Genomic DNA, 144,179 nt, shown 5'->3' on the forward strand with positions numbered 1-144,179 from the left:
GTGCTTGTTATGTTCTATTTGCTGACAACCTGCAGGGAAGACCAAGGAGTAAAGATAAATGTAAGATGTTAATGACCAGGCAGAGTCTTAAAAAAATGATAATGCTGTAAAGATAATTGATTTATTGTCTGCCTTATCCAGATTTATTTAATTTGATCATGGTTAAATTCTATGGATGGAGACAATGGATTCACTAATGATGCCTTGAATGCTTTGAAGTTAAAGTTCATGAACCAAAAAAAGATGGCAAGAAGGTTGTGTGTGTTTTGATGCTTAATTAAATGTCAATTCACAACATATAAAAGGGAAAGGCCATAAAGTTTGTGTCTATGTAAACATTTGTACTGAGATTGATGATGACTTGATGCAGATGTGAAGCATCAAACTGTATAAGCCATTGGGTTTTATATAACTTAATGTCATATCTTTATCAAAATATTTTAGTTGAGTGTTGTTTAAATGTTACTAATATCTAATGCACTATACTGAAGCATTAAAGATTCAATGATGAAACCTTTAAAATTACTGTACTGTATATTTCTTATATATTTCTTATATTTCTTTAAGAAACAGTTTGAGCTTATTTACCTATTAGAGTACAGAATGGAGATTTATCATATGCATCATTGCTGCTTTTTTAAATAAATGTTTTTCACTTTTCAAAGCTTTTCTACAAATATTTTGCTTCTTATTTCTTTTCATGAGATTTATGACATAGAGGTAATATAATCCAATAACTTTATAATTTCTAGAAAGCTTTTAAGCTTCTAGCATAAAAGTACATTATAGGTATTTAATTCATTTGGTTTTATTGCCTTGCTATGACATATCCATATGTATCATTCATGTATGAAGAAAACACCAAATGTGGATACTCAGAGAACAAAATGCACTACCAACTGCTTATGAAATTTATTATTGAGGTGAAAACTGTTAATCATTCAAATTTTGCACTTATATTGCAAATATAGAAAAAACAAAGTGAAAAAGAAGGGTAGAAGTATTAAAACTACAAATGAATTCTAAACACCATTGGAAGCATAAGTGTTTTGATGATTATTTGCATTTTGCCCAATTTATATATCAATACAACAAAATCAAAATGTGCAACAACTTTACAAGTATTTGATAAAGTTGCACTTCAGAACATCACAAAAAGGTTATTTAAAGTAATTTCTATACAATAATGTTTGTTTTCATTTACCAAACCTATGCAGACTTGAGTCTTTTTGAAATTTAATATGAAACTCAATTACAGAAAATCCGTAAATATCCAGAGATTTAATATTTACTTTTTAAAGAAACAAGTAAAAACCCTATAATTGTGGCAAAAAAAGCCACTGCCTTTCCACGAAAAGAAGCAAAATAGCAATGATAACAAATAAGCTTACAAATCTCCCGTGAACCACTGTGGACATGAGGTATGATATACTTTTTTGTATAGACTAAAGAGTTTAATCGATCAAACAAGTTTGACGCTGGTAAGAAAACGACGCACATCTGCATTCATAGATGTGTAGCCGACATATAGCTCTTTCGTCAAGAGTTATAAATACATCCTCGTAGGAGCCGATAACTGGAAAGCTAGGATGACTCGCTGTTACGAATTGTAGGTTTTTATTGTGATTTTCATCAAAAATTGCTTGCCGAATCCCAAATACACATGTACATTTTTTTCACTCTTTCCTCAGTAGGGAGTGGGAAATTGGGAAATTTTCGGAAAAGCGGTCAATTTCGGTAAATCTCAGCGGCAGCGAACGAAATCCGGCATTTTTTGGCGTCATCAGATATCTAAGGCTGCGCTTGAGATAGCCGCTCCAGTTATTATAGAACTCAATGTGAAGCCACCGCCGCCATTACTAAGACACCAACACATCGAAAGATTTTTAAAATAACTTTTTAAAAAGACATAGCAACACATGGCCAAATTATTCTTTAAGAAAACGCAGAGATGAAAAACAACCTTTGTGGCGATAGTAAAGTGAATCAGAAAGAATAATCGACCGTGTAAAACAAAACGCATACAGGTTTCACTCCTAATCACTCGTAAAAAAGGCTTGTAATTTTAAAGGATTGATCCGTCACAGATCGTAAGTGAGATCATTTAATGAGTTTGTACTTTTGAACTACGATTACAACAATTCTAGGTAATTCCATGCAGCACTACGCCATACAATAAGAACTGAGAGTTTCTTGGACATCAGTTTAATCCACGTTGTAAACGTGCTACTAACAGTAGCAGATGATATTTGAAACCAGGAAGCCAGGTCATCAATAAGTAATGCCAAACGCAACATCGTCAAACACAAAAGGAACTCCTGCTGTAATGATAGTTTGTGAGCTGTACCAGACCTATATCCTCTACCAGTACACAGTTGAAATGGTGTTTTTGGAGTCGCAGGTGTTTCACTTTGTGTCTCGCCAGTAATCTAACTATTCTACTAGTAATCTTAATAAGAAACGCGAAGGAAAACACTGTGTTGCTGGCGGACCTAATCAAATTAGTTGCGCCAATGATTCAAAAACCGAAGGAATGTCGATGCATCTGTTTCCTAAAAAAGAAACAGAGCCGCAAAGACATATAAATGGGTAAATTTTGTGCGTAAACATAGACCGGGCGTTGAGGCTTCCTCTACCTCGTGTCTGTGTTCTGCGCATTTTGAAGATTCTTGTTTTGACCTTAATTTGAGCGTGCAAGTGAAGCTCAAAAGTAGGTTGAAGAAACCATTGACGTGGCTGGGATTCCTGAACCATTACAGGACGAAATAACCGATCGAAAGCGAAGACAAGTAAGTTTACGCTTGTTCATGTTAATTTTTCTTTTGTCATATATAAATTCGATATAAGTTTTGTAGACTATTCGACATACTCTCCATAAGCCATCGCTGAAGGAAACATGTTCTCTCGATAAGAAAGTACTATCTACTAGTGATGGAGCTGAGCATGTTGAAGTATGCACTGGGGAAGCAAACGATTCGCCATTTGAAGATGAACACTACCGTGAAATTGGCACCACGTTGGGACCACAATCATCACAACATTCATCACAACACTCATCACCACATTCAACTAAAATTTATCATTCAAAATGATAAATCGAAAAATCATCTTTAAAACACGTTTCCCATCAAATACAACAGTAAAAAACAATTCTTAACTGTTTATTACTATTTTACTGTCCTTAACCATCACAAAGAAAGTATAAAAGTCAAAAAATTGAACAAACACTAAACTTTAGGTTACAGTGTACTTTTCATTTCCCTTAATTAGCCTATAATTTAAAAACTGCACGGTAGAATTTTTTTAAACTTGGCCAGAATATAGATAATTATGTTGTCTAAAATATATCCCAAATCTGGAGAGTGCATGAAAAATAAGTTGTAGAAAATCATCTACAAAGTCGGATGACAAGAATACGCGTAATATAATATTATATAATTAAATTCCTATATCCAGGTAACTTTGCAAACAAAAGCCTATAAATAAAAAAACTTCATGGTAGAATTTTTTTAAACTCGGCCATATTTTAGATATTTTTATTGCCTAAAGTTTATCCAAAATCTGGAGAGTGCACAAAAAAATAAGTTGTAGAAAATCTTCGGCAAAGTCGGATGACAAGATTACGCGTAATATAATCTTAATTAATGAAGTTAAGAATTTCAAGTCACTGATAAACAAAGGCCTATTAATATAAAACTACAAGGTAGAATTTTTTTAAACTTGGCCATATTTTAGATATTTTTATTGCCTAAAATATGTCCAAAATCTGGAGAGTGCACAAAAAAATAAGTGATAGAAAATCATCTACAAAGTCGGATGACACGAATACGCGTAATATAATATTATATAATTAACTTCCTATATCAATGTATCTTTGCAAACAAAGGCCTATAAATATAAAACTACACGTAAGAATTTTTTTAAACTTTGCCATATTGTAGATATTTTTATTCTCTAAAATATATCCAAAATCTGGAGAGCTCACAAAAAAATAAGTTATAGAAAATCATCGACATATGTACATAGTTACAAGACACGAATGCGCGTAATATGATCTTATATAATTAAGTTGAGAATTCAAGTCATTGCTAAACAAAGGCCTTTAAATAAAAAACTACACAGTAGAATTTTTTTAAACTTGGCCATATCGTAGATATTCTTATTGTATATAGCATATCCAAAATCTGGAGCGTGCACAAAAATACAAAAGGAATAATATTCCTTGAGAATGTACTCTGGTATAAACTGTGAAAATGGCACCACATTCGACGAACAGCTCTATAGCTAAAAAACTACACAGTAGAATTTTTTTAAACTCAACTATACTATAGAATTTTATATTTTCTAAAATATATCCAAAATTTGGAAAGTGCACAAAAATATAAATGATCGAAAAACATCGACAAATTTGGATGACTCAAATGCGCGTAATATGGTCTTATATAATTAAGTTGAAAATTCCGGTTGTTTAACAAACAAAGCCTAATAAATAAAAAACTACACCGTAGAATTTTTTTAAACTTTTCCATATTGTAGAGAGTGTTATTGCCTAAAATACATCCAAAATCTGGAGAGTGCACAAAAAAAAAGTTGTAGAAAATCATTGACTAGTGATATAGCTGAGCATGTTGAAGTATGCACTGGGGAAGCAAACGATTCGCTATTTGAAAAAGAACTACATGCAGTTGGTGAAGATATTTGTGAGTCCCAGTCTCCATGTAAACCGTGCCATTGTCTTAAGAAAAAACTTACATCTTTACAAAAGACTTTAAGCTGGTATAAAAAGACAAAAGCATCTTTGAAGGAAAAAGCCCAGAAGTTGCAAAATGAATATCGAAGCGAAGTCAGGAAAAATCGTAATACATCCTTATATAGACAATGAAATGCAGGGGAGTGCTGAAGAGCTTTTCGAAGGAGAATTATACATGGAATACATCTCTTTCGAAGAGTCTATTCAGAGTGAAGATTTAGATGAAGATACCGCAAGTAATACAGTCAGGTATTTTATCTTAAAAAAAATTAGATCCCTGTTGTATTTCATAATAATGAAATTTCTTAATCGTGTTACAGAATTGACGAAGGAGCAAGCTCGCATAAACAACCTATGTTCATGGTATTTTACATCTCATTTGTTGAGTTATTTGAAAAATTTTGCTTTAACTGCAAGGCTAAAAATCCAAAAGTACACATTAAAAAGTACACATTACCCAGCAAAATTGTGGTAAATGTGTTGAAAAGAACTTTATGCGGAGAAGCCTCCCTATGGTTTTGCGAAGATATCCAGCTGAAAACGTTATGACTACTTTTGGTATATTGATGTCTGGTGTCAGTATAAGTCAGGCCATGCTGATGTTCAAGCACATGAATCTCTCAGCAAATAGTGTGTCCACTTATCATGTGCATCAATGCACCTTCTTGTTTCCAGCTATTCTGAAGCATTGGGAAAGCTATCAGTCAAAGTTAATTGAAGATGTGAAAAAAAGTTATGCGGATTTTCAGACATGGTCAGGAGATGAACGCTTTGATTCTATGGGGCACAGTGCGAAATATGGAGTCTACACAATTTGAAGCAACACAACATCAAAGCTGGTTCATTTTGAATTGCTTGAGGTATTATCGAATGATGAATATCCTTTTTTTTAGTGTTTTTACTTTCAATGATGGAAGCATTTTGATTTTTAAACAGGCCAATGAAGTTGGTAGCAGTAATGCCATGGATCTGGAGGGAGCAAAAAGATCTTTTCAGTTTTAGAACTCTGGGCTTACCATGGATGTTTTCATCAGTGACAGGCACAAAGGGATTGCAAAGTGGATCCGAAACGAACAAAAAAAGAAACAAAGCACTTTAATGTTATCTGGCATGTAAATAAAAGTATTTCTAAACAACTTAAGATGGCAGGCAAAGAGAAAAGGTGTTAAATAATCAATGAATTGTTGGGTGGTATTCGCCAACATTTTTATTGGACTGGTCAAACTACTATCCTTGGCTTTGAAGAGCTTATCGTAGCTAAATGGAAATCTACTGTGAGACACATGGCTAACAAGCATGATAACCACCCCGATGCATTATTCCCATCCTGTGTTCATAGTGAGATCCCAGAGTGGAAATGGATACCAACAGGTAACTTAAAATACCCAGCTAATTTAGAAATTGAATAGTACAAGGTTTTATGTCATACTATAGTCACAACTCTATACATCAAACGCACTTTCACAACCTTTTATGAACTATTGCATATGTTAAGATATGCTCTATCCTACTCAAGCCAAGCATTTTGAAAGACATAGGCAAACTTACACCAGATGGCCAGAATAGTTGTCTTCAATGCGTTCATTCCACCATGAACCATTGCATCCAAAAATGACTCATTTTTCATGGCTTGGAACATTTTGCAGGTAAGAATTTTAATGCCTTGAAATATATTTTCTCATCTGCTGCGGTAATGTTTTAATTTTTTCATGATAGATTTAATGCCTTGAAATGTATTTTCTCATCTGCTGCGGTATTTTTTAAATTTTTTCACGAACATTTATGATAATGTTCATCATCAGTCGAAAAAATCAAAGGATGGACAAGTGGTGTATAACATAAATTTCCCTAAGTATAAGTTGGGTGAGGAAGTAGTGCGGGAAGTGTCTGTGAAGCCATCTTATGGTATGCTAATTTTTAGAATGTTTTGTAGATTATAAGATTTGAAGCATCAGTAACAAATTATTTTTAAAATCAATTTGTAAAATATGTTGAACAGGTAAAGAATGTTCTTTTCATGTCTAATAAACAAGAACTTTCAACTATAATGGAAAGATATAGAGGAAGAGCACCCGAACCTTTGTGCAGCCAGTTTCCCACCAAACGATCCAAGGCTGAGGCAATAAAGAAATATGTTGCGAGGAGCAAGCATGTTAGTCATGCACTTTATCCGTGCTGTAAGTATGGGATAATGGTATTGTTTACAATTATTTTAGGATGTAATGATATGCATTTTTTCCTTAGTGGAACAGAAAAGACAGAAGTTACAAGACCTAACAGATGATGCGGATCAAATTTTAAAAAGCGCTGGGAATAAAAGTACTCGCAAATGTACTAAATGCAAAGCCCCCAAAAAAGGACATCCTCGAGGTCAATGCTCCACAGAAAAAGAATAAATTGAAGTTGGTAGATTATAGTATGTCCACCAGCCTGAGGGTTCACCTTAGGCAACTGATAGTACCCTCTAGCCTCCCTATCTGGGCACTGATATACACACCTTTCCTGATTACAGTATTAATATAACATTGAATGTTATGTATACTTGTCAGATTGAAGATGGCTATCTCACTCGATTGTGCAACTCATTAATTTTATGAATAATTTTTTTATTGTAGTTTAATGCTCAACATGCCCTTTGATGATGCAGTGCACTCAAGTGCGAAGGCCTTATAAGATAAGTTCATGCGGCTTGCTATTTTCCATTTTTACATTTGTGCTATGATTTAATTCCATATATTTTTCCTTTTGTCTTTTTTCCCAGACTGACATTGAAGAAAAGATTTTCTTTCATTTAATTCTTTCAGCTTAACCTCTCAGTAGTTGCACCAGTTTGTTTTTATTGTGTTCTCTTGTTTCAAACCATTAAACCACATGTCAAATTATATAGTGCATCCATGTATCTCCTATTTGGTTTCATCTAGGCATATTTCCTGACCATTCTAAACTCAGCAAAGAAGGTCAACAGTCTCTGCAGTACACAAGTTAAAAGACTATTCCATCATCGCCCCTCTGATGGTATGTAACCTTTTGTGTTACCACTTGGATATGCTTTCCGAATAAAGTGGTAAACACAAGCAGGTAAAGGCTGAGTATTCTCCCATCCCATAGACCCACAAAACCATCGCATCAAACATCTGTATGCCACAGCTCTCAAGTACCTGAAGTAAATAAAAAGGTTGGACTAATTATTGTTGATGAAACAATGTTGATGATAACATTGTTTCTCATACAATATACAATCTTACATATTTAATGATTGTGATTCTTGGCGGCGATAAGCACGTCCATTACTATCTCTTAATTGTGGCCCGACGTTTTCAAGGACAGCTTCATGAACTAAAGGCCCAAATTTGGCATGCTGTGTTATGCATGATATTTTCTCAATGCTGCCATCAAATGTCATTTTCTGCAATGCTGGTCCTATTTCCTTACAGCATCTGTACTCTAATGCGCCTTCTAACAAATCGGTATGAGAGCATTGGCAATTACACCTCCAACGTGGGAGCATTGTGGTTTAAAAAGTAACTTTATGTATATTACAAACAGGAGAAAATAACAACTTACCATTCACTGAGTGGAATTATGCCATCACTTCGTTGTTGTAATGTCGCAGGGAGAATTCCATCCGGATCATCTGGTGTATGCACTTCATCACCATCTCCTGCGAGTGGTTCATCGTCATATGTGAAGTCGTTTAAATGCTTGACATAACCAACGGATTCCGAGCTCAAATTAGATACGCATTCAGACATCGAATTCGAATTATCTGAGCACTGATTTGAGGCCATACTTTCCGGAAAACTTGTTTTTTAATACTTTATTGAAAATTCTGTCATTATTTGTTTTTAAGACTAGAAAAACGACAACAAACTCACCTCCTATAATATAATATTTTATTGATGGAAACAGACTTGTTCAACTATCTACGTCACAAGTATCAATATGGCGTCGTAAAATTTTTGCAAATAGTACCCGACTTTGGAGGCAAAATTAAAGAATTTATATTTATCTGTTTAAGTCCAACGACATGTCATAGTTCTTCAATTAATCCAAATTTTCAATTAAGCTCATAAAAAAGGGGGGGGGGGCTAAAATTCATAATATAGGCACTTTAACATTATCGGCTCTGTTGTTTGCAAGTTGTTTTCGCCAAATTTCATCAAGGGCTTGGTCTTTGGGCCACTTGCATGAAAAACTAACTTTTCTACGTGGACCTCTTAACTTGGTAATCAGTATATAGTTTACCATTAATCTCTATCCAACTGCACAACGTGCATTATTTACCTTTGCTTACGGCTACTCGGGTAGTTTACCTGTTAACTCGTTTGACTTGGCTTATGAGTTCCGTATATTTGCGAACTTAAAACAGTCATGACGGTCACGTTGTTGAATGAAAACAAATACTTTCTTAAATTTTCCACTATTTGACAACCACAAAATTGGACTCGAACGTATAAAAATCGCAAATAATAATTTGAATATTAAAATCGACTTGTTTAGAAATATTTTTAAAAGAAATGCCCAGTGTGTATAAGGGTAATTTTTGCCCATTTATTAGTAATTTATATGGACGCAATGGGTGATAGTGCGCTCGGCCCAATATTTTTTGAACCCCCTACAATATGACTGCGCTAACCTTGAAAAGGTCTTTTACCTCGTTATTTATCGGTTGTTTTACCTTAAAATGAAAAAAGGAAATTGAACTATAAAGTTACTTCACCAATAGCATGCATCTTTCAACTTTGACGTCTTTCTGATTAACTGTGTTATCCAGCGACAAGTCCCATTCATTTACCTTGTTTCCGGTTTAAAACTGCGCCTCCGATTAACTTCGGAAGTCTGGAAACTAACTGACATTTTTAAGAGCTCCGTGACAAAGTTTGACAAGGCTGCACGTTATGTGCTGATGACTTAATGTTAGTCAAGACTTGTTTATAACAATAAAAAAAATTTTTCGTTTATTTTCAATGCACAATTCAAACAAATTTCTTTAGAGCAAACATGTTTCCAGGGGCGGATCTAGGCCATGGCGAAAGTTGCCTGAGCCACGGTCAGAATTCTGCCACTTAAGTTTTTATAGGGTTGACTTTTTCATGATTAAAAATTTTGCTCAAATACAGCAAAATTCGGTCAAAAGCAAAAATTGAATGAATATTGTAATTTTTTATCAAAAATTTGTGTTAACAGAACAAAAACTTCAAATTAAATTTCTTGTTAAAATAGTATTATCATCCAGTTAAACTCTGAACTGTAAAATCAACGAAAGCGTCTCGAATCTTGCCCAATACGCCATGAATATGCTCGGAATATGTGGAATATAATCATAAATTCGAACCTGCAATCTCAGAATGAAATTCCACGGTTAGCGTTCAAAAAATTTCGCAATATTTGTTAATATAGTAACCTTCAGCCACGGTGCAGCGTTGCAAGCCAATCACAGGGAACGTTTTGGTCATGTGCGCCACGGTGAGCCACAGTGAATGTATTTTGATCGCGCAATAAATACAAGTTATATGCAATAGCTCGATTCTTGTCGACTTGAAAAAACACTACTTCTTGTTCTACTCAGCTATTAGGATCAACGGAAACTTCTAAAAAGATCGATGTTTTTGAAAAGCTCGTCCAAATCTTTCAGCAAGAGAACGCTCGCGAAATTATTTCTGGTGAATTGTCTAACTTGAGACAACACTGTGTTAAAATAATCAACAATGAAAGGCTTCGTCGTATAAATTCTACTGGCGATATTATGCTACGAACTTGTTCATTTTCAAAACTGCTGCTCCCTGAAAGCCAGATTGAAAGATCAGGACCCAATGTCCCTGTTAGGTAAGAATTTACATGTATTGGGGTATTAATTTATATTTTTATTTACGTTTGACATCTTGGCCTGAAATATATGATCAATCCGTTTATTTGTATTTAGTGTATTATGTAAAATATATGTCTAAAGCTGTCATTATTTTGCATGCTCAGTCTTTCTATTGTATGGCCTAAGTAATTTTAATTGTTACTGTCTGTTAAAAAAAATGTTTTACTTCAGTATTAGTCAAAGCTAGTCCTTTTTAAAATTTAACCTAATGAATAATGTATTACCCTTGTATTCCTGGCATCTTATGTCTGAATATGTGTGAGTCCGTGGTTCTATTTTCTTTAATGTGTGTGGAAAGGTGGGAGACCACTCGCTCACACTCCTTTCCATCTTAAACTCAAAGAAGACCCTTACATCAAGAAACTTAAACCTAACCTCAACAAACAAATGCAACATTTTAACGTTGTCTTCGACTGGTAAATAGCATTTATTACTTTATAATTTATTATCCATTTTCTTTGAAGTTTTTTCTTTTCTGTTATAAAGCCTAACACAAACATTTTATAACACTCGACTCTATGGCGCGCCAAGATGGACAATATTACCAAAATCGAAAATGTTTATAACGAAACACATTATCGTATGTCGAAAATAATATACTGGCAACTTTTTCAATATTTGTAAAACGAAACGCAAAATATAAAGAACAAAATTCGTTTACCATAATTTATATATACACAACGAAATTTATTTTTCAAGTTATGAAAGTTATTTTTATAAAACAAAACTCATTTATATAAAACGAAATTGACATTCATAAAACGACATTTTCTTCGAACAAACAACATTTTTTACCGTTTTTTTGCGGCCATTATTTTGTAGCCTGCAAAGAGCCATACACTACAAAATTTTGAGGATGTCTTCGCGAAGGAACTTACATAATTTGACAAACCTTGTTGCAGCAATCACTCAGCTCTCTGAAAGTGATTGCTCCAACAATTGTGAAAGAACTTTTGAAGGAGATAACGATGCTAACGCTAGCAATATTGAAAGTACGATACGCACTCTGTTCCCTTCTGCAAATGGTCGTTCATCCACAACCACTACAGTCGCAGGAGCAGCGACTACAGCAGCTAATACTTCAATGCACCACACGTCTCCACTGTTCAACCCAAGTGTAAATTATGGAGGAGGAAAAAAGTCAAAACGCCGTTTTTTCTTTGATGTCGGTGGCAGGGCGCGGTAAAAAATGTCGTTTGTTCGAAGAAAATATCGTTTTATGAATGTCAATTTCGTTTTATATAAATGAGTTTCGTGTTATAAAAATAATTTTCATAACTTGAAAAATAAATTTCGTTGTGTATATATAAATTATGGTAAACGAATTTTTGTTTTCTTTTATATTTTTGCGTTTCGTTTTAGAAATATTGAAAGAGTTGCCAGTGTATTATTTTCGACATACGATAATGTGTTTCGTTATAAATATTTTCAATTTTGGTAATATTGTCCATCTTGGCGCGCCATACTACTCAATTGTAAATAATTATAGATAACTATTCAATACTTCCTCTTTATTACTATATATATTATCATGTAAACTTCCTATACTGATTCACTTCGCACTTAAGATGGCATAAAGTATGCCGAAATATTTTTGTTCTTAAGAAATTTGTCATGTAATTTAAATGTTTTATGACTATTTTGCTCTTACAAAATCATAATGCAATCATTATATTTTTAACACAAAAATGTTTGCGTTTTGAATATTTAAGAAACTACTCTTTTTGCACTGGTTATTTTGTATTAATCAAAAAGATATGTGCACTTGCACGGTATCAATTGATACATTTTAATAAGCACTAGTTTAAGTTGTAAGATAGAACATGTATAAATGTAAGAAAAATACGTTTGATTGTCTGTACTTGTGAGCAAGTCTTATTCAATGCACACCCTTCTTGGTCGATAATCCAAACCAGCAATCAAAAAAAGCTCTAAATCTCTTCCCAACGACTCAAACACACTGTTATTGTAATGAGAAGAATCAAATGGTCCAGGTAAATATGATGCACTTAGTGGAAACACGTCAGCTACGTAGAAACCAGCTTTACACATTTCTGACATGGCGTACGCGTCGAACAGCGTTAATCTCTAAAAAAGAAACCAAATTTACAATTTGTATAAAAAGCTCAAGGACGGATTATTGTTAATTAAACAACTAACTTAAAAAAAGCATAAATTTATATATTAATTTATGCAGAGTCATAGCTTAGTTTTACATTAAGACCATTAATAGTAGTACTGCAGACTTTACTACTAAGCATAAAGTATAAAGTCGCAACTTGATTAGTAATTGCAAAAGCTTATTTAGGATCTTTGTAATTTATGTTATAAACGAGATCAATTTTAGGTTTCAGGTTTACGAGTTGAAAAAACCTTGTATCTTTTATTGCAGCAGCAGTGTTCAATCAGATTGCATCAGTTATGGAACGCTTGAGGGGTTCATCTTGTAAAAGGGTACTAAGACTCCCCAGAAAAATTTTAATTTTTCGATGCTTCAGAAATGCACTTTTAGCTTTTTAGAGGAATGGCAATTGTATATTTTTATCATCACTTTTGTGTGAAATCAATGCATTTTACTAACATGTTTTTTAGAAAAACAACAAAGTGTACAGTGCTTGACTTTTTTGCCCAAATATCAACCACAAATGTTTATTGTTAAATCGCACGTGTCTGTGCGACACAGCGACGGTTGGATGCCCTTAGACTTCTTGACTATTTCGACGAAGTTTTCAAGTGTGGAAATAATCACTTGGTTAATAGCATGTAACGAAGAAGAAATCGTTTCTCGTTTCTCTATTCGAAAGGTTACATAAATGGTCTCATTAATGTTGGTCCCTGAAGCCTACAGACAAAAATTTCGTGCTAATAGCAAAAATATATATATTACTCACTTAGAATTTGCCGAACAAAAAGCTCAACTTTTCGATCGATGGTTAGCATTGGAAAAAGTTCAAGATTTTAAAACTTTACAGCAGTTAATTTTAATGGAAGAATTCAAAAATTGTATCCACTCTGAAACGCGAATTTTCTTTAACGAGCAAAATCCTAAGACACTTAGTGAAGCGGCCCGTCTCGCTGATAATTTTTCGCTTACTCATAAATTTGCAGTTAAAACTAACCCACATCCGTTTTCACAAACAAACACTCAAAACACACTTGATGGAAAACAAACACATTCGTCACGATTTTCATCGCGGTTTCCGAACAATTACGCACAAGGCAGACAAAACTTACAAGGCAACGGAAGTCAAACAAAACAAAATTTCAAAAGCATGCAATACCAAGGAAAGCAATATTCACCAGGTAATTCCCCATTTCGACAAGTAATTTGCCATTATTGCAAACGAAAAGGGCACACAAAATCTGAATGTTATTTGTTGAAATCGAACAGACCACCAAGACCGACGGGAATTCTTTCAAGATCCGATTAAAATATAAACAACAAAAATAAATCTCTACACAAAACCACTCGTAAAAATGCACAGGAGAATCCGAACAAAGGATTACCGCATGAAACACTACACCATAATATCACAACAACCAAGCACAAAGATTTCAGTGACAGTGATATAGAAACTTTTAAACCTTTTATTCATGATGGTAATGTCACAATCATCTCCAACCGTCAACCAGTTTATGTTCCAATTAAAATACTCCGAGATACAGGAGCTTCACAATCAGTAATATTGGGCAATACTTTGCCATTTTCCGAACAGTCATACTCAGGAAGGAATGTGTTAATTCGTGTCATAAGTTCCACTGAATACGAATCAATCCCCTTACACAATATTAAATTGCAATCTGATCTTATAAAAGGTGATGTTGTGATAGGTGTTATCGACACCTTGCCCTTTTCTGGAATTCATCTATTACTAGGCAACGATTTGGCAGGAGAAAAGGTACAAGCAGGTCCCGTTTTAAGCAACAAACCAGTTTTCACATAACAATCCAACCTCACTGAGCAAGTAATCCCTGATTTATATCCTTCATGTGCAATAATAAGAGCTTTAAAAAAACGACAAGACGAAAGTCTTAAAAACACGGAAACTAATAACATGCAAATAGAAAACACGTTTCTTCACGATATTTTTGAAAACCAAAAACCTTCGAAATTTAGCTTCATAGAGCAAGGCAGTATATCTAAGTCAGATCTTATTAAAAAACAACAAAATGACCCCAACATTTCAACACTTTATCACAAGGCTTCGGAAGAAGCAGATGTCAAAAGCGATCCCGTTTGTTATTATATAAGGAATGGTGTATTAATGAGGAAATGGCAACCACCACACACTTCGGTAAACGATGAATAAGCGTATCGATATCAGATAGTTGCACCTCTAGCATATCATCATGATATTCTAAGTCTAGCGCATGAAACCCCACTTTCATGACATTTAGGGATTAATAAGACTTATAATAAAATCATTACACATTTTTATTGGCCAAGACTAAGGAAGGATGTTGCAGAGTTTTCTAAGACTTGCAATGTCTGTCAAGTAGTGGGTAAACCAAATCAAACTATTCCAAAAGCACCTCTACAACCAATTCCAGCATTTGAAGAACCGTTTAGTCGAGTTCTCATTGATTGCGTAGGACCACTACCAAAAACTAAAAAGGGAAACGAATATCTATTAACTATTATGTGCGCTTCAACTAGATTTCCAGAAGCGATTCCCTTGCGAAATATTCGAGCTAAAACTATTGTAAAAGCTTTGACCAAATTTTTTACGCTTGTTGGACTTCTAAAATCAATTCAGTCAGATCAAGGCTCAAATTTCAAGTCTGGCTTATTCCAACAAGTTATGCATGAATTAAATATAACGCAATTCAAATATAGTGCCTATCATCCGGAAAGTCAAGGAGCGTTAGAACGTTTTCATCAAACACTTAAAAATATGATTCGCATGTATTGCCAAGATAAAGAAAAAGATTGGGATGAAGGTGTTCATTTCCTTCTGTTTGCGGCTCGTGATTCTGTCCAAGAATCGTTAGGTTTCACCCCATTTGAACTTGTTTTTGGAAACACGGTTAGAGGACCACTCAAACTTCTCAAGGAGAAACTCTTAACTGAGGAAAATAGTCCAACGAATTTATTAACTTATGTTTCAGATTTCCGAAATAAGTTGACCACTGCATGCGAAATTGCTCGAACAAACCTTGAATCAGCTCAAAATTGCATGAAAGAAAAATACGATAAAAATTCAATTACGCGGAATTTCATGGTTGGCGACAAAGTACTTGCGTTACTGAACATACCAGGAACACCTCTTCAGGCTAGATATTATGGTCCGTATGTTATTGAGAAGAAAGTGAGTGATTTGAATTATGTCATCATAACTCCAGATAGGCGTAAGAAAAATCAACTATGCCATGTAAATATGTTAAAGCCTTATTTCGATAGAAAAAGAGAAAGGAAAGAGAATGTAGCAAGTGTAGTAAGTAATGTATCTGAGGAAGAAATTCCATCTTTAACTGACACTGCGAGTAAGCTGAGCAACTCTGAAATCTTGAAGAATATTCCTTCCAAACTCACTCATCTTAATCCAACACAGAAAGCTGATATAGAAAATCTCCTCAACCAACATCTCGAGTTATTTCCTGATGTGCCTTCCCGAAGTCACCTTATTGTACATGATGTGGATGTAGGCGATGCAGTACCTATAAAACAGCACCCATACCGTCTTAATCCTACAAAAGAAAACTACCCCAATAAAGAAATCGACTATCTACTCGAGCACGATCTAATTGAACCCAGCCACAGCAGTTGATGATCACCATGTATTTTGGTTCCCAAACCTGATGGAACTTATAGAATGTGCACGGATTATAGAAAAGTAAACACTGTTATAAAACCGACACCTTTTCCTTTCCACGTATGGATGATTGTGTTGACAAAATTGGTAATGCAAAGTTTGTCTCCAAATTCGATCTTGTAAAAGGATTTTGGCAGATACCATTGAGCGACAGAGCAAAAGAAATATCTGCATTCGTTACACCCAAGGGAGTTTTTCAGTATAAAGTTATGCCATTTGGTATGAAAAACTCTCCAGCAACATTCCAACGTTTGATTAATCACATAAAAATGGACATCAAAGGATGTGAAGCGTATATCGATGATGTTATTATCTATAGTGATACATGGGAAGAACATCTGAAAATAATACAGCAGTTTTTTCGAAGGTTATGCGAGGCTCGTCTCACCATCAATCTTGCGAAAAGCGAATTTGGATGTGGTCACGTGACATATCTTGGACATGTAGTCGGACAAGGTCAAGTAAAACCAGTAAATTCTAAGGTCGAAGCGATCTCCAAATTTCCTCAGCCTACTTCAAAGAAACACTTAATGCGTTTTCTCGGTATGGCTGGATATTATAGAAAATTTTGCCCAAACTTTTCAACAATAACCGAGCCGTTGACCAATTTGCTACGGAAAAATATCAATTTTACTCGGACAACCTCATGCCAGAACGCTTTTGACCAGCTAAAAGCCCTATTACAACATTCCCCGGTTTTGTCCGCTCCAGATTTTCAACGCCCCTTCAAACTTGCTGTCGATGCAAGTGATGTTGCAGCAGGAGCAGTTTTGTTACAGGAAGACAAGAATGGTGTCGATCACACGATATGTTATTTTTCAAGAAAATTTAATACTCATCAACAAAATTACTCCACTATTGAAAAGGAATGTTTAGGCCTGAATGTCTTGGCCCTATAACCCCTTTATGTCTATGTTTCTTCATGTGGAAATCCTCTCGAAGTTCTTAGCGATCACAACCCTCTCGTTTTCATCAGTAAAATGAAGAACAAGAATCATCGTTTGCTCCGTTGAAGTCTATTATTATCCGAATTTAACCTTGTTATCAAACACATTAAAGGTAGAGACAACCTCATCGCCGACTGTCTCTCAGGACCTTAGAACATTGTTATCTTAAAGAAAGCTTTACAATCTTTCTTTTTTTTAAGGGGAAGGGTGTTACATGATAATACATAATCATGTAAATTATACTTATTATTGTTATATACTTAAATATATTTTTAGTGCTCTTTGTAAAATGCCTCACTCATACATGCATGTTTATGTTAACCACAATAACCGGAAAAGCTTACGTGTAGGACGTGGTCAACCTACTAATCACAAACAACGTACAGGATACATGGTTAATCAACTGACCACAGTTTACGCACAAGCGGTTAATTGTACGTCATTGTGCAATCACATATAAGCCGACAATCGAAAGTTGTAGTTATGTTGGTGCTTAGTAGAAGTCCACATCAGAAGAAAGCCTCATGTAAAAGAAAACGAACTATTTACGAAGATAACCAAAGAATCCAGATTTATATCCTATCCATCAACGAAAGAGTCACTGAAAGTCTGAAAGCAGTTGTCTTAGATAACTTTGAACATTTATACATTTATAGTATAACGTTTATATCAAAATCATTAGTATATTAAATAAATATCTTAAGAATTGACAACAACTTCTCCATAAGGTTTTACTTCTTTTGTTACGAGCAATTGAACCAAAAGCGGCCATTTTATTATTAGTCGGTACGTTCGTAACAGTATTGATTGCGTTAATGAAATTCGAGTGTTTTATTTTAGTCGTTATGTTATTAGTTTGTTGTTTTGGTTTTGTCTTTAGTTGTGAATAGATGATGGGGATGTCAATATGTCTGTTTATTGTGTTGTTGTCTTTGCTGTACCATGCCTCTTTGAATTCTCGTGCGTGTTTTGTCCGTGCGCGTCCAAAAAGTTGTGTTTTTCTCCAGTCAAATGTGTGATTGGTATCGTAGGTATTTTCTGCTGTTATGCAACACCTTGAAAAGCAGTCAGTCACCAACAACACGCACATCACACTATGGAGAAGATTTGTTGACGACATCTTTGCTATCGTCGAAAAAAGACAAAACAGAACTCATTCTACACACAATAAACAACACCACCCAGAACATAACCTTCACCATGGACAAAGAACAGAACAAACAACTTACCTTCCTAGATATTCTACTTACCAGATCACATGACGGCACATTAAACACACAAGTATTCCGCAAAAATACACACACAGACCAAATACTCAACTTTAATAGAAATCACCCAACGCAACACAAAATTAGTTGAATACGAACTCTCTTTAACAGGATTAAAACACACTGCATTACAGAAGAAGCCAAGAAGAATGAACGCAACTACTTATACTCTACATTCATAAACAACAATTACCCACGAAATAAACAAAACACACAACAAACTACAAACTGAAAAACCTAACGAAGAAAAGAAGAACCAGTAAAAATAGTGACATTACCATATATAAACTGAACATCAGAACAGACATGAAGACTACTCCGACCACTCAAAATAAACATCGCACATAAACCAACACACAAACTCAAATCATACTTCACTAAACATAAAGACCGAACAACGACATTTGACACAACCAATGCGATCTACATGATACCATGTAAAGATCGCCCCCAACAGTACATAGGACAATCATCCAAGAAAATTGAAACATGACTCACTGAACTCAAGAATGCCATCAAACGACGCGAGCGAAAATAACTACCAGCAGAACATACCTACGATACCAACCACAAATTTGACTGGACTAAAACACAACTTCTTGGACGCGCACAGGCAAAACACGCACGAGAATTCAAAGAGGCATGGTACAGCAAAGACAACAACACAATACACAGACATATTGACATCCCCATCATCTATTCACAACTAAAGACAACACCAAAACAACAAACTAATAACATAACGACTAAAATAAAACACTCGAATTTCACTAACGCCATCCATACACCATAAACCATGACAACGAATCTTATATCATCCAATAATATCCATTCAACTACTAACCAACCAATCAGACGCTATAGACGCCTACAAAATCTTTGTAAATAATATATTCTTACATTCTGAAGAAGGCTCGGAGCACCGAGTTGAAAGCTTAATGAAAAAAATTTCAAAATAAAAAATCCAGAGAATCCTTAATATTATCATATATATATATTTATTTATAGGAAATTTTAATGTGATGATTCGCCATGAAAAACATTGCTCGATGCCGGAGAACGGAGGGTAAATGTATGTAGTGATGTTGAAAAAAATCCCGACACATTACCCTACATATCAGGAAACATATCACTACATATATGTATATAATAAGAATCGTGTGTCTCAAGTGCAGGAGTCACCATTTTACTATGGCGATAGCCGGGAGGGCACATTGTATACAGACTTTGTATATATACTTATATATACATAAAAGATAAAAGTTTCTCCGGATTTTAAATGATTTTTATTGAGCTTTCGACTCGTTGCTTCAACGGCTTTTAGTAGGATAAGAGACATCACCTTATTTTATTAAACATCTCGTTCCAGTTTTACTTTATCAATAAAACAGTCAAACGATATCTCCATGACAACAATAATATCAAGTTCAAAGCTAAAATAAAAACATCCCATTTAACGACCATCACAAAAAATTACAAACATCATTCGCGACACACACAACACAGACTTACAAACATTATCGAACATTTCTGCAATGACATTAACATTCTACTAATTTTTACTTCATTCAAAATAGAAAATTACCTTTCATCAAAAGATCCTACTCCACATTCTGTTAAATCTATAGTGGTATACTTATTCGATCGTGCGAACGATGATGTAATTCACGCGAACGGAAAACAACACCAAAACTGACAAAAACTCACGTGTTTATCGACACCCTTTTAACATAACCTTTATTCCGTAATTATCCTCTTATTTTCAAATTATTGGCACTGCCGATACTGCTTTCTCGACGAAGCACTCCACATGCATAAACAAAACTGACTGTAATCTCAAACATTAATTTTTTCGTTTAAGCACTCTATTTCTTTTGTAAATAAAGTCATCGTTTGTTCCAAACAATATTTCATTGGAATATTTATACAGAAACTACTGACATTGGTAGAAACTATCATACTATATATATTTATTATATGCATAATACTCGCTACTAGACTGGAAAAAACGCGTATTGATACAGAAATAGACAAGATTCAAGCACCGTCTCAAGCATGGCATAAAAAGTGATGCTTGTATAGTTTTCTGAATTTTGTTATTTTTATAATCACTAAGCTAGTTCGTTTTAATAGTCTTCCTTATAAACGAGGGTGTTTCTATTTGAAATTAGAAGAAAATAAACATTTCGCAGTATTTACTTTTCATGGCATAAAAAACAGTACACGTTGTAGCTGCAACAATTAATTTTTTAAAATCTATCTATTTATGGTAATATTTTTTGTATGTAAACACTTTTTTAATTGAGAGAAATATTATGAGACTCTAAAGTTTTACCTGTTGTGTGTAAAACCTCCAGGCAGTGTTGTGTCCACGTCCTTGACGGATTGCTGTTGTAGTCTTCCAAACAAATGTTACATTGGTTTTGAACTCTTTTGTACGGTTCTGCAACACAACTATTACATCATCAACAAGCTTTTTAAATGTCGTAAAATTAACACTTCGTACGTAATGAAGTCCAAAGTTTAACATAAACACGTTTTCCTTTCCTTTTATTAGTTCACTTCCTAGAGCCTTTTTTATGTAATATATGACAATCTTGGGACGAAAGTCGTAATCATCCATTTTTAAAAACTCAGTGTTTTCAATAGGATATATCCATTGGTAAAAAAATTTGCAAGCTTTGAATGAAAACCTACACATATCTTTTCGTTTAATAGAACGCCAAAATCGCATAGAAACAGAATCTCCATATATAAACAGGTATCCTTTGCTGACTTTTTTTGGTCGTGTTTTAGAAACTTCCAAATTGATATTCCATTCATCTTAAAATAAACAAAGTTCATTAGAATCAAAGCAAAATTATTGTATTGAGGTAAATGCAAGTGTTAAGAGATTTTTCTCCTTTGTGCCAAAATACTATATGCTGGCACATGCAAAAATAATAGATTACTTCATTGTTAGTGAGTTAGTACGATTTTTATTCACGGGTTGAGAAGTATTGAAAACAAACTAATGAGCGCAGTGAATGAGTGCACTTCTCACGAGTGTACTTCCAAACAAGTGGATGTCAAAAATTATAAAAAACAAACCAACCATGAAGCAATCTTTTTATCATAGGAGTATTTCATTCTTAGTTATAGTGACATTCCTCTTTGAAGTGTTAGACACAAATTAAAACGCTTCAAAACAATCATCTAGTTTGCACAAAAAAAGATACAATAACAGAAAAAAGTGTCCATGGTGACAAACTAGATTTTCCACTGTTTCTGTATTAACATTATCAAAGGAATTTCGTCTCCTACAAATGGACTACGTTCTTATTTTAATTAGTCTTTTCTTTCTGTAAAATGGAAGGATAAGAAACTTGCTTATTATTATTAAATTGTTTCATGGGAATATTTCCCATGTTTTGAAAGTCATGTTTTGACAATGAAAATTACTCAAGAAATCAAATGTCCTGCATTTTATATTTCTTGTTCTCTTTATATTTATAGTGAATTTACTAACGTAGAGTGTCTCGCAAAATTGCAAAGTCCTTAATAAGTGAAATCTAAAAGGATTGTATAGCCAATTAGCCTATTAACCAAAAAAATTCAAGTTTCCTCAACGTAGATTTGGATCACAGAATCGCTCTTTTTATCCATCCTGGTGCAAAAATTATAATGGCTTCATTATGACGAGCTAAAAGACTGTGTCAGATGTTTTACTTGCTCAAGTGAATATGCTAAGGGTAGTTTGAGAACAGCTGTCAAAAAAGAGATGACGTCTATGACGCAGGTTTTTTCTAATTGAAAAAAAAAGCAACCAAGAGGTTCAAGGATTACGAGATTTCTCAGTGCCACAAAACTGTAGTCAATTTTTGGGCAAATTATATTTTAAAATATGTGGAAATGTTGTTGAAATTAAAAAAACGGACAATAAAACCGTATTACAATCAAATCGTAAGTGACTGCTAAAGATTATTGAAAGCTTGCAATTTTCCTGTCGACAAAGAATTTCTGCTGAAGTGATATTCTGATCAGATTATTCTGATATTTGATAACCTGCCTTAGTCAAGGGAAAAGGATGTGGATAAAAAAGGCGACCTTAGGTATGACATTCAAAATGAGCTGATATCTATTATGGTGCTGCAACTGCAGCGCGGCTTAGCAACTCACAGAATGCGTGGTTATTACTCCATAACTGCAGATGAGTATTGCAATATATCAAACGAAGAAAATCTTACTATCTGCCTTCGATGAGTATACATGGATGACATGGAAGCAGACAAAGACATTTTGGGGTTTAAAAAAATGTTTAATAAAATGTTTAACAAAGTTTAGTACAACAAGATGGACTGTGAGAGCAGACTGTTGTAAAGCATTTTAGATAATTATGTTGCTCGTTTGAAGCTTTGACGAAAATGTCTTGTCTCTTGAGACAAATCGCATGGTCCAAGATGTACAAGGACGTATTAAAGGTGCTCAAGCCAAATTGAAAACATTTCATTTCTTTTTTGGTCTCCACTTGGGCAAAGACTTTTTGCTGATTCTGATCATTTGCTATTAGCATTGCAGTCAACATCTCTATCCGCATCTAATTCAAAACATCATGCTGGTCTAACAGTTTAGGTTCTGGACAAGATGAGAACCTACGAGTCTTTACGGCATTATAAGAGGCAGTCCTAGGAAAAAACATCCAGATCTTAGCTCTCCCGTGACATCAAGAAGACGAAAAATACCAGCAATGTTTGAAACTGGTTCCAGCCGAACACCGTTTCCCTGAGAATTCGGATGACATGTACAGACAAATTTACTTCGAGGTATTTGACATGATTATAGCTAGCATAAAATTACGATTTCAAAAACCAAGTTTTAATTCAGACATGAATCTTGAAAGTGTTCTTTTATAAGAGACATTGCTACGCAAACTAATTTCTGAGAGTAATCCTTTGTGTACTGATAAATGTTAACCTCGTAACAAGTGCAACTTGAGAGAGAGTGTTTTCCATGGCCAGAAGATTTAAGACTTGCTAAAAGTCAACTATGACCCGAAAGCGGTTTAATAGCGTCGCCCTCCTCCATTTTACAGAACAGACAAAATTTCGCTAATAGAGACCACAAACAAGTTCTTTAAACGCATTGAAAATAGAAAGTGCAATTTCGAAATATTTACTGATCTTAATTGCAAATAAAGGAACACCGTCATATGGTAAAAAATATGAAAGGTTGCATTCTATTTCCACGAGTTGCTGCATTATTTCTGTAAATTTGTATAAAGTAATTTCTCTCGAACGATTTCATGACGATGCTAAAATTCGGACTTCCTTAGCTGCTCTTATTATTGACCTTTGCTAGCCTACCCCAATAAAAAGTAGGGGTCCAGGGATACTGCAAAATTTCTTTGAAAGTGTTCCTAATTATGGCGAATAAAATTAGTTTCAAGATTGCTTAGTATCGAACCTCGGCGTTCAAAAAAATGCTGAACTGCAAGTCATTTCGAGAAGTGCTTATCAAAGGCTAAGCAGTTTGCTTTTGGACCAATAGCTACACAACTTGCCTCAAGATTGTGTAAACAAAGTTAATTTCATATGCGCACTTACGTGGCAGATAAATAATAAGGACATTTGTCACGCCACAATCATACATTCGTTATTTATGTATTACATTCTATTATCATTACTATGCAGTATACAACTTATAAATTAAGAAATCGTGCACTCATGTTTCACTTTCTTAGTTTCGGTTGCACTGTATTTTGTTTTATTCTTCTGATATATATGTGAAGCTCCTGTGTTCAGAAGAACAAAATTCTTTGTTTGCCATATATTTTAGCGCACAGTTCCACCTAGTTAAATTCTAGGATTGTAACGAAACTCCAAATAATTATCAAAAAATTTGGCTCGCAAACAACGGCTGGTGTCAAAATAGGATTAAAAAAATGTACTTTGTATATGACTATCAACACGGCGGCCATGACGTACATGCAATCCATCTACAATATAGCAACGAGTAGTAAAATGCAACGATATGTTGGATAAATATTTACGTAGTGCAATTTGCATGAGTTGATGAACAAGTTCAGTTTTGGGCAAAGCCGGCTTATGACTTATACCGACAAGGTAGTATATGCAGTCATATTTGAATTTACATTTACATAGACATGACTCCGATAGTAAATGGGCTAGAACTTATCAAGTACACTTGTAATGATTGGAGAAAAATATTTTTGACAGAAAAAAAGAACAAATTAGAACATGAGACGTTGATATTCTTAAATAAATTTTATTGAAATAAACATTTTATTGAAAGAAACTAGCAACGATCACTCTGAAATAAAAAGAAATCAATCTTACTGACTGCTCTACTGTATCACTTTTCAAAAGATAAAGAATTATAAAAATTCATACTCAAAAAAATCTTCTAAGAAGCGATCAACATCTTCGTCAAAACATCTAGAGTATAAAGCAATGGACATTACATAAAAAAAACACGACTGCAACATTCAGCAAGCATATTAATTATTTGACTTTAAAGCATATCCGACATTTGAATGGCAAGCATTCTACTAGCCTCTCTTCAAACCAAAGATAGATGTACTTTATGCCCACAGCTCGGTAGACAGATCACACATAGGTGGCAGTGTTCACACTGGCCTAAAACAATGAACAAAATCACAACTTAAATTTTCTAAAGTCATATGTAACATTTAAATTGTATTCCAATTCAACTTACTTAAAATCGGTCTAATGGTGTTTTGTGTAGCCATTCTAGCTGTTGTTTTTCTTTGCTGATGCCTTCGCCGTTTACTTGCCTGAGACTTTGTGAGTGCTTTTACATGCACATTATTGACATAGGCTCTTTTGTTAGCAGTAATTTTCCAATGGATCGATTTTTTCTTTGGCATGCGTGCGTTTCAGATTGAATGAAGGCATTAAAGTATTAAAACAGTAAATTAACTTGTATGTCTGCAGGCCTAATGTATTTTAAACACCGCCAATTAAAATTGTGAAATAACGTGCAAGGTCATTGTCAGTTTTGGTTTGGAAAAAACATTATGTATCATAACTGTCTTAAAAATTATAGCTATGAGTCTTAACAATTATTATCTCTGCAATTTTTAACTTGTCATTATACTATGAAAACAAGCAAGCAGAAATTTTTCATCATTCGTGTGGAGAAAGAATTTTGATGGAAATATGATTAAAAGAAGCCTTAATCAAACAATTAAAAAATGCAGACAAAACTTAATCCTTGAGGTAATTAGCATAATAATAAAATAATTAGACCACGAGTAGCGACAACACTGATAAGCCGAAAGTTTTCCAGAGAGCAGACATCGTAATAGGATAGATTAACCATTGCATTGAGGCCCTGCTCACACGATACCGGATTCGTCTTGTACCGGATTCGCTGAGCAATCCGATACGAAAAATGCACTCTGTTCACACGATGCCGGATTCGTAAGACGCAACATAAGTTTTTATATCGCCCCAGTACTTGTGCGTGAAACCGATAACGACGATGGTTGCTAATTCAAATATTTCGTAAGAAAATGAGAATTTTTTTTGATAGATAACTAAGTAGAGTTTTTTCTTGGGCGTATTAAGGTTTTTTACGGATGGGCACAAGGACTGGAAGAGTGTAAAGTCTAAATACGACCGAATATATGTTGCCATTACAATAATACTAGAAAGAAGCTTTTCACACTGCGATAATACATGGTTAAAAGTTTAAACATGCCATGTTGAAGATATATTATATTTGCTGGCGGATCATTCATTTAAAACATAGTTTGTATCGCTATGTTTGCTTTCATTTTTGAAAAATCGCACAGACTTCTTAGTTGTCAAAGTGGAACGTATCAGATTCGAGCGTTCACACGACAACGGAACGTATCGGATTTGTTTTTATACCACTTCCACTGCGGAGTCAAATCGCTCCGGAAAACGATATAAAGCGTATCGAATTTCAGCGGAGCCGTATGAACGCAAGGCCTATCTGGTACGAAAAGTAATCCGGTGTCTAACCAAGCCGGTATCGTGTGAACAGGGCCTGAGAAAGACTTATTCTTTTATGTTATCAAGAATACTATATTGAAAGCGTTCAACCCGAGCTAATTCCCTCGCGGCGCACAGATCCTGCTTAATATATCGTACAAAAAAGGCCGTGTAATTTTTTTTGGCATTCTCCATTTATTTTTACAATATCATACCTAAAAATTGCTTTAATCTGCAGTAGTACTTTGATCAAAGGTTGTTGAAGTTCTCTTGCGCTTATTAATTTAGGGAAGAGTACATTCATTTGTTGACTTTTCTAGGGGGTATGACCTAGAGTCTCAATTGACCATAGCTTATTTTTGATGACATTCAGAAACAAACAGATCATATTTCAGAAATGCAAGATTTTGAATATCTCGTTCTAGGACAGCATTCAGGCAACTGGTATTTTCTACTGTCGTAAATTGTCATGTCAAATTATGTAGAGTGTGACTGTGTCATATTATAGATTATAAGATATAACGGATATTAAATTGATGTAAAATACTATAGTCATGTTAAGAGAACACTTCCACACTGCAATGCGTCATTGCGGTAGGATGTAGGTAGAAACGGAATGGCAAAGTTGCGCGTCATATGTAAACGCCCAAAATCCACTTCGGAATAGTTATACATAAATATAGCTTGCAAGCGTTGGCTCGGGAGTTCGGAAAAGTTGTAGTTATTGGTGTATGAACTGGTCATACAAATTTGATGAATTAGAGTTGTATTGCAGAAGGCAATAAATTTCGAAAACGCAGTTCTAGGATTGACGTTTGTCCGTAATCTTAACGAGATCAAATTTAATTATTCCGTATCGCGAAGAACCAACGCTTGGAACGTAAAATCGTGCAAAACACTGTAAATATCTTATTGAAGTGTTAAAATTATATATTCAAAAATACAGTCCCATCGTTAGTGTGAAGTTTTAGAACAGTGAACCAGCACTTCGCGCAGATTGTGCGAAACGTGGTCCTTCGAGCCAGAAATAGTAGCAGAATTCAAGAAGAACACAAAAATAGAATACAGGGTTGTTCACGATGTCAGAGCTGACCAGAAAACGACAGTCAAGGAGTGGGCACAAATCGTACGCCACAAAAGTTGTGAACAAAATAAGAAGTATGGTAAACGATAATGCGCCGTTAAGGAAAGTCGAACTGGAACAAATGCGACTTGTACTAGTACAGAAATTAGATACCATTTTGAAGTTGGACGATGAGACTCAGAGCTTGTTAGAAAAAGATAAAGATGTTGCGGCAGATATTGACGGCTCATCGGATTACGGCTGCGAAGTATTATGCGCTTGGCCGAAATTAACGTTGCGCTGAGCACGATAGAGACAAACAAGCGAAATGAGAAGCTCGCCAACACATTGGCAAGTACGGTATCCAGTGGAGCATGCTGTAGAGTAGAGCTACCTAAACTGGAGGTGAAAAATTTTTCGGGCAAGTTACAAGATTGGCGGGAATTCTGGGACTCTTTTGAAAGTTCAATTCACAACAACGACAGATTGTCTGAGGTCAACAAATTCACCTATCTGAGAGAACTGGTGGAGGAGCCGTCGATGTCAGCAATTTCGAGATTTGCTCTGACTTCGATCAACTATGCAGAAGCCCTGAAGGTGTTACAACGGAGATACGGGAACAAAGTGATGGTGCAAAGGGCACATGTTAATGATATGATGAATCTAAAGCCCGTGTACAACGAGAATGATACGACGAGGCTGCGCAAGTTCTTTGACACCGTGGAAACAAATTATCGAGGAGACGAGGCGCTCGGTGTAAAGGAGGAGACGTACTGCGAGATACTCGTGCCCAATCTTCTAAAAAAAAAACACCGGACTCATTAAAACTGACGATTGCAAGGGGAAGAGACTACTTAGAGTGGGGAATGAAAGATTTTGTCGACGCGTTGCAAGTTGAAGTGGAGCTGCGAGAATGCCACAAGTTAGCAGTTGCGGAGAAGGATGAAGATCAACGAAGAAGACGTCGTGAATCAGGAACAGCTAGGAGATTGTTTGCCAGCCACAACAACCGATTGTTTTGTGCTTTCTGCTGTGGGGAGCACAAAAACGAAGAGTGCAAGAAGATAACAGGGCGGACAGAACGTATGCAACTTCTTCGTAAGTTTAAGAGATGTTTTATTTGTCTAAATAAAGGTCATTTAGCTAAAGATTGTCGTGCACGTACTAAATGTTTTGTATGTGGGGAGGGTCATCATGTATCTATATGTGACAAAGGAAAGAAGGATGAAAAACAGAGTGGTAGCGCAGAGAAAACAGAGCAGGTAAATGTGAGTAACGTGCATGTGAGTACAAAGACTAGGGTAGCCTTGCAGACTTCGCAAGAATTCTTGTAGGTCAGAATAGGAAGAGAGTACGAGAGCTTTTTGACTCGGGAAGTGAGAAGTCTTTCGTGACAAACAGGGCAAAACAAGATGCGAAGCTTAATATAGCAAGGCGGGAATGGATAGAGGACAACAAATTTGGTGGTGGAACAAATGAAGGTAACATGACAGAGGTCGTCAATTGCGAAGTCGCATCAGTTAGGAGTAATTGCAAAATTCGTTTTAAGGCATTAGTGGTTCCACGTATTTGTACGGTAAAAAATGAGCATATTGAGGTTGATAAGGAGCAGTATTCTCATTTGAAAAATTTGTTTATGTCAGATGTAAGTTTGAAGCAAGAGATTTTGAAGTGGATGTTTTGATAGGAGCAGATAACCTTTGGGCTTTTCAGAAAGGAGAAATATTTAGGGGCAATAAGGATGAGCCAGTTGAAATTGACACTTGTTTAGGATGGGTTGTAAGCGGTCCACTGAAAGGGAGCTTGAAAATCAAAAATGCCCATGTTAATTTAGATTCGCAGACTGCAACGCAGAATACAAACAGCATAGACAGGCATGTGAACAAGTTGTGGAATTTAGAAATACTTGGGGTCAGGGAAACTGACGATGTGTACGAAGCCTTGTTAGATAAAATTGAGTTTAATGGGCATAAGTACTCTGTTAAATTGCCGTGGAAGCAAGGTCATGGGCATTTACCAAGTAACTATGCCAATAGTTTAGCACGCATGGAAGGGCAAATTAAGCGCTTGTCGAATGAGCCTGATTTGTTAAAGAATATGATAAAATTATCGGGGATCAACTAAAAACGGGAGTCATTGAAAGGGTTGACGAGTCAGAACCGGGGATGAATGTTCATTATCTTCCCCACCAAGCGGTGATACGTATCGAAGCCAAAACAACTAAGCTAAGAATAGTGTATGATGCATCATGAAAGGAGGGTAAGAAAGGGACTTCCTTGAATGACTGTCTTCATGTAGGACCATCATTAACACCGTTGTTGTTTGATATATTAATCATATTTATGGAGAACAGAGTGGCCTTGGTAGGAGACATAAAGAAAGCATTTTTGAACGTAGAGGTAGACAAAGCAGACAGGGACTATTTAAGATTTCTGTGGGTTAGAGATGCGACTAATGCTAATTTAGAGGTTGTTGTTTACAGGTTTTGTAGAGTAGTGTTTGGATTAAATGCTTCGCCATTTTTACTCAACGCCACGCTCAGGCATCACATAGCGCAATTTGTAGAATCACATCCAGTGCTTGCTCAAAAATTGGATGAAGGATTTTACGTTGATGACTTAGTTTCGGGGGCAAAAGCGCACACAAAACGTTCGATTTATATGAAAAGGCGAAATATAGAATGTGTCAAGGCGGTTTTAAGTTAAGGAAATGGATAAAAAATGACGCAAACGTGCGAGCGCTTACAGAACAGCGTTGAATGGGTGAACAATGGTGTGAACAGATGATGAAACATTCACACAGTGGAGTTTGAGAGTCCAAAATAACGATGATTACGCAAAAGTTTTAGGTATAAGCTGAGATTGCGACAATGATCTGTTCATGTTAGACCTGCTAAAGTTTGTAGGAGACTTGGGTGACAAGAAGTTAACTAAACGAAACCTGCTGAGCGCACTAGCAAAGATATTTGATCCGCTGGGATTAATTAGCTGCGTAATAGTTTCGATGAAAATCTTGTTTCAGCAGTTGTGCGTTGAAAAGATTGATTGGGATGACGAGACAAGCAGAAAGTACGTCGATCTATACACTAAATGGCTTGAAGATCTAAACCGTGTTAAGACTATTAAGCTAAAAAGATGCATCTATAGTGGTGTGAAGGCCAAAATTCAATCTTGTGAACTTAACGGGTTTGGTGATGCAAGCGAGAAAGCGTACTGCGCGCTAGTATATTTTGTTTGTCGCACGAGTGTTGGAGTCTTAGTGAAATTGTTAACGGCAAAAACTAGGGTTGCGCCGCTGAAGAAGCTTACTATACCGCGCTTAGAGCTAATGTCCGCGCTGATGTTAGCAAAGTTAATGGAATCTGTGCGGAAAGCTTTAGTAGGCGAAGTAGGGAAAATAGAAGCAAGTTACATGTTAGATAGTATTACAGTATTATATTGGATTCAGAATCGCGGTGAGTGGAAACAGTTAGTTAGACATAGAGTAAATGAAATCTTAGCAATAACACTGAAGAAGAAGTGGGAAAATTGTCCAGGAATGGAAAATCCCGCTGATTTAGGAAGCAGGGGAGTGTTTGCGTGGAAGATACAAGAGCAATCAATTTGGTGGACAGGACCAAGGTGGCCGAGTAGCGTAGAAAGAGAGTGGCCGCAATCAGAGGTAGGCGTAACAGAGGAGAGTAAAGAAGAAGAAAAGCGAATGGCGGAATGGTAGTAGGAGAGAAGGAATCAGAACGTGAATGGACAGTAGGGTGGAATGTAATACGGCATGGGAATGGAATGGAATGGAAGGGGAACATGGAAGGAATTGGGAGTCAGGAGATAAGTAAAGCAGAAAACTTCGGTTGAAGGCTTGACAAGACAGGCTAAAGAAGGAGGATAAGTTCAAGCAGTTAGAGATACAACTTAAGGTAGTAGAAGATGAGGGGCTACTAAAATGTCAGGGTAGGCTAGCAGAATCAGACTTGGAAGAGGAAACGATGTTTCCAATCTTATTACCAAAGGAAGGTAGATTGACGGAATTAATAGTTGAGCATTGCCACAAAAAGGTACATCATAGCGGAGTTAGGGTAACTTTAGCAGAGATAAGGTCATGGTTCAGGATTCTACAAGGCAGACAGAAGGTAAAATCAAGTCTCAACAAATGTGTCGTGTGTAAGAAATTAGAGAGTAAACCATACAATAGACCTGACGAAGCAAACCTTCCGGCATTCAGAGTAGAGCAAGCGGAACCATTTTTGAAGACAGGGGTAGATTTTGCTGGACCACTATTTGTAAAGAATACATCAGGGGGGCAGACAAAGTATACCTCGCATTGTTTTCCTGTTGCCTAACTAGGGCCATATATTTAGACTTAGTTAAAGATTTTTCTGCGGATGAATTCATGAGATGGCTTGGACGATTGTCAGCTAGAAGGTGGACCCCGTCATTAATGGTATCAGACAATGCAAAAACATTCAAAGCAACAGTCAAGACTTTAGAAAACCTCTATAATAATGCAAGTGTGCAAGGGTATTTAGGAAACAATAGGATAGAGTGGAAATTCAATCTAAAAAGAGCTCCCTGGTGGGGTGGATTTTTTGAAAGGATGGTTAGGTCAGTAAAGAGGTGCTTGATATAGGTATTAGGAAATGCTAGGTTGACAGTTGACGAGCTACTGACAGTGATGGTAGAAGTTGAGGCTAAATTAAATTTTAGGTCATTGACTAATACGTACGACAAGGTGGGTGGTGAACCAATAACTCGTTCGAATTTGGTAACAGGAAGAAGTTTGTTTTCCATGGCAGACGAAGGGTCTGGTGAAGAGGAGTGTGATGAGGGTTACTGTAAAAATGGTATCAGTATTTGAGTAAGAAAAAAATGCATTTATGGAATAGGTGGCGTAAAGAGTATTTGGTTGGTTTAAGAGAGTTTCATAAGCAGGACAAGGACAATGCCATTAGGGTTGTGGATAAGGGAGATGTCGTGACTGATTATGAAGATAATGTCAAAAGAGGAAATTGGAAGTCAGGTGTAATAGAGGAGTTGTTTTTCGGGAGAGATTGGGTGGTAAGAGGAGCTAAGGTCAGGATAGTTAAGAACGGTAAAGTCATTCACCTCAATCGTTCCGTCCAAAAGCCCTTTCCTACCGAGTTAAAGCACGATTAAATTGAATGTGAGCGTAAAGAGAATGAAAAAGAGATGAGAGGAATGGAGGCAGAACATGAGGGTAGAAGCATGAGAGCCACTGCTCTTGATTCTGTATGGAAGACACAGAATATGCTTGATTAGTGGGACTAATCAAGGTGGGGAGTGTGTTGTAAATTGTCATGTCAAATTATGTTGTGTGTGACTGTCATATTATAGATTATAAGATATAGCGGATATTAAACTGATGTAAAATAGTATAGTCATGTTAAGAGAACACTTCCACACCGTAATGTGTCATTGCGGTAGGATGTAGGTAGAAACAGAATGGCAAAGTTGTGCGTCATATGTAAACGCCCAAAAGCCTCTTCCGAATAATTATACATAAATATAGCTTGCAATCGTTGGTTCGGGAGTTCGAAAAAGTTGTAGTTATTGGTGTATGAACTATTCATACAAATTTGATGAATCAGAGTCGTATTGCAGAAGGCAATAAATTTCGAAAACGCAGTTCTAGGATTGACGTTTGTCCGTAATCTTAACGAGATCAAATTTAATTATTCCGTATCGCAAAGAACCAACGCTTGGAACGTAAAAACGTGCAAAACACTGTAAATATCTTACTGAAGTGTTAAAATTTATAATCAAAAATACAGTCCCATCGTTAGTGCGAAGTTTTAGAACAGTGAACCAACACTTCACGCAGATTGTGCGAAATCTACTATTGCTATTCAAACTTTTAAAATGTTTTTGCTAAAGTTTACCTGAGTAAAATGGTTGCCACGTTTTGTTTTTCCATCGTCCAAAATTCTCATTAAGACATTGACAAGTCTTTTTGCATTTTGTTTCATTTATTAGACTGCCTGTATTAATTACACAAAGTAGAAAGAATACATTAGAATAAGTAAAACTATTAAACGATTTATTCCAACTACTTAAAATCATGGACACAATAACATTATCATAAAGGTCAAGTTAATGACAACTAATGTTGATTTTAATATTTTGAAATTAATTTATAAAAATATAAAAGTCATTAAAAGATCAAAGAGAACCACCTATCATCTTTTGCAAGAAAAAAGAAAGAAAAAAAAACGTAAACGAATATGAAAGCAAAAACGAAAACAAAAAATGAAAACAAAATTCTTTCAATATGAGATTCTATGAAAATTAAATATCGTCAAATAAACATTAGAACAATGGAGATCGATAGAAAGACGTTGTTAAGAAAATGTTAATAAAAATCTTTGCAATGAATGTTAAAAGTTTTACATTTCAAAGCTTTAGAATTAGGTATGTTTTGTAGTTTGCATAGCAAAGCAAAGAAATTAAAGAAAATTGAAAAATGTTATAACTACCTGTTTGTTTTGATGCACACTTTTTCAAGTGTACTTTGAACTCAATATTATCTGCAGCTTTAAGACGTTCATGAATATGTTGACTTACGTCCCCAATTATACCACTGGGTTGATCTCGGCCTTCACCGTTTCCTTTAAAATACATCATATTTTGAGTGGAGATTAAAACAAATTGATCTTTATAAAAAGGGAATGAATTACTCTGGCAAGTTTCTTAAGGCTGGCGTATTATTAATTATATTGGAAAAAATTAGTTTTGGGATATAAGTCGCCTCGTACGCAAAAGATTTTGGAAGATCATGAAAGGTTGTGTGAAAAAACGGGATAAAAATAAGATGATAGACTATTGGTAACAAGTACGTAAAGGCTTTTTATTATTAAATATAAACCGTTTCAATGTAAGTCATTGAACTGTAAATAAGGTTATGTGTATGAAAGTAGAATCTCTTGCGTTTTCGTCTGTTGTAAACTAAAACTTTGAATTATTAGAGGTGTAGCTATGAAGGTAAATTTAATAGAAATAAAAGAAATATTTACTTGTATACGAATGATGCACTATTTTATGTTACAGCATGATACTGTCAAACTTAACACAAAAAGTAATTAACACGAAATTCAATAATCATTCATGATGTGTGTTTGTGAATGATAACTAATAATAGTCTAAGAAACCGTTTATATCTTCTTCTAGAGGTATCCAATTTTTTACCTTTATTATATTTTGCTTCAAAGAGATTTATGTCTGATAAATTTATTATCCAAAGTTATAACTGATTCTAATCTATTTTCAAGTTGCTAGCCAAGTGCTTGCTTGATTCTAAAGTAAGGATTGTAACGCAAGTCACCTGCACTATGTAGCTAAAATTTTATTCAAAGACTACAAATGCTTGCATTTTTATACATGGGTTATTAAATTTTTAGATGCAAATATATAGACTGATTTTTTTTTTGTATTCTATTCTGTACATTCCACTGCATAACACAAACACGCACTCACACACATTTCAAATTCAAACTGTTTTGTGATTGTTAGAACTTCTTTCCTCGGTAATAATCATGAAAGGTAAAGACCTATTTTTGGTCTTTTAACCAGTGTAAAATGAATGTAGTGATATAAAAATTTTATTTTCTTCAAAATATTCTTTACAACTCTGAACTACCTTTAAAGAATAATTTCTTAATTATCGCTCAAATTTGCTAATCAATGAACCTTTCCTAATCAATAATGCTGCCAAAGAATTTTGCTTAAATAACCCCGTGACGAAAAATTGAGTCATCATTTTATTGCATTTTTATAAAATATAGAGTTAATTAAAAACTCTTGCCAAATTTTAACGAAAAATTCTATCATTATCCAGGTTTTTTCTGCATTCAAACCTGCAATTTTATGGCCGCAAATAAAAAATTGGATTAAAAAACGGGACATTTATCCGATATGAAGACGTTGTTTACTTAAGGAAATTGTTCCCGGCACAACAATTAAGATTACAAAATACACACAATGCAACGAGTGCGCTAATTGGTCTAGAGCTGTGTTTGCAATAGCCTGAGCAAAATACATATGTGCTCACCAATTAAATCGATCAAAACAATCAATCAGTCAAAGAGAATTTGCAAATCATTCATGAAAACATTTTAGCGGAAAAATGAAAATGTTTGTCTTTTTGCATTATTTTATTTTATAAAAGAACTAAAAGATGTTTTTCGTGAATGCACTGGCTTATGCAAGCCTTGAAGATGTTTGTAAGAACCACCGAGCATGTGCGACCCTTGACCTCCAGTCTCGGGCTTGCACTGATCTGCTCTCAAGTTCCTTAAAGGTCTCCTCCATTTGCATAATCTTATGCTAACACAATAAACGTCTTTTATTTCTTTATTGAAATGCTGTGCGCTTGAGCCTCATAGTATGAAATTTAAAGATACTTTTAAGATTTTTGGCAGTCTATTTTTTAAACTATGACATTTGACAAAAGTTCAGAAACAAATGTAGACTCTAAATCGTTTTCTTAGCCGTCTCTTAGCGCAAACACTAACACAGACGAACAAAAATTTGGTAAAGCTTGCGTTTTTTTTATCAAACCTGTAGGCTCCAGCTACTTGTATAGAGCATATGGAATATTAACAACAGTTAATTACACGAACGACAGTAAGGGGAAGAATTAAAAACTATGTATACAATTATCTGCAAAGAAACCAACCCATACTTGGTAATTTTGTCTGTATATAGAGTCAATTGTATGGTGTTTTGCTTAGTGTTCTGTAGATTATTGTATAAATACTAGAGTACTTACAAGCTTTGTACGTGTATAAAATGCAGCAACAGGAACTTAGCATATGAAACATAGCGAGTGTCTTTGTTATTTTAAAAACTGTGCCATGCAAAAAAAATGATGGTGGAGAAAATGGATGGTAGATGTTTCATTGAGAACCCTGCCTTGGAACAAGTATGTTTGGAAATTAATTTGGATGCTGAAAACTTCTGGTTGAAATTATAAAACAAACTCCAAAATATGCAAGAACTACACAATCTTTTTTACTAAAAGGAAAACAACTGAATTCAAGTATATAATCAGAGGCAAGGTATTGAATTTGCATTTTGGTAATATATGTAACAAATAGTATATAAAAGACTAGTAGTCAGGATATTAGGGCTACACTAATAGACTAGTGGTCAGGCTACAGTGGAAGTTAAATACTGTTAGTTTAAACATGACTCAGACATATAATTAAAATTTGTCTATATTGGGTGGGTATTCTTACTGAATTTTTTAGTCGAATTGAATGCAATGTGTCTTTTATTGACTCAGAAAATGTTAATTGTAAATCAGAACCATTATACTATTTCTTTCTATTTTTGCATATACTCAAAAAAGGAACTAAGTACCGTTTTAAACTCCTAGTGTAGTCCCGACCTAGCCCGACCACTAGTTTATACGCAAAAGCCCTAAAAAGTCTTTAAAAATTCTCCATTAGCTGCCATTGCTTTAAATACTATTTTCTACTCATAACACCAAGAAGCAAGTTTAAAACCTTGCCTCGGATTACATAGTTGAATTCTGTTTCTTTCCTTATGTTTCTTCCCTTGTTTTATTATTCAATCATGCAGTTTTTAGCAACAAATTTATATTTTAAACATACTTGTTCAAAAGAGAGATATACTTATATCCTTTTAAGAAGACACGATCTATTGAAGCGGTTTATTTTCTTTGCTTTTCCACTGAATCCCCCTTTCAAAACTCATACTACAAAGAAGCCTATTGGATGACAGAAGAATTAACACACACGAATTCAACAAAAAAACCCTCCCAAGAAAGTGTTTCTACAAAATTCACACACACGCTGCACCATGAAAGAAACCAACAAACCAGAATATACCTACTCGTACTCCACGTTTATGAAAAAAAACTAACCCAATTGTGAATATTATCACACTGCACATGCAAACAATTAGTTGAAGCTGGAAAATAAAACAAGGACTTGGACCGCTTACAGGAAAAAGGGAGTTGTTGCAAATGGGAGCTATATATAGTCTGGCAAAGGCTGAAAATGCCCAGTGTTTTAAAGGAATGGCAGGGATTTTTCAAAAGAAAACTATAATGAGATGCATAAATCAAAATACGCAAAATGAAAGCTCAAAATAATACGAACTGTGACGCAAAAATGCAAAAATATGGAGCTCGTCAAGCAAAATTTGAATTGTAAAATACTTTTAATCAGGGGCGGATCTAGGATTTTTCAAACATCAGTCGTGAAACGTCGGAGGCGTTCCGCACTTGGGGGGTGGGGGGGTCTGAGGCATTCTCCCCTGAGAAATTTTGAATTTCAGAGCCTTGAAAATGCCATTTTAAGCGTTTTAGAGCAATACAAAATGTATTTTGTGGGCATCGTTTTTGCGCAAAAACTACACATTTTGCTTACGTTTTTTCAAATATAAATATGAAGTGAACAATAGTTGAATGTTTTGCCAAATATTTAGTTTCATTGTCGTGCCAAATATATGGCTCATTAGCATGTCTAGGAAAGTAAAATTTATTTCACAATACTGCTATTCAAAAACAGATATAGTCTTTCAAAATTTCTACCAAGTTGTCAGGCATAGACCCCCTAGAGACCCCCCTTCAAACTTCTATGTAATGAGTTAAGTTAGAAATTTGGTACTACAAGTGACAGTTCATAGATATAGAAAAGCTCAGACTTCAAACTATGTAAGTTTATTGTAACCCTTCACCCATCTTCACATAAGTGCCAGCAAATTCACCTTTTGAGAAAAAACTCAAAATTTTTTTCTGCCAAAGATTAAGCAAAAATTATCACAGTGAAAATTTGCAGTTAAGGACAGCTTAATGCCATAAATGTTTACTAGGCATTTCACTAGACTATTATCTTCTGTAAGGTGTGCTATATAGCAATCACTAGTAGCATTGCATTTGCAAATACAAACAGAATGTAACCAACATGTCTTTAATTTTGTAATTACATGAATGCTAAAATTGGTTCATGTGTCATGCTTACTGGTTATGATAAATATCTTTTCATAAGATCAAAGCTTGTTTAAATGTAAATCTGAAATAATTTAGTTTAGAAATTATAATGATCATCAGAAAAATTACCTAGTGATCATGAAAAATATTTTGCTGTTTTGCCAAATTTCATGGTTTATCTGCATACATAGGAAGACATTTTTACTTTATAGAAAATGCTTTTCACACATCAATAGCCCTTTGGAATTTATGGCAGACAATCTGGTATGAGCCCTAGATTAACACACCTTTACATCTCTACATGTGGTGTTCAGTTAGAACAGGGGACAATATGTGACATTGGACATCATTTCATGTATGTGAAATACTCAGGTTTAATACCATTCCAGTCAAATTGTAAAAATAAAAAGCTTCATGGATCAGAAGACTCAAAATCACAGGTTATAGTAAACAGCTTCTCATGTAATCAATGTTAGTTTTCTCAAATCTTAAACAATATGTAGAATAACTGTCCAATGATTGAATGATCAATGATCATAAACTGAAAAGCCCCAAACATTTGTTTACGATAAAGTAAATAATAGTATGGCGCCTTACGGCTACAGACGTTTTGTCCATTGAAATATATTTTCAGGAATGTAGGATTTCGCTGCCATATAACGGTCACGATTCCCCAAGCACTAAAGAAATCATAGCTAAAAGTCCTTCGGCAACAACAATATTAGAAGCATCAATCTGCTTACCATACGTCATATTGACATAAATCGCATCGCACACTCACATAAATTGACTTTGATATTACTACATTCATGCATACACTTCACTTGTCCTTTACTTACGATTTTCGATGTATATTTCTGCTGATAAAACTCAAAACAATGTTCGCTTTCTTTTGAACATCAATGACTGAAATGTCGCTCGCGAGATCGTTTTTGCCAAGCATTTACAATTTATCCATAAATTTTTCGCCATCTTGAAAAATTTCACAGTTTGGACAGCAGCATTCATGTTAATATATGAATTTGTACAAGTTTCCATAAATTCCATCTGATTGTAGTTTAGTTTCTATCATGCTTATAAAAATTACTATGAAACGATCCAACATTCTATTCAGACAGTGAGCTTGACTATGTTAGTTCAGTTAGCTATCACTCGAAATCCGTCAAACCAATAACAATAAAACAAAAATTAAAATGAAACAATTGTAAGATAGCAATTGGACTCCCTTATACGTCCGGCCACCCTATTATCAGTCGAGACCATCCCAGACTGTCCACTGATCTGGCCATTGTTCAATAAAATAAGCGTTTTTGGCGTTCATAGACTCCTTTATCCGTCGAACCAGTCAAGCCACCCCGCTTATCAGTCGGTTTTTCCTGGTCAATTAAAATTCAACTGATCTGGTTACCAACGATATATTTATTGGATTAGTCATTAGTTTTCAATAATAGATAAAGCTGGATTTTTATCACGAAGTAAATGCGATAATAAAGTAAGAATAATTAATGAATTTAATTAATATGAATAGGTAATTTTTAAATTTCAAACGTCAGTCGCGCGACGGATTTGACATAATCTAGATCCGCCCTGCTATCAATCACATAATTTTTCAATGCAACCATGCCAGGTTTTATATACGCAATGGTAATATGCGTGTCTCTGACAATCTTGGAAAACTTTTGAAGAATGCACTTTGGTGATGGCAAAGATGCAAGGACCTTCACTTAGATGTTGCACTTCAATGTTTTAAACAGATTCAACATGCTTCCAATCGGTGAATAATAAACAATTGGTCAGTTGCATGAAGATCGCCCTACGGCGTAAAACTCCCAATAAACAGCAAAATCTTGTTTATTTTATTTTATTTTATTTGAAAAAATTCAGGAAAAATACAGACTCATCCCGAAAAGCCTGATTAGTGATTGCCTACTCTTCAGGGGATCTTTCCCTGAAGTTTAAAGTTTATAAGTTTAAATATTGGTAATCTAGGCATTTAATATATAAAAATGAGAGATTCTCCGGATTTTATAAAACGATTTTTTTTTAGCTTTCGACTGGTTGCTTCGAGCTTTCATCAGAATGAGGAAACATTATTAACAATTGCGTTTAGTTTCTTGACATTTAGATAGTCTAATTAGATTAGCAGGTGGATTAATGTGATTGGATGGAGTGGAATGCGTTGCCATTGGTTTTGGTGTGTTGTGAATATGATCAATGTTACTATTATTATAGTGTAATGTTGTGGTTATGGTGCTGTTTGTATTTCTTTTGTCCTTTTTTATTTTGTTTTGGGAATATGATGGGTATGTAGTATGTCTGTTTCTTGTGTCGTTTTCTTTACTGTACAAAGCTTCTTTAAATTCGCGTGCATGTTTAGACTGTGCGCGTCCAAGTACGTTAGTATCTGTCCAGTCGAATGTGTGGTTGTTTCCGTGGGTATGTTTATAAACTTCACGACATATGGGATAGATATTCTCAAAAGAACAAGAAAATTGGTATTACTCCCACGCAAAGAGTCATCAACATTGGAGCAGCTTAACTTCCTACACAAATGCAAACAACAACAAATTCTACCAAACAGCGTCAACTACCGACCACCATTAAGAACAAATCACGCTCAATAAATTGCACAAACAAACGGCCGCAGTATGTTAAATGTCCTCATATCAGATGTCTACAACCACTTACGTATCAACCGGCATAAACTACAAGAACATCAAGAAACCGAAACAAGTGAGACGCAAAATCCATTAATGAACCATTAAATAAGCATTATGCACATATAGCACAAAACGGCATCACGAACTTCATCGAAAATTACAAGAATCAAGATCTTACAAGCAACTCCATCCCAACACAAACGAATATCTCACAAACATTTCAAGCAAACCACTAACCGAACAACAAACTAACATTTTAAACAAAGGAATAAATTACAACATTAAAGGCGCGAACAAACTTGAATACTTTGACGACTTAGAATCCGCTTTAAAGTACACCAACTTAACAGACCAAATAACCTCTGCCATAAACCACCAGTCACGCCAAACAACGAAGAACTACTAGCACTTCAAAACTTACGAAACGACGATGAAATAAACATACTACGAGGTGAAAAAGGATGCAAAACAGTTTTCATGGACAGACCAGAATACATCGACAAAGACAAAACCCTCCTACAAGACACCACCCCCTCTTAACGTCTCCACGTAGACCCCAGCAAAACGACCACCAAACGCATCAACCTGAAACTGAAACAACTAAAAGACGAAAAGAAAATGACCGAAAACGACTACACAAGAATCCGACCCAATGACGCATCCACCGCAAAATTCTATGGACTACCATAAATCCACAAAGAAAGCAACCCGCTTCGACTTATCGTATCCCTTCCAGGATCACCATCGTAATTACCCTCGTATGAACTTTTAAAGTATCTTAAACATATTCTCTATCTATTAGTCAAAAATTCACCTCACATCAACAGAAATGCCACCACTCTCCTCGCCAGTATTGAAAGTATTAAACTACGACCAGACGAAATCATGATATCCTACGACGTGACATCACTGTTCACATTCATACCAATAGACATAGCCAAACAAATTACAAACGAACTACTTACAAACGACAAAACTTGGAAATACAACACAACTAGACAAAAACGACATTCTAGACTTACTCAACCCTTGCCTCTCTACTGAATTCTCCTTCCAAAGCACATACTACAGACAAATTTCAGGCACACCAATGTTGTCACCACTATCCACCTTCCTCTCAGAAGGCGTCATGCAACACTTCAAACACAATCAGTCACAAACAACACAAACATCAAACTATGGAAAAGATATGTCGACGACATCTTTGCCATAGTCAAGAAAGGCAAAACTGAGCAAATCCTACACACCATAAACAATACTACAAAGAACATTACCTTTATAAAGACGAAGAGCACGACAATCAACTTACTTTCCTCGACATCCTACTAACCAGAACAGATGACGGTAAACTAAACTCACAAGTATACGCAAAACCACCCACACATACTAAATACTCGATTTCAACAGCAATCACCCAACACAATACAAAATTAGCAACATTTTAACACATTTTAACTGGATAAACAATCATTGTAACACTGAAGATGCAAAGAAAACAGAACGCAACTACTTATACTCTAGTAATTATACTAAAATAAATTACCCTAGAAACTTCATAAACAAAACAATAAACAAAACACAAAACAAAATAGAAACCGATAAAAGCAACAAGAAACCGGACGAAACAGTAAAACTCGTCACATTACCATTTATAAACGGAACATCAGAAATGACTGCCAGACTTCTTCGATCATTTAATATTAACGTCGCCCACAAACCTACACAAAAACTAAAATTGTGTTTCACCAAACATAAAGACAAAACATTAATTTATGATGCACCTTACACAATCTATATGATACGATGTGAAGACAGCTCATAGCAATAAATAGGACAAACATCAAAGAAAATCGAAACAAGACTCAAAGAACACAAAAACGCCATAAAACGACGAGATCCGAACTCACTACCGGCAGAACATACCCACGGAAAAAACCACAAATTCGACTGGATAGAAACTAAAATACTCGGACGCGCACGGATTCAACACGCACGCGAATTTAAAGAAGCTTGGAACAGTGGGGACAACGACACAATAAACAGACATATCGACATACCTAACATATACTCACGACTAAAGAAAAAGGACGAAAAAACTACAAACAGCACCAAAACTACAACATAACACTCTAATAATATTAAACCGATCATATTCACAATACACCAAAACCCATGACAACGCATTTCACTCCATCCAATCACATCAATCCACCTGCTAATCTAATTAGACTATCTAAGCGTCTACAAGCTAAAAGGAAGTGTAAATAATATTTTATCATTCCGATGAAGGCTCGAAACAACGAGTTGAAAGCTCAATAAAAAACATTTTAAACAATCCTTTATTTATACATTAAATATGCCTGGATTACCAGTCTTTAAACATGTATATATACATAAATATGCAAAGCTCACCTTTATTGGTTTGAGCACTGTGGTGAATCAACTGCCTGAAGATCGCCCTACGGCGTGAAACTCTGAGTAGCGACAGCAAACAATTGTCCATTTTATTTTATTTTAGTTCATTTTATATATATATATATATATATATATATATATATATATATATATATATATATATATATATATATATTATGGATAATATTCCTGGATAAAGAGCGCTCAATATTCTATGTATTAGAAGAGCGTAAGATAAATGAACTAAAATAAAATGGACAATTGTTTGCTGTCGCTACGGAGTTTCACGCCATAGGCGATCTTCAAGCAACGCTGTCTGCCCTACGGCGTGAAACTCCAGTAGCGACAGCAAACAATTGTCCATTTTATTTTAGTTCATTTTATCTTACGCTCTTCTAATATATAGAATATTGAGCGCTTTTATCCTTTATCCATAATATATATATATATATATATATATATATATATATATATATATATATATATATATAGGAAGTTTATAATTTTGAATTTCCGTATAAAACAGTGCTCGATGCCCGAGAGCAGAGCGTAAATATTATAAGAAGAAGAAAATACACAAAACTACAATTTCATCCTGACAAGCCTGTTTCGTGATTGCTCACTCTTCAGGGGATTTAATGAATAAAATACTTAAATGCTTAAATATATATACAAGATGATGACGGAAGCTAGTGTATTAATCAAGGTGTATGGTTTCAAGTTAGATGACGGAAGTTACAGTATTAATTACGGTGTATGGTTACAAATTACATAGGAGTGTTTTGGATCTATGGCGACAAGAGGAAATAAGTTCGTTGCGTTTATTGAGGGATGATTGGATGGTTGGTACAGGATGAAGAATTTTCTTTGAGGCAAAGGTTGCATCTTTACTGGTGCTGTTGTATGGTTTGCTGTGTGTAATGATGTTCCATGAGATGTCGGTTGATATTGGTCTTTAAGGGTCCAAATGTGCTTACTGAGCTCGGTCGAGTTTCGTAGTTTTTGTGGCGGAAAGAGGCAGTGGATTTCTATGTCTAGTCTTAAATTCGTTTTCTGTAAGTCCAATGTACGTCTAGTTGTGTTATTGTCTTTGCGTTTTACAGTAGCTTGGTAAACAACGGATGACTGCAGGCAATTTCCGTTAAGTGGGCAGTTTTGTTTTCGGCAGTTGCATGTTTTGTAAGTGTCTTTTGTTCGCGGTGTTGTCGTTAGTTTTGTCTGATGTTCTCAGTATATGTTTGTTATGGTTGTTGATTATTTGTTCGATATTGTTCATGCAGCTGTAGCTGAGTTTGATGGTGTTACGGTTGAATATTTTCCTGAGTTTATGGTCTATGGGGAAGTGTTTGTCGATTGATGAAATGAATTTGTGGCCGATGTTCGTGTAGACGTTTTTGCTGAATGGAGGGTTGTACCAAAGTATATTTTGTCGAAGTCTGTTTTTCCGTTTGGTAGTAGCATCTGAGTCGAATTTTAGTGTGTATCGGTATCCGTTTTCGTCGAGTGCTTTTTGGTATGGTGCAGTTATTTGGTCAAATGATGCTTTGTCGGATGATAGTGAAGATAGACGTTTGTTGACGGCGCCGGGCATGTTCTTCGTTATGGTTGGTGGATGGTTGCTTTCGCTGTGGACGTATTGCAGAGAAGAGTTGGGTTTTGTGTAAGGGCGATATGAAAAATTGTTAAGATTGAAGGTGATGTCAAGGAAGTTGATGATTTTTTTGTTTGCTTCAATATTTATGCGTAGTCCATTGTTGTTGAATATCCGGCATATTTCCTTTTTAATGTTCTCAGTTTCTCGTGGTGTGGTGTTTGAAATGGCAAGTCCATCGTCTCGATAAAGTCCTATGTCTGTTGTGATGTTTTGTAGTTGAGAAAGGAGGCAGCTTCCTACGAGTTCGCATGTATCAGCTCCGTCAAAGCTACCCATTGTGACGTCGAATGTAGAGTTATATTTTTTTTGCCAGGGTTGTTTGTTGTGTATAAGGAATGAATTCTTAGCGTGTATAATGATTTTTTCGGCGTTTGTGATGTTGTCGTAGGCTGGAGAATCCAGTGCTTTGTTTAGTAGGTCTTCATTAATGCATGGATAAAAGTCTACGATGTCGAAGGATATGAAGGTGACGTTTTTTTTGTGTTTGATAGATTTGAACCACTGGATCACTACCATGAAACACGAAACGAAGCTTCTAATCGCTGCCGACAAAACAACAAATTTCTACAAACTAGACAAGCCAGCATACTACGACCTTCTTGAACAAAACATCACAAAATCATACAAGAAATCGAACGCCGACACAATAAAAGCCATCCACACCGAAGACAAAAACATCACATCACGACTTGGTATATCTGACAGAGTAGCTTCTACACAACAAACAACCCTGGCAAAAAAAATATAACTCTACATTCGACGTCACAATGGGTAGCTTGACGGATGGAGCTGATGCGAACTCGAAGCTGCCTCCTTTCAACTACAAAACATCACAACAGACATAGGACTTTATCGAGACGATGGACTTGCCATTTCAAACACCACACCACGAGAAACAGAGAACATTAAAAAGGAAATATGCCGGATATTCAACAACAATGGACTACGCATATATTGAAGCAAACAAAAATCATCAACTTCCTTGACATCACCTTCAATCTTAACAATTTTCATATCGCCCTTATACAAACCCAATTCTCTGCAATACGTTCATAAAGCAACCATCCACCAACCATAACGAACATACCCGACGCCGTCAACAAACGTCTATCTTCACTATCATCCGACAAAGCATCATTTGACCTGAAATAACTGCACCATACCAAAAGCACTCGACGAAAACGGATACCGATACACAAATTCGACTCAGACGCTACTACCAAACGGAAAACAGACTTCGACAAAATATACTTTGGTACAACCCTCCATTCAGCAAAAACGTCTACACGAACATCGCCACAAATTCATTTCATCAATCGACAAACACTTCCCATAGACCATAAACTCAGGAAAATATTCAACCGTAACACCATCAAACTCAGCTACAGCTGCATGAACAATATCGAACAAATAATCAACAACCATAACAAACATATACTGAGAACATCGACAAAACTAATGACAACACCGCGAACAAAAGACACTTACAAAAACATGCAACTGCCGACAAAACAAAACTGCCCACTTAACGGAAATTGCCTGCAGTCATCCGTTGTTTACAAGCTACTGTAAAACGCAAAGACAATAACACAACTGAGACGTACATTGACTTACAGAAAACGAATTTAAGACTAGACATAGAAATCACACTCCTCCGCCACAAAAACTACGAAACTCGACCGAGCTCAGTAAGCACATTTGGACCCTTAAAGACGGCAATATCAACCACGACATCTCATGGAACATCATACACACAGCAAACTATACAACAGCACCAGTAAAGATGCAACCTTTTCCTCAAAGAAAAATCCTGTACCAACCATCAAATCATCCTCAATAAACGCAACGAACTTTTTCCTCTTGTCGCCATAGATCCAAAACACTCCTATGTAATTTGTAACCATACACCGTAATTAATACTCTAACTTCCGTCATCTAACTTGAAACCATACACCTTGATTAATACACTAGCTTCCGTCATCATCTTGTATATATATTTAAGATTTAAGTATTTTATTCATTAATCTCTTGAAGAGTGAGCATCATGAAACAGGCTGTTGGGATGAAATTAGTTTTTGTGTATTTTCTTCTTCTTAATAATATATATATATATATATATATATATATATATATATATATATATATATATGATGAGAAAAAGAAAATACATAAAAAACTACAATTTATCCTGACAAGCCTGTTTCGTGATTTCTCACTCTTCAGGGATAATATTAAATGAATACAAAGCATGTGCTAGATATATATACAAGAGGAAGTTAGGTTAAAAATTGAGATAGAATTACATAATATATTGAGTGTACGATTACAAATTACATAAAAGTGCTTTGTGTCTATGGCGACAAGAGGAGATAAGTTCGTTACGTTTGTTGAGTGATGATAGTTGTGGTTGGTAGGTGATGAAGAGTTTTCTTCAGGCATAGGTTGCATCTTTGTTGGCGCTGTTGTACGGTTTGCTGTGAGTAATGATGTTCCATGAGATATTGTGAGCGATGTTGTTGTCTTTAGTGTCCATATGTGTTTGCTGAGTTCGGTGGAGTTTCTTAGTTTTGTGGCGAAAAGAGGCAGTATGGTTTCTGTGTCGAGTCTTAAATCGTTTTCTGTAAGTCCGATGTAGGTCTCAGTTGTGTTATTGTTCAAACGTTTAACAGTTGCTTGGTAGATGACAGATGATTGTAGGCAGTTTCCGTTAAGTGGGCAGTTTTGTTTTGACGGCAGTGTGCATGTTTTGTTTGTGTATTTTGTCATTGATGGTGTCATTAGTATTGTCAGGTTCTCTCAATATGCGTTTGTTATGGTTATTAATGATATGCTGCATATTGTTCATGCAGCTGTAACTTAATTTAATTGTGTTGGTTAAATAGTTCTGAGTTTGTGGTCTATAAGTGCTTCAATTAGTGAAATGAATTTGTAGCCGATGTTTGTGCTGACGTTCTTGCTGTATGGTGGGTTGTATCAGAGTATGTTATTTCTAAGTCTGTTTTTCCGTTTCGTAGTAGCGTTTGGGTCATATTTCAGCTGGTAATAATATCCATTTTCGTCAAGTGCTTTTTGGTATGGAGGGATTGCTTGGTCGAATGATGCTCTGTTGGATGATAAGGATGAAAGGCGTTTGTTAATGGTATCGGGTATGTTCTTTGTAATGCTTGGAGGATGGTTGCTTTCGTGGTGGATGTATTGCAAAGAGGTGTTGGGCTGTAAGGTCGATGGAAGAATTCTTTAGATCGAACGTAATGTCGAGGAAGTTAATGACTTTTGTTAGCTTCGATAGTGATACGCAATCCGTTGTTGTTAAATACGCGGCATATCTTTTTAATTTTTTCTGTTTCTTTAGGTGTTGCTTTAGTAATGGCTAGTCCGTCGTCGCGATAGAGTCCTATGTTAGTAATGATGTGTTGCAGTTGTGAGAGTAGATAGCTTCCTACGAGTTCGCATGTTTCGGCGCCGTCGAAGCTGCCCATTGTCACGTCGAATGTGGAGTTGTATTTTGCCATGGTTGTTGGTTGTGAATGAGGTATGAGTTCTGGCATGTATGATAATGTTTCTCTTGGTTTGTAATGTTGTCGTAGGTTGAGGCGAATTCAAGTGCTTTGTTTAAGAGGTCTTGGTTGATAGACGGGTAGAAGTCTACAATGTCGAAAGATATGAAATTGTGATTTTGTTTGTGTTTGATGGAGTTGAACCACTTGATGGCAGATGACGAGTTTTTCCATTGGTTCAGCGAAGTGCTTTTATGATATTGTTGTTTATTCTGTCAAGTATTTTTTTTTTTAATTTTTCCAATGTTGATTTCGCACTGGGCTGGGATTAGTCGTAACGTGGCTTATTTTAATTGCTGATAGCAGATATTTTGTCCGGATGGCTTGTATTATGCCGATTCTTGTATGATTTCGTGATATTGATTTTGCTTGTCTATTGTAGATTGGTTTTGTCGAGTGCGATAAGTAGCTTTTTTCGTGTTTGATGGCTGTGATGTTGTCTTTTATTTCAGTGAGAAATGCGTTGAGTACTTTTTAAAATTTTACTGATTGCATCATCTTCATCATGTCGTTTTCAAATTGTTTTCGAATAATGATAAGGATTCTCTGGATTTGTTTTAAATTTTTATTAAGCTTTCAACTCGGTGCTTCGAGCCTTCGTCCGAATGTGACAATATATTATTTACAAAGATTTTGTAGGCGTTTGGAGCGTCTGATTGGTGGGTTAGTATTTGAGTTGATATTATTGGATAGTATAAGATGCGTTGTCATGGTTTCGGGTATATCGATTACGTTAATGAAATTCGAGTGTTTTATTTTAGTCGTTGTGGTATTAGTTTGTTGTTTTGGTTTTGTCTTTAGTTGTGAATAGATGATGGGGATGTCAATATGTCTGTTAATTGTGCTGTTGTCTTTGCTGTGCCATGCCCCTTTGAATTCTCGTGCGTGTTTTGTCTGTGCGCGTCCAAGAAGTTGTGTTTTTGTCCAGTCAAATGTGTGGTTGGTATCGTAGGTATGTTCTGCTGGTAGTGATTTTGGGTCGCGTCGTTTGATGGCATTCTTGTGTTCAGTGAGTCTTGTTTCAATTTTCTTGGATGTTTGTCCTATGTACTGTTTGGGGCAATCTTTACATGGTATCATGTAGACCGCGTTGGTTGTGTCGAATGTCGTTGTTCGGTCTTTATGTTTAGTGAAGTATGATTTGAGTTTGTGTGTTGGTTTATGTGCGACGTTTATTTTGAATGGTCGGAGTAGTCTTAATGTCATTTCTGATGTTCCGTTTATATATGGTAATGTCACTATTTTTACTGGTTCGTCTGTATCTTCGTTAGGTTTTTCCGTTTGTGGTTTGTTGTGTATTTTGTTTAATACTTTGTTGATAAAGTTTCGTGGGTAATTGTTGTTTATGAATGTAGAGTATAAGTGGTTGCGTTCATTCTTCTTGGCTTCTTCTGTATTGCAGTGTGTTTTAATCCTGTTAAAGAGAGTTCGTATGCAACTAATTTTGTGTTGTGTTGGGTGATTGCTATTAAAGTTGAGTATTTGGTCTGTGCGTGTATTTTTGCGGAACACTTGTGTGTTTAATGTGCCGTCATGTGAACTGGTAAGTTGAATATCTAGGAAGGTAAGTTGTTTGTTCTGTTCTTTGTCCATGGTGAAGGTTATGTTCTGTGTGGTGTTGTTTATTGTGTGTAGAATGTGTTCTGTTTTGTCTTTTTTGACGATAGCAAAGATGTCGTCAACAAATCTTCTCCATAGTCTGATGTGTGCGTTGTTGGTGACTGACTGCTTTTTCTTGGTGTTGCATAACAGCTTCTGCAAGGAAGGTGAATAAAGGAGAACCAATTGGTGTTCCTGAGATTTGTCGGTAATATGAATTTTGGAAGGAGAATTCAATGGAGAGGCAGAGCTCGAGCAGGTCGATGATATCGTCTTGGTCTAGTTCGGTTGTGATTTTCCATGAGTTGTTGCTAGTAAGTAGCTCGTTCGTGACTTGTTTGGCTATGTTTAGTGGTATGGATGTAAAAAGTGACACTACATCGTAAGATATCATGAGTTCGTCTGGTTTTAGTTTTACATTTTTAATATTGGTGAGGAAAGTTGTGGCATTTTTGATAGTATGATGTGATGATTTGACTAGTGGGTGCAGAATATTAGAAAGATATTTTGATAGTTCATACGTGGGAGATCCAGGAAGAGATCCGCTACGACTAATTGACATCTTTGCTATCGTCAAAAAAGACAAAACAGAACACATTCTACACACAATAAACAACACCACACAGAACATAACCTTCACCATGGACAAAGAACAGAACAAACAACTTACCTTCCTAGATATTCAACTTACCAGATCACACGACGGCACATTAAACACACAAGTATTCCGCATAAATACACACACAGACCAAATACTCAACTTTAATAGCAATCACTCAACACAACACAAAATTAGTTGCATACGAACTCTCTTTAACAGGATTAAAACACACTGCAATACAGAAGAAGCCAAGAAGAATGAACGCAACTACTTATACTCTACATTCATAAACAACAATTACCCACGAAACTTTATCAACAAAGTATTAAACAAAATACACAACAAACCACAAACTGAAAAACCTAACGAAGATACAGACGAACCAGTAAAAATAGTGACATTACCATATATAAACGGAACATCAGAAAGGACATCAAGACTACTCCGACCATTCAAAATAAACATCGCACATAAACCAACACACAAACTCAAATCATACTTCACTAAACATAAAGACCGAACAACGACATTCGACACAACCAACGCGGTCTACATGATACCATGTAAAGATTGCCCCAAACAGTACATAGGACAAACATCCAAGAAAATTGAAACAAGACTCACTGAACACAAGAATGCCATCAAACGACGCGACCCAAAATCACTACCAGCAGAACATACCTACGATACCAACCACACATTTGACTGGACAAAAACACAACTTCTTGGACGCGCACAGACAAAACACGCACGAGAATTCAAAGAGGCATGGTACAGCAAAGACAACAACACAATTAACAGACATATTGACATCCCCATCATCTATTCACAACTAAAGACAAAACCAAAACAACAAACTAATAACACAACGACTAAAATAAAACACTCGAATTTCATTAACGTAATCGATATACCCGAAACCATGACAACGCATCTTATACTATCCAGTAATATCAACTCAAATACTAACCCACCAATCAGACGCTCCAAACGCCTACAAAATCTTTGTAAATAATATATTGTCACATTCTGACGAAGGCTCGAAAGCTTAATAAAAAAAAATTTAAAACAAATCCAGAGAATCCTTATCATTATCATATATATATATATATATATATATATATATATATATATATATATATATATTGATGAGAAGAAGAAAATACACAAAAACTACAATTTCATCCCGACAAGCCCGTTTCGTTATTTCTCACTCTTCAGGGGATAATATTAAATGAATACAAAGCATGTGCTAGATTATATATACAAGAGGAAGTTAGGTTAAAAATTGAGATAGAATTACATAATATATTGAGTGTACGATTACAAATTACATAAAAGTGCTTTTGTGACAACCACAACTATCATCACTCAACAAACGTAACGAACTTATCTCCTCTTGTCGCCATAGACACAAAGCACTTTTATGTAATTTGTAATCGTACACTCAATATATTATGTAATTCTATCTCAATTTTTAACCTAACTTCCTCTTGTATATATATCTAGCACATGCTTTGTATTCATTTAATATTATCCCCTGAAGAGTGAGAAATCACGAAACAGGCTTGTCGGGATGAAATTGTAGTTTTTGATGAAATTGTAGTTTTTGTGTATTTTCTTCTTCTCATCAATATTTACGCTCTGCTCTTGAGTATCGAGCACTGTACTTACGGAGATTCAAATAAACAAAACTTCCTATATATATATATATATAGGAAGTTTATAATTTATGATTTTCCGTATAAAACAGTGCTCGATGCCCAAGAGCAGAGCGTGAATATGTGTAGTGGTGTTGAGAAACCACCAAGACTTTCAGTAACAAATGATCTCTGACTCCCAGAATCCAACAAAACCCTTACTCGTCCCGACCTACTACCAACCAGTTTTGCTTGTGCAGTTTGCAAAGCAACATTGCATATCCTTGTGGTGTTGGTGTTTTCTCAACACCACTACACATATATATATATATATATATATATATATATATATATGTATTATTATGGATAATATTCCTGGATAAAAGAGCGCTCAATATTCTATATATTAGAAGAGCGTAAGATAAAATGAACTAAAATAAAATGGACAATTGTTTGCTGTCGCTACTCAGAGTTTCACGCCGTAGGGCGATCTTCAGGCAACTGACAGATAATATTTTATTTGCTGACTATATACATCGACTAAAAGGTGTTAAGTTACATGACGGCATGCACTAAACATATCGGAACGTTTATTTAAAATGTTCTTTTTACGTCCTTTAAGGATAAGTAGCCTTTCTTCAAGGCAAAGACGGCAGGTTCTTTGGTTTTTGTTCGGAGGTGGAAGTTGTTTGATGAAGTCCCATTTAATGTTGTAGTTACGTTTGTTTTCTCAGATTAACTTTAACTATATACGGGTTATATATGTATATATATATATATATATACGGGTTATATATATATATATATAACCCGTATATAACCTGTTTTGTGATTTTTCTGAACACCACTGCACATATAACCCGTATATATATATATATATATATACCGTAAGTCCTTTGTCCCAAGTGCAGGAGTCACCATTTTACTATGGTGATAGCCGTGAGGGCGCATTGTTATACACTTTGTATATATATATATACGTATAATATATATTAATATATGTAGAAAATTAGGGTTTCTCCAGATTTTTTTTGAGTTATCGAACTTTTGAATTGTTGCTTCGAGCCTTTATTATAATGATAGAGGAAGTTATTTATAATTGTCGGTTTTTTATGCAATTTGTAAAAGTTGAAAATGTCTGCCACAAGTTCTTATTGTTATAAACTGTGTATTTTTTAAATTTTTGGTTGTCTCACGTGTTGTTATTTATTCATATATGGATGGATTGCTTTCATTAGACAATGAATTGGCCAAGTTTTCAGTTACTACAATACTTCACATTATAAAGTAAATGCTTTAAACCCGGGAGTACCGTTACATTTTTGTATGTTGTACACAAGGTGCCAAAAAAATGAGTCCACTGAAAATCGAATGCATATTTTTAGTTTTGAAGCATATCACCATTCTGTCACAACAATGTTAGGTTTTAAATTCTCGAAAAAGCAATGTAAGTACATGGTATGTCCTCCTTAGCTTTCAAAATGGCTTCAACTCTTTTTGGCATAGATTTAACAAGATTTTGAAGTGTAGATGGTTCAATATTACGCCAACATGTAGAGATTACATCCCATAGCCTGTCCTGGCTTGTTACGTCATGTTTCACTTTTTCTCTTTTCAACTCATCCCATAAGTGTTCAATTGGAGTTACATCGGGCGATTGTGGTGGAAATGCCATGAGCTCGAATTCACCTTGATTTTCTTTGTTCCTTAAATAATTTGGGCACAAGTTGGAGCTGTGTTTCGGATCGTTATCCTGAAGTAAGGTAAATCCTCTCCCGCATAACCTTTTGCCAGATGGTACAGCATGCCTTTGGACAATAGAATGGTATTGCTTTTTCTCAAGATTGCCTTTTATTCTTTAAAGACTCCCAACACCATTAAATCTGAAACAGCCCCAGACTTGAATGTTTCCACCCCCATGCTTCAAGGTGGACTTAAGGCATTGACTTGACAATCTTTCACCACAGCCTCGTCTCACATAAACACGGCGATTATTTCCATGTATTTCTAACTTTGATTCATCAGTAAAAAGTACTTTTTTTCAATCGTCTAGAATGGGCGAAGCAACGGTCTGGAAGCTGCAACTCTTCCGTTCAGACTACTTGCAGCCAATCTCCTTCTTAGTGTTGTTTTGCTGATTGCTTTCTCTCGGGTGGCGGTAATTGACGATTGAATGTTGCTAGCAGTTGGTCGTCTGTTTCGCAAAAAACTTTATGAACTGATCTTCTTTTTATGGTGTTATACGTAGTCTCCCAGGTTTTGGTAAAGTGAAATAACATTGCATCTTTTTAAATCTTTCCACGGTTCGCTGCACAGCTCCTTTGGACATTCCCAGCTTTGCAGCAACATTACGTTGTGATTAACCTTCGTTAGTGAGAGCAACAATTTGTCCTCTAACTCCTTCACTTAAATCTTTAGCCATTTCCCAATGTACTGCCCATGCGTTCAAATATTTTGAAATATCTTGCAAACAATTGTGGGAGACAATTTCAGGTCTTACTGCGCTTTTCAAGTGGCTACTGTAACTATATATTTCAAAAGACACATTTTTTCCCACAATTTTACCAATATTGGAATTGGACTCATTTTTTTGGCACCTAGTGTAGATCGTCCAGGTTAGTATAGTCCTAAAAAGGACTGTTTTTGTTGTTGTTGACTGACGTTTCGACAACCTTCGCGATAGTCATCTTCAGAGAAAAATAAGGAGTAAACGTCAGGTTAGCGGTATTTATTACCTGGCTCTTACGTCATTGTATTGTATGTACAGGAAATGTTTGGGTGTCAATTGTATATTGTCATTGTGAATTAGTGTGAAGTGTAATGTTCTTTGCTCATCGTTGGTTTGTATTGTGAATAAGTCGTTCCTAAGGTGCCGGTAATTACTGTGATCTGCTCTGGGGGGTTTGTTCCAAGTTGGTACACCAACTTTCTATTCAAAACTGTTCTCTATAGTCAATGCTGTAAGTAACGCATTTTGACAAGTCTCAGTCAACGTTGTGCTTTGTTAGTCGGTAATGTTCGGCAATGTGATTAGTTTTGTCTTGTTTCTTTGTTGCTCGTCTGTGTTCAGTGAATCTTTCTATTTTGTAAACTGCACCTTGGCGTTCTTTGGATTGTTTTTTGTCTTTTATGTTCGTTGGTATATTGTAACGTTGTGATTGGTTTATGTGCGACACGTATGTTGTATGGTCGTAAGATACGCGAGATAGTCTCAGACGTACATTTGATGCAAGGTATCATTGCTGTTGTCGCTGAGTTGTTCGTTTCGTCGGGTTCGTTGTGTTTGTAAGTGTTGCTTTTGATGAAGTTGGAGATATAGTTCTTTTTATCAAAAACACATTTGAGATAGTTGTTTTCGTTCTGTAGAGCGTCGGGTGAGTCACATATGTTTTGTGCACGCCTTGTTAATGTTCTGATTGTGGTGCCTTTGTGTGATGTAATGCTGTAAGATGCTTTTACTAATAGTCGGTAAGTGTGTGTTGGTTTGCGCCACCTGTCGTTCTAGTTTTTGACTTTCCTGTTTTAGCAGACAGTCGAGAAAGGAAGAGATTGATTTTTGTCGTTTTTTTCCCGTTTTTCTCTTTCGTTAAATATATGTAGCTGTTATGTTCGTTGATTTGAGGGTGAAAGTAATCAATCTCGTCTGCATGTAGTGCTGTGGTTGTCTCATCTACGTAACGAAACCTAAAAGGTAATGCATGTTCGTAAGTCGTGAGCGCCCGTTCCTATATAGATTGCATTACAATTTCAGCAAGTAAAACATTTCTGTTGAGCCCATTGCTTTTCCATGTAATTGTTTGTAGTGTGTACTATTGTGCTGGTAGTAAGTCGAGGTGAGGCAGAGCTCAAATAGCTCGATAATGTCTTCTGTTGGTAATGGCAGTACGTTCGTGGTGTTTCAAATGAGGTTTTTGTACAAGTAAGTGCCAGCCAATCGAATGGGTATTTGTTGTTTGTGATTTTTTGGTAGTCCCTAAAGTCTCAGTGATCGTGGTACTGAACATTTAAGTCGATAGTAAATACGTTCAGATATAATTATAGATATTTTCATACCGAAAAACTAGCTGTCATAGAGAAAATCTTGCGTACTAGTGATGGTGTTGGTCTCGTTTGAGTTTTTCGTACGTTTAACTGTCGTTAAAAGGGGTGTCCATTTTTTGGAAGTAATCATTCCTATCTATGACGACAGTCACGCGTCCTTTGTCTGCTGGTAAAATGACGATGGTTTTGTCATGTTTTAGTCGTTCGAGTGCGTGTTGCTCGTCCTTTGTCAAGTTGTTGTCACGTATAGAGGACGATTGTAAACAGGAGGCTACTTTGCTTCTGATCTGGTCTTTGGTTGTCTCTGACAAGTCTCTTTGATACGCCAGGACACCCTCGACACTTCATACTATCGTCTCAGTCGGGATTCGTTCAGGTATTATGGAGTGTTTTAGTCCGTAAGACAGTAGTCGTGTTTCAGTTTCGTCTAATGAGCGGGAAGAAATATGCCTCACCCAGTTATCGTCATGTTTATGTCTGGTACGTGTTTTAGTGCGTTTTAAACAATAAAGTTTTTGTTGTTGTCTGATTTAGTGTTGTGTCTCTGTCTTGTGTGCTCGTTTCTCTGCAATATTTTGTATCGTAGAAAGTAAAGTATCACTTACTGTCGTTGGTATGAGTTCTTTCAGTTTGTTCAATCTTGGTTCTTGTTGCTCGATGTAATAGTTGATTCGTCTGTGAAAGTCGTTAACCCGTGCTCGTATCAGTCATCTGCTGGTCAAAGAAAACGGATTTCTTCCTTTTCTCGACTGTTTGGTAAAACGTGACAGTCAAAAACTACCAACAACAGTTTATTGCAAATCAATTAGTACCAATCCTCTTACAACCCACATCACACAAAGCCACCACAATCAGATAATTAACAAGACGTGCAAAAATCATATGTGATTCACCAGACGCTCTACACAAGGAAAAAAACTATCTCAAACGTGTTTTTGACAAAAACAAATATAATTCTGCCTTACTCGAATACAATCCCAACGAACAGTGGCGTGCGGTGACCGAATTTAATAGGCAAGCGCTGGGGGTGAGGTTCCCGGCATACCGCGAAGCTATCTAGGGGTTCTGGGGGCATGCTCCCCCAGAAAATTTTTGGATTTTGAAGGCTACTGGAGCGCATTTCCCGCGATTTCTGGGAGTACTTTGTCGAAAAAATGTATCTGTCATGACTGAAACAGTATTGAAAAAATCTAAAAAATTCAAAAACTTTTATAGAGTATATATCACAATTACAGTTTAAAAGTATTAGATGTGGTATTGTGATATAAAGTCGTTTTAAGTAAATGGCTACGCGTGCATTTCTATTGTAGTGTGGGGTCATATGCACTTAGCAGTTTTATCAATTCGACGTAATTGCCCCTGTTGGCAGACTCCTCCAGCTCCACCCGACCTCTGAAAGAAAGTTCCCGTTTGCCAAGAAAGCAAACAACATCAATGAAACGGCGAAGTACTTCTCTACTCTTGTGCACCATCAAGTTGTGAGCTGAGATGTGTTGACGGGCCTGTTCGTCTAGCTGCATGTCGATGCGTGTACGCCCAAAACTGGCATTCATTAGGCAACTGGACAAGTGTGTCTTCGTTTTCTCGTGTCTGTTGACGGCATTACACAGGTTGGCCAAATCATCGTATCCCTTCTTGCACCAGACTGTCTTGTCTGTTGAGTTGAACAAAAGACACTGCCAGCAAAATAACTTATTCAATTTTGAGGAGCCAGCCAGCCATTTGTACTTGTCGTAATTTGACGTCTGAAAACTTCGAATAAAGACTTTACCACTTCGCTTGGATGTTGTATGTAGTCCTTGCAACTCAGGATTGGAAGGCCACCTTCGACGATCTCTCGTTTCTCGGAAAAAGGTCTCAATCCAAATGAGCGGGATAATAGTGATTCCACAATGCATTCAGTCATGTTGTACAGGTGTCGTAAAAATACCGAATTGTAGAAGTAGAACATAAAAGGATGAAAATTCCTATGCTATATATTTTATAGGAACATCAATCTTATTTATACCTTACATCAGTTACATGATATCTTGTAGTGACGTACATAACGTGCGTACATTACTCATCTAGATTCATGTATTAGCAATAGAGGAAATAGCCAATCCTACACTTACTCAAACGCGCTACTTAAACTTACGCACTTAACTTTATAATTACGTAAAACTACTCAAATTTCAAGTACATTATCCGCTGTGTAATAACTGCACCTTGTTTATCAAAATATATAAAATGCCTGTAAATAAATTCTAACATATAGAATACTCATAGGGGCGGATCTAGACCGATGCAACCGATGCGAATGCATCGGTCAAAATATTTAGATATTAAAATCTGCGAGTTTGCATTTTAATGAAATAAATAGCAAATATTATTTTCGAATTATTTAAAACGCACATTTGACAGTGATATATTGTTTAGTTAACTTATAGATTTAGCAGTTTTAAGCTAAAATTTGTTCTAGAAATAACATTTGTGTTCTCCGATAATTTTGTCGTATTCCATGACACAAATAGCGAAAGAAAAGTCGATAAAATTTAGCGAAATTTTGTCGTGAATACATAATTAGTAAGTAGTTTAATAGTATTCTGCCAGCACGTCACGGTAGATGGAAGAGGCATCGCTACGTCACAGTAGATTTGCGATGCATCGGTCGATGCATCGGTCCCGAGTCCTTTTCCGCGTGAAATCTACTGTGACATCAGCAAAACCATTGTTTTAGGGCCTCACGTCACGGTAGATTTTGCCGCTGAGCGATGCATTTTCCATAATTTTGTGATTGTGGGCACATGGCACCGATGCATTCAACTTTGAACTTCAAAGTTGAATGCATTGTTATTTGATCACTTGATATAACTCGCAATCATCGATCGAAGTCATGGCTGTCGAGAATATCAAACACGATCTGTGTACTCTGCTTCGAGAAGAGAAGTCATTTGATATTAATGGAGTGCGTCGAACCTATGAAACGAGAGCTGCTACTTTTATTTCAAAATCCTCTCCTTGGAATCCCTTTTCAAAGGGTAAAAATGGGAGAGATATGTCAAGTGAAATGTTAATACCTAAGCACTTGACAGTTCATTGGCAAAGTGGAGAACTAAGAGCTTTAAAGTAAGTAAATTTACCTTTATGCTTGCATGTTTTAAATGTAAATAGTGTACTCATTTCAGACTCAGAGTGTAGTCGTGTAGATAACGACGAACAATCATCATAAAATATACACGATGTCATATTACTTATGCAGCACTTATACTTGTATTCATATGTAATATAATACAATCGCTGGAAAATGCCTCTCGGATAGTGAAAATTCAAAAATTTTCTGGGGGAGCATGCCCCCAGACCCCCCTAGCGGTGGCTCGCGCCTTAGGCGCTCGCAATGCATCGGTCAGCTAAGGAGCTGGATCCGCGCCTGAATACTCACGACTGTTGTAAATAACTTCTTTGCTAGTGAATAAAATAATCACAAAATTTAATAGCGTTCTAGTACATTTAAATCACGTTCAGAGCTCATACGCAAGACTTATATAACGCTAAAGTATAACATGCTACAGATAATATCTTCTACATACATAAATTAGAAATCTACTACTACTTTGAATTAGAAATCAGAACATTACCTTTCGCTCTCAGTCATCTTTTAATAAACGATAACATTAACGGCGTGAATAATTCGGATGTCCAATGTGTTGAATATACGAATATTATTCGTGCGCTGATATGTGTTTAAAATTGCGAGCGTACAAGACTGTTGACCAATCGCTATCAAGCGGCGCCCTTAGAAGCGCCGCTTGCCTTTCTCGATATTCCTCGAATAAGAAGCCTCCAAATCTAGATTAACGCATGCGCAAATGTTCAAATTGAGCTCCGAAGGCAAGCGCGCTTGCCTTGGTTAATAAATAATTAATTTAATCCACTTAATTTAATACACTTGACTCATCTTACAAGTGTAGCAAAGTGAAACCGAAAACCACGACAGTAAATCGCGTATAAATAGCAAGCATTTCAACTGTAAAGACAATTTAGACAAAAGATTACATTGAAATTGTTTAGAACAGAAAAATTTAAACTGATTTTGCTCAGAGATTGATCCAAAAAATTTTTGTTCGGTAAAATGCTTAGGCAAGCAGCGCTTGCCTACGCTTGCATGACCGCACGCCACTGCCAACGAACCCAACGAAACGAACAACTCAATGACAACAGCAACGATACCTTAAATCAAAGGTACGTCTGAGACTATCTCTCGTATCTTACGACCATACAACATACGAGTCGAACATGAACCAATCACAGCGTTACGAAAAGTACTAACGAACATAAAGGACAAAGAACAACCCAATGAACGACAATGTGCAGTTTACAAAATAAACTGCTCCGACTGCAACGCCTCCTAAATTGGGGAAATTGGCAGGAGCCTAAACATAAGACTTACTGATCACAAACGAGCTACAAACAAACAAGACAAAACTAATCACATTGCTGAACATCACCGAATCACAAAGCACAACATTGACTGGGACTCCGCAAAATGCATTACTAACAGTACTGACTATAGACAACGGCTTACATTAGAAAGTTTGTATACCAAATTGGAACAACCCCCTCGACCCCTGAGCAGGTCACAGCAATTACAGGCACTTTACATACGACTTATTCACAATACAAACAAACTTTTAACAAAAACATTACACTTCACATTAATTCACAATGACAATAAACAATTGACACCCAAACATTTCCTGTACACACAATGCAATGACGTAAGGAACTGATAACAAATACGGCTAACCTTAACTTTACTCCTCATAAGACTCTGAAGATGACTACCACCAAGGTTGTCGAAACGTCAGTGAACTACAATGAAAAGAGTCCTTCTCTGGACTATACTAACCTGGACAGTCTACGTTTAGAAACATGTAAATTCTCATTATGTCGACTTTTCTATAAACATGGCAGCCCCCTGAAAAGACTCTATTGATCCTTTTGTCTCAAAATTTTCCTAATTGTATTATGCACTGATTACTTAGATTTTACAATTTTTATAACTTAAAGAAAATGAAAGTTACGTATTTGTAATTTTCTTCTTTAAAACATTTGAATTAGTATTTTAAGCTAAATAAATGATCCAAGATTTAATTGATAATGAAGGATTTTACTCATGCTAACCAACAATTCAACAAAACACGAGAACGGGTGCAATTACTTCTTCTGAAAATGATTGTGATCTATGTTTATGGAACTCCCTCTCATTCTATAGTCCACAGAAGTATTTAGAAAATATATGTATTTGATTTTTGAGGAAACACTTATAAGCCCAGAAATTACACATTCTTGTCTAAGGGTGTATATATTTCCTTCGCCTACACTTACAATAAATACACTATAACATGATTCTTTTCATTTTCCAGTAAAGCTGTGAGTGGAAGAAAATAATGAAGAACACATTTACAAAACGATTGCTTTAAAATGGTTAGATTTTCAAGGCAAGTACCTATGAGAAATGTTCTTATTAAAGTTATTCATAAAGCTATACAACTTTTCTTCTCTTAAAGATATATTTTTTAACTTCACGATGAAAATTAAAGCTCTTGAATGCCCACTGATTTTGTTGAAAGAGTTTGTGACTTAGATCTTTCTATTTCCCCATTCAAATAACTCTTGAGATATCTCTTTTCAAGGTTGAATTTTTAAACATTTCTTTACATATAATAGCGGCTTGTGCCATGGGCTTGACTTGGTGACACGTTAATTTGTGAGGTTGATCTGCCTCCAGAATTAAGATTTATTTCATGCACCTGTCAATTTTTTTACAACATGTTTATTAGCTAAATGATTGACTCATCAAAGCTCTTTTTGCAATCTTATTTTATGCTTGGTGTAGGGAAATAATTATCAGCTGTACACTTGTAGCCTTATTTAAGCATGTTTTTTTTTGGTGTTCGCACAGTCATTACTAACTACTTGAAAGTTAAAAGTTAAGAACTAAGGGCAAAATTGTATTTTTTAATAAAAACATAGTTTTATTGCAGATGGTATTCTTTCTCTAGATTGTTTCAGTTGATCGTACCGCCTGTAACAATTTCAACGATGTTCTTTTTAATTTCTCTTTCGATGTTACTTTTCAAAATAATCTTCAGTGTTGTTGGGGGGTCATCTATATTGTTATATATGTGTGTCTTAATTAATTAGTTTGTATTGAAATCAATTTTTACAAAAGATTAATACTTGTTTCAGCCTATAATATGAAAGTATAATTCATCCCCATCATATATATCATCCACAGACAATTTGGTAGGAAACGAAAAACATGTTTTAGCTTAATTAGGAAACGCATATTGAAAAAACATTGTTCATTTTCCAGGATTTCTCGCTTTATATGAAAAGTTAAAGTAAAATTAAAGGCTAAAATCTTAAGCAAAAGGTAAGGAATTAAGTGGTAACTACAGCCCCCTTGTTATGAACAAAAGCTTTATAGTTGCAAAGCTTACCTAATATAAACCAGTTGCTTGGTGGTTCCCGCAGCCCATCACAAAGACTGTATTCAAGATAAGCCTCAACAGTATAAGTTCCAGCTTCCATAAGAAGTGCAACTGCTTCGTAAGTGCCATTTTCGTGATCAAAAACTGTTGCTGCGACGTTAGACGGTCCAATAAAATGCACTATCCAATTGTCACCTCCAATTGTCTTTAGGACTCCATTTGCATTTCGACTTTCTATAAAAATTCGTGAAAACTGTCCAGAAGGTCGAATGTCCATATAACCAACTGAACTTTTTTTTCCAGAGCTTCGATTAAATGCACCCCAACCAGATTTGTGTGTGCCCCATTTTAACTGGTCCTTGCATGGTTGTAAAATACTCTGCCAGTCTGTGCGAGATTTGTGTATCCGTAACCATTGATTGGAGAAATCAAGTGAACAGTTTGTGTTTTCTTCTCCCCGGAACGCTCGAGAAAAAACTTCATGTAGAGATGTTCTTGAATCACGAGTAAATTCTAGCTTTAAATACAGAGGGCCATAAGCTACCACAAAAATCAGGAAGATAAAACACAAACGAAGTAAATTCCACTTTGATGCCAATGACATGATGCTAAAAAAATATGCTTCTTTATACTCTCATAGAAAGGCTCGAACAATTCATATATTGTGTTAAGTTGGCATGAATATTGATATAAGAAAGTTCTAAAACTTTTAAACGATCAAAAGAGCTGTTGTTGAATTACTTCTATATAAAACACCAAGCGGAGATGCTAGAGGTCATATGCTTTTCATGTTTGGCCTTTTAAAAAATTTTTTGAAAACTTCAGTATTTTTTTAATTTTGAAGTTTGATGTTTTGCAATTTTTCTGGAGTTTATCAAAGTAATTTAAGGCGATACCAATGCCTTTTTTATTCATATTCAACTATTTAAGTCAATGATTATCAGATTCTAATAGAGTCTTACAAGCCCTCCATTTCTTAGTATAACAGCAATCAGCAGATGTCTTTGAGATACAGAAATTTTAAATCATTTGGTATGTTTAAGAATTTTAAAGTCCTCTCTTTTGGAAGTAGCAGTTCTATTACACAATGCTTTATTAAGGTAATTTTTTATGGGCCATTCACATACTCAAGAAGAGCAACCCTTAAAGACTGACTAGCATTTCTGCCCGAACTAAATGCATATCGAAGGGAAGTTGGAATACGTTATAAAATACCACAAATCCAATTACTGAAAAAATTGCAAAGAATATGTTCAAGCGAGACACAAAATATCACAAAATACGAATTACACGACAAATTAAAATTGATGGTATCTGGTGCAATAAAACGAGTCTTTATTGACTAAGTACTTCAGTAAGCGCATGGATAAAGTCTTTTGTTTCTTTAGTATCGTACATTGTGAATGTGTTATTTAAATTTAGGGGGGTTAACATCTTTTGATCTCACTTGTCGCTGGCAATTTGAAGAAAGGAAAACAAAGAGGAAACAAAATTTAGTAAATCTTTCATCTTTCAAAAATGACCATACTGGTCACAATGGTATTGAGACCCCCTCTGAAACGGCAGTATCGATATAGCTCTAACTTCCACATTATACGATTCACTTTTAGGGGTGGTCTTGGGAGGAAAAATTTACAAAAGTTTAATATTCACTGAGAAAATTACCATACACGAGCATTAGTCAAATGCCAATTTTGCTTAAATTGACAAATATTCTTGGCAGACATTGAATTTTCATATTTAAAAAAAAAATCATATAGGATGAAAAACCACACTCAACTCACTCTAATTATTCGTTATTTTAAGCATTTGACATTGTTCTTGATGGCATGCGATAGAATATATTTCCCAAGCCTTCCTCGTTAACCGGCTTTTAGCCATATTTTCCCGTCTTGTGTGCTTTTTATCGCCGAATCTTGAAAGTATTCGGCATATTTTGTACATTTTCTTGATCACTGATGACAAAATAAGATTTTAAACCCAGTTTTGTCAAGTTTGCATGCAGTGCAGTGTCTTTTATCTTAGATATTTCGTACATGTTAATATGGCGCCATTGCGAAGTGCCGTCAAAAGCGCTCAATAAACCACGCTTCATAAACTTCATAAAGATCTTGTCTGCACTATCGTAAAAAATTATTAAATTTTACTACAAATCGAAAAAATGAAAAGATTAGCTTTATTCGTAAGAGAAAACCTCCCGTAACATATTTAAGATTTTAATTTAAAACACAGCTCTAAAAATAACATGTAGATCTCGCGTGAGCTTCGCGAAATTGTCCACAGAATGTCCAACACATGTAATGATACTCCAGTGTTCAAACCATTTACTTTCTTTCTTAATACGTTGGAATAGTAGTTCATTTGAAGTCCTTTTATGTGCAACATAATTGAACGTGGCACAAAACACTTTTGCTTGTGTTATTCTTCGCCCTCTGTCGATGCTCTTTTTCTTGTTTCTGAAAGGGAAGCCTTTTCAAGATTATTTCTAGACGTACTTTTTCTTTTTTTGCGCCATTTTTCTTGGAATGAGCTTCCTTTTTCCAGTCTTCGAATCTGTTATTATGGCTAATAACCTGGACAAGAAGACAATTTCAAGTAATACAAAACAAAACAAATTCCGAAAAGGGACATCTCGTTTTCGTGATATTCGAGATAATACAAGAGTAGCCATATTGATAGCAAACGTATTCGTATACTCAAGAAACTCAATAGTGATTACGCCATTCTGAAAGCTGACAAAGGCAATGAAGTTGTCTTGTTAAACCCATCTGATAATGTCAACTCTCTTAATTCTCTGTTCGATAATCCCTGTAAATTTAAGCGTATTTTAAGCGACCTTACTTCTAGTAGACTCTCCACTCTACTATCTATGCACATGTCTAAAACGGGGTGAGATCAATAAAACTGAACATACTTTCTTACGAGTTACTCACGCGCTCTTTGCCAGAGCACATGGACTACCTGAACGCAGAAACAATTTGACACATTACCTAAGTTACGACCAATAATTGACGCAACAAACACACCACACTACGACGTAAGCAAATTCATTGCAAACCTTTTGAATCCACTCACCCTAAATAAATTTTCATTACAAGAATCCTTCGATGCTGCTGATGCTATTAAATCTATACGTAAAGATCTATTTTCCTAAGGTTATAAGTTTGTCTCTTTTCATGTTGAATTTCTTTTCACAAACGTGCATTTGCGTAAAACCACCAACAATGTACTAGAGCGCATTTACAAACAAAATACTATTAATACCACACTCCGAAAATCAACACTGAAAAAACTTATTATTGATTTATGCACAAGAACTATATTTCCTTGCAACGGTATTCTTTATGAACAACTTGATGGCGTTTCCATGGGGTTTTCTCTCGGTCCCGTCTTAGCTAATATAATTCTCACTGATTTTGAAAATATCATTGTCGCTGATTTGATCAACTCAGGTGTCCTTAAGTTTTACCGACGTTATGTTGATAATACTCTTGTTCTTATGTGACATTCTGACATTCCTCATGTTCTTGCCAAATTCAATAATTTTGATAAAAATCTTAAATTTACTTTTGATGACTTTTCTGACTCACATGTCCACTTTCTAGACTTTAAAATAACCAATAATGATATTGATATATTCCGTAAAACAACTAATACTGGCCAATATACACATTTTTCAAGTTTCGAACCTTTCAACCGCAAAACTGCTTGAACCTATTTTTTCGCGCATTTAAGATTTGTTTTAACAAACATTACTCAAAAAACAAATTCAAACACTCAAGTCATTTATGTCATAGAATGGTTTCCCTTTTACAGTCCGGAAATTCTTGAATCATAAACTCAAAACCAAAATCATAGCTAAAAATAACCCCCCAAACAAAATAGTGAGAATGAACTTCGTAAAATTTTCATTAGAATACCATATCTAGGCAAACAGGTGAACGTTTGCTTTTCAATCTTCCTCGTAAAATTCGCCATAGCTTAAAAATGCCCATCAAACCCATAGTTATATATGAAACAAAAAAGGCATCAATTTTCTGTCCCAAAAAGGAGAAAATTCCCTAAAGCCAATGTTGCATATGAATTTAAATGTCCAGATTGTGGTCATACGTACGAAACTGAACGAAAGGCAACTTAGGCAAAACTGAACGAAACCTACACACAAGACTAACCCTACATGCCACTAATTACAATAATTCTAGTGCTATCTCAAAACATTTACTCATTTGTCCAGACGCCAAGTACATATCACACCTTTTCTCACTTCCTGACGTTGACCACGACCCCGATCTCGCACGCGTGCCACTTAATCTTTGTGAATGCACCTTAATCCTTGATTCCAAATAACACCAAAATCTTATATCGCTGTAATAAAGATGATCCCAATCAACTTCTCATCTTAGAAGCGCTTTTGATAAAACGCAATACGCCACAACTTAATAGTGGTCTCAAAGCTTGTAAGAAATTATTTATATTTCAATGTAAGTATACCTCGTGATTGTTTAGTGTTATAGTTCTCTAATTACATAACTGTAATTTCCGCTTGTAAATAATTATGTAAAAGTTTCGCAGCCTGCATTGTAAACTATTAGTCTGATGATGTCTTTAGAATAAAGACGAATTATTACACCATCATTTGTTTCAAACTCTTGTATTATCTTGAATATCAAGAAACGAGATGTCCCTTTTCGGAATTTGTTTTATTTTATTATGGCTAAAATCGTCTTATTTAACCGTCTAGGAACGAATTTAAGACGAGTTTCCTGTCTCGACAAGTTTCCAGTTTAACTTTACCGTTTAATCTCGACGAGTTTCCAGTTTAACTTTACCGTTTCCTGTCTCGACGAGTTTCCAGTTTAACTTTAACTTTATTGAGATACGAAAATGAGTCGGGAAAGTATAAATGAGAAACTTGTCTCTCTCCGGATTAATATCAGACAAATGTGCGTCCTAATTTGTACAATGTTAATGTTCACTTGTGAAACGTTTCAAAAATGATCATATGAAATTTCATACATTGCAGATTAACAAGTGACATTTCGTAATATTTCGCACAAGATCACCGTTGCATGGGATGAGCTTGCCAGAAACTTTTATTAAAACATCTGCGTCACTAAAAGATCATTTCGTGAAAGGAAGATTTTTTAAAGTCAATTTTGTAGAATCTGCACACAAAAATTGCATGTACATTCATTTAGCAATTTAAATTTCATTTCAAGAAAGATGGTCGGGTATAAAGGTCGGGTATTAAATTTAATTTAAGAAAGAAGGTCGGGCAGTGAATTTAATTAATCTTCAATTGTTGCTTGATGAGATTCGTGCCTTTTCAAAGGATATGAATCGACGTAAGAATGCAGGAAGTGAAGCATATCTAACTCGTAAAAACTAAGACCAAAAAAAATGCTAAAGAAACGAAAAATCTGTTGATAATACAGTGACATGGCTGGAAGGATGAATAACGGAGGAACTCAAACAGTCACTTACCTCCTAGAGAAACTAGACAAGGTATCAGAAATACAAAATAAAGAAGTGGAACTTAGGCAAGCTGAATTAGATGCAGACATGGAAAGAAATGTGAGACAATATGGCTGCCACTACGCGCACGATCAGCAAAAACTCGCTAATTTAAGATGGCTGAAATAGTATGAATTTATACTAGGATTATACCAAAAACGATGCGCTTACCGAAACAAAAACGAATTTGCAAAGTGTTTACCTCAGCGAAATTACAAAATACCTTTATGAATGCTTCCTCCGTCTTTTGATCATTCACAAATTGCCAATGTTCTGCTAGAGTAACTCTAACTTACAGTAATATATCCCAAGGTAAACTTTTAATAAATACAGCAAATTCTAATTGCCTGCTTAGTTTAGGCTTGTGTAGTTTTGCACCAGGAGTTTGAAGAACAATTTGTTTACGCCACATTTCTCCTTTGATATTTCATATACACTTTCACGTTAATTTAAACTCACTGCGGCCTAAGCTCGCTTCGCCAAATACCTTTAAATAAACTGCCTTTTACGAACTTTTATAAATTGTTGTGTATACGATTAGAGCGGTATAATGCTGACGCTGCAGAACCTCTTAAACTTCTACGCCCAAGGAATATATTGCTGACTGAGGGAGAGGCATATCAAAGTCAATCAAGTCAATCTTTTAATTTTTGAATAGGTTTGATGCAATTTGGAAAGCACTCCATCAAACATACGTGAAAATTTCCACATCTGTTGAGGAAAATAGCAGATGGTTTAGAGAAATAATGGAACTTCCTTCATTATCTTGGGGAAATAGATGATAAACATAGCATAGTTGAATGTCCAAGGATGCAGGTTTTGCTTGATATAATTATAAAAATTTCCACAGCATTCAGCTTCTTGCAATTTGTAATGCAAACTATCGTTTTACTCATGTTAACATTAGGGATTATGGAAGCACCAATGATGCAATTATTCTGGCAAATTCAAGTTTTAGACAGGCATTTGATGAAGGTCCAGAAACACTGAAGATACCGATACCTTTCAGTTATAAAAATTTGCAGAAAATGACATTTGTGCTTATTGGTGATAACATTTTCCCACAGAAGAGTTGGTTGATGAAACCATTTCCTGGCAAACGACTTCAGGAGAACCAAATAGTGTGCAATTACAGGCCTTCATTAGCTAGGTGAAAAATGAAATAAACTACGCATTCGGAATCCTCCCTTTAAAATAGAGAATTTTTAGGAAGCCCGTTATTGCCAATGTTGATTTAGTGGTTGAAATCACCAAGAGCTCAGTATGCCTTTATAACTATACCTTCGGCTTTCAGAAAATGCTACTTACACACCAGCTGGATTTATTGAGATTGAAGACAGTACTGCCAGCATTTTAAATGAGACTGGAGAGACACTAGAAGCAATAGTTTATTACATGCAATAGGTCGTGTTGGCGATAATAGATATACTGTTGAAGCAATTAAGTGATGTGCATGATACATTTAGTACACACTTTAATAATACTAAAGGCAAAGTTGATTATCCATGGCAACTTCAAAATGTAAGAAGCTGTGGGTCTGTACAAAATTATTTAACTTTAATGGAAATTGTAAAATTTTAGATAATCCTTAGTTTTGTTGTTCATGTAAAAACTTATTATCGAAAAAAGAAATAAAAATTATTTTCTTTTTTGTTACAACACAACTGATGTCTGTTCATAAAAATATTTCATATTGTCAACTTTGAAAATGCAGTAATAATAATTAGTTCATATTTGTGGTGATAAAAAATGCATCCTTTACAGCCAAATATTTTTACCTAGAAATATTTAAAAGACAAGCTCGCCATAGATGGACAAATGACTTTGTCAACAACAAAATAGAGTGTGGTTTTTATGTCGCATTCACTTTTAGAATATGTGCATATTAGCCTTCTTTATCTCACTTGCAATAGCATCTGATATGTAGCACCTCCAGTTTCAATAAATTCATTTTGTATTGCTTTTGATCGATACGTTTGATTTGATGGACAGTCCTCGGAAAGCTAACATATCACCACACCTAGCGCCGTACTGCGTTTGTGTTATTGTTATCAATGTAGTAGCAATGTAGTATCAATGTAGTAGCAAATGTTATTGTTATCAAGCATCATCTCGACGAGCACGAAGAGGCAAATTTTGTCGATTGCATGTTAAAATGTCATCAACAATTGACCGTAGGCATTCCTGTTTTTTCCAAATCCACTGTTTTTTCATAACAAACTTGTGCATCAATTCTCATAGTTCTTTGTTCCATCACCTTTTTTAAGTCGTCTACTGGAACAGTAGCAGTTTGTGGACCGTCGATGATAAAGCATGTTTATAAATCCTCTGCACTGCAGATATAATGGGTAAGAGAGGACAACTTTTTAGCCTTTCAAGCTTACACAAGTTATGTGTTTTCTAGCAAGTGAAAAGGACACAGTTTATGCAAAACTACCATTAACAGCAGCCGAGTCAACAAATCAACACAATTTTGACGGCCAACGGTGCTAAAATAAATTTTTCTTTTAAAAAACATAAACAAAAGGAAAGTCGTGTGTTTTCTCAGTTTCCAAATATTACACAAACATAACATTTATGAACTGAAGAAAGTTTTAAATGAAGATATGATTTTCGCACTTTGCTGGACAATTTAAGCAATTGTCTCATGAACCTGAAAAATTCAGGTGACTGAACGGGATTAGAACCCAAGACCTCTGCGGTGCCGGTGCAGTGCTCTGACCAACTGAGCTATGAAGTCACACAGTAGTGAGCAGGTCAATTTTGTTGGGCTCATGTTTTGTCGTGAAATGATTTGTCATATGAAGAATGTTTTATGCAGTGCGGTGTTTGAAATTAAAGGAATATATGATCTTCGCACTTTGCTGGATAATTTAAGCAATTCATAGCTCAGTTGGTCAGAGCACTGCACCGGCACCGCAGATATCATGGGTTCGAATCACGTTGAGTCACCTGGATTTTTCAGGTTCATGAGACAATTGCATAAATTGTCCAGCAAAGTGCGAAGATCATATCTTCATTTAATTTCAAACACCGCACTGCATAAAACATTCTTCATATGACAAGAAAGTTTGTTGCTAAGTTTTACAAATTTATATATATCATTGGAATTAACATTCCTCTTTTGACAGTTGTTTGTGGACTCAGGTTAGTTAGCTATTGCGTTTCCCGAAAGCAGAGCTTCCACTTTAAAGTTGATATTTACTTGATATTCTGTCGGAGCTTGTGATGTTGCAGAATTTGATGATTTTTTTAGGTGCAGGTGCTTCTTCTTTTTTTGGAAGCTAAAAATGAGACTTTGCTAAAGCAATCTGTGATATTTCTGTAGGTTTTGGAGACACTTTACTTTTGAATTTCTATCTGAATTGAAAAGTTACGAAATCTTTGAGAAAAATATTGTCTATCTTTTCTTCTTATAATGGCATATATAGGGTGACGAAATGATCTTTATTTGACGGTACTTTACGATCTTACAAAAAAATTTAAAGGTACGCTGACAGGACGAAATATGTGAATTTTTTTGATGTACACGCAGTTTGCATAAACCCTTTTGTGAAAGTGCAAACTAAACATTTTTCATAGGGAATCGCAACTTTCAACATGCAAAATTTCATTCTACACAGCGTAGTATGATACAATGAATATATCGTAATCACTGAAACGCTCAAAAAGGATACACAGCCAAATGAAAACGCATCGATTCGAAAATGCTCTCCAAAGTGGAGTAATTTGAAAATTCAGACGTTCTGTTTTAATGTGGACGGTCAAAAACAGAGCCTTTTAGAAACGATGACGTCAATGACGTCCTCAAAATGGCGGAAATGTCGCTTGATGTCACAGCAACTGTGGGCGTTTTATGTATAAGCATGCACAGCTAAATATATCACACATTGATCGTTTTCAAGTGTTTCAGTGTGGACAGCCGAAAAGCTATGAAAACTCTGGTGTGGATGCAATGAAAGCGATAAGTTTTTACTTCGATGAAAACGGAGTGTTTTGAAAGCGCATTTGTGTGGACAGGGTCTTTATTAATTTCTAATGAAATCAATTGTGTTTAAAGATTATAACATGTGAATACATGAATATACAATGGCGTGGTTGGCAGTCCCGCTACTCCCGCGCGGCGGGAGTAATAATTGGCCCAGAAAAAATGAAAATTTTATTTGGAAATGAAACGTACATTATTTCAAAAACAATTTGTAATACTACGTTTTATTGATTCATTTTGACGCTTTTACTCGATGGTTCGTAACAATAATACCGCAAAATCTCAAGATTTGTCAAATTACCTTGTAACTGCCTTTTCTCGCACATTTCAATGTGTACTCGCGCAATTTCTTCAAGTATTCCGACTGTCTTGAGATAACGGAACATACAACACAATTCTATAGAAGAAGTTCTGGATTCTGATTGGCCAAGGAACTTGGCGGATGCTGAAATCTGCTGTTTTTATAGTCGAACTCACCCTATTTTAAATTGGCGGAGGTTTTAATTAGTCAAATATTTAAAACGAGTTAAAATCAGCGTTAGTGATTATCAAATTACGAGATCATTGCCTGTAACAATTTTCTATTGTGCTTGCTCTTAAATTGCTATTTTGTTATTGTGTAAGACACAATGTCTTTAAGTGCGACAACGATTCGCTCAAGGAATGTTGATTTAGTAAATAGCTTATTAGCTACACCGTTCTCTCTCTGCTCGATCGTCGGTCGAGCAGAATGTTATCATTTATGAACGGCTTACTCCTCATTCAACAATACCAAATAAGGACGAGCATTTCAGAGAAAGTGGTGTGAAACGAAATACTGACTGTGTGGCAGTACAACCCTGCAGAAAGTGTTGTGATGGCCTGGTCAATAAACATATTCATTATGGACTAAGTATGGCTACAACGACATGCGAGTATTACGTTTGATGGTAAGAAGCATGAGAAATGTAAATAGCATATGACTGCTTTTAAGACATGGAAAACGCATGGAACTAGTGAACGAATTGATTGTCATACGTCCCTAGCTAGAAGAAACGAGAATTAGCATCACAATGAGAAGGTAAGACAAAATCAAGAATATTTATAAACTGTTACAGAGGCAGTGCTGTATTTGTTTAAAGCAAGAGTTGCCATTTAGAGGTCACGATGAGTCCAAATGTACCTTGAAACAAGGTAACTATATGGAGTTGCTTGAATTTTGTGCTAAGTTTATTTTGTGTTTGAGCGCCGACTGTATAGTAGACTAGCAGAATCTGATATAGTTGGTGAGAGAAGATATACTGGAGTCTTCCCAGAAATTCAAAATGATCTTATCAGCTGTCTTGATTCCATTGTAGAGGATGAAATCAGAAAGGAAATAAATGATTTCACATCTATTAGTATTGGAGTTGTTGAAGCATCTGAAGAGTCCATCAAAGAGCAGCTAAGTGTTATTGCTCTGTTTAATAAAGCAAGTGAAATTATAGAAGGCATTTAGGATTTGGAACTTAAGTATGAACGGAAATGCCACAGAAGCATCACAAGTTGTCAAAGATAATCTTGGTGAGTATTCTGATATAAAAAAAACTGGTTTTGCAAGCATATGATGGTGCTTCTGTCTTGTCTGGCCATATCAATGGTGTTCAAGCATTGGTTCGACAAGAAGATATTTTTGTTATTTTGTTCAATCTGCAGCTCATAGATTGAACATGATCGGATGACAGTTATCCTCATCAATTTCTCCTGTTAAAATCTTTTTCATAAACATAAGTAGTTTAAGCAAATTTAAAAGCAATGTCCCAAAAAAGAAAAGCTTTTCTCACATCAAACAACCCTGAGTTTTTTGCTCCGGGTGAAAGAAGATGGTATTATCACTCTCGATTAATCGATGTATTGCAAAAACAGCATAAAAAAGCTTTTAGATATTTTTGAGAGGGTACTTGACCAGCCATCTGGTGAGATAGTGAATCATTAAGTAAAATAAGCGGCTGACTACACTATATTGATAGCTTTCTCTTTTGTTTTCTAGTGAATGTCTTTTACAAGTTTTTAGAACAGTCTACAATTTTGCGTTCCATTCTTTAAAATAGAGCAATCCATTTTAATTATGGCATAAAAAGATTGACAGTTAAAAGCAGTTTATTTTATCACTTTGCATAGATCAAGCTTGCACTGAGTTTTACTGAACTGCACTAGAAAAGTAGGCCCACCAGCAACCAGAGTAGATAGTTGATACAATTACAAACAGCTTTATTTTGAGATATTTTATTCCATTAAAGACATGTTAAGTCAACGATTTCAAAATATTAATCAATTCGAGTTTTAAGATCTTGTAAATCCTAAAGTATTTAATACATGGAAGGGCATAGTTCCTCAGGAGAAGATCAGTCTTCTTAAAGATAAGTATTGTCCTCTTTTTAACATCCCAACTTTGGAGAGTCAATTTGCAACGACAGTGACTTTCTCAAAGATTGCAAAGGTGCTTAAATACATCATACATCTAAAAATTTAATCTCCAGTTGAGTTTACGTCAAGTTGCAAATTTGTTAAAATTGAATGTAACATTGAATTGGCAGTTGCAAGTGCTTCAGTAAAGAGGTCATTTTCTTGCTTAAAAAGAGTAAAAAGCTATTTGAGGAATAGAATGAGTCAAGGTTGACTTGGCTCTTTGTGTAGAATATCTATTCACAAAGATATCATAGAAAAAAAAGATGATTCAGAGGAGTTGCATAAGGAGGCTGTTGAAATTTTGTAGAAAAACCCAGGAGGTTGGCCTTTCTTTTTCAATGATAATATAGTATGTGTTTTGATATTTGTACTTATAAAGCATGGTAATTAATTGAGAAAATTAAGCATAACTTAAAAGAAGAAAGCCATCCAAGTCTACCTGCCTCAATCTAAACAAGTGGAAACTAACAAGTGTAATGCTGAGGAGAATCTCTCCCTATGCATTTTAGGAAGTGTTGTTTACTATGTTATTTTTTGTGCTATTCCAAAACTCTTGTGTTTATTTATGGGCAGTGATGAGCTTGATTCATTAAGCTTTAGGCGACAATTGTCTCCTGCTTAACATTTCTCTGAGCCATCTTTAGTACTTTTTTAACTAGTTCAATACAATTTCGATAATACCTACCTTAAGAATGAAGCTTGTAAAACAAGTTTTTATTACTTATTGAACAACAAATAATTTGCCCACCAAATCGCAGGAAATTCTGTTTTCAAGGCTCTGGATTTCATAACTTTTCGGGGCCACAGGCGCGACATGGGCGGGAGTTATTATTTTTCCTAGCTACGCCACTGTGAACAATATAACCCCCAAAAAAAAAAAATCAAATAAAATATCAATGATCCGCCTGCACAGATTCTACAAATGATTTACACATTGCTCTTGAAGAAATTGAAAAGCTTCAACTATTTAACATGATTTTGCTTGGCGGAGAAATATCTCTTCAATTTTCTATAGTTGTTGTAAAAGATGTTTATCGAAGCATAAGCAAAACATTGCATTTTCTTCACATTACATCGTACAGCTTATGAGTTTTTTGCGTAAAGATTCAGATTTCGCAATAATTCAGGGAAATCTCTTCCCCACTGTTTCTAAACTATTGTCATCTGATAAGAATAGCGACTTTTGATTCGCTAGCAACACCACACTGTTGCCACCATGCTAAATTTAACAACAAAAAGGCTGCTGACTGTTGCCCGAAAAGAGTGGTTGCAGATCAAAGAACTCCTTTCAAAACCTAAAAAGATACTCGGTACATACTTGTGCAAATCTCGCAAACTAATTAACCAACGCGGGCTCTTCCCTATAGCTAGTACAAATAATACAAATTTACATGTACTTATAATTCTATTAACTTTTTTTTCTTTGTTTAGGTCATTCTGCGGATGTGTATCAAATTATATTTAAAATGCAAGAAATTTAATTACTGCACTTTTGAGCTGAGCGTATGATATAGCACATAACTTAATGTATATGTATCACATGTCTGACTGTTGCCATGCAACTTCGATAACACTTTGGATCGGCCCCTGAAGGATTTATTTTTTAGAGATGTCTCATCTAAATCCCTAGGGCTTGTTGATTCCAGAGTTGTGGCAATGTAAGATTTCGGACAGACAGTATTATGTACATCCACATCTATTAAGTTATTACGATCTATTCGGGCATTTTAACAAGAGCCGGTGTTCATATCTTCATTATCAAATACCTCTTCTTCTTTGTTACTTTTTTTTTTGGGCAGGTTTGATGAGCTTTCCTGAGATTGATGTGCTGATTTAGATATTCCAAATGAACAAATTTCCCAGGTTTCGGAACAACGTCCATTCCAGAGCCAGAAGGAACGTTTTTAATTGTTTTAAGAAAACGAACATGGCTTGCTCCAAATTTCTTCTTCTCAGTAACTAATGAAGTCCAAATTTTTCCGGAGTTTTTTCCCTTACGTTTTCCCTTTGCTTATTTTTTTAATGTTTTAAAAATTTGTTATTTAAACAATCATAAATTTCTAATTTTTCCATAAATGAAGTGGTAGAATTGAAGTTTCTTGCTGCCATTTTTCAATTCGGAATTACCCTCATTGAAATACGGAGGTATCAAGGAATATATCAAGTGGATCAAGTAGCTTCTGACATAATCGTTTCAATTACAAAATATACGCACATAAGAGGTGATTCCGGTCATTGATATAGGAAAGATAGGATTCATCGAGTCTATCTATAACTCGAAGGTCAATATGCAATGACGGTTTCTAACGTAAGGATCACTTTTGTCGTCAGAGTAGGGCTTTTCCATATGATCGTCTTTGTTGCTTCTACAAATTTTAAGCGACAAAGACGGATCCTTACAAAAGGAGCGATCATATTGAAACGGTGATTAAAAGTACAATATAAGATTCCTCTCCGCTAAATTTTGTGTTTTCTTTACAAAACGAACGATTTTTTCAAATATCCGCCCTTCTAATATTTGTAAACATTATTGTAAACATTCATTGCAACCACTAATAGAAATACAATAATTTAAACTATGCGCGAACTAGGCTTAATTGTGCATACGATTTGAGCCAGACAAAGATCGTTGCATTATACTACAGGGTTAAATCATACCAGTTTTTATTTCGAGTTTTCTAGTTTCAAATGAAGTTCAGCAAATTGAATTTGAACTTGAAAATCGTGGCATAGTCTATGCAGTAATGCAGGTCATTAATTTAATATGAAGAATGTAAAACAACAGCAGATAAATATGTTTATGAGAGAACACAATAACATTCCAATTGCTAGTGCCTTTACTGTAAATATATCATATAAATGTATCGTTAAAATACAAGACATTACCTAAATAACTAAAAGAATACTTTTTGACAAAAATTATATTACCTTTGACGTTGATATTGTATATTATGAGTTCCCTCTAAAAGTATGACTCCAATAATGTTTGTGACTCCAACGAAGTGCAAATTAAACAAAAAAACTTTGTATTGTGTCGATATGGTGTGTGCGTTTTCTTTGTTTTCGCATCCCAAGCGTAATGCGTCATCATTGAATGACATCTTCACTAATTAGAAACTTTTTAGACGTATTTTTTTGCAAGTACATTTATCTCCAGCTAATATAAATCCTGCAGCAAAAATGTCACAAATATGAATAATTTTTTTCCGGAAAAAAATAACAATGAAATCACAACGAAGTCAAACATCAAGGTATTATGAATTTCTAATTTTCTATTTCCTGTTAACTTGCTTCAGTGCGTGTGACAATGTGTCACGACTTTTGTGTAGATCGTCTTAATTAAGTAAAGACGAAAATTTAAAAAACTATATTTTGCATTTCAAATTTGGATTAAGATGATACTGATTGCTACATGACCCCGACTTCCGAATTTACTATATGTTGTCGAGTAAGCAACTTTGAAGAATGAGCAATAATCAATCCAATGCTTGAAAATGGCGGCTAATATTGACAAATAGTTGTGAAAAGCAAGAGAAAACTCCCGTCTACAGACAAGCTTGTTCAACAAGGTAAAGCCTTTTTGGGAAAGGTGAAAAGAGAAGAATGCTTATTCTTTACGAACTTAGCACAAATCCATCCACTGGCCTAAGAAACAGCAAAAGAGCTGAAAGTACCACCATATGACGTTAAATTTGAACACAATTGACACCCATAGAATGACGTAAGTACCTGATGACAAATACGGCTAACCTGACGTTTACTCCTCTTTTGACTCTGAAGATGACTACAACTAAGGTTGTCGAAACGTCAGTCAGCAACAAGAAAAACAGTCCTTCTCTGGACTTTACCAAACTGGACGATCTACATTTACAAACATGTAACGATACTCCCGGGTTATAACAATTTAGATTAGGAAATTTAACATTGGCAGTTATATATTAGTTATGGTTCCAAAAACTTTAGCATACTATAAAGAAGCATTGGGATGTGCAAGTAACTAGAATGAGCTTAATATGGCTATCCTTTCAGGTAAAATATGTAAACTGAAATAAGGTAATAAAAAAAACGGCATAAGTTTAATGAGTAAAAGGCTGGGTACTTTGTTTAGGTACGTTCAAACCCAAAGATCCTAGTTCCTTGGACAATTTTTATGCTTATAAATCTTCTGTGAAAACTTCAGGTCAATAGGTCTAATAGTTCTTCAGAAATCATAAAAAACGATTCGTCAAAGCTTAAAATTTGTAGATTGAGAAAATCAGCTGCAAATTTGGATTCCCCTAGCCAGTTTAGGTTTAGGGTTTAAACTGCTCCTGTTTTAAGTAAGGTTCCTATTTTGGTTAGTTAAAGACTATATCCTTCTTGATCTGCCTTGTCCCTTTTGTCTTATTATTCTGCTTGACCTGAGTGTTTATTACCTAACGACGAAAGCGCTGATCATCTATCGTATGATATCGACACTAAATAATTTCTCCAATAGAGTTGGAGAAGGGTTTAAAGGTTGTTGTACGACCATCTTGAAATATCCCTTGCATATTTAAAACAGCCCTTAGAAGTTATGGTGCAGGTATCGTCCCAGTTGTAAACGGAGCTCTTACCCGTGTCAATTAGATTCCAGCCTAGGAAGTAAACAGAGCGCGCGCGCGTTAAAACCGGAAACACGTAAAATGAACGAAGGTTGCTACTGGATGACATGATCAATTGAAACATGAGAAAACTTAATTAAAATTGTCAATTGTTTTCTATTCTTAAAGAAATATTATATCCGTTTTTTTGTTTCCTTAGCAAATATAGAAAATGAGAACACGTTACAATTTTATTGAGTTAAAGTTATTTGGTAATTTTTGCCTAACTAAAACGAAAATGGCTTTAAAATTGACATTCAGCAAGCAAAGAACTGAAGGAATCATCCTTCGAATTTGAAGATGAGAGCCATGTTTTAGATGGACGCCAAAGCAATATAGAAAATAAATTGTTAAAGTGCTATGCTACTGAAATTTTTTTTAAAATATACAAGCTTGAGGCAAAAGACTGTGACAGTTGTCGAGTTGATCACTCCTCACAAAGCAGACACGATTGTTTGATGATGCTGAATGATGAAAGGGTAACGATATATTTTGATGATGCAATATTAGAAATTGATGACGAAAAGGTCATGAAATCCTTCTTTGATAGTTTACAAGACATGACTCCGATAGTAAATGGGCTAGAACTTATCAAGTACACTTGCAATGATTGGAGAAAAATGATTTTGACAGAAAAAAATAACAAATTAGAATATGAGACGTTGATATTCTTAAATATATTTTATTGATATATAACATTTTTAATTAAAAAAACTAGCAACGACCACTGTGAAATAAAATGAAATCAATCTTACTGACTGTTCTACTGTATCAATTTTCAAAAGATAAAAATTATGAAAAGACATACTCAAAAAAATCTTCGAGAAATGTGTCTACTTCTTCGTCAAAACATCTAGAGTATAAACCAATAGACATTACATAAAATAAACGAATACAACATTTAGCAAGCATATTATTTATTTCACTTCCAAGCATATAGGACATTGAAAAGGCAAGGGATTCCACTAGCCTTTCCTACACCTTAGAAAGGTGGACTTTATGCCTTCAGCTTGGTGGACGAATCACCCATAGGTGGCAGTGTTCACACTGGCCTACAACAATGAACAAAATCACAACTTAAATTTTCTAAAGTCATATCAAACATTGAAACTGCATTCCAACTCCAATTACTCAAAATTGGTGTAATTGTGTTTTGTGTAGGCATTCTAGACGGTAGAGATTCGCCGTTTACTGAAGACATTGCGTGAGACTTTGGCGTGAGTTCTTTTACATGCACAATATTGACATAGGCTCTATTGTTAGCCGTAATTTTCCAATGGAGCGATTATTTCCTTGGCATGCGTGTGTTTTAGATTCAATGAAGACATTAAATTATTAAAACAGTTAATTAACTCGTATGTCTGCAGGCCTAACGTACTTCAAGCACCGCCAATTAAGATTGTGAAATAACGTTCAAGGTCATTGTAAGTTTAATTTTTGAAAAAATATTATGTATCATAACTGTCTCAAAAATTATAGCTATAGTCTTAACAATTATTATCTCTGGAATTTTTAACTTGTCGTTATACTATGAAAACAAGCAAGAAGAAATTTTTCATCATTCGTGTGGAGATTTAATTTTGATGGAAATGTGATTAAAAGAAGCTTTAATCAAACAATGAAAAATGCAGACAAAACTTAATCCTCGAGGTAATTATAATCGGAAAGCACAGCTAGAGTCAACATATTTAGGAAACTGTAGATTTGCTATTTTGGTATTTTTCATGGAAAAAATTTTGACGGAAAAATTATTAAAAGAAGCCTTAATCAAACAGTTAAAAATGTAGACAAAACTTAATCCTTGAGGTAATTATAATCGGCTAGCCCAGATAGAATCAACATATTTATGAAACAGTAGGTTTACTATTTTGGTATTTTTCAAGGAAAAAATTTTGACGGAAAAATGATTAAAAGAAGCCCTAATCAAACAGTTAAAAATGCAGACAAAACTTAATCCTTGAGGTAATTATAATCGGCTAGCCCAGCTAGAATCAACATATTTATGAAACAGTAGGTTTACTATTTTGGTATTTTTCAAGGGAAAAAATTTTGACGGAAAAATGATTAAAAGAAGCCCTAATCAAACAGTTAAAAATGCAGACAAAACTTAATCCTTGAAGTAATTATAATCGGCTAGCCCAGCTAGAATCAACATATTTATGAAACAGTAGGTTTACTATTTTGGTATTTTTCAAGGGAAAAAATTTTGACGGAAAAATGATTAAAAGAAGCCCTAATCAAACAGTTAAAAATGCAGACAAAACTTAATCCTTGAGGTAATTATAATCGGCTAGCCCAGATAGAATCAACATATTTATGAAACAGTAGGTTTACTATTTTGGTATTTTTCATGGGAAAAAATTTTGACGGAAAAATGTTTAAAAAAAGCCCTAATCAAACAGTTAAAAATGCAGACAAAACTTAATCCTTGAGGTAATTATAATTGGCTAGCACAGCTAGAATGGACATATTTATGTAACTGTAGGTTTACTATTTTGGTATTTTTCATGGAAAAAAATTTTTACGGAAATATGATTAAAAGAAGCCTGAATGAAATAATTGAAAAATGCCTACAAAATTGAGTCATTGGGACATTTATAATCGGATTCATGATACGTAACACAGCAAAAAAAAAATTCAATGGAATGATAACAGCAATCGTTACACACAAACACAAAATTATGTTTAAACATTTTGAACTGGCAGAAAAAACAATCCTTAGATAGAATAAACAGTAAAGACAATCACATGTATTTGTCATGGAAAACGCCCGTTACGTATGGACGGGAGGCAAAAACAGAGAAAAAAACGTTTGTTTTTTGAAAAATACCTGGCTACGTGTGGACAAAACCTTAAACATAGCGAGAACCTGCGCATTGCAAAGTTAAATAATTCCTATTTTCATATCGTTAATATGGAGAAAGAATTTTGATGGAAATATGATTAAAAGAAGCCTTAATCAAACAATTAAAAATGCAGACAAAACTTAATCCTCGAGGTAATTATAATCGGCTAGCACAGCTAGAGTCAACATATTTATGAAACTGTATGTTTACTATTTTGGTATTTTTCATGGAAAATATTTTGACGGAAAAATGGTTAAAAGAAGCCTTAATCAAAAAATTAAAAAATGCAGACAAAACTTAATCCTTGAGGTAATTATAATCGGCTAGCACAGCTAGAGTCAACATATGTATGAAACTATAGGTTTACCATTTTGGTATTTTACATGGGAAAAAGTTTTGACGGAAATATGATTAAAAGAAGCCTTAATGAAATAATTGAAAAATGCCTACAAAATTGAGTCATTGTCACATTTATAATCGGATTCATGATACTTAACACAGCAAAAAAAACATTCATTGGAATGATAACAGCAATCGCTACACACAAACGCAAAATTATGTTTAAACATTTTAAACTGGCAAGAAAAACAAACCTTAGATAGAATAAACAGTAAAGACAATCACATGTATTTGTCATGGAAAACGCCCGTTACGTATGGACGGAAGACCAAAACAGAGAAAAAAACGTTCGTTTTTTGAAAAATACCCTGCTACGTGTGGACAAAATTTTAAACATAGCCAGAACCTGCGCCTTGCAAAGTTAATAAATTCCTATCTTCGTATCGTTAATATGGCGAAAGGATTTTGACGGAAATATGATTAAAAGAAACCTCAATCAAATAATTGAAAAATGCGGACAAAATAAAGTCATTGTGACATTAAAAAAACTCAAGCACTGCAGATCATTTGCATTAATTCGACAAAAGTTTTGCAGCCAGAGATAGAAAAAAAAGAGCCAAGGAAGAAAATGGTTTCTATTGAGAAGCACAGATGCTTTTGCAAAAACGGCGGTCTGAAACATTTTACTTCCAACGAGGGCCGCATCTTCCTAAAGTGCGCCAAAGAAAAATGTAATTGATTCACGCCCGAAGAAAAGTACTTGCAGCTTATAGACGTGTACGATAAGAATGTGCTGAAGGAATTCAAGCCGAACCATTTTCCACTCTGCGAGTGCCAAGTGTTTGCATGTTTGTGGGTATCGAACTCGGCCAACAATCCTTGCCGACCCTACTTTCGCTGTAAGCATATGGCAAGTGAAAACAAATGTTCATTCTTTCATTGGGCTGACGTATCGATGAAAGGCATTCGAAAAACTAAAAAAACATCAGCACCCGATAGAGAGTTGGGCACCTACGTACCAAAAGCTGAAGAATCAAAGCGCTCCAAAATAATTGTGGAAAATTCATCCAACGATGAAGAAAAGTGATATCCAAAGACATAATTTACAAACTTTAAATTTTTAAATTCAATATAATCTTGATGTGTTTACAATATAATCTATGTATGAATTTAAATTTCAAAACTATTTTTTGCTTATTACATCATGACATGCGCGATGACGATCTATGTAGGGGCAAAGTACTATAGGGAAAGGGCAAGGTTGGATCTGTCTTACAACAGATTAGCTTTACCAAGAGTGATCAATATTAGTGTCTTAATATGTTTTGATATGGATTTATATGACCTGCGTTTGAAGAAACGTGCTGAGCGCAAAAATTCGAAGGCAAAACGTTTTATAAGAAAAATCCAAAAAGAATTGGCTAAGCTAAAATCGGACTTACGCAAAGTCTTACGTTGGCAAGAAAAAACTGCCAAGCTACTAGAACAAAAGTTAAAGCTGCTGAAAATAATAGATCACCATTTGGCTGATGTCTCCAAGACACAATACACTTCAATATGGAGATGATATCCGAATAACATGTGAAAAAGTTTGGGGCATCAGCGTGTGTTTTCAGGGCTACGATGGAAAGACCTAGAGGTGATAAAGTGTACAAGATTGAAGATATTGTTAAGGAATTAAACGAACTTTTTGCCAATACAATTGATCACGTATAAGAAAATATTTGTCTATTTTCATGCTTTTCCCTCACATAGCTTAAAACAAGAAAATGTTTTTTTTTGCACGCAGGTAAAGAAGGTGTGTGATTTAGTCACACCTCTAAAAGACAGAATGCGAATCATGTTCCGCTCGAGTGAACTCAAGTCTTCATAAGCACGCAACTGTTGCCTGCAATTCAAATGAGTTCAAACCGGGTGATGTCCGAAGTAACGAATTTTTTGCAGATTAACGAAAACATCCCTTTGGATCAGTCGTTTACTGTTGATGTTGTTGCTGTAAGACAGCCGACAGAGTAAGGTAAAAAACATTCTACTTCATTAAAAGTCTTAGATTATAAAGAAGATAGCCTAGTTAAAAAGTTAATTATTACTATACGAAATAAAGATAATTTCTGCTGTGCAAGCACACTTGTTGTTGCTAAGGCCATAGCGGACAAGAATCCAAAACTCAAACAATTTAAGCAGGGTAAATTTATTCAGAAACGAGAAGCTTTGAAATTATACAAGAAGGCCAATACTTCCTATGGACCTTGTGGACTCCGGTAGTTGTCGAAGTTTCAAGGGGTTCTATTAGATTATCAAATACAGGTTATTGATTTTAATGCTCGAAATACAGTCATTTATGAGGGCCCTCGCCAAAACAAAAAGCTTATTTTACACAAACAAGGTGATCATTACAATGTTAATAACCCTGCGAAACTTCCAGCTTTCCACGGTGAACGTTTCTACTGTGACAAATGCTTTCAGTTCTTCAAAAATGGTTTAAATCACCCTTGTTATGATGTCTGTAAAACGTGCACACAAGAAGACTGCGTTGAGATTTCATATGAAAAACATATGTGTTCGGTTTGTAGGAAGATTTGTCACTCTACTGCATATTTTAATCGTCACAAAAAATTGCGTCGGTCCTAAGGGGTTGACTTGCTATCAATGTGTGACAAGTCGTTTCGATGTCAAATGTGTTCATCTATAGCTGATAAAGACAAACAAAACGAACATCTCTGTGAGGAAACTTGATGTCATATATGCAATAACTTTGTACTTGATGATCATTTATGTTTCATGCAAACGGAAAAACCAAAACCAAAGAATGATAGTCTAATATTTTACGATTTTGAGACAGATTTTTCAACCGGAGAACATGTGGTTAATTCTGCTGTTGCACAATATTTAGACGGTACAGAATTTTTTTTCAAGGGTTACTACGCATTGAACAAGTTTTGTTCCTTCTCATTTTCAAGAGAACATAAAGGTTTTACAGCAATTGCCCATAATGCTAAGGCATTTGACGGTGTTTTCATTCAGAGATGGTTATTTGAATACAGACCGACTGCTGATACACATGTTACTAATTCGGGACAGAAAATTATGCAACTGACAGTGAAAGATTATCAAATCCGTTTAATTGACTCGCTGAACTTTTTACAAATGCCTTTAGCTAAGTTTCCCAAAACATTTGGACTCGATGAAACAAACTTTTCCAAAGGTGACTTTCCGTTTTTGTTTAATACAATAGAAAATCAAAATTATGTTGACCCGATACCTGATATTAAATATTACAGTCCTGATTCAAAGTTCGGAAAAGATCGCACTAAATTGATTGCGTGGCATGAAGAACGAAAGGAAAATAACTTTGTCTTTGATGTCCAAAATGAAATGGCTAAATACTGCTCTCAAGACGTTACCACACTGCGTTTATGTTGTTTGTAATTTAGGGATTTATTTCTCGCGGAGACTAAAGTTGATCCATTCTGTTATTGTACCATTGCAGCAGCCGTAATTGCAATTTATCGGTGAAAATATCTTCAACCAAACACAATCGGAATCGTACCGAAAAATATGTATCGAAATTCAAATAAACCCTTCTCTCAAAGCGCAATCGTGTGGCTTGAATTTGTATCTGCGCAAACTAACTGCAAAATACAAAACGCTCTCAATGGCGGAGAAAAGAAAGTCGAAGATCCGGAATTAGATAAAGTGTACTATGTCGACGGCTTTTGTGGAGGAACAAACACTATATTTTCTTTTTATGGCTGTCTTTATCATGCATGCCCATCTTGTTACGATTTAAGAAACGATCATCCCTTTTTTAATGAGAAACAGATGGCTGACGTATTTGATGAAACAATTAGACGACAAAATAGACTTTTACATTTGGGTTAAGAGGTTAAGACGATTTGAGAACATGACTATTACAAACTGAAGGAAACGGATGAAATGAAACATTTTTTGGATACAAATGACATTTTAACGAACTTGAAGCACGCGATGCGTTTTTTTGGTGGCAGAGTCAATGGGTTTAAGCTTTGTAGGGATGCCCAACAAGTTGAAACATCTTAATATGTTGATTTTAAATCGTTGTATTCTTATGTTAACAAAACAAAAGTTTATCCTATATGTCGTCCAACAATTATTCGCGAGAATTTTGAAACAATTTCGAATTATTTCGGACTAATAAAATGCACAGTTTTAGCACCCTGAAATTTGTATCTTCCAATTTTACCTGCACGAATAAAGGATGAACTCTTTTTTCCTTTATGTAAACAGTGTGTTGTACAAAACTCTTCAGTGTGTACTCATTCGGAAAATGAACGTGCTTTTTGGGGTACTTTTACCACAGTTGAAGTGTTGAATGCTGTCGTAAAAGGTTATAAGTTTATTGAAATTTTTGAATTTTGGCACTTTAAAAACACAAGCTCGGATTTGTTTTCGGATTATGTGAATTACATTCTCCGTATAAAGAAGGAGAGTTCAGGATTTTCGAGTCGTATACAAACTCCTGAGGACAGACACAAATACGTGGCCGACTATTATGAAAACGAGGGATTACTGTTAAGGCATGATTAAATAGACTACAATCCAGGTTTAAAGCATTGGCTAAGCTATGTCTTAACAGCTTGAGGTGTAAACTTTGTCAAAAAGACAATTGACTAAATACAGAATTCATTAATGATCCGCTACATTTATACAGACGTTTGAACGGGGCCGACATTGAAATGCACAATCTTTGCATCTTGAATGATGATTTAGTCGAAATTGTCTTTAGGAGAAAGCATGAGTTTGAAGTAAAAAATAAACTAACAAATATTTTTATACGAATTTTTACAACTGCATGGGCTAGATTAGAATTTTATAATGTGATGGATCTGTTGCAAGAGAGCCTTTTATATGTAGATACAGATGGTTGTATTTGTGTAAATAAACAGGGGGTCCAAGGCCACTCTTAGGGGAATACCTGGGTAATTTAACAAACGAAATCACTCAAAAACAAGGGGTACGTAGTTACTTTACAAGATTTGCATGTGAGGGATCCAAAAAATTATGCGTACGTTGTAAATAATGGGAAAAAACATTGTAAGATACAAGGTTTTACTTTGAATTTTAAGAATAGTCAAATTCTTAATTTTGATTCTATGTGTGAAATGATATCTAGCTATGTACGTTCAGATGACGAAAATAACAAAAATAAAATAGATGTTATGAATAACAGTAAAATAACACGAGAAAAACAGACCCGTTGGCTTGTCAACAGGAAAGAAGAAACGCAGTATCAGATCGTCTACGACAAAAGAATAATTGTCAACTCTGGTGAGGACACATTACTATACGGATATTATTGGTCAACAGCGTCTAACTCTGCTAGTCCGTCTGTAAAGCCCATTATACGTCTTCCCGATTCAATGCTTTATACAATGTTACAGCCCACGGCACTAAGGTGTACATTAAATCATAGCTGTGTTGATGACAAAGCTAACGATGAGACATCTAGTGATGAAGAAATGGAAGACGTTTTGGTGTATAAAGATGTTGTTAAGGATGGCGATGACGGTGACACGATTTTGAGAATGAAGAAAACGCAAACGGCATTAGTTTATTGGAAACTGAGGACGAGGAAGATATGGATTTTGAATTAGGGAACAAATTTGATAAAACATTTATAAATGACATTGAAATGTCTGAAGATGGAAAAAACCTTTATTTTTATCAAAGGTTTTATAGTACTTATTAATTTATTGCTTGTTGACATCACATTAATATTTTCAAAGATACATTTAAAAAGTACTTAATCCATGTCCATTATAGTTTAAGTATTCAATTTATAATAATGATAAGTACTTACACCCTTATCATTCTCCAACTGCTTGATATTTTTCGCAATTCTATGTCGAGGGTCGTGGACCATTACTTCTTTTTCATTTGCATGATAAACGAAGTATGTTGTATTTAGCATTGCTTTTGGTACTGAGACACAATCCAAGGTTTCTAACATTATTTGTGCCAATAAAATGATGTGAAGGCCTTGACTGTTCATAATTCTTGATGGAATAATATTGGCATATGCCGAATGTCTGATCAAGTCTGTTATACAATGTTGACTATTGCTTCCTTGAGTTGAGGAAACCAATCTTTTCACAACGTTTTGCCTTGTGAACGACATGATTAACTAATCAATTGATGAAAGAAAATGTTTGCGATTGCTTATGTGCTCAGTGTTTTAGAGTGGAACATCCTATCAGCTTCTTGTTGATTAAGTATTTAACTTGTTTATAGAGTATATTAAATTGAATCATGCAAGATGTTATATAGTTGTAAAACAATTCTGTTTTCATTGCAAGACAATGGACGTGCGTTTCAAAACACCGGCTAACTTTTACATTATCAGGCAAATCCAATCTGGTAAGAGTCATCTCGTTAGGTCGATGCTTTATAATTTGAATGCGATGTTTCACCTAGTTCCAAGTAAAATCATTTACTGCTATGGCGAACCTCAGATGGAATTTGACGAAATGGTTAAAAGGATACCGAATGTAATTTTTGTTGAAGGGTTCCCTGACAACTTGACCGATATTTTGGAAGGATGTCAAAACTCTTTAGTCATTGTAGACGATCTTATGTCAGAATGCTCTAATGATAAACGAATGTCTGACTTATTCACCCGTGGGTCCCATCATCGAGGGATATTTGTCATGTATTTAACGCAAAATTTATTCCGTCCGGGTAGACAATTCCAACTTGAAACTGCTGCGTTGGCGACCAGTCTTAAATTACTGGCATGTAATATGTAAGAGTGGTTGTATGTTTGATACCAGTAAAATTATAACAACTAAAATCGATGATTAATATAAATTACCAAAAAAAAAATAGTTGCAACACCTGTTTGGAAACGTGACAGTTAATATATATTATACACTTTGCTGAAGGCATTGAATTTGAAATTTATAGAAAGTAGACATAAAGTAAACAAAACATTGCATTTTTTCGCCTTTCGACGAGTAAGGTTAAATTATATACGCAAAAAAATCTCAAGGGAACGATTATATGACTGTAAGATTCTTGCGGCTGAGATGGATATAACTAAAACAATCGACGTGCACAAACTGGTGAAGAAATGGGCTGTTTTGAAGAACCGTAGAGTGTCTTTGTGGGCGGTTACACCAAACAATTCGGGAAATGTAAATGTAATTACTATTTTAAGGACAGGAACCTGAATAGTACTTATTACGCTAGGTTAGGTGCTGCTCAAATAGGTTTGTACATTCCTTGTTTATGTAGACTAAAATTCTTGTGGAATAAAATATTTTGAAACTGTTCTTTTTTTTTTTAAATTGAAAGTTCTGAAGTCAATATTTCCCAAATTCGGCTAAATGCATATCTGGAAAGCCGAAAAATTTCATGCAAATTTAAAAAAAATATTTAGGTAAATATCTATAACATCCTCAAAATCAATGTGTTCGCAACGTTCCTGCCACCAATCAACGTTATACCAACAGCCGTGCTAGTCATGCATGCAATCCAGTGATATACATATGATTGGCTATAGCAAAGCTGTAGAGAAAGTAAAAAGAATGCCATGGATTTTCTAGTAACGTTGAATAGTAATAATCAAATAATAATTATCGCCATCAAAGCTTTATAAACAAAATGAACGTCCTCTATAACCTATACAAAGCTGTATTCCAAGTAAAACAAGGCTCCATTAGTTATTACATATACTATTGTTTTTTTCTAGGACTCCCCGAGGGGATGCTACAGCCCCCTCTTCCCACTCTGGCGTCACCCTTTGAGCAGATTTTCTTGCACACTTGCCTATGCTATCGTAATTTTTGTTATTATTCTTTCTTTTCAACATACACCATTGCTCATTGCATTTTTTCACATCAAAATCTCATAATCCAAACGTACAAGGAATGTAAGCCTAAAATTATTGAGGGAAAGCCAAAATGACCAATGTAAAGTGGTGGTGCTGGGAGGATTTTATTTAAAGGTTTGGAGCAAAACATCTCCATTGGTCTCCTCTCATGTCATAAGAGACTCAAAATGAAACTTCAAGAAGTGCATGCAATACGAATGACGCAACTAGTGCAAGGTTCTGCCTTATTTATTTACTGATTTATTGTGGCTATCTCAACACAACGTTTTTCGTTTTGTCATATTTGTATGTTGAAATGTTTTTTTTCGGGAAATTGAGGTGATTAAACACTAACTCAATGATGTTATGTAACAATGTTAAAGCAACTGAGCTTTTTTTTATAAATCTAAGCAAAACGTGACGACATAAACCTGAAAGTCAAAGAAAGAAGCAAATTTAAGAGACTTTTCATTTTTAACAACTCCATGAACGCTGATATTATTCTTTCCAGGTATTTTTATGCCTAGACAAATGGCTAGAGGTACTGTATTATTGCATCCTAACAAAAAAATGAATTTTTCTTGAAGGAGCAATTGATTTTTTTTTCTTTCTGTTTTAAAAACGACAAATTTTTGTAACATGTTATAATTAGCTAAATAAAGTAAAGTACTAAAAATTGTGAAGAAAAATAAAATAGAAAAATTAAGAAAAAGACAAAAGTTTCATATGAAAAAGACCCAAGAATTGATTAACCAATACTCGTAAGCCCATTCTTTATTTAGCACATCAGAATTTCTGAAAAAATACACCTGATTTGTTGACTGACACAATCGCAACTCGTGCATGTATGAAATTTGAATCACCAACGTTGAATCCGAATTCATAGCAGCTAGGCATGAAATGTGGGCGTGGTACATAACGCCAAAGTGATGCAAACGAATCGAGAAATGTTTGTGCTGGCATGTTCAAAATTTTCTTTCCCATAAATACAAAAGAAGGTGCCAAAATGTAAATTTGTATTTTGCTTAATACGTTTGCAGTCACAATTCTGTAACGTTAGCACTCCAGAATTATGAATGAAACACCGTTTGTTCATCATTTTTAGATTGCCATATCCTTGAATCATAAGTGGTGTTATTCTACAATGCAATTAAAACATAAATGACTAATAATTAAAATAATATTTATTTCAGATAATCAGTATTTTTTGTGTAACAACGGTCAAAGATGTGGTTTTACCCGTCCTTGGAAAAATATGCTTTTTACAACTATATTCTATGCTTTTTCAGTGAGTGGAATGTACATTTATTAATAAAATGTTCTCATGTTGTTGGGAACATTTTACAGAATCATGTAGTCAGTTTCAAATTGTTTGGTAGATATCAAACTTCATTTCATGAAAAAATTTTCGTTCGTCACAAACATCATTGAAATAACAATTTGTTACCAAGAAGCAATATAAAAACACTTTTTGTAAAAAACAAAGGTAAAAATTCCTAATGCCTACAGTCAGCTTTTATAAAAGCATCACAAACCTTAGAATTACATGTTCGTTTGTCCTTAAATTACACCCTTAATTTTTTTTTTTATTAGAATACACCATGGACTTGACATTTTGCTAGCCTCACTGGAGTCACTCAATTTTAGCATTTAATGCCTCGTCAGTCATCAACGTATTCAAAAATCATTAGCTAAAGCTTAAAACGTATCGAATTTATCCAATTTCTGTATTATCTTTTTTTTAGATTCCATATATAATTGATGTAAAAAGTATTAGTTTGTAAAATTAAAAATAAGCATGTAAGTGAAAGGGGCTTGAGAAAAGTCATGTAAAAATGGCAATACATAACAATCCATTAACATGGACAAAGTTTTACTACTGCAATAAGCATATTTTGAATTACCTGAACTAGATCCTCTTCATCAGCTGAAACGATATGTGCCATAGTCTAATATTGTGTTAGTTTCAGTAGCATGTTACTTGAGTCGTATTGTCGCAAGTGATATTTCTCATCTTACAAATGATTATTATCATTAAAGATGATTTTACTCTAAGATGAACTATTGTAGTAGTCCAAGTACTTAAATCAATAAAGGTAACTTAACACTCAATTTATCATCAGCTTTTTAATTATCAATTCATTTGGGCTTGGTTATTTCTGCATTAACTGTATATACTTAAATTATACTTTTACCCTTAAAGCTCATTCGTATAATGAATTTTAAAATTGATATTTACATATGATGTTTGAATTGAAAAATGAAAAAATATGAACAATCTTGTTTCTAAGACCTTTTACAATATTTTTGGATGGGTGGTAAATGCCATAAAGATCAATTCAACTTACAGATTGCGAGCTTCCTCTTATTTTTCCAAGAAATGTCTATCCAATACCTGTGCATTCTTGATTTGATCTAGGATTTCTACGACATTCTGTTTCTTCATAACCCAAATCATTTTGCCATTTGATGTAATAATTTCTCTCGACACGGATTTCACTAATGAAAGAAATCATTGGAATTGGTACAATTGATCATTCTTGACCGATAAAAAGTAGTGACCCGAGAACAAACTATGTTCCCACAAAGCGCTGACAAATACAGTAGCTGTATTTACTTTAATTTACATTGCACTAGGCGTATTAAAATGCTGACTCTGCGAAAAATGAAAAAAAAATCATTAATACTAGGTACTTTAACTTTTTCATAAATGTATGATTTTGTACATTGCGCACAAAAATGTATTTATCGCTTCCGCTTAATCATAACAAATCGAAAATCAAGGAGGTTCTTGGGCTGATGAGCTCTGTTTTCTGTGCGCGTGACATTAAAGTGTACTCTCTTTTGGGTAAAAATTGGCAATGCGTGAAAGCACATGCCGAGTTATTAAAATAGAAATAACAAGTATAACATAAAATAAATTAGTTATTTTACACAATTCAAATAAAAATCTTTACGAATAAAGTTTTTCTGTATAGCACAGAAAGGGTAGGGGGATAAAAACGCCATAAACCTCCTGAGCTAAGGAAGCCGCCCAAACCCATCAGCCTCAGAATCGCCTGCACAATAAAATATATAAGAACACTAATATTTTTTATTTTTTTTTAAAAAAATAAAAAACAAATGTTTAAAGGGGAACTCCACCCAAAAATAATGTTGCTCTTAAAACTTTGTCTGTCCCATGAAAATAAATATGCGGCAATTTTTTTGTTTGTTTGATTCAATATTTTCACAAAAAATGAGTTGAAATGCAGCAGCTAGAGCATCCGGTGCGTGGGAGCAGAAATATGTCAGCGGCTTGTATTGACGTCATATCGTCAATTGCTCCTCAAAGCATTATGTAAAGTCATTGCACAGTCATAATAAACTTGCGTCAAAATGCTTCTCCTAATCACAAAATGTTTCTTTTCGAAACGTCAGAATTTTTTATTCGTAGGTATATACACAAGCAACTTTTATAGCTTACATGCAAGTATTGAGCTGGTTATTTGTATTCTGTTTTAATAAAACGTTTTCACATCCATAAAGGCCATTATGGCACAGTTTCCGCACTACATATAGAACTTGAATGTCGATTAATATTATTTTTTAAAAAATACGAAGGTTTCTTTGTGTGGAAACTGTGCGCAATGCCGTTTGCTTGTCCTCCGAATTCAACCTTAACAACAGTTTCCACTGATGTGAAACCAATCTATTGCCCTTAATAAACATTGAATAATAATAAACATGGTTGTGTAACTCATTACGGTTAGAAAATAATCCTACATAAAACCATTGTAAAAATTGCCAGTGCTATTAAAAACGAACACCTCATATTGATCACCAATATGATGTGTGGCATTTGTCTAAATCTGTCACAAAAAAACTAACAAAGAAGGCTAACATTAAAGGAAATGATGACTTGACCCATTGGATTAAGTCCATTTCTAATCATTTTTGGTGGTGCTCTGCAAGTTGTAACAAGAATGCAGAAGAATTGGTGGAAAAATGGAAGTCTGTCCTTAACCACATTTCCAACAAGCATTTCTGGAAGGGGGACACATATTTTCATCAATGTTGCCACCAACAATTAACAGAAAAAGAAACAAAGCAGAAGAAGTGGTTATCTCCTACTTCACAAGCATATATCGCTGCAGAGAGGGTGATATGTGACAAGAGGCTTCTAAAAGACCTGCAGAAGCTATCTGAGTTTTGTCACACAGGAGAGTTGGAGGTTTACCATTCCCTTTTACTTAAATATTGCCCAAAGCGAGAGCATTTTACATTTCCTGGGATGGTAGCCCGCACTCAGTTAGCAGCATTAGATCACAACAACAATATTAAACGTGATAAAGCAGTCCTTAAGTCAGGGACAAACAAAGGGCAAGACCGTTTCAAAATGATTTTTGCTTAAACACAGAAGCAATGGGTTGTAAAAGCAATGAAAGAAAAGAAAGAGTACCAGTACATTGATAAACTACTTGCGGAGGTTGTGAATGCATGCAAAACTGAGGGGATTGAACTTGTACATCATGGCGAGAATCTTCCAAAGAACATTTTTAAATCATGTCCACCCAGGAAAGAAGTACTTGTAAAGGAACATCAGTGTAGATTTGCATAAAATGTCAGTGGTGATGTTAGCTATGGCAATAGGTTTTGCCATACCCATATAATATGATGTTGAATCAGTGAAGACAACTTTTGTACTACGTAAAAAATGTTCATTCTTAAATATTAACATAGCAAAACCTTTTGCTATAGCTAGTTTCACCACTGCATTACACAAACTATTCATGTAATTAATTATAGTTACATTGTAACCAGTGTAATAGCCAAGCCACATTTATAATCATTTCTTTGTAAATCTGTTTTTTTTTGTAATAAATTAATAATAATAAATATGCATAGCATGACCTATAAATGAGCTGGCTATGACACTTTAATATTGACATACAAAGTAATTGTAATGGGTATACCTATATCATAATAAAATACTTCATTCATCAACATAGTGAAAGCCTTCAAATTGAAATTCCTCTGCAAGGCCAGGTGGAAGAAATGTTTCTCTAATGCGAGTAACTGCACATGATGGAAAAATGATTCTCACTCTCTACCCAAGACACCCCAGCACCATCTTGCCAACTGTCTATATGCAATATGGCGGTACAGTTTGTCTTCGGGCCCATCATGTGCTACCTCATATTGCTGCTTGTACTGGTACCAAGCTGTTTGTAAAACCCACCTGTTAAGACAAACAGGCTCAAAACCAGGATGTTGTGTAATGCACAACGGGACTTTGGTGGTCTCATTCGTTTCTACTGCCTCTAAATTTTTGTCACAAATATTGGAAATCTCTTTGCAGCATAAACATTCCTCGTTATTATCCATTATTTGGCAGTTACCACATTGACACCTGAATATGTTAAAAGAAAGGATCTTGAAAAGTAAATGTCAAAACTTCAATAAAAATTGTATGTTACAATAAAAACTTTAAAATCTAAAGTATTATGTGTGTGTGGACGTGGTCAACTTCAAAAACTGAAAACGTACTTTTGAGATAGAAACAATGGTCTACAATAATATAACATTTTACTACTCACCATTCAAGATTGTCGCGCCGAGATTCATCGTCAACATACAAAAATTCCTGTTCTTCGTTATCCTCAAACTGGTGAGCTTCTTCGTGTTCATCAGCCGGCCATTCGGGCTCAAACTGATATGGCCGAATATTGTTTGTTGGATTGTCTTCCATTTCACTATCGATTGGTGAATTAGGCCGAGGTTATTCCAAAAAAGCCATTATAAGCGATTGTTTTGTTTTTGTGCTAGGCTGTGCGTTATTATTTTACCTTGTTGTAAACGCAACTCCAAATCGGTTTGACGATATGACGTCAAAATAATTTCCGCTGACGCTTTCTGTGACCACGCTGCTAAGCCTCAAAACAGCTCAAATAGCGCACTTGAAGACGCAATTTTGTCAAAAATAAAATAGCTGATGTAAAAATTTCAAAATATAGTAACTTTTGCATAAAAATGGAACTTTTAAGACCAACATTATTTTTGGGTGGAGTTCCCCTTTAAGAAGATGCGACCTAATGTTCATCTATGAGTGAGATAAAGAGATATCAATCCCACATGCTATGCTGTTAATAGTGAACGTAGCCCTTGCATCCGAACACAGAATGAACATAATGCAAAAAGAAATCATGCAGCCGCTAGCCTAACCCCTGCATCAGCTAAACGACAGCAAGTAAGATCATTTTGGCTAACCTCACTTACAACGGAAAATTTACTATGGGCATTTGTCTTGCCAAACAAAAATGCAGCCACCGTAAGTCCCCAGCCATTGCAACGAAGAAACATTTAAACTTGGAGCTCTAGTGTATTTGTGAAATGCGTGCGACCGCTAACGACCAATCGCACGAATCTGGGCATCAGAAAAACCCCGGTCTGCTGCAAACGTAGCTGCTCCGATCCGAAAACTATGCCCTTTTGTATTTGGATTAATCCAGATCATACGATATAAACACTGAAGCTAAGAAATTGGTTAATAAAGTTTGTGGGACAGGGTTACCTGAACTTAGTTGAAACAACAGTCCATTCGAAGAATCTCGAACAGAAAAGTAATCCAGCAAGCTTTGAACCGGACAGATATCTGAACGACGCAATAACGTCAGAAGGGCAGGTCGTTCGTTATACGAATGTTTGAAGTCCTTTAATGTTATCTTAATTTCGATTGTTTTATTTGTTGCATCGACCACCTTAACTACCTGGTTAATATTGATAACTGAAGGTGACCTATGACAAGTTGTAATCTCACCTATACGTAAAAAGGCAAAAAATGCAGTGGTGCACATCGCTTGAAAAAGCCTCTTGTCATACACAGTGGAAGTTAATGTTGCTATATTCCGCAGAATACTGCTAAGTGAGGGCAAAGTAATTGCAACCGAGAATCAATTCGAGTTCTTATCTTTTTATAGCCTTTTAAAATCTGAACAATCCAAAAAGCTTTACTAGGATCAGGGTAATCCGCCAATCGATGACAGTACCCAAGCGCAGACACATATGTAAGCAACGTAGAAGGCGCATACTTACGGAGAAAGCAATAAATAAACTGAGATCTGTCGTTGAAATGGGAAGTGAAACTAAAGCTCTTTAAAGAGCCTCTAGCAAAAATTGTTGGAATAATTTCCAAGCACGACGATAAGTTGGGACTGACGATGGCAGCAAACTAGATTGTAGTGAAATAGAAGTTACAGCTTCCAATTGTGCGGTAGTAGATGTTCGGGAACAACCGACGGCGAAGTGTGAACGTTTGCGGGGGCTAGCTCTTTGAATTTTGAAACCTGAAAACGCGACAAAGCATCAGCTAGATGCTTGTACACGCCTGGTATATGTTTGGCACGGAGCAAAATGTTAAGTTTTAAGCAAGATAGCCCCAGGCGACGAACAAATATCATCACTGTCGGGTCCCGAGAGGTATATCTATTTATAAGTTCTGCTTGGTACGACGAAGAAAAGCTATGCCTGGTACGACGTACGACCATGCATGCAAAGTTCAACAAGCCAATCAACGACTGGATTTCTTTTAACGTGGCCTTTTTCCTTTTGAGTAATTCTCCGAGAAGCGTGCCTGTTTTTGAGGATTTTGTCCTCTGGAAGATGGACTTCCATAGCATGCGTATCGAGCTCAATGCCAGCAAAAGTGAGGATATTTACAGGACCAAACGTTTTTTCTGGAGCTATTTGTTCACCGACATGAGCACAAAGGGATGTAAACTTTTGTAATGCAACGCACTATTGGTCGAATGAAGGGGCAGCAAGGAGATTATCATCAAGAAAATGAATAATATGTTCAATGCTCAAATAGGTTTTAGCGATCCATTCTAGTGCAGTGCTAAACATTTCAAAAGTGCGGCAGGACGATGCGCAGCCCATAGGCATTGCCCGATCAAAATAGTAGTTACCCTGCCAAAACATTCCCAAAAGGGGGTAATCCTGTGGACGTATGGGAATGATGCGAAATGCATTCTTAATATCAGTTTTTGCCAAAAAACAGCCTTTCCCCAAGAGCTTAATAATTGCAGTGGCATTATCCACTCGCGAATAAGAAACTGTTGTATATGCAGAAGGAATACCATCGTAATAGACGCCCCATGCCGAAAAGACAAATGGTGAATCAATCGAAATTCGCCCGGAACCTTCTTTGGCACTACACCTAAAGGTGATACATGCAAGTTTGGAAATGGAATTTGAGGAAAGGGCCACGCAATTTTACCTGCTGCAATCTCTTTTTCAAGTTTAGCGCTGACTACATCCGGATTTTGATTCGCCGAAACTAAATTGTGCGCCTGAATTGGGTTATAAACACCCTCAAATTGAAGAGGAAAACCCTGCGTAAAGCCTTCAAATAACTCTAAAACGCTTTGGGCATTGCATCCTTGTAACAAAGGTAGTAAACAGTTAATTTTTACGGGGGTTGGAAGCTTGTGTAGTTGTTGCTGATCTTCCAGCCGTGTGAAACTTGCCTGAGGGACGAAAATTACACCCTTTGGCTGGATGCTGCGAACCACATTTAAAACAAGTATGTTTGTAAGAGCAACCTGAACATTTCAATCCTCTGTGAAAGATTTGACAAAATCCCAATGGAACGAAGATGCCCGATGGAGAAGACTAAGACTATCCGGGACGTGACTGATTGACGCTATTACGACTAAAACTTTGCGCTCTGATCCACAACTCAAAATGAGTTGTCCCCCAAGGCATATCGTGCAAATGAGATTAGCGCATATAACAAAACTGTGTGTCATAAAATTGCCAGTTTGCACCACGCGCGGCTAAACCACGAACAACCTCAGAATATTTCATCAATGCAGGAGCATCCTGGGGAAACTTACTGGTGTATATCCCAACAAAAATCTGAAAGGCTGAAGTCCACATCTCAATGTTTATTACGGGCTTAGTCTTTGTAGTAGGTTCCAAAGAAAGGGTGGGAATGAAGTCGTCAGTTTGAGTTACTGAGAGATGATATCGACTATCACATCCCCTTGAGCTTAGAAGAGAGCTGAAGTCAACAAACTCGTTTGCCCAGATCTTAGCTTTAATTTTTGAGCTTACTTGAGCATCAATGGGGATGGAAATTGAATTAAAATCTTTGCATGAAGAATGTGGACTTTCAACCGCCAGACTAAGTCGCTGCTCACCTGCAAAATGTTCTAGGGCAGATGCCACTGGCCCCTGCACTTGGGCATCAACCTCAGAACTATTAATAGGTACTTTTCTTTTGTCGCTTACTGTCACAGAGGTCTGCAAACTTTCTTTCATAGCTTGAGCCACCGCTGTGGCGATTTCCGATATGTTCGCATAGTTGATGTTGGTCGCAGTTGACGATGACATCGATGATTCGGGCACAGCGGACGACTCATTTTCTGCTGACGTGTGTGTAGGACCAGGACGAGTTCGTTGACCCCGAGACCTTGGTGTCGATACATGTGCTCGACAAAACAAACTGTCCTTGCGGGTTACAATGAACACAATCACAGGACAATAAAGTGTGGCCAACTTTATTGAAGGCACGATGCTCCCAAAGAAAAATGCCAGGTATTTTATCCAGAAAAACAGACAAATACTGACGTAAAACTGCCGCTTTCTTGTTAAATGCAAAATCAGGAGTTTGCGAGTGACTGATGCTCCTGTTAATCACCTGACACAAAACTACTGTCCTCACATGAAGGTCATTCTTTAAAAACAAAACTAACTCCTCCAAACGAGAGCCTGCCGTCTCGGGAGACAACTCTGACAAGTCATTTGTCCCTAATTCCAAAATAACTATGTCTGGAAATTGGTTTTTAATGAATGGTAAGTGATATTGAAAAACTTTATCAACTGTACGACCTCCAATACCATGTAGAGAGACGCAGCCCGACGAAGCCAAGTTAAAATTTTGTTTTGCCCGAGGGTCAAAATGCTTATCTAAATCCTCCTGTAGACGGCGAACAAATGAATGACCAAAACCTAAAACTTGTGTTACATTGCTCCACATATTTAACAAGATAAGCGTAGAGTAATTAATTTGTATGCAAAACATATAATATAGTACCTGGATTTTTCGATAAATTTCACCTGGCGAAGGTAACTTGCTGAATGATATGTGATTTGTTTGTGCATTACCTATAAGGCTAATACCTGCGCACGTGAGTCACACTACGTACATGTTAACAAAATGCAAATAACTGTAGGCAACATCCTGTTTGCACTTGTAGCGTCCGCAATGAACCTTGGACTCCATGACCTTAGCACGCGGATTGCTTTGAGTAAAAGTAGCAAACTTTCCCAGTACTTTTTTATATGTTAAGAGTGTGTCCCACCCTCTCTTTGTTTCCCCCTGATTAACATAACTCTATTTACAATTTAAACTACAAAATAACCCGCGGAAGCTATAAAATTATTATTCGCTTATGCAAATAACTCCTTTTTGTCAAAGCAATTAAATAGTTGATTTCTATTTCTGTTTACAACCACAATCAGCATAGTCAAGGGGATGTTAAAAAAAAGGAGGAAGTTTTGTCTCCGTGTACATTAACATTAGTTCTACCTAAGTAGCACTAAACAGTTTGTCAAAATATGTCTTGTGATAGTACGAAGGTCCGCAGTTCTTTAGAAACTTAAAGGCTACACATATTCCATTCCAGACATGTTCGCGATTAATTGTTTCGACTGCTCGAGCTGCAAAATTGAACCAACGATCTTCCTCAGTCATCATTTCTAAAACGTTTTGATACTCTACCAAAGGGTCTGCTTTACTTTTATCCTTTTCAGGTCTTCGTAGCTCTTGAATCTTTTTACTTATAAAATCAACGAAAATTTAAATTGATAAGATCGCTGTGACTAACTTCTTCAAACTCAACAGTGTCTGCATATATCTTTTTAAACGTGTGTGCCATATTTTTTGTTTTTTTTCAAAACGTCCAAAAGCAATGCAATAATGATCAACGCAAATAACATTTTTTAAGACGATAGTTCAACTATACAGTGAATCGTGTATTAAAATACACGATAAGTGCTTTAAAACGTTTAATTGGATGGTTTAATATATTAGATAATATTTCTTGTCAATTGTTTCATTTCCCTTTATTATAATAACCTATCACATTTAACATTCCTCCGCTAAGTTTACACGGGCGCGCCCTGTTTACTTCCTAGGACTGAAAACTAATTGACTCGGGTAAGAGCTCCGATTACTTCCGGGACCATACCTGCACCATAACTATTGCCCTTTTATTTGCTTTAAAGTATTTACACTAGTTAGTCTCCTCATTTGACAGAAAAAAATTTCCTAAGGTGAATAAGTCAAACAAAGTTGATAAACAAATCCATTTTGGTCGATACATCATCTTTCATGGCAATGTAATCTTACTCATATTTTTGGCACACAAACAGGTTGAAAGTTTTCACAAAACCAGATGTATCTAGATATCAAAGCAAATCAGTACAATCACTATTACCTTCATTAATATATCAGGATAATATTTTTGATGCACGCAATTATCTCTATTCCGATGCACTTAACGATGCAACTTCATTCGACATAAGTAGTTAAATTAGACACACGCGTTTCATTTACTTTTTTCCCATCGGATTTGAAATAGAAATACCCATGAACTTTTGCATGTTACTTTTTGATAAATTTATATAAATTATTGGAAGGGACAGATCTAGGTTAAGTCAAGTAATTCATGCAACTTACGTACAATTGCAATGTGCAAAGAAAGCACAATTTTTCAAATGAACTTCAAAATTTGATCGTTACTGTTCTAAGAGACTACTCTACTCTAGCAGACATTTCAGTAATCGTCTAAGTTCAGTTTTCTACGATTTTTGGTTCAAATTCATTTACTTAAAAGGCAGTAAAATATTAACAAAACCGTATATCTTACTGAATCGGGTACCTTGACTTATTAGTGGAGTAACTGAGGGGCGGATCTACGGTAGTAATCATCAGATGATTATTTTCTGAACATTCATGCTGATTTAAGCTTTTTCTTGCGGCCTCCTTAACAGCTCTGCTTTCATCTAAACACATTGGCCTGAATAAAAAGCACATTGATACATGTAAACAAAAACTTAAGCTTTATTAATAGAATACTACTTACATAAAATTTCCAGAGAATGACTTAATTACGTCATGGTCATCTTCAATTTGAAAAGCCCTACTTGGGCATCAGAAGGCTTTAACCCTTCATTGTTTTCAACTTATACCAACTATTCGTAATGTACCTCATATTCACTTTAAAAATAGTCCGATATTGGAGTCTCACTGCCACTACTTTCATTCAATCGCCCCACTGAGCAAAAATACCAAGTAAATAGAGAAAATTCTTTGCTTAGATCTTTTTTACATATATTGATAGTAGAGGTTTCTGAATTGCCTGTAATAGTATTGGCTAATTTACCAGCTGCATATACCAAAACATATCCACCATCTCGACAAAGCGTACGGTCAAAATCTTCCTATTTCTTCAAAGCTGCCTGGCGCACCTCATCATTATTCATATTTTTTCCGACTTTTACTGGAAACGTCTTACCAAAAAATGTTTTGGGTTCCTCTCCCTCGTAGTACAGCAGGCCGATATTAATAAAAACGTCATTTTTAAACTTTTTAGATGAACGAGATTTTTTTCATTTTTGGCCGAAGTGCGAATGTCTCTCAGTTTTCTTTTACTTCATGAATGTTGACAAATTTGCACAGGAGCGAATTACAATTGGTAAACCATCGCGTGGTAAACAGACTCTCTTTTTACAACATCCTCTCCCCAGTTAAGACTTCTTGTTCATAGACTCCTGTAGATTTGAAAGTTTAGCTTTCTTATTGAACTTTGCTTTCGCATAGCGATAACTGATTTTGCGCATTTGGTCAGTTTTGTTTTGCATGGCAATATTCAATTTGTTTATTACTTTTAGTTTAATTTGCGTCATTTAGTCTCCTTAGTTAACTATAAATTGATAATGCTATAAATTATGATACACTTCGCTTAAATTTTTCGTCTTTTGGAATATGACAGACCAGCAAATTTAGCTATATACGATTTATAAAATGTATTTTTTGCATTGAAAGAACGATATGGGGTGTAAAATGATTATACCGTTCTTATAATTATTTACAACTACAATGACGAGCAATTGTTATTGTTATGACAATTGTTGTTGTCTCCACCATTTCTTACTATCTTGGCCATTCTTTTTATGTTAACCATCACCTACACAGTTTTACAAGTGTCCTAACATGTTTTAATATATTTATGCAATTTAAGACACGTACATTACAGGGGTTAGTTGTTTATTAGGCTGTCATTGCTTCAATTTTTATTAAGTTGGCTTTAAACTGCACAATATAAAGTAATAACCTTCCCTGTTGTGTTATAGTGGAGATGAAGTAGAAATTAATTGCTGATATTTGATAAAATAAAAAGTCGTTTCGAACAATGACAACTATTGACAGTAATGGAAATTTCTTTATATTTTGGCAAAAACAAACATTTTCTTTGACATTTGATCTTTACGCTTCAGGCTTATTTCCTTGGGGATTGGTTAATAAGCCTAATAAGCAGATCGAATGGAAATTAATAAAGATGGTTAAATGTTAAATGAAGATATGATCTTCGCACTTTGCTGGGCAATTTAAGCAATTGTCTCAAGGAACCTGAAAAATTCAGGGGACTCAACGGGATTCGAAACCATGTCCTCTGCGGTGCCGGTGCAGTGCTCTGACCAACTGAGCTATGAAGTCACACAGTGGTGAGCAGGTCAATATAGTTGGGCTCATGTTTTCTCGTGAAAATAATTTCATATGAAAGAAAACATGGAAATTTGTGCTCAAAATCTTTCTCACTCAGACATGACTTTGCCCGAAATGTTTGAGAATGCCTTTAGAGAAATAATGATGGCTGCCACAAAGAGTGTAGAGATTAGTTTTGATGACAACATGTATAAACAAATTGACGGGGAGCTATGGGTTCTCCACTTCGACCGGCTCTTGCGAATATCTTTGTTGGCTATCATGAATGCAAAATGCTTGCATCTTCAGATTTTCCGGATGTGCTGTGGTATAAGCGTTATGTGGATGACACCTTTTCTTTGTTTAATAACGATAAAAATCGTGAACTTTTTCTTAATAAACTTTGCTCTCTTCACCCTGCACTAAATTACACCTCTGAACTAGAGTCCAACAATCAATTAATTTTATTAGATGTTCTTGTACACAATGGTCAGTTCTTAACGAGAATTCATCGCAAAGCAACTTTCACTGGTTTGTACACACGCTTTGAACCTTTCTCTTCGCATAGAGAAAAGATTTCTTTAATAAAGTGTTTGATAAAGCGAACGCATAGATTGTCCTCAAAAGAGTTTATTGATAATGATCTTAACTCACTGAAGAATATTTTTGTGTTTAATGGATATCCGGAAAAGTTGCTAGACAAACTTTTCTTATCCACTAACAATGAACGGAATAAACTTTTCGGACTGGCCAAGTGCCCTGATTTCCTTAAACTTCCCTGGATGGGTAAGGCCTTTAATGACATCGAGAAGGAAACTAAAAATATCACTGAGAGTTTGTTTATTGCATGCAATGTTGTCTTTGTATTCTCAAAAAGAACTATTCTTCCACTCACTCCCAAAGATTCTCTCCCTGCTCAAATAACAAGCAATAGCGTCTGCGACTTTAAATGTGAATGTGATGCTCACTATGTAGGTAGGACTTCTCAAAGGATGAGTGAAAGAATAGTACAGCATGTACCAGCTTCTGTCAGGAATAAATCTTTTCCTTTACGACAGCTACCAAAACGTGGGTGTGAAAGTGAAAATCCAATTCTATATGATTCAGCGATTGGAAAACATCTTTTAAGCAACACTCGCTGTCCCCATGCTTATTCTGATGAAAGCTTTAAAATTATTTAAAATTGTCGCTCGTTTCTCCAGCTACGCGTCATGGAGTCGGTATTAATTATATTGACTAATCCTGTCCTTTGCCGACAAAAGGATTATGTGTTTATTAAGTCTCTGTTTTAAGTGTCATCTCTAAAAATAGAGATGACATTGACCTTTTGTAACATTAAAAATATGGCATTATTTGGAGGGTCTCATTTAGCAGACGTTGACAACTGACGAATAGTCTGCCGAAATGCATAGTGTCTTATTCTAGCTGAAAATAACGGCTCCTTTGAATTGTTGGGTTAATGTTCTGGTTGAAAACAGTTCTTTCAAGAACTATTACGTTGTTATTATCACCATTCACCATGGTATTTGCTATTTTGAAATCCATCTTTAAATTTTCGTTTTCACGAAACGATAATTTGTTGCGTTGAAATTCTTTCTTTTTAATTTTGCACCCAATGAACAATATTTCCCCTGCAAAGAAAATGATCCTTTAAGTAATACTTTTTTTTTCTTAAAGCAATCATATTTTGCATTATGAAATTTATCAGAGTGAGGTTCAAAATAGTTAAAAGAGTTTAGTGGTTTAGTATTTTGTTTTTTATTGCGTCTTGATGCATTTATCAGTTTCTTTGACACATTGTAAATAATACCATGAAAGCAAGCTTCACAATGATTATTAGTAAACAAATATTGTGAGGCTTTCTTTTATGGTTTTCTTTTCCTTTTACTTTCTTTTGTTTTTTTTACAATACTAATTCCACGTAAATATTTTTGTAATAATTTTATTTTAAAAAGTATTAGGTAATACTTATGCAGTATATTCTACTAAATTAATTTAAAAAAAGTCTTATTTTATGTTTTTTTCCAATTTTCCATATTCTTTTCCATTTTCTCGTACATTTATTTCATATTAAACTCAAATTCCATTCTTAAAAGATTTATAAATTCATCATTTTTCTCTGCAAGTTTTTCTTCCATTTTATTTATTTTTCCATATAATAATGGTATTATTTTTTTTAAATACAGAAAAAACTTTTGATTTTACAGAAGATTCAATTTCAAAATAATTACATTTTGTACATAATGATTGTTTACATCTTTTTAGAGGAGAAAGATGGTTTGAAGTAAAATTATTAAATTCACGAAATGTTGACTTTACAAATGTCAGATTTGCAAATAATCCAACTTTGTTTTTGGGAAGGTCATGCACGTCATACATATCATCTTTTTCCACCTTTCTTTATTCAACTCCAATATGCTTACCTTCCCCTAATATGATATTAAGGTATTTTATATTAATTTTTTTAGTAAATAAATAGAAAAAATGAACTATTCTTATATTTTATTAAAAAAAAATCAAATTTCTTTTTTTATCTATTTTCTAAAAAAATTGGAACTTCTTACCTTTTTTTCGCTGATAAATGTTGACACAATTGTAACTTTTATTATAATCAATACAAACCTTGAGTTGATATGAACTCGAACTATACAATGTATATAAAGAAATGTGCAATTAAAAATCAATTGTTTCATTTTTAAATGGTTTTATATTTTTTATTATTTTTGTTAGTATTTTTTTGCAGATAAAGTAAAAAAAAATCATGAAAGGAATAAAAATGAATTGACACTTTTTTGATGATTATCTGATGGAAAAAACTGTACATTTTACCCAACGTTTATAATTTCGTTTCTATATTTCAATGATATGGATTTACTATCGATATTTGCTATTTTATTGATGGAAAATCGTGGCCATCCTTTTTTATATCGGTTGCATTTTGTATGCAGTTATTTATCAAGATCGAAAAGAGCCCAATCAAAAATCAATTTTTAAAAAAATAAAAAAAATAGATAAGAATTAAATTTATTCAAAATTCTTTAAACTTCATTCGAAAAAAGAAAACTATAAAAAAATAGATTTTATTCAAAAATTGTATGGGACATAAGGGTGTATACGTTGTTGGGATTATGAAAACTTTGAACACATTTATTTAATATCTACCTATTAGGAGGGAGGTAATTTTTATATACAGTACATAATGTTGTTATTATTTAATGAAGATTTTCCTTGTAGATATAATTATTGCGAAAATGGGATGGTCCTAAACGCTGTTAAAACCAAAGCATTACTTATCACCGGAAAGAGGCTACATTCATCATTAGTTGATGGCAATCACCTGTCAATAACCCTTGATGGGGCTGAAATAGAACAAGTAACCTCTTATAAATTGCTTGGTGTAACACTCGATCAAGATCTTACATTTAGTGACCGCATTTCTAGCCTAAAGGCCAAGCTTTCTCTGCTTATTGGTTTATTGAAAAAGATAAAGAGATACCTTCCAATAAAAGAAAGACTTTTATACTACAACACTTTGATTAAACCCGTCCTTATGTACGGGAGCGTGGTTTGGAATACCTGCGACGTTAAAGAACTCCACTGTCTCTAAGGTTACAGAAAAGGGCTGCCCGAGTAATTCTTGGAGTAGACCCTTATTCTAGAAGTGTTGTAACTTTAGTAAACAACACTAAACAACACTAAACTAGGCTGGTTGCCTTTTTTTGACGAAATAAAACTAAACAAATGTGCCATGATTTTTAAGAGCCTCAAATGCGATGTTCCTATTTATATCAAAGATTTGTTCAATACGAACAGTTCTGTTGACAATAGGTCCACGAGACATGGCAATTTAAATTTAGTGTGTCCCAAATACCTAAGAAATAACAATGGTGGCAAGGCATTCAGTGTTAACGCAGTCAAGTTATGGAGCAGCCTTCCCCATGATATCAAAAAAAAGCCTAGTACAAATCTATTCAAAACAGCTAAGAAAAAGCATTTTATAAGCTCATATAAAAACCTGGACAACTTTGAAACAATATTAAGCAATAGCACACTACCTAATTTTAATTTTAATTTTTTATAAATTAATTTTATCTTTCTGAATATTTTTTATGTGTCCTGCTATTTTTATCATAGAATTTTGTAATTATTTATATATTTATTCATTTATCAGTTTTTTGTAATGCTGTATAATCTAGTTAGAGGGCCACAGGTTTGTCAGCTTTTCAGCTGTTACGTGTCCCCCTCTTCAAATAAAGTCCTTATTATTATTTTAGTTTCTCAAAAAAACCCGATATTATATTATATGATCATTTTAAAATTTATTTGCATGATTCTCCTTTTGTAAAAAAGGTATTTTTCATTTGGATTTACAGTGTTGGGGTTTATTTCAATTTGTTATTGGTGTATAAATTTATATATCATGTAAAGAATTTTTTGAATTTTGTGTACCTAATGAATTCATTGAAAAAACATTTATGTAATAAAATTTTTTAATAAATATATTATTTATACACAAAATATTTCACTTTTTTAATTTTTTCTTCTAATATTCTTTGCCATAATTAGAGAATATTTATTGATGCGGTTTAATGTTTTCTGATGATTCCATAAGATAATTGAAATTTTTCATAAATAAAACGAGTTGTTTTAAAGCGTGAACGACGAGCATCGTTTGCATATTTTGCTGCACCATCAGTTGTTTTGTTAGCACAAAAAACATTTTCCTTTATCGCAAATTGCATATTCGGCTCATCCATCACCATATTTTCTATTTACTTGGCTTAAGTTAAGATGTCTTCCAGCGTAATTAGCAATTATTTTGTTTTTTGAAATTGAATTTTTATATGCAAATAATCCTTTACCACTGTTAGGAGTATTTTAATTCTTAAATTAAATTTTTTTCCCAAGTGAATCCAACATAAATTGGTCATTAAAGTTTTTTATAACATCTTTAAAGTAACTCCATCACATTGTTGCATCTTTGGTATACTTTCTTTTATTTTTGTAAATTAATCTTATTCCATCATAAAGTTCAGTATTTCTTTCAATATATTTCATTCATTTCTCAATTTTAAAACATATATCAGAATGATTTAATTCGATATTATATAATTCTTTTTTAAGCGAAAAAAAATTATTTTTTATTGTATTAACGTCGCAATACGTTACAGAATTATCATCATTATTATCTGATTTTCAATCTTGAATTGATTGTTGAAATAAGAAAGGTGAGAATAAAATACAATTATTGTTTTCGCTTATTTCATAGGTAGAAATAGTACTGGCTCGTTCAGTATTTTTATTTTTTATTTTTCATTTTTATTTAAAAGTAAATGAAAGTCTATATAACATAGTGTTTTTTCAGCCATTTTATTAATTAATTAATTTTAGTAATTGGCAATTCCATGTGTAAACCACCCAACGATACACAGCTTATAAAATCAAATCTAAACTGTATGTGTATAAAAGGTTCCAAAATGAAATTAATGGTCATGATAATGTACACGGTGAAGAAAAAAAAAGATAAAAAAAATAAAGAAAAAGATAAAGAAAAAGAAAATCATGTCAAAAATAAAAAATAAAGAAATTGACGAAGACAAAAGAAAAAAATTAAAATTATTTCAAATAGTAAAATAATGAATATAGTTAATTTATTTCATTCAAAAATTGGCGCAAAAATTGAATACATCAAAAAAAAATAAAAAATTTATTGATTTAAAATATAAAAGAACAATTTTTAAGTTAAATGGTGAACTTAAGGATCGCACGTAGTAAATTTTTATAAAAAATACAATTCAAAAATTTAATAGATTTTTTGAAACAATTTTCAAAAATATTACAATATTTGCTCAATATACCAAAATTGTCTGTAAGCTCTGAGAATGATTTAGTTAGATTATCTTTCGAAAAAGCTCTGTTAGCACCTTTTTCGACAGCCTTATTACCTTGAAATGAAATCAATATAAAGAGATAATTAGATTTTATTGAAAATTATTTACAAAGTAATATTTCAGAATTTTTAAATAACGATTGGGAAACCAATGTATGTATTATGATTATTCCAAATTAATATAAAAATGAAAAAATATCATTTAGGAAAAAGACCAATTCAGAAAAACAAAACCAAAATCTTATTTATAACTTAAATCCTGATGATGATAGTAGGGAGAGGGGGTGAAACAAATTGTCGAGTTTTGAGCATCAAAGAGAGATTATAAATTGCATTTTGCAAATTAAGTGTGAAAAGTTACAAATTCAAACTAAGAATTGTTTTTTTTCTTTTGCTGTATTAATAGGAAATAGGTTTATGAATAGTGACGATAAACCATCTAAAATAAATAAAATTAATAAATCGGTTGCTAAAATAGTTCCTTAAGACGAAGTTGAAACATTCTATAAAGAAACTAATTTACTAAAGGGAAGTTTTTCCATTAACAAACTAAATATAATTTACTAAAACTATTTAAAAAAAGATAATTTTTAATTGGCCATTTTTTAAAGATAAATTAGATACAATAATTTATGGTTCAAAAGAGACAAATCACGAATCCTTTAATATAAGTGACAAAACTATTTTTTTATGGTTAAATGATTCTCACTAGGATTGAATCTTAAGTCCTAAAGTATTTTCTAATTTAAAACTAAATATATTTTGCTTTAAATGCATGCATTATTCAAAATTTAATGAGTAAGTAGATTTTCATATATGTAAAAATAAAGATACATGTTTAAAATGTTATTTGAACTCTAAGAAAGAAGGAAATTTTTCTATTCAATGCACGGAATTAATATATTTTTAAAATCTGCAGATTGCTTTCAAAAAACATTTGTTTAGTAATTTTTTTGAACACAAGAATAGTATTAAGGTCACCCCATGTCAAAAATTTTTTTTTGTAATACATATAATAAAATTGTTACAAGATTTTTCTTTGTTAAAAATAATAAGGTTGTTTTTCATGATTGGCACAAGTATGTTGTGCTCGATGTAGAATGTATGTGTAGTGGTCTCGTACAGAATGGCCTTCGAGGGGCTTGCTACACAAGTGACAATTCGTGGCTTTCTTATGGCTCCCCCAGTCTTTTCCTGTCATGTACATAGGCTCGGGGTTAGCCAACATCGTCTTGATCTTACGCTCTTCATCTTGGAGCGCTTTAAGGAAATGCTTGGCCGTGTCAGGCTCACGGTAAAGCTGCAGCGGCTGCGTTTCACCATCGGAACGAACGACTATGAATGAGTAGCCGCATGCTTCGTGTCTGGAAGTTCACTGGGTGACGCTCTTTTCTGTGTTAAGCGCGGGGCCCTCGGTCTTACAAAACAGGCTCTCGAAGTCTGCGTAGATTATGAAGGTCACTTTGAGCTGCTTGCGGTAGTTCTCAAAGCGGATTTTGTCGTATTTTCCGGGGGTTGGCATTCTGATGGGAACCGCGGCCTGGTTGATGCCTCGACATTCAGGCTTATGCTCTTCCAACAAATCCTGCCTGGTGAAGCCGTGAACACAACGCTTACAGAAGTGCAGCTTATGGTGGCCACTCTGGTTGAGAAGGCGGTTAAAGTTCTTGATCCAAGTGTGGTGGTGTTTCTCGAGGTTTTTCGAATCCTAGACGAGGAAGAGATTCACAGTCTTGCAAGGTCTCTCTACTTTGCTCAGAAGGCAAGGAACGACGCCACCTTCCCAAACATATACGTCGAGAGCAAGGTCATTCTGACGCTCTACTCGTTCAAGCTGGAGAGTGGTGTGGGTGGGCTCACTCCCGCAAAGTCAAGGCCGCCTTCAGTGGGATACTTGCCCGTTTGTTGCGCGTCTTTAGCTGCAAGAAACAGCGCAGCCCTTAGAGACCAGCGGAGGCAGTCGTCGTCTTTGTTTTTCACGTTGACGATTGCCTTCTCATTCTTTACCTTCTGATTCAAATCGCGTTCGGATGGTGTCCCTTCGTCACCTGCATTTTCCAGGCTCTCAGATGATGGCTGAAGGCCTTCTTTTCATCCCACTTAAGTTCCGTAGGTGGTGGGGGAGGAGCCTTTTTGGGGTTTCGTGGTTTAAATTCAGCCAGAAGCTCATTGATGTATGCGTCCATCTCATGATCAGTAGGCTCAGTAGGCCTGCACTTGTGTGGTTTGGGGATAGGCCTGCGCTTGGGTGGTTTGGGGATAGGCCTGCCCTTGTGCGGTTTGGGGATAGGCGGAGTGACATTTCTTTGCGTGGGTGTCCGTTCAGCGGGAGATTGAAGAGCCTTAAGAGAGGCTTCAGCGTGTGTCCGTCGATTACACCTTGGTCATATAGTTGCAGAAGTTTATTAACAACAGTATCCATCTCAAGTGTCGCAAATTTTAGTGCTATATCCTACGCGAGATAATTCTCTAAATCAAAATTAATTCAAATGTCGAAATTAATTCGGCAAGTACTCTAGAAAATCTCTTTCTTGCTTGTTTCTAGCTATAAACGAGCTTAGGATGCAGCCTATCCGCACCACAGGCTTGACAAAGGATATTTTCTGCCTGTGTTCCGACCCCACACTTAAGACATGGTTGTAACGCCTTCCCTTAATCACTTCATATGAAATCAACAGTATTCACCCATGGAGCTTCGCCCACATGTGGTGAGCTTTCAGGGCAAAAACCACGCACACTTGTTCTTGCCCTGCCTCGTGGCTGTCAAACGTTTGGATATGCTCTATGAGATTATATCTCTCTAAATAAAAGACCCGACGTCCGGCCGCGCAGGCCCGGGGGATCAGGCGCTGGGGGTCAGACGGCTGTCTTTGGCTCCAGCCGTTGTCCAGGGTTTGACCTTCGCTGTCATTATGTTAGCATAATTACAAGAAATACGTGCGCTAGCTAGGGTGGGAGCGCTAAGATTTGTGTATACTCCTTCTCAAACTGTGAGGTGCGCCAGAAACGAAGCTTTCTCAAGGTGAAGTGTGCCAGCGGCAACGCTCTGTATACTACTTCAGTTGGCGAAAATAGTATCAGCAGATGTCATGAAAAAGTATTACGATTTGGATGGGAGTGTAAGTCGGACCGCTTTGTATTTAAGCACTGGAAATTGGTGGAAAGAGGAAAGGATATCATCCCAAGTAAACAAAATATACTAATTATACTTGCAAGATTATTCGATCTCTTAGGTCTTAGTTAGACATTTCCTAGACCAGAACTTATGTCAGCCAGAACATTAGCACAGTTGATGGGCACAGTGAAGTTGGCCGTAAAGGTTACGTTCAGTTTAGTGGTACATACTATAGTTTGGGCAGTATGATTGCATTGTGCTGGATCGGTAATGGGGGGGAATGGAAACAGTTTGTGCACCATATAATTAACGAAATTTTAAGCTTGAGGAGGAGGGATAATTGGAAACATTTTCCTGGTGTAGACAACCCTGATGACTTACGTTCTACGGGCGTTACGGCATCAAAATTTAAGGAAAGTGAACTGTGTTGGAAGGGACCGAAGTGGTTGTTAGGTCTCGACTGTGATTAGCCAATACTAAAAGAGGTGAAAACTACAGTGAAAAGTCTAGCGGAAGTCGGGAAGACAGCATTGGCTAACACACAGCTGGTACACTTTTTATTGTGTGGTAAAGTTTGGCAACTTTAGTAATCTAGAGAGCCGATAATGAAAGAACGAGCGTTGATTAGATTTGCTCAGAAAGAGTTAATGACCGTAATGACTATGATAAATTGGTTAGACAATTAATAGAGCATAATGGGATAGCTATATGTAAAGGAAGACTTGGTAAAACAGATTTTGAGCTAGAAGCTAGAGAAACAATTTTATTAGCAAAGGATCACCACTTAACCGAATCAATTATTAAAGATTGCCCCAAGTAGGTTCATCATAGTGCCGTAAGAGCACCTTAGTTCAGCTACCAGGGTACCACAAGCTAGAAAGATCATGAGGAAGGTGATAGGAATTTTCAGGATTTGTAGAAGACATCAAGCACAGGCTTATAGAACACCGATACAAGCAGGCTTACCAGACTTTAGAATTCAGTATTCACCACCATTTCTAATGTAGGTTGGGCTCGTCCATGGTTTTCAAAAGAAGGTGTACAGATAGTAAAAGTATACATCGCATTATTTTTCTGGTGTGTTACAAGAGCAATTTATCTTGATTTAGTTGATAGTTAAAGTGCACGTTGTTTTTTGAATTGTATGCGAAGATTTACTGCTAGAATGTGAGCACCCTTGCTAATAGTTTTGGATAACGCCAAATCATTTTAAACAACCGAGAAAGCGTTGAAGGGGATTAATGAAAGTAAGGAGGTAAAATCCTATTTGGAAGGTAATCGGTTAATATGGAAGTTTAATTTGGCGACGACACTCAGGTGGGGTGCATTTTAAAAGAACTGTATCATTGGTGAAAGTTTTTCTGAGGAGGTGTTTGGTAACGCTAAATTGAACAAGGAAGATTTGCTAACAACATTAATTGAGGTACAAGGTAGGTTAGACTCTAGACCATTGACTTATGTGCATAAAGATGAAGTGAATGTAGATGTACTAACTCCTGCACTTGTTATGTTTGGACGAAGATTAACATCTATTTCAGACTAACAAATTCTGCATAATATTAATGACGAAGATGCATGAGAGGTAAAGCGTAAGTTTAGGTATTTAGCGAGATTGAAAAGCATTATTGGTCTAGGTGTAGGAAGGAATACTTAACAAGTTTCAGAGAGTGTCATAAGCTTCGCAACGTAAAGGGTAGTTTTCGTCCGAAAGTAGATGATTTGGTTCTTGTGTTTGAGGAAAGTTTGAAAGAAGATTTTGAAAATAGCAAGTGAGTACGCTGTGAAAGTAAAATCTTAAAATGTTTAAGATTATCTGTGATGCTGAAAAGTTATATTGAGTAAAATTGAGAATTGTTTTGACTGCGCGTACAATAGGATAGTATACAGCCCCAAAAAGGAATTGACAAACACATAAATGCTTTGTGCTAACGCGGAAAGGAGAAAATTGCTACATTAATAAATAAACCATAGCTTGTCATTTATGAACTGGGTTTTAAAACTTCAATTGTTAAAGAATTTAACGGCCCTCAAAACGAATAATAATTTCTCTTTTATTAACAACGCACGTTTTGTATATTTTAATAAGTATAACAAACTCATATATTAAATATATAAAGCACCGGTAATATATTTTCATGTTGACAGCAGAGAACTTTGATTCATAGAGCACATTCAAGTGGGCATACATAAAAATAAAGAGTTTCTGAGCATTTAGCATTGACTTCTTTCTAACTTTTCCATACAAAAAAAGTGGTTTTTATACCCGCGACTTTACCTGCAACAGTTAGATACACACAAAGTATACTATCCCGACATGCATAACCTACTCATACATCTTACAGGCATTTAATCAAAGTCTTTCGGACAATACGAATTTTCTTCTTTTTGTGGGAAATCAGCATTTTATTCTTTTTGTCCGCAATCCATATATAACTATATGAATAGTTGAAACTACTGCGTCAAAGCGCAACACGCATGTACCTTGGATAATCATCATGGTTATATGACGTAATAAAGTAAATGGTTTGAACCCGGGAGTATCGTTACATGTTTGTAAATGTCGATCGTTCAAGTTGGTATAGTCCTGAGAAGGACTGTTTTTGTTGACTCTAAAGATGACTACCACTAAGGTTGTCGAAACGTCAGTCAACAACAACAAAAAGAGTCCTTCTCAGGACTATACCAACCTCGACGATCAACATTTACAAACATGGTTATATGACATTAGAAATGGAATTGCCTTCGAGGTTTGTCGTTGTGAAGAAATTGAATTTAGTTTGGCGTTTTACATTTATAATTCATGATTTGCATTGTCCTGAGCAAATTTTTTTGTTTTTCTTAAAAGTTTGTCAATGAAAAACGCATATTCATGTTGTACACTCATATAAAAGCATACCATTGAGCAATATACATCCCTTGGCTGTATTAAAAGTACTAAAACGTTGCTATACATCACTTATCGCAAGAAGGGCATCTTGCAGTTAACACCTGAACCGCAAACCACATGCATTGATAACGCGACTTTTTTCTTTTACCATTGATGGAAATTGGTACCTCTCTATCATTAGCTTTTTAGCTAACAAAATGTGCGATTTTCTAGCAACATAGTCAACAATGTAATTATAGCTTTACGTACTTAAAGTCCAATGTTACATCATCCTGTCCTTAATTGTCACTTATAATTTTGGATTGGCAGAAATGCATGCTGCTGACCATCTGATCAATACATTAACATGTGTACCACGCCACAGATTTTTAAAACCTTAACCTATAGTTTTCATTCGAGGTCCTTTTGCTGCAATAGGATATCTTGCTGATGTTGGTAATTTTCTCTCTAATCTCTCATTTATATTGCCATAAATGAATTATGGTTACACGATTTTGTCTCCCAAAATTTACTTAACTTCCACTATTGACGACGTATTGAAAAGCCTATTATGCTATATTGTTTAAAGTGCTACCGAAGTGAATTTTTGGGTATCAGTTTTGTCTATACTCAACTTTGCTATAATCTTTTTTGAAAATTGAGGAAAGAAATCATTAATAAATTCTTGCTCAAAGTAGCGTTATGAGTGTGAATTTTAATCTTGCAATATTATACGGATGTGACGTAATTAAAAGGACGGAAGTCGAAGTATGAGCATTGATTTACTAGTATTTTGTTAGATGTTTTACACTTATTCACAATAAAATTTGAGTTTTTCAAGCAGTAAGAGCGAACGCAGTTCGGATACTGAAACTCTGATACAGTAAATGAAAAATTATTTTGAATTACAGCGATGACGATATAATAGTGGCTGAATCTATTGTCCATTTGTACGAAAATGAATCTCTAGAGAACGCTGTCAGTGAGAATTTTGGGTCGAAGAAGACGCAGATGGATTAGAGCTCCAAGCGTTTAAGGCGAAGCTCAAAGGAACCGTTCAGTTAGATAATTGGTAAGTTGATAAATGTTATAAGAACTTTATAAAATAAGAAATTGTCATTTTGTCCGTATGTTGTTTTGTGTAAATACAATAACAAACAGCATACTTTTTCTTAAAGTGTGCATGTAGCCTGTATGTATCTTACTCAGTTGGTGACTGATGCTAAGGAATGCCGTTGTTTTGGAGAGGATAGGCTTTCTCTACAAAAACTCGTATTCGATGGGATCATTAAAAAGAATTAGCCGTATTTCTTTTCACGAAAAGCGCACCGTTATGACATTGACACATGCTACTGTCTTGAAGAATGTTGGCCCACCTCAAATAGATCAAGGCGGAAGCATCGTGGAATACATGAAAATGAGTTAATACATTTTCATTTCTGGTTTTAATTTGTTAGGAAAGTTCAAAATCTTGCCATGGATCTTTATGGATCTTGTCTTCGGATCTTTATCTTGTGTTGTATTTGATGATGCTTCACAATTCTGTTATGTTAAGCCAAAATAAATAAGTGACAAATATACATTTACTGCTTTAAAATTGTTAAAACCTTTTCATTAAAGTTATTTGCCACAAATTTGTCACAATGTAAAGTTGCCTGTCATCTGTCAGATAATTTGCACGTGTGAAGAATTCAGTGGGTTAGATTGTTAGAGCTTTTCAATGTGATATAAAGATTTTGTGAAATTACATATCGTATTGAAAATTACTCATGCATCACATTAAAAACAACAATTTTACACAAAGAATAGGCTAAAGCCTCTAGCTATTTTTTTAAAAGTATTAAAGAGCCAGCCATGTTAATATCAGGTTTTGGTATTTTTTCACTTCACTTTACTCATAAACTAAAATGCATTTAATGTGTAGTTGATAAATAACCCATTTTCACGTCAGAGCCTTTCCTCATTTAAAGGACACATGCAACATAAAATTCGGATTGTTATTTTTGTACTTTACATGAAGGTAAAGCTCCAACTAATAGTTCACCAAAGTTTGAGACTCAAAGGATAAATATTTTTGAAGATATGGAGGTTTAAAGTTGATGCTTTACTGATAACGTATTGAAAATGCCCGACGAGATAGCGACAGCTACCAATGTCGTTGTGACGTAATAGTTGACATTCGCTAAACGCGGTCAATTGTGCGCTTCGTTCAAAATATATTGGTAACTTCTTAACACCACGACATTTTAGCATTGAAAATATGGTTTATTGTGCCGCATTTAATTGTAAAAAAAGTTCTTCTAAGAACCACGAAACGCAGCAAAAGGTTTCTTTTTTTTCGTTTCCCGAACACAAGCGTATGCGAGATATTTGGATTGAAAAAATCCGAAACAAAAATTGGAAAACAACAAAGAGCTCAAAATTGTGCTCGCAACATTTCGAGAGTTCGTGCTTCGTGCAAAATTTTGAAGCGATGCAATCAGTAGGATGGACAGCAAGACGGTTTCGCCTTAAGAAGGATGCTGTACCCACGATTTTTTGAATACTCTGTGGAACCCACAAGTGTAGCATCTAAAAGGAAGCAGCCAAAAAATGTTAGAACTGCATTTGAGAAGAGACGAAGGCAAGAGGTGAATATTATTGTTATAGTTAGCAATATTTGCTTACATTTATCAAAAACTAAGCTATATAGCATTACCAAATTGAAGACAATTTTATAATTTTAGATTATTGACGACGTTCTTGTAGACGACGACCACGATGTGTCGACATCGGCTCAAAATGTTTGTGCGTTTTATCTCAAAGGAAGTTTGTCTAAGATGAAAGATGTCAAAATATATGTAGACAGCGAAACACAAACATATACAGTGGTAACTAATTCAGACTAATGTCATTTGATCTTTTCTTTGTTATTTTAACTCATAAAAAATTCCTTAACGTACCTTAGAAGCGCAATGTAAAATGCCAAGCAGCCATAACAATCCGTCCGCAAAAACACGTAAGGTCAAGAACCACTCAAACAAAGGTGCCAAATATGATAAGTAGAGGTATAGACTTTCCATTTCGGCTGTTTTGATTTTTGTGAAAAATCCAGCAATACGATAATTTTATGCTAAGCTACGGAGGTTGCGTTCATTTCAACAAAAAATCACAGCACACAGACGACGTCATGTGAAATTGAACATTTTGAGGATAGCGCTGTATGGTCTGATACAGAAAGCACGTCGACGATGAGCAATAGCAACAATGGATCAGACTCTCAATGTTCAAATGAGTTAAGCGAAGATGAAGAATCCGACAATGACAATGCAACGTTAGTACCAACTATCCAGTCACCTGACTATTCTTTACATTGCTTTTCTCTGTTATGTTTCTCATAACGTTACGTTTATCTCTCTCTGATTCTGATGGTAATTTTTGTGTTATAGGGAAGACGTTCAAAATTAGAGAAAATACATAGTGTTTGATAGTTGCCTGAGACAGTTAGTGAGTCAATGCCCATGTTGTGGTGAAAGCTGTTCCATTGTGACCAAAACGACTGGTAGTATGGTTAACGTACTAGCAAAATGTCATTGTGGTTATGTTCGAAACTGGAATAGCCAACTTTTGCATGGGCGAATACCTTTGGGCTACTTGGTCTTTGCTGCAAGCATCTTGTTTAGTGGTAGTAGCCCCAGCAAAATTCTTCAATTCCTTCGTCACACAGGCATACAATTTCTGTCAGAGCGTACATATAGCAATATTCAAACAGCGTATTTGATAACCAGTGTTTCAAATGTTTGGCATATGAACCAAAAGTATCTTCTAGAATCAATCAGAGAAAGGAACATTAATCTTGGAGGAGATGGAAGATGTGATTCGCCTGGATATTGTGCCAAGTATGGGTCATATAGCTGCATAGATTTGGAATCTAACAGCATTTTAGACACACAACTTGTTCAGGTAACAATTCTTCAACAACTGTACATAAAACATGGTTAGAATCCTCCCATAATTATGTTACACAGTCCAATGAAGTGACGAACTCTGGAGCAATGGAACTTGAGGGATTAAAAAGATGTCTGGCAAAGTTTGATGAAAGTGACATGAAGGTAAAGTCTATGACCCCAGACAGACATGCTCTAATCAAATCCTTCATGTCAAAACAAAGACCAAAAATCGAGCACTACTTTGATGTATGGCATGTAGCAAAAGGTATAGATTGTCATAACAAACCAACCTTGTACACATTTCATCAATAATCAAATTCCAACAGGAATCAAAAAGAAAATTTTGGCAGCATCAAAAAAAAGTGGTAGCAAATTATTGTCGGATTGGGCCCAATCAATTTCCAACAATGTATACTGGTGTGCTGCTTCCAGCAATGGTGATGAAGAACTTGTCAAGGCAAAGTGGTTGTCAGTTCTCAATCATATATGTGACATCCATGAGGGACATAGTGATGTATTCCCAAAATGTGAACATGATATGTCACAGCCTAGAATGTGGATAAAAAAAGGTATTGTAAGCAAATAAATTTCAAAGTAACATCAACATTCTTTTTCTTTTTGTTAACTAACTTCTGATCTTAGGTTCAAAAGCTTATGTTGAGCTGTCTTCGATTGTTGAGTCGAAGTATCTCATGAGAGATATTAGAAAACTCAGTTATCAGAAGCAGACTTCATCCATCGAAGGTTTCCACCGAGTGGTGATTCTTTTTGCACCAAAACATACCCATTTTTTCTACAGATCAATGGAAGCAAGGTAATATAATTTTGACTAGTGTGTGATTACTTAAAAAAGTCATCATTGCAAAAGCAATAAGCTGCAATAGTAGTAAACATAAACTTAACATTCATTTGTAGATTGTTTTTTGCTGCTCTTCATTTCAATGAGAATGGCAATAAACCTCAGAAAACGAAGAATGGTGGGCAAATAGAAGAGGCATTGATTTGGAGAGTAGCTTATTCAAAGTCAAAAGAAGGACAAAGGGTCATCAAACCACTGAAAGTTGACAGCACTTATGGTTAGCACAGAAAAATACACTTACCTTTTCTCAAAGTGCAATGCAAAGCCAACATAAATAATGATTTGCTTTTCAGGATATGTTAAGGACTTGATGAAAGAACTTTTGTACTGCACACGCATTAATCTAACACTCTCCATAGCTCTTGATGTCACTGGAGTGAAAGACATACCTGTCCCATTGACTCACCACAAATCAAAAATCAGCAAAGCTGAAGCCATTAAGCAACATAAATCTCGCTTTAATAAATAAAAAGAAATAACGTCCCACATGAAATAAACATAATTACAAATGAACAGATTTTGTCATACGCCATAAGCCCTACCATTCAGTAGTGTTGAGCATATTCAAATCCTTTGTATTCTCCAGAAGGCGAAGGAAATGCTTTCCGGATTTTGTCCACAGCACAAGAAGGTATGGGTAGTCGGTACTTTTTTCCCAACCTGCCATGCACTCAAGCCGTCCACTGTCGGTACGCCGCGTAGCGTAATGCTCTGAACGATACAAAATTTTGTCTAAGATACTTATCGGCATTATACACTTGTCGACAAACACGTAATTACACTTCTAAGGTAATATTTACTCGTTTTCTTCACTCTCAGGCATAGGTCCAATGTCATGTGTGTACACGACCATAGCTGTTTTTAAGACAGCTTCGTTTGTACATACTGTGGCAAACTCTTCCTCTTGTGTGATGCAAATATGATCGCCATGTATCAGAGGATCAGTGTTGTTTACCTATTGGCAACATAAACTTTCCCATCCTGTACTCATGACCACACTAAAGCTACACTCGCACCTAAAAGATAAAAACATTCTTTCTACTTTGGGAAAAACAATGAAGCATCAATAAAATGCAACTAACCATTCAACATTTCCAATTCTGTGAATGTATTCATCTTCGCTTTCCGATGACGAAGAATTGTCATTATTATGACCACCTTCCGCGTTGGCCAAAGGCTCAAACATGTAAGGTTGTACCTCATTGTTATTGACAACAATATCATAATCGGCTTCTTCAGAAGAAGAATCCATTAATTTTCGTTAAATAAAAAACAGTAATAGCAAACTACCGAAAGCCGTGCAATAATTGCGTGCAAGTCGTAGAACGATATAAGAACAAAGCTTGTTTATGTCAACTATTACGTCACTCTTTCCCAGTTCCCAGACTTAAACAATCGTGTTTTTACCGATTATAACCCTAAATATCTTTTTAAATATCGCGGACGACTTTGAAACTTGGTACGTCTCATTTTCACGCTATAGGCAATACAATAAAATAAAGTTGTCTCCTATCTTGCATGTGTCCTTTAATCCCATATTAATCAACTGTTGTATAAATTAAAATGTGATAAATTGAGTTAACATTTGTCAATTTTGGAATCACCATCGTAATAATCGTGTAAAATATTATTATAATCTTCCTCTTGGTTAAACTCATCAATGTGAAACACACTTCAAAATTTTTTCTTTATTTTCAAATTCCGTTATGCTCATAAATCTCCACTAGCCCTTTTAGATTTAGCTCTGGCAGCACCAAAGACGGATGACTTAACATTTAATCTATGAAATGGTTTTCTTCCAAAGATAGATCGACTTTTACGTGGATTTTGCAAGCTTTGAAATGCTTCACCTGTCTCATTCCTCTATAAGCCGTACCTGAATGTGTTTATTATGTTGTTTGGCTCGAGGACCAGCAAATAAATCAACGCCATGTTGCAGAAATTGCAACTCGTATTAGTTACAAACAACGTTCTAAACTTTAGAGCTCTTTCTATAAGCATTTTATAACATGACACACGGATGACAAATTTTCTGCAAAAGATGCAGAAATTTGTTCCACACTTGTTTGGACAAGAATAATTTAGTCAATGCAAAATCCAAACGTCGGACTTCAGATAATCCCATACAATTAACTTTATTATATATCTTGATTAAATGTACGTTAAACAGTTTGAGTATCACAAACATAATTCAACGATAGTATTAATCTATTTTAAATGGTATTAAAATTTTACTAAAAATTAAATTGAAGAAGGTAACTTACAATTAACGACAGACTAGTCTAGTTTAATTTGTAAGTCAAAAAACACAACCTATTATTAGCATTTATTGAAATAAAATGGTACAGAGTTCATTTTATTCTTTATGCTCACTTGGATTATTTGCTTCCAATTAGAACAGAAAGCACATGAATTGAGACCGTTTCCCATTTTGTAATTGCTGTTATCTTCACTTCAATGGATCTTTTGCCAATTGTTTGATGAAGAGGAAGAAGGTAATCGTTCAGACGTAAAGAGTATAACTCAGTTATTGCTCTTTGTGGACAAAACCATATCCCAGCTTCTTTTTCGTCAACTACCACGTTTGCCTTTTTATTTGGTATTAATGAGTGATATTCACGACGAAGAACGACACCAACGTTGCTTTCAGAGATGAGAAATGTATGAACCACAGTCTGTCCCGGCTCCAAAGATACAACTGTTTTGTTTGAAAGTCCACCAGCTTGATTTTTGTACATACTTTGAATGTTGAAATATTTAACTCTTGCAGGAATAAATTTTAATCGGGGAGACAAACCCTTTTGGAAACTATAATAATTCATATTGTCCGTGTACAAACCACCAGAACCTTTGCTACCATAGTACAAAACAACAGTATAAAGGGAGTCTGGTAAAATATTTTGGTTGAATGACGATGATGTCTTTAGAAACTTTCGATAGTTATTCGGTTTTTGATTAAAATGAGACTCTAAGTAAATTCGAATACCATTAACAAACAAGATTGGATCCAAAGTGTTTTGTCGAAAGCATTTAATCATTCGGATCGTTTTTGTTTTGTAGAAAGAAGGAATGCCATTAAATGGTCCGGTGACGTTTTTAGTTCTAAAAAAGTCGTGAAAATAGTGAAAAAAGTCTTCCAATCCGGTTCCAGGAAATTTTGGAGCAGTTACATTGTTTGTTTCAATATTTACATCCAATTCTTGTGCTTGTGAGATTTTTTTACTCCTCCAAAAAAAGTTCACAGCCACAACATGACCCCATTCATTTTGCAAATGAAAAATATCTTTATTGTGTTTTAAATCAAAACCTTGTTGAGTCAATTGAGCACTAAAGTAGCCAGTTAGTCGGGGCTGATATATTTTATAATCTAATAGCTTTGTTGAAAATTGTGAACAAATAAGAGCAGATTTAAATCCATTTGGTATACTAACAGTGATTTTAGTGACTTCCAAAAGGGCATTTTATAGAAGAGATATGCCATCCCGTCAAATGGCTTTAGTTTTGATGCAGCGTCTCCAGTCAAGTCACAGCTCATTTTTCTTAGACCTGTTGTCAAACTTTTTATTTCACGAATGAAGTCAAGGCCAACATTAAAAATTCTTCCCAATGGAATATCCTTTACCTGTGGTTTTTTACCGTCCCATTGCATTGATATAAGAACTCTCCTCCAATTTTCTGATATGGTTGCTTGTCCTTTGATTAAATCATACACTCGAACACGCATTGATTGAATTACTTTAGCTGCTTCATTACTCAAGCTCTCAAACAAGACTACTTTATCATTCTGTTTTACAATACGACATACCATTGAACAGTTTGAACCCATACCTTGCGCATATTTTTCGAGCTCAGAAGCCATAATAGATAAAATAGATGTCATTTTATGCAAGTACTTGCGTTTTAATGAGTGAATATCTTGGGTAACATAATCTTAAAATGTGTGTTTAATTTTGCTCCATGTTCAAGTTTGTTTACAGTTACTCCAAAATGTACCTTATCGTTGCATGCTGTCCTTGTATCATGACACACTTTTGATTGATTCCATACATAATCGGTTTAAAACTGTTCACTGCCCGGCCAACTGGTAATGATGCTAAAACTTTTTGCATAGGAAATGGGGTGTGTTAATTGAAAACCAGCCTTGTTATTTATGTCATCAAATCGAAAGAACGTCTTTCGAAAAGGATAGGCAAAATTTTTCTTCCAAACGGTGGGTACTGTAAGTAACTCTTCTCCGTCAACCTTTACAATAAAATTTTGAAAATCATTACATCACAAGTTTAGTAAAAATACCTAGAGAACTGTAATTATTCACACTTATTTGTTGAAACGAAAGAAATGACCATGTCGTGCCAGAAAAGTATTCGTACATTGACCATAAAATCTTTCAGTCCAATAGGCTATTCCGATAAGTGAGAGAAATATTTAAGAGCGTTATTTCAGGCATAGTAGTGCGCTATGATTGGGTCAGAAACATATAGTCGTCCAAAAACTTATTGTTTTGGACAGGAGATACAATATGCGCGTAATTTTAAATTTGATTTTAAAAGTAAAGTTTTTAAGAGTAAAGCCAGGTAGAAATGCCAGTCAAGAAAAAAAACTCGAAACATGAGTTTTATTTATCCAGAAGACACAATTACAAACGATATTTTTTTTACAAACGAAAATTAGAGAAGTGAAGTCACGAAACCGAAAAAACAGCGAGGAGAGGAAAAAAGGAAAGTTTTTTCGTTTTTTTTAAAAATGCCAAATAAGAAACTTTTTATCAACCTCTTTTTATGTGTTATCGCAGTAAAAAACAACTTTCTTAGTTGAAAGAAACCAGCATGGAAGACTACGTTTATTATACTTTTTGCGCTTATCAACAAAAGAGACTTGTCTATGTGAAACATATGCATGAATAATATTTGACATAGTAATTCAGTTTAATTATTTTTAAAAACATGGCGTCGTTGATATTCGTTTAAAAGCAACTGAAATATATATCTATGAAGACAGTCATGCTGTCGAAAATTCAGCAAATATAGAATATCTTGATTTTGTACTTGTCAAGGCACAATTGCCTTCTATGTTTAATGTCGTTTCTCAAAAATTAAAGCATCGACAAAGGGATTGGTATTATGATTAATTATACAAATAATAAAATTACGTAAGAGATTTAAGAGGAAAATAAACGTGGAAATACAAGCTTTTATATGGAAAATTATCAGACTATATAGATAGAAGTGCGTAGTCACCGACAAAGACTTCATTAAAAAGGCTATATTAAAGTTTGACAGCTTATTTTGATTTTGATATTGTTTTGTAACAAAACAAATCGTACGTATCTGTAGAAATAATCTTAATTTTTTTTAAATATTAAAATTTAATTTATCAATAGATGAAGAAGAAAAAATTCGAATTATGAAAGTTTTCGGCGCTGCTTTTAAGTTATTTTTAAAGAAATTAAATAAGATTTCCACGTTTAATCAAAGTTTTTTGCTCTATTTCTAAGGCATGTTTTGAAGGGAAATTAAAACCGTAATTTAAAGTAGCTCTATGAAATTTTGCGCTATTTACAAAGCAAAATTCGCATGCATGCTGCTGAAGAATACAAGTGCATTTAGACAAAGGGGTGTAAAGGTGAGAATTCTGATATGAAGGATACATGTTGAAGAAAGAGAAATCTTAGATGTGCCAAATGGTCAAAACACAAGAAAATAATGTTGTACCAGGATGTAGTTTATGTGAACAGCTTCCGAGAGAGAAAAGGAAACTGTCAAATAAAGTAAAGAACTAACGGGGAATTCTGAAAAATTTGGGTGAAAGTGCAAAGTTCTACCGTATAAACCTAAATGTTTATGCAAGTAGAATTGACAGGTTTTTTGGCTATTCCAATTTACCATTCCAAATTGAATCATTTTTGTACTTTTAGTTAAAAATCTACAGTCAAAGCTTAAAAATCTTAAAGCTGTTTCAAAGAGCCCTGTCAGAAAAAACTTGAATGACACATGCAAATTTGGTGTATTCGACTATGACGCTAATAGCGTTATTTTTGGAATGGATTTTATTCTTCTATTAATAAAAGCACATCCCAAAAATGAAACTGAAACTAAAAAAAAAACAGAAACAGAAACTATTGGGAACAAACACTCAACTGATATACGGTTAGTTAACATACGGTTAGACTACACAGCCACTGAATGTTTTTCTCATTTAAGTATTTTCGCAATTATAAAAAAATTCTGTGGTTATTTGTAGTGGCTTATTAAAAGTGATTCTTGGATTAGGTATGCTACTGAAAATTCTAGTGTTTTATTTGATATGTTTTATCCAATATATACTTGTGAGGTATGCTAAATTACTACATCTCATATATTGCCTTTGGCTGGTTGAGCAGAACCGAAATATTTCGTTTTTATTTGACAATTTTTGATTTTTTGAAAAATTTGTCATACATGTAAGCATGATTACACAGAAATCGAAATTAAACATCACATAAGTAATAATATAGTAAAAACAAAGTGTCCCTCTTCAAATCATAAAAAAAAACAATGGTATAGTCCACATTATCTTCCAGTTTTATTGATCTGAGCTGGTAACTTTTTGCTTTACTTTTCTACTTTGCTCAGTAAAGGATCGACAGGGAAAGCACTGAAAATGTTTATTTACTCGGGATTAAATTCATTGGTTAAAAAAGCAGCTAAAAATATCAACAGGTATATATAATTTGATAAAAAATTTACCAAAACTTAATAATTTAAAACTTTACCGAAAAATTTTAAATCCTCAGATTTATAATTATCTTAAGTAAGTTTTCAAACGTAATTTGTATATCTGTTTAAGAAATTTATAAAACACTTTTTGAAATCATATAAGAAAAAGCATTTAAAGATTTGGGTAATTCAATGATGCCATGCCTAAACAATTTTTATTGGAGTGCATGTAACTCGAGATGGAAATGGCTTAGTCATCTGGGCTAAATTTAAAGCATTCATAAGCCAAGTAGTGAGGGAAGACGATAACCTCTTTTTGTACCAAATAATGTGGTACAAAAATATTACTTAAGTAAAGTTGAAGACCATTTTCGAGAGGTTTTTTAACTGCAGTAAGGACATTATCTAAAGATATCCGTGGTGATTCAATGCTGTTAACCAGTTTAGCATTTCTTGTTGACCTCGTTTGTTCTAACCCAGTTTGCTGGCAATCTTGTAAGGTTAGAATTTAGCTCACTTCCTCGGGGTGAAAATAGTTCGTAATCATCAAACCTGGCATGCTCTGCACATATATTCTGGATAATACACAGGAATAGTCTGAGATTAGATTTTGAGCAATAGGGATTTCAGCAGGTGAATAAGTTGAAAATCTGAATTTTCTTTTGGAATTGCCTCAACATCTAGAAACACCTTCAAAAGAAGGCTTGTCATCTAAAAGGCCTGTGTATGTGTCAAGGTCTGTGGTCTGCGGCGTGTATGTATGTTATGATAGCTTGTCATCGATACAAAATATTAACAATTGTTCAATTTCTATGGCAGATTCAATAAAGTTCATTTTAGGAATGAGTTAACGAGGAACTAACTGGTCGAACTGATCAGGATGTGCTGCAGATCTAAATTTTCTATCACAGTTAGGTTTTTACCATCATGTGACATTATTTCATTGCGTGTGGCATTGCAAATAAATTTGTATATGGTTGTGACTCCAGAATCAGTTTAAATCTATTTAAACTTAGTGAGATTCATTTCTGGTGTTCATTACTGGTTCCATGTCAAGCATGAGACTCTCATCTTCTCTCATAATTGCTGTTTTTTCTTGATTTTTCAACAAATAAATATATAAACATTGTGATATGCAATTAATATGTATAGTCCATATTCCCAAAACCGAAAAGAGGCTTAAAAAACAAATTTCATTGGACGTCTAAGGAGACTATTTCAAAATAACTGAGTATATCGATTCATAAATACAATTTAAAATTTTTCTTGTTGGCATTTCTCTAGACCTGCAGTTTTCCTGTGATTTGAATTTGAATTTCACTTGTTGATTGCCTTGGAAATCAAAGTACGTTATTTTTAAGATATACTTATGTAGTGCAACTTAATGTAATAATAAATGAAGTGGACTATCTTGGCCCACCCGAACATGGTGTGGCATATTGCATTCTTTAAGGCATAGCAATAAAATAGTCGTAGCTAAGTTACTTTACCGTTAACTTTCTTTGTTTTTAATATGCTTTGCAAGTTCTTTGTTTGTTCAGTTTTTTCAATTAATTCTTCTTCGCCGTAACGCGTGAAAACTTGAAACGTGATAAAAGTGAGTACTGCTATTAAGGTAAAAGGAAACCTCGACTTATCTTTTTCAGTAATTACCGTTAGTATAATTAGATGTAAATAACTAATTCTAACAGATACCATAGATATACTCCAGTGATGTATCGTACTTGTAGTTTGTACAATAAAGAAAATACAATAAATAAATGTAAATAAATAAGAAACTTTGTGAACTAGCTAACGAGTGAACTCCTCCACAAATTGCGAATAAATGTTTTATTCATTGAGATGACTCTATTGGAGCCCTCACAAATTTCATAAAACTTTCATTTAAAAGATTTTACAATTACGTAAGCAATGGTTTGAACTGGACGGGCGTGAAAATAATAAATCTCTGCGTACAGTTAGAATTATTAACTTAGAAGAGAAAAGAAGGCATGAAAATTTTAAAAAATAAGGCTTTAATCGTAAATGCTACTCAGCATTTACTAATAAACGTTATCAAATCGTGCTAAAGTTGGATGTCAAAGAGCAGATAAAAAAACGAAATTTTTGTCAGTGTTAGTTAGCCAATTCAGTGACAGCAGCGAATCCAGTGATCTTATTCCAAAGAAATATTTAGGATCGAATTTAGCGACGTCTGCAACAGCTAGTACAGCTAGACAAAAGAACAAGCACGTTCTACACCTTGTTTGTATAATATTTAAAATGAAGGATTTATACTACAGTGATTCGGAATGATGATTTTCTTTTTTCTTATGAGTTTTCAAAACAAACATGAAAATTCATTTGTTGTTTTACGGTAATAGATAAGTAGAAAGCAAAAATTAATGACCTTGTTTAATCTGAAAAAATCGATTCAGGTAAGTTGAGCAGAGTTGAAATGTGACGAAATACTTTGAAGCAGATCAAAGGCAAAGATTGTGTTGCCGTAGAAATGAAGTATCACAAACCACGCCTTAAAAAAATATATTTCATTTTTGAATCATGCGAAGGAGGATCAAGAAGCAGTAACATGAAAAAGCACACTTCCACTTTATTGCACATCATTTGAATCCATTTGCGAGCAGTTTGTATAAACAAAAATAATTCAGGAAAAGGCATTTTCTACATGAAAAGGTGAAAGACGTGTTTGTAAGGACTGTTGTAGAATTTTAAAATGCTGATGCATCAAATTACAAAATTAGCCGGCTAAAACAAAGAATGAAGTCACAGTTTGCCGAATTGGATTTACATGCCACCCGATACAAAATAAGAGTGAAATTGTGTATTTAGATAGTCTAAAAAACGTTATGTGGTTAAGAATGTTGCATATAGGGATGCTTTCTAAAGTTCATTAACTGAAAGTGATTTCACTGAAACTGGTGAATATAAAGCTAGGCATGCAGACAAAGGTACCACGATAATGGATTTTTATAATGTAGCAATAACCATATGAACAGAAATAAATGAGAAATCGAAAACAAGGTAAGCTGTAAGTTATTGCTACTTATAAAGACGTATGATTGATGTGTATGTATCTTTAATATGAATAAAACTAAATCATTTACATCTGAAGGTGGTACGACACATGGATTCTTGTTGCCACAGATTTGTCCGATGAAAGTGTTACGAAATCAGTTTTACCAGTATATTTCAGTTTAATTGCTTGGACGTTGTGATTTTCAGATGAGCCCTTGCTTACAAGTTATCTCCACGTTCGAGAGGAGGAAGCCGTCCAGATTTTCGCATTTACCCAGATATGATAAATTCTTTTAGCAAAGGAAGGACCCATATGCCAAAGGCACTATCTCTAGCTATGGTAGTGAGGCAGATAACAGGTTCTTCTGGATTGATGAACATTTACACAAACTAAGGCAATGCGTTTGTTTGCCCTCAACAATAGCATATGATTCAGCGTTAGCTCAAATGACAATAAATACATCAAAGATTGTTCTTAAGGAGTTGATTCCTGGAAAAAATATCTGTGTTGTGTTTGACAATATTGATTTTCGAGAGAAATCCTATGGACAAACGCATGATCTATAGAATTACCAACCATTGACAGAATCCCATACTTTCTTGGCATAAAAAGAGCACCGATTTTTGATCACTCTGAATTGGATGTAGAAGCAAAGAATATTTCATCAAAACCAACGAAAGTGCAATAGCGCAAAAGTTAGATCTAATATATTAGTTGATCAAGATTTTCAGTGCAAATAGTGAAGAGCCTTGGCCTGGTTGAACATGATTAAATACAATGCTAAGACTGTGTAGCAAACCAGTAGTTTCGAGAATTGGGTATCCTCCTACTATAAGTGCCAAGTCTACGCAATATTCTACACTTCATGAAGTATTACAGTCGGGTTTAAGAGTTTTGATGTATCTTGCGACCAGACCTTAGAGCAGATGATAAGTCAGGACTCAAAAACTAAAGACGGTGTCATCGGATTTTCGATAAATCATGCAGCTGTCCATAGATGGTTGCTTGCCCAAAGAGGGAGAGCAGCCATTACTAGGAGATGCAAGAACATGGCTGGTTCGAATGACAAACCAAAGTTGCACAATTGCTTTTTTTTTAACTTTACTTACTCCAAGCACTGTTGGTTACATACTGCAAAGGCCATACGTTATGCTGTTCAATTGCCTTAATTTTAAATTATTACCCCTTATAGAAGCCGAAAAGTACTTAAAAAGCCAAAATGCAATCGCCATTTAAAATCGGTGGTTGATGTGATGCGTACCGTAGGGCATATAATTAATCCGTTCACCGTTAAATATGAGCAGTTTTTTGGTTTGGCAAGTGGGTTTGCTCGCGATGATAATGTTTCAGACAGGCTTCTGGAGTCAGAGAAATACGTAGAAAAGCAGTTTGTAGAATTTTCTCGTGAGCTTCTATTAACTGTGTTATTGAATTTATTTTTGTGTGTTAACATGGAAATCAATGAAGAGCAGTCAAACGTTGCGTCTGAAGCTTAAACAATTGGAGATACCATTACTGAGCTTTTGCGAATGACTGTCCGTCCATGCATTGCTATAGGGTAGAAAAACATTGTTTCCATGCCACTACAATCCTCTGCGCTCACCCTGGACAATGAAAGATAAACGTTTCCAACAGTCTTGGTGTGAAAGGTAAGATTGCTTGTGCTAAAGTATGGAGAACAAGCGTTTATTTTGAAGGCCTTATTAATTGTATCGTCCAAAGGCAACTATATGAACTTAAACGGATTACGTTGACGTGATCGTTTACAAGGTCAAAAGCGTTGCCAAAAGCATTAAAAATGAGTGTAGCACAACAAAGCGTACACAACCGTCAGCACAGACTACTTAAATTGCCACTATCTGTAGTGGAACTTTATGTTTGTTCTCGCAATTGCACGACTAGTTGTTTTTGTCCAGCTACGCCACTGTAGAAGAACCCTAGCTACAGACTGAAACATGCAGTTTCATTTGAAAGTTAAAAAAGTGAAAACAAAAATTTTTGAATCACAGTCAGTTTCACTATCCTACTGTAAATTAATATCGTTATTATCAATTCTAATAAGACAATTTTTACTATTCAGTTTACATTATACATTTTTATAGTAATAAAATGTACTTCAAAATGTTTATTGAACGACTACATTAATTCGAGATTGATCTATAAGACATACTAATAAACAAGTCCAGCTTTCTCAAATCTGATAGGATTATAAAAATCTCCATTAACAGCGTTTGGACGAAAAGTTGTCATTTCTACATAGCTTCGCCCTAGTTTTCGTTTAGTCAAATCACTAAAATCAAATTCCCAGGTAGACTGATCACCAGAATTTCCTTTAAATATGTAACCGAATTCTAAAATAAATTGCCATATTAAATTGCGTTATAAGTAAAGGTATTGTTGATAAACAATAAATACATATTTAAAAACTACAATATCTTAATCATGCACAAATTGTGATTTGCAAACATAATATTCGAATTATATCATTCGTATCTAGGAAGAAATAAATAAATTCCTATTCCATAATGTAATAAAAAAATGATTGCTCGCGAATATCAAAAAAGAATTTATTAAGTTGTTATTGATAGCTACAAACTCTTCAATTTTCCTGGAACGTTTGGAATATTTTAACTTTACATATTTTATAGATTGAACACCTTACTTTATGAAACTGAACAATTACAGTATTTATTTTCCCTTCAATTTACTGTTCTATTAGTCAGTTGCATGAAACACCATTTACTCATTATAATCGGTGTCCTAGTTGATTTTAATTTACATCAAGAACTCAAGTTATCTTTGTATTAACATATCATTACACATTTTTATTTCTTTTGTGCCATCAGAATAGTTACATTAATATAGAATGATAATTGATAATTCTATTGCGAAGAAAATAAAAAGTGCATTGAGTTTTCGGTAAATTTAATAGACAAATTCCTTTTCTAATTTTCTCTAGTTTTCTACTTATGCTATCAAAGATTGCAATTATAAAAATATCAAGGTGATCTAATTCCCTTTCGAACAAAAAACACCGCTGCATTTACAACATGGTATGGTTGCGTAACATTGGTGTACAATAAAGGCAAATCATAGACGAACGAGGAAATCCGTCTAGAAAACAGAACTGACAGATTGTTCGAGAATGTAACATATAAACAGGATACCAGCTGAAGAGGTATGATATTTTCTGCTCCTATTTCATTGAAATTAAACAGATGCAGAACCCGCGTATCGTGTCAGTTCATTTCTTTCTTCCTTATGTGAGTAGAAACTTTTCAAAACGAAAGAGTTATTACTGGCAATCGCAGATTATTGCGTTTGCTTATCTTTTAATAATATCATTGTTTATTGCATGAAGTTATAGATGTTTTGAGCATAAGTGTTTTTAAGAGTGCGTATTATTGCTGAGTTACACTTACAGAAAAACTTTTATTGTGTCACAGTCGGGTATCATCATCTGTACTTACAGTTGCTGTACGTTTAACCCAAAGGCAATAGAATCGGGAGGTAGTTTTGGTATACAAGCCAAGACACAACAAAATTTGAATAATAATATGTATTAGTCGCAGCATTTCAGGCTCAAATTATTAATCGTGTATTCACTTGTCTTTAGCGACAATGATTATATTCGTGCAAAAAAGGAGAATCGGAACCTCTTACAAGCCATGCTCATGGGGGTAACAAAGTTTTTTCTTGTGGGGGAGAGGGAGAGGGAGGGGGTACTATATAAACTTGGGAAAAGTTTACAAAAAAGCCTTTTGACAAAACGAATTTTTTAAAACAAATGTAAGATAAAAGTTGAAATTTGTTTTAATATTCTTGAAAAATAAAGAAGAAAGCTATTAGCTACTATCAGCATTATATCGTCAGTAATTACGTTTTATTTTAATGAGCAAAACTGACACTTTTTATTTCAAAGCAGCCCACTGTGTAACTATAACATGTATAGGTATTTTATCTGGTACATCCCTTTCAGAAAACATTAACATAAGTTTTTCCAGATTCTCATCACTTTTCCGTTAACTAGAAAGTTTTTTTACACTTTTTAACTTACCGAAGGATTTTTCATCCTCTTAAACTTCATTCGGAGAAGCTAAAACTCAGCGATAAGCCATGTTTATAAACGGGAATATCAATTTAATTTCCTCAGACTTTTTCTTGACATTAGATTTATTTTGAAAAGTCACATTTTTTGATTGAAGGTGCAGGTTAAATGTTTCTATTTCAGACGTTAGACAAACAGGATTGTCCTAATAATGATGGAGACTTGACCAAAGCTTTAAAAGCCCAAAGCGCTCACTGTTCATTGCCAGGCTTTAAAATTTCGACTTGTGGCTTAATTGTGGCAACACATTTCTCAAAGCTATATGTATACGTGTTGATCTACGTGTCGAGGATGGCTTTGAATTCTTGGCGATAACATCGAATCTGTACGTTAATCGCACCATCGTAATGGAATTTTTATTTATTTTTACGAGGAATATTTGGCAACGAATATCGTGGAAAACCGCTTTTAATATCTGTTCAAACTCACTTTACAAACAATTAGATTCGATTCCTGCAGTCATTGCATCAATACTCTCAACTACGTTTCATTGCCAGAAATGGCCGTTTTTATACAAGAAATGCATAATGCGTCTGAACGCATATATACGTCACCTTTTTTATTCCTCTTGTATAAAAACGGAACAAATTATCCATCGAAGCATCAGACGAAAAAAGTGATAGTTGCGCAAAAAATTATTAAGTAAACTTGGGCGCTAATTCACATTTGGTGGCAAATTTTGGCAAAAGTCTAAACATTATTAATTTACAACAATAAAAAAAATCTATAAAAGCGCTTTTCCAGAGCATTAGAATTTTAAGAAGAAATTGCAATGTGCATAGCATTGTCCACAATAGAATTCGTAAAGGGAAACAGAAACAAGCTGCGAGCGAATGAGCCAAGAATGAACAACTGGTAAACGAATGGTTTCCAACACCGAGACCACAATTCATTCAAAAAAAGTCTTAAGGTCTCTCAAATGACATTTGATCATATTTTAGAGGAAATAGAAAAACTTATTCAGAAGCAACCAACACGTATAGTTCCCAGCCCATGTCTATTACAGCTCAGATAGTACTATGTTTATATCGACTTGCTGTGTTAGTACTACATTTATATTGATTCCTAATAAATATTTTTACGACGTTTGTACAGCGATCGCGTGTGTTTAAATGACATTTTTTTAACCTGCCCAAAAATATCGACGATTGGAATGAGGAACAGAGAAACGTCTTCAAAACTTACCCTTTGATGCAGCATGGGTATGGTTTTCATATTTACATATGTACTAACTTAAAAAATTTCTTCAGATTCAAGAAAACGTACTCAGTGAGAAAAAAATATGTTTTATTGGACACAACAAGCGCTTCATATCGGCAGAAGTCGGTGCTCCAGGATCAAGAAATGATTCAAGGCTGCTAAGAAACTGTAGTATTTATACTGACAATAATAATGTACATGTATTTCAAAAAAAATGTTTAATCCTTAGTTCATAAGGAGAGATTACCTTTACAACTGTGGGTGATTCGGCCTTTTCAAGTCACCCTTTGCTTCCAAAGCCATACAAAGGTTGCGCAATGTTTCTAAGGCAAAGGTAATTTAAGAAAATGCTTTGTTCGGCAAGGGTTCTATCGAACATGCCTATGGCATGTTGAGAGGGAGGTGGGAAACTCTAAAAAAAACAGGATGTCACTTGGAAAATGCTTCTCATTATTGCTCTTCATAACATCTGTATATACATATTTGATCCATGTAATCGAAGATGGTGGCTTGCAATTCAAGAAATAAATCTTGTTCGAAAAGTAAATTCTGATGAAAATACATGACTAGAAATAATTCCAAATTGATTGTGGAGTATAAAACAGAAAAGATATAGTTACTAACATTAATAAAAAAATAAAGTAATAATAATTGCGTACGTTGTAACATTTTCCAATTGCAACACACTATCTGGTGATATGGTTAAACATGTTAGTATGCAATGACTGTTAAAACCTTAAAATTTGGTTTGTCTATTGCATCCAAGTTCTCAGCCACCTGCTCTGGCCGTTGTAGTCAACACTTTAATCTAGCAGTTGTAGTCAACATTTTGCTCTAGTAGTTTTTTTTCGCTTTGCGTGAAAAGGTTAAACGGTAAGTATTTCGCGACTAAAGAAAACGTCATATGACTGCGACAATTTAAAAGGCGATTGAATCGCTTTGTAAATGTTCAATAATAATCTAAAACTTGCACTGAAAGTCAATTGACTGTTTAATATAAGTATCTAATACAAGCAATTTGAGCAAGGAATTTTGTAGGAAATCGGTATTGCTACTTAATTTTGGCAGTCAGTTGTATTGTATTCATAGAAAAACAAATAAAACACCTACTCAAAACTTACAGAGTAATCCTCTCATATGTAATCTAGTACCACAAACAGCGTCAAATTTACAAAATTTCAACATTATTGCTTATACAACTGAAATTCTTGATAAATAGTTATTATTCATTAGTATCATTGAGTAGTAATGCTTCCCCAAAATTCTCCCTTTGTTCTCTGGGTCTGTTATAAAACCGTTCAAAAACTGATGACGAAGTCCAAACCTGCTGCCTTTATAATTTCGGATGAACTAACTCCTTGTTTTTTAGTATGTGAATTAGCAGCTGCTCTGCAACTATGTTCTGAATATATATTAAGGTCAATGCCTGCACTTTTTAAAATCATCTTTATCCATTTGGCTATGGTAGCCTTAGTAACCTGCTGATAAGGTTTCACATAACTCAACAATAATTGTTTATTCTCTCCTCTCAATTCTTTGATTCTATTGACATATTCTTTCAAATTATCTACTGAAGAAAGTTTCCAGTCTAATGGAATTTTTAGCAAGTCAATCGACTCATGTTGTACCCGCCTTGATTGCTAATGAATTGTTATTCTAGATTTGTCTTCTAAATCCTGTATGCCATTGATGTCCAAGTGACCTAGTGCCTGGCATCTTTGTGCTTATGTCAAACTAAGTAGCATTGCTAATTATATAGTAAGATTCTTTAGATTAAGATGTTCTGTAAGTTCAAATGACTTAAAAAAATCCACAACGGTGCCGACATCCAAAACTGTTGAATATCTAAATAATGCTGGTATAAGTTCATAGACTCGTTTTAAAAACCCACATGCAATAGGATTTTTTCCAAATTTCCTATCATCGATTAATGGTTGAGTGCTCGATAACGTTGATTGGGCTGTGTTGAAAGCACTGCATCCTATTCCAGTTTCAAACATTTTTGCCAAGAACTCGATTGCGTCCTCTAAGCCCGGATTCAAAGACGACAATCCATTTTCATAGCAGTATTGCTCCCATTTATTAAAATAAAGGTTTTATTGCTTACTTGTACCTGTTCTCCATGAAACGCCATCAGAATTTAAGTATTTTGAGGCGAGAAATTATATTGACTTTGTCTTTCCATGACTAGTAACATATCATAAATTTTAGTTTGCACTCTAGTGGAAGTATTGCATCGGGAAGTTGTGGTGATTAAAGAAGTCTGTTGCTTGCTTTTAATATTATTGCAGGTTATTTTAGAAGTTTCCATACTTTGGGATTTCAGTTTTGTGTAGTCCATTCCGGCATAACCACTATCCCTTGTGCCTTGTCGCTGATCAGTACTATGAAATGACACTAAAAGGCGGGAAAGGATGTAATTTTAAGTTAGTCCATGCATCAGTTGCTGCTGCATATGGGTCTGGTCTAAATGAAACAGACTTAGGGAATTTTTTCTTCTCAATGCAAACAAGTCCACCTTAGGAATGAATGATGACTGTCGAAGTGCATTTTGAATTCTTGAGGACTTAGCATCCATTTTGAGGCATTATTTGTATTTCGTGATTCTGCAACTGCTATGAAATTGCATTTTCCAGGAACGCGTGCTGCACTTATCCATATATTCTTTTTAATACACCACTCTCATATTGTTGTACAAAGCGTATTGCATAAATCTGAATGATTTCCACCCATGTGGTATAAAATTCTGACCCCAGTCGTATTATCTAACTGAAGACGAATATGCACATTTGATTCGTTTTTTGGATATGTTTTTAATCCAAAATGTGCTACCATTAACTCCAAGTAATTAATGTTAGGTTCTTCCTCAACTTTGGACTATTAACCCTATGTTATTTTTCCCAAGAACTCAGCTCCTCGCCCTAAAAGAGACGCATCTGTGGTGATATAAAGGGATGGTGGTGCGCGTGAAATATTATTTTGTTCGTCATGAAGATTTATAATCCACCACTTCAGTTTTGACTTTGCTGCTTATGATAATGACCTTTTTGCGTCAAAATTTTTGCGTGTTTAGCTTAAGGGCAACAGTTTTATCACGATCTAGTTGTATGTATTAGAGTGGTCCATAACTAGTACCTTTCTGGAAAACTGGATTCTAATTTTCTCATTACCTGTGCTACTTTTCTAATGCTAGGGCAATGTGCACTTAATATATTTTGGCAAACTCTTATCAAACTTGTGATCTTTACATCTGTAAGCTTTACTTCTATGTCCATTAAGTATAAAATTAATCCCAATACAATAATTATTTGCAATGGCATAAATTGCGATTTAATTGGGTGAATTACCTATTTAAGCCTGATGAATAACATCATAGTGGCATAAATTTTTTTCAAGGCAAGTGATATGTTGTAATGAATTCATTTTGAAATGGAGATACTCCACATTTTCATTGAATTTTTTAACGTTTAAAACTATTCTATAGTTACCATCCTTTTTCGGCCTCAGAAAAATACTGGAAATTATTTCCCCGGTGCTTGGTTTGTAAACTTATCAATGATAATCTTTAACAACATTTCAGGTAGTATTTCCTTCCGATATTTGTGCTCATTTTTACAAAGTCTTTGCATTTTCCAATGCTGAAGCGGGCAATCTGTTAGTTCAATTCTAATCCCTTTGATATCTGACAATATTTGTTTGTCAGTAGTTAATTTTATCTATTCAGCCCAATAATATGCAACTTGACCTACTTGAAAACTTTAGCACAATAACCATAATGATTATTTTAATGTAGGAATAAACCCTTAAATGATCTTACATTTTCGTATTTACTTTAAAGCTTTAATTATCTTCTCTCGCTCTTCATTGAACGTTTTCCTATTGCCTGAATGACTTCGGCTTCCCCAACAACATCTTGTCCTCTACCTCTGTTGAAACGATTTTAATATGTGGTATAGTTCGGACATTTTTCTATGTTGTAGCCGTAAGGTTTGTCTTTAAGCTCTGTCCGCCTTTTATGCGAGAAATTTGTCAAATTTCGGGTAATTGTAGTGGCCTCTTTCGCATCGTCCAAATTTTTGTTTAGGTCTTCTCCAAACAATAATTGCCCGTTAGGGAGATCTGCTTTACCGAGAGATGCGTATTCTTGGCGAAGGGCAAAACGTATTTATTCTCGACGTAGTCTGGAGAAATTAGCATTCGCGTTTCCCAACGTCGATATACCGTCAACCACATGCGAGGCTAAGTTTTTATTCGTAACACCAGTGGTGTTGGGTAACAATAGCTTGTGTGAAATATCGTTATTGCCATTTTGGGAATTGTTTGCATGAGAATACCTCATTGAAATACATTTTTCGTTTGACTAAAGATAAACGAGACCAAATTTCATTGTTTACTTTGGTTCGTATTAACTGGGAGATGTTTTCAGGTCAATGATATCGATTGGTAAGTGTTTCGATCTTATCAGGCGTAAGTTTTGCCCCCATCGTTTCTCAACAATGTCTGCCAGTTGTTTCTGAATGGGTGGGCCTGTTGTCTCCTCTTCGTCAGGGAAACCAGTGAGTTTTTTCAGATTTAAAATTTCAGCTTTTTGTCGACTGTTGTCGCTTTGCGTTTCAGATGGAGCTCGGTGAGCCTTAAAGTTTTGCTCCCTTCGCCCTTGGCGTAAACACTCATTTGCTCATCTTCTGATTTAGTTGAAGTATAATTTAAAAAGGTTTCTTGCGTGCTTTTTTTTCAGAAAAATCGTCAATAAACTCTACAAAATTGAGTGCATTTAAAGTTTCATGCTCGATGCTCATAAGCGATATTTTGCTAACTCAGTCCCCACCCAATGTGCTTCTCAAATTGTTTTTATGCATTTGAATTTAGAGAAAGATCTCTCTTCGCATCCATTTGAAACCATCATACAGAGGTATATCCGAAGTGTGATGTTCACATTTGCCAATGTTTGTATCCTGTCATTTTTATGTAATAATAAAAACGTACAAAGTTCATTTGTGTCCGTTTACGCGAAACGATGTCCATGGTTGACTAATTTGTCTCTGAAATTTAACAGCTAATGATCTGCCGTGGGCAGAAACTTTGAAATTAAAAAAATTATTAACAATAAATGCATTGTTTCAATACTTCGATTCCATAACATTATAGTTATATCATAACATAATATATCTTAAAATGTTAAAAGTAAACAAAATAAATTCTAAATTTCCTGCAAGCGTTGAGTTAAAGTATAGTAATAGTTAATTGTTTCAATGAAATGTTAAAAAACATTTGACTGCTACGGCCACCCCCCTAGAACCCGAATATCTGCATGACCCTGGCTGTAGCCCAGTTACTCCCCCGTGAGCCACTTCTTCAACAGGAATGACCATTCTCAAATTATTCACAGTGTTTAAGTATTTAAAGTGCTACTGAAGTGAAATTTTCATATCTCGTTTTTTGAAACAAACATTTTCTCTATACTTTGCTAATCATTTTGAGCTGTCACAAACTGAAATTGGTCAACGGAAATGGATCGAAATTTGCTGTCACACATGGCTTTTTTTATTGTTTTGATGCGAATTTGACTTTCGTTTTGGTCCTTCAGAAGTAAGCCAACATTCTTCAAGACACTACCATATGTCATGACGGTGTACACTTCCGAAAGAGTAACACAGCTGATTTATTCAACGCTACCATCAAATACTAGTTTATGTAAATAGACCCAACCTCTACAACAACGGTGTTTAATGGAATCAGTCAGCAGTTAAGTACGACACAAGCTACATGCAAACCTATAAAACAAATAGTCTTTTATTGCATTTACGTACCACGACATGCACAAAAAATAAAATTTTAAAATTTGTCTAGAGTTCTAAATGCATTTATCAATTTGCCACTTATCTAACTAAATGGTCCCTTCAGATATCTGCGTCTTCATCGACCTAGAATTCTCTCCTACTGCGTTCGTTGGAGGTTCATTCTAGTACGGATTAACTATTGAGTTAGCCTCAATTGTATCCTCCTCGCTTGGAAGTCGAAAGTAAGTTTCTATTTGCTACATCAGAGTTTTCAGTATTCGAACTTTGCTCGGTTTCAATGCTTAAGGACTCATATTTTATTGCAAATATGCGAAAAACATCGAAAAAATACTAATACATCAACACTAATACTTTGACGTCCGTCGATTTAAGTACGTCACATCAGTATAACATTTCAGAATTAAAGTTAGCACGCATAACGCAAATTTGAGCAAAAATTTCTTGATGATGCCGTCAAACAATTATTATAAAAGTCATACCAACGTAATCAAGAATCATTGACCAATTTGATTATGGAAAAAATCCACACCAAAAATTTCACTTCAGTAGCACTTTAAAAGGTCGAAAAGACAACATAACAACAAAAGCGACTTAATTGTGCCAAAGCTTAGTTAAGTCAACCAGAACTATAATTTAAGACAGCGATTTATTTTCAGGACCACATTGTGTTAAAAATACTTGTAATGGAGCATATAAACATTATATTGGTTTTCCTTTCATGCCGTTTTACTAGGACTTTAAATTGGGATCTAGTTAAGGACCATTCTTTACATGAATTTTCAATCGCTTTTTAAAATTCGGAAAGATGGGGAAGCCAGTGACCGAAAATTGATCTTAAGCATCTAACAACACATTTTTAAGGCAACAGATAGGGTATTATGATAATTACAGAACAACTTTTTGCCTCCAACTTATTTGTATGATGACGTTGTAAGTGAGCCGTTGACTCCACCGCACTTGGCAATGAGGCGGAGGTATTTATCATAGCTAGACCATGTAGTTAAGGAAGAAATATTGTAAGAAAAGTTATAAATAATTGAGTAAGAAGAAACTGTACTTTTGGATCGAAATGTGTATAGACAGTATTTGCTTCTATTATGGAAGCTTCATAAAGATAAATTGGTTTAAACGTAGCCGAAATAAGTGATGCCGTGGTTAATAACAAATAAAATGTTAACAATAGGTGTCATGGATTAATTAGGTTATGTGCAATATAATGTATTTAGAAGAGCAAAGGTAAGTTTGCTTGATAATGAAAAAATAGTTTATCCTACTGCGTTTAGCTTCAATGAGGGAAGATGACAGAAGAAAATAAAAGGAGTCGAACGTAGTCAGAAAAGAAAAAAGCCGTTGCTATTGGCTCTGTGTGGAAAAGAAAAAGCATTTGACTGACTACTCCCACTTAATATGGTGGGTAGTGTTTACTAAAAGGTAATGATCGTACGTAATATATAATTGCCTGATATCAAACATAATAAAGTATATTTAAAAAGAAAATAGTAATCTTAAAGAAATTGTTGTTAAAAAGTAAAAACAAGGGAGACTTTGTTGTTGTAAAAAACCTAAATTAAACCTGTTTTGAAAATAACAGATACCATTGTGAATAATCAAAATAATCACGTAATATTTCTTAAAAAAACTGTTTGTCACTAAACACAATACTTCTAAGAACTTAGTCTTTAAACTAAAAAAAGATGTATTTTGACAGACTACTCACCTGACGTCAACGACTGGTAATAAATGAGAATAAAATCACACGACACTTATACCGATAAGATAAAGTTAACGTTTAAATAGTGAGTTGACACTTACATAAAAGAAAAAATCAAATATTTCAGTGGGCAGGATTAGTCAACTTAATTTGTACAAACTTCATGTTTTGTACAACTGTAAATTCAAAAGACATTTTTAACACATATAAAACTATAGAGATTAGCATAATACAGGTTAGTAGAGTGAATGCTATTCGAAAGATGTCTTTCATTCGCAAGACAACAAATCAATTTTTAAATCGTACAATTATATAAAAGCTAACATATGCTGCTTTGTCCGAACACCAAAACTT

The 144,179-nt window shown here is 34.9% G+C and overlaps 2 protein-coding genes, 6 long non-coding RNA genes and 1 pseudogene across 8 annotated transcripts; 2 read left to right on the forward strand and 7 right to left on the reverse strand.

Annotated features, from left to right (window-relative positions):
* Positions 1-12,340: 12,340 nt before the first annotated feature.
* On the reverse strand, positions 12,341-78,251 carry LOC124458515. Its single transcript, XM_047008507.1, has 6 exons — positions 78,155-78,251; positions 63,307-63,905; positions 34,174-34,305; positions 33,580-33,678; positions 20,983-21,470; positions 12,341-12,707 (listed from the first exon to the last, which is right to left on the reverse strand). Exons 2-6 carry the CDS (start codon positions 63,899-63,901, stop codon positions 12,495-12,497), a joined length of 1,527 nt encoding a protein of 508 aa, XP_046864463.1. The 5' UTR covers positions 63,902-63,905; positions 78,155-78,251; the 3' UTR covers positions 12,341-12,494.
* Positions 48,495-48,886, forward strand: LOC124458517. Its single transcript, XR_006953243.1, has 2 exons — positions 48,495-48,529; positions 48,736-48,886. It is a non-coding gene; the product is annotated as an uncharacterized LOC124458517 (long non-coding RNA).
* On the reverse strand, positions 56,366-59,011 carry LOC124458518. The gene is made up of 2 exons (XR_006953244.1): positions 57,427-59,011; positions 56,366-56,464 (listed from the first exon to the last, which is right to left on the reverse strand). It is a non-coding gene; the product is annotated as an uncharacterized LOC124458518 (long non-coding RNA).
* LOC124458516 lies at positions 65,453-67,682 on the reverse strand. Its single transcript, XR_006953242.1, has 2 exons — positions 67,552-67,682; positions 65,453-65,870 (listed from the first exon to the last, which is right to left on the reverse strand). It is a non-coding gene; the product is annotated as an uncharacterized LOC124458516 (long non-coding RNA).
* A 16,430-nt stretch (positions 78,252-94,681) lies between the features above and the next one.
* On the forward strand, positions 94,682-95,311 carry LOC124457084 (annotated as a pseudogene).
* A 752-nt stretch (positions 95,312-96,063) lies between these two features.
* LOC124457578 lies at positions 96,064-96,644 on the reverse strand. Its single transcript, XR_006952667.1, has 2 exons — positions 96,462-96,644; positions 96,064-96,274 (listed from the first exon to the last, which is right to left on the reverse strand). It is a non-coding gene; the product is annotated as an uncharacterized LOC124457578 (long non-coding RNA).
* Positions 96,645-121,050: 24,406 nt separating this feature from the next.
* Positions 121,051-121,606, reverse strand: LOC124457837. The gene is made up of 2 exons (XR_006952827.1): positions 121,536-121,606; positions 121,051-121,228 (listed from the first exon to the last, which is right to left on the reverse strand). It is a non-coding gene; the product is annotated as an uncharacterized LOC124457837 (long non-coding RNA).
* Positions 121,607-121,669: 63 nt separating this feature from the next.
* Positions 121,670-122,245, reverse strand: LOC124457978. Its single transcript, XR_006952927.1, has 3 exons — positions 122,095-122,245; positions 121,837-122,005; positions 121,670-121,750 (listed from the first exon to the last, which is right to left on the reverse strand). It is a non-coding gene; the product is annotated as an uncharacterized LOC124457978 (long non-coding RNA).
* Positions 122,246-123,656: 1,411 nt separating this feature from the next.
* LOC124457839 lies at positions 123,657-124,987 on the reverse strand. The gene is made up of 2 exons (XM_047008022.1): positions 124,917-124,987; positions 123,657-124,396 (listed from the first exon to the last, which is right to left on the reverse strand). The coding sequence occupies exon 2, from the start codon at positions 124,330-124,332 to the stop codon at positions 123,673-123,675; it is 660 nt and encodes a 219-aa protein (XP_046863978.1). The 5' UTR covers positions 124,333-124,396; positions 124,917-124,987; the 3' UTR covers positions 123,657-123,672.
* Positions 124,988-144,179: the final 19,192 nt, after the last annotated feature.

The sequence above is a fragment of the Xenia sp. Carnegie-2017 genome, unplaced genomic scaffold, assembly GCF_021976095.1.
Source record: "Xenia sp. Carnegie-2017 unplaced genomic scaffold, XeniaSp_v1 HiC_scaffold_6, whole genome shotgun sequence".
Taxonomy (NCBI): domain Eukaryota; kingdom Metazoa; phylum Cnidaria; class Anthozoa; order Malacalcyonacea; family Xeniidae; genus Xenia; species Xenia sp. Carnegie-2017.

Coding starts and splice junctions, on each gene's coding strand:
- LOC124457839 (XM_047008022.1), bottom strand. CDS start 124,332: ATGATTAAATGCTTTCGACAAAACACTTTGGATCCAATCTTGTTTGTT.
- LOC124458515 (XM_047008507.1), bottom strand. CDS start 63,901: ATGTCATTGGCATCAAAGTGGAATTTACTTCGTTTGTGTTTTATCTTC. Junction 33,679..34,173: donor GTGTGCATCAAAACAAACAG/GTAGTTATAACA, acceptor TAATTAATACAG/GCAGTCTAATAAATGAAACA. Junction 12,708..20,982: donor GGAGGTTTTACACACAACAG/GTAAAACTTTAG, acceptor TTTCTTTTTTAG/AGATTAACGCTGTTCGACGC.